At 31.9% G+C, this 144179-nt stretch overlaps 3 protein-coding genes across 3 annotated transcripts in view; all 3 read left to right on the plus strand.

Annotated features, from left to right (window-relative positions):
* The window catches only part of LOC131853247 (uncharacterized), a 23143-nt gene extending 22416 nt beyond the window's left edge, over positions 1 to 727 (plus strand). Inside the window, exon 12 of the mRNA XM_059204089.1 lies at positions 135 to 727. Coding sequence (XP_059060072.1) covers positions 135 to 698 — 564 coding nt within the window. The 3' untranslated portion in view covers positions 699 to 727. The remainder of the gene's footprint in view (positions 1 to 134) is intronic.
* A 2921-nt stretch (positions 728 to 3648) lies between these two features.
* Positions 3649 to 48057, plus strand: LOC131853345 (nose resistant to fluoxetine protein 6-like). Its single transcript, XM_059204212.1, has 13 exons — positions 3649 to 3705; positions 4298 to 4820; positions 31602 to 31774; positions 32910 to 33103; positions 36507 to 36789; positions 38468 to 38631; positions 40185 to 40353; positions 42517 to 42710; positions 43104 to 43229; positions 43856 to 44061; positions 45856 to 45998; positions 46764 to 46875; positions 47574 to 48057. Exons 1-13 carry the CDS (start codon positions 3649 to 3651, stop codon positions 47657 to 47659), a joined length of 2430 nt encoding a protein of 809 aa, XP_059060195.1. The 3' UTR covers positions 47660 to 48057.
* A 67451-nt stretch (positions 48058 to 115508) lies between these two features.
* Positions 115509 to 120701, plus strand: LOC131853346 (uncharacterized). The gene has a single exon (XM_059204213.1). It carries the CDS (start codon positions 115509 to 115511, stop codon positions 120699 to 120701), a length of 5193 nt encoding a protein of 1730 aa, XP_059060196.1.
* Positions 120702 to 144179: the final 23478 nt, after the last annotated feature.

A 144179-nucleotide genomic window follows, 5' to 3' on the forward strand; every position in this document is an offset into this window, starting at 1 on the left:
TGTAATAAGTAGTACATACTTTGTCTATTTGAGCCAAAAATGCTGTATATCATTTTAACCAGCTATGTAGTTTTGTATTAAACTTAGCTTAAAATGTAACTAAAATATATAAACTGCATTTTATTTTTTTTCAGATTGACTTCCAAGAAATATCAGGTATAATACTAACATCAATTATTTTAACATTAACATTTATTACTCCCATGCAGTCACTGCAAAAAATATCTTTTTGGCCTGAAACAGAAAAGAAAGAGGCCCAAAATTTAGATAACATAGAACCAATAGTGGAAGAGATAGATGTAAAACAGGAAGATGAAATATCAGAGATCAAACATGAGGAAAAAATAGAACTACCGATAATTAGAAGCAGACAACATCTTGTAGCTCACAGAGAAGTATTAGAAGAAATACCAGAAGTCGAAGTGGAATATGAAATTCAACGAGAAAAAATAGAGGCACTAGAGGAGATTTTAGAAGAGGAAGAGGACGAAGTTGATGAAGAAATGGACAATAACGACGAGGATGACGATTTAGAAATAATCGAGGAAGAACCAGCTGGAGAAGAATTATGGGAGGAAAGAGACTATTCTGCAGGAAGATCGCAGTCGAGAAATGATGACCAAGATATTGATGAATGGGAGTGGACAGCTAATGGCAGTGATCGAAACGGAGCTCAATATTATCGTTACAGCAGGTAACGATACATATCTTTTAAATTAAATTAAACTCTTTTCAATTTACAATTTGGTTTTATTTCTTTCACTCATATATTCTATTATTCCAATCACAGTTAATTTATTTAATAGCGATGGATGTCAGCAGTATCGCGTGGAGATTAACTTGACAGAATTATTACCAGCACTAGACTCAATAGTCGCTCCAAATACGCCTCGAATATTCTACCTGTGGTCTTTAAAGTAACTCATATAGTATGAGTGAATACTCATATGATATACTATATGATATCTACCTCTAATATATTCATATTAGAGGTAGATATTATATAGTACAAATATAGATTTAAAAAAAATTATACCTACAAAGTTTTGAATTACAGGATAGAAGTAGGGTTTAGTGAATAGGTAGTTGAGACTGCAAATAGACACTTAACGATTTGTATACAGTTCTTGGTGGTTTGCCTTGTGTACTTGTTCTTCTTGTAAGTCAGTTAAACACGGTATAGAATGATATTTGTTTTAAGTTGTTATCATAAAAATAATTGTTTATATATAGATGACCTATAATTTAATACATATATATATAAATAAAATAACATACAAAAACTCCGTGTATACTGAAAATTGCACATGTAGGTCACATAGTATCTACATATATCTGCGGCTGAATATTTATTTAATTATAATATTATGGATTAAAATTTGGATTATAAATAATAGAGAGAAATAGGATAGAAGCAGCACATTAAGTTTGTAGAGCACAATTTTTTTTTATCTTACCGACTTGCTTGCTGTGCAACTTGATATTATATTTGTCATTTATATATTAGCACTGAACATATTGATCAATACTTGACTAAAACGTTGAGATATATTTTGGTTATGATTATGCTTTAGACAAAAAAAGGAAATAATAAAAAAAACCTCAAGTGAACGTAATGTAGATTTTCTTTGAAGAATGGCATTTATTTCCGCAACTACAATAATGGCATTATGATCACGTAGCAAGAAAGTCAGATTTACTCTGAGGACGGTCAATCTTATTATTCTAAAAGTGATCTCGCGGTTGAATCTGCCTGACAGGTGGTTACGTAGCACGTGGTTTGCGTGTCGAAAATTCCCACACAATGAGAAACGGTGTAATAAATGACACGGAGTCTTTTTAATGGGGCTTTATATTAGTTTTAGTACTTACGTTTATGAGGTTTCCATAAATTCAGAATACTGATTTGGGAAAGAGATCGTATGTATTCCAGCTGTTAGTCACTGTGCTCAGAAAGGTAATATTATAAATAGTAACAGTTCATTTTTAAGTTCTTACAAAAATTACCAGATGGGTTAAAAAATGTATAGACGTGGTCTGTGGTCTAACGGTTTAGCACACTGCTTGGGTTTGTGATGGTCATATATTCGATTACCGCATGACTTAAAAATTTGTGTAGATGAGTGTATCTGTTCGTATCGGTTAGGGTTTTCTAGTATGTTAAGTACTATCTGTTATATGCGCTTAAAGTCTGCTATATGTAGCCAAATTTAATTAAAATCCGTTCTTATTCATATAGTTGTAATAATGTAACGAACACACAGATAAATAGACTTTCGTTTTTACATTATTAGTTTGTATTAATATGGATATATTTACAAATAAGTGTTTTAACATATCTATTAGTTATTTTATACACATAATTTAACCTCTTTTTTAGTTCGGGACTAGATGGCGCTGATAGTTGTCTAGGAATATTAGAATATTACATCAAATAAACCGGTCAACGTGTATAGAACTCTAAAATAGTTATTTATTGATTTGGAGTTAGTCAGCAACTAATTTACATATTTAATGTACACGAGTAGATACATATAAAAATGCATATGACGTGTTTGTTGTTTACGTGTTTATTGATATAAATGAGTTTACTAAACCGGAATCTCAATTAAGTTAATGTGAAAAAAGGGGATAATGGGCTCGGCTACAATAATGGTACATTTTAATGAAATACATACAGATATATAGTTAGATACATGTATAAAAGGGAGAGCATAATAGATCTTAGTAGGTCGCAGTAAGTTGCTACTAGGCAGAAGAAGGGGAAGGTAATTGTTCCCACGATCTCCAGCCAAGAGTTGAGTTTTTAGAGTTAGTAGGAGTCTGGTAGTAACCATTCGTATTCTTATAAAATAAAATTTAGACATCATCATCATCATCGCAGCCCGGAAGACGTCCACTGCTGGACATAGGCCTCCCCCAAAGATCTCCACGACGATCGGTCCTGCGCTGCTCGCATCCAATGCCTTCCAGCGATCTTGACCAGATCGTCGGTCCACCTTGCTGGAGCCCTTCCCTTAATTTAGACATAATAAAATAAAATTTAGACATAATAAAATCTCAATTACTATATATTATTATTATCTAAAGTAGACGACTAAATTGAAATAATTAACTCATTATCAATACAAACTTAATTTTTATTTTTTTATTATGTAAGAAGCTACGAGACTAGAGTAATATTATGGTACTATTACTCATTGTTCAAACAATAGTGATCACAATAAAGGTATCACTGCCGCTGTTTGTTACTGTGGTGACAATAATTTTGTACAGACGTGGACACTGGAGGGAGTAAAACCTAACTATATATATTTTATTATTAAAGAATAAGGTAAATACCTATTCTTCTCTTAATCTATACAAAGGTATTAACAGCACAGTTTTACATAAAAAGTAAAGGTACTATAAGTACTTAATAAGTACAGTACAAATCTATATAAATAATGTTTCAGTTTTATGTGCCAGTTCTTCTCAACTGTAGTAGCTAAATAAACTGATTGGTAGGGGTAGTGGTAAACAATTTTGACGTATTCATATCGGGAACTTTTTTACGACTAATGAAGTGGTAAAAAATGCCCGTTATGAATATTTTGTTATTTTTTATTTGACTATTTATTGATTTAATTCTTGTAAATTTATGTGAATATGTTTAATAATATTATTAGTCATACTGTAATAAAACCCAATGTTGAGACCTTGCACGTTCGTGTTTCCGGATTAATATATATATATATGTACATATAGTTACAATAACAATGTAAAAATATTGAAATAGTGATCTTAATATAAAACGATCTTACAATACGATATAGAAGATTTCATGTGAGATTAAAATCAAAGGTTTTTATTATACTCCTTTAAAAACATAAACGTAATTCCGATATACATACAAATATTAAAGTGTGAAAGTGTGTCTGTTTGTCTATTCTGGTAAAGACGAATTCAATCGTTGTGGTTTGAAAAATCGTTGCATTATTGGTGATGTGACATTAGCTATCTTTAATATATCAAAGGCAGATTAAGTCGCGTGTAATAGCTACTAGCACATGTGCTTAATATATACAATATTAAGCACATGTGCGTTTTTACGTATCTCTATATTAATAATTGAATATATTTTTTGGGTTTTGAAATTAAATATAATACAGTCAATAGACAGTAGGTACTAAAGTTAAGAGCTTAGAAATAAAAACAACAATGAACACGTAATTAAATATATAAAATTACTAATCAGAAGTAGTCCTTTAAACAGAATCAGTGTGGTCATACTACAATAAGTGGGTTTATTCATCAGTTTGATCAAAGCAAAGACTGTATCAGTTTGCGTACAGAAGCGGCGCACGCGCACGTGTTCGCCATGACCATCGCCGGGGCCTTGCTCACGATAGCGTGCGTCGTCGCGACGGCCGCCTTCAACATAGATCTAAATAATACAAACATTGACAATAACGTTATAAAGCATCTAGTATCAGCAATAGACTCTAACAGAACTTTAAACCCTAAGGATCTAGCGTTACTAAATAGAACTGCAGTAAATTTTGGCATTGAAAGCGAAATATTAACCAAATTAGCTACTTTAGTGAATGAAACTAATAAACCGTCTAATGGAGTCGCTACATCCTCTTATGCTTATGAGGAAGGAAGTAAGGATTCGTTGCCAGTTGAAGAGTCTCCGGATTACGCTTCATCTGTAGTTCTTGCTAGCGATCTGTTATCCCTCACATCTGCTGTGGCGAACGTCAAGGAAAATGTATGCAGAGAACAAGGATACAAGTTTTTAGATGGATTGCTGTTGAATAAACGATGGGCATTAAAAAGTGAGTAGACTTGTTTAGACTTATAAGATTTATATTGATGATCACACTGGTTACAAGTTATAATGGTATAACATTATTTGAAAAAAATCATTTAGGAGAAATTAGACATGAACGTACAGATCAAGTACATCATTTAGATAAATCAATTAATACTAACTAATATATACGTTTGTACTATACTCAAAATTGGTTCAGAAATGTGGTATAGACAATCCAATCCAATTTACAACCTTTTATGAAGTTGGTTGGAAATTTAAGTTTTGAATTTGGAACGTTAGTAAAGTTAGTACTTAAAATCCTTCGTTAAATAACTTACACGTTCTCCTGAAGTTTGTCATGGCTCTTGCTAAATTGGAATCATGTAAAGTTATAAAGTTCATTAATGAAGGTTTTGGTTTGTTTTGTTATAAAGGTTTAAGACAACAAAGCATTACTTGTTTAATTTGGTACAGTTATTATTATGCACATAGAGTGACTAGTAAATAAGACTGTAAGCGGTAATATATTTATAGTTTATAATTCAGTAAAAATTTAAAAGGATTTGAAGTATAATATTTAAATTTTAAAATAAATTGAAGAAAGCATACATTTAGTATATTTTGTTACATTTTCTAATTTTCCTATTATTATATATATTAATGTGGAAGATAGAGACAGCTGCATACAGATATGACCAATGTTATCTAACTTTTACCATCGGGACAATGTTCAAATGAATTTTCGTTTTTTGGCTACCAAAATGCATCAAAGTGTAATTTTGTTTTTGGCTTAGGCTCGAAAGAGTTTGATCGGAAAGGTGTTCTCAAATTATTTGATTTGCTGAATTTAGGGCGTAGTGTTAGTTATGTATATTATATTAACAAAAGCGTCTTGGATATCATGATCTTTGCTGCATGTAAATAGCTTCTTATTTTGGTACCAAGTTCAATAAAAACCAATTTATTGGCCTCTTACAATAACCTAGCAAAGCGTACATTGTACCAACAACAGCTATTTTTAAAGTGGAGTTTACACAAAATGGGATATTTGCTTTTATTAGGAAATTTTGGAAGAACCTCCTAGAAAGTCATTCAGATTAGGATTTTTTTGCAATGACTGAAACTAAAACGAACGATCTCTTATTTAGAGTGCTCGCTCTAAATAAAAAAATATACTTCAAAATTATTTTCTTTGGTACTTAACAGGTAGTATGTTATACAAAATAGTACAGGAACAGCACCACGAACATTGCGTAATCATGTGACGCTGTTAGTACTCCGTAGGCATTGCCATTCCGAAGAGCTAAAACCTTATAATTTCACTGCCTTATCTACCTCCATCCAGGCAAACTATCTCTTGTTAATAATAGTTCAATCAAATAAATTTGATGTTACTCAGATCAAGAATACACTACGTTTGTTACTTCTTAATCGGATTGCGCTGACTTAGCATACAACACGAATACAAAATAATTAGTTGTTACGTGACTTTTGTACTAAACAGTATAAATATAAACAGTATGTATAAATACAAACAGTAATGACACTAAAAAATATGTGTCGATATAATTCTTTGAAATCACAGCGGATAAAGCAAATTAATACATATATGTTTTATTAATAAATATATAGTATGTTTTATTGTGAAGTGCACTTTTAATCATTAATTAATACGTGATGCAAAAACTTTGTACCTCATTTTACGCAAATTGCGCGGACCGAGGAGTGTTAAATATTCCACACTTATTTAGTTTATATAGAGAAGGAGCGCAGAATGCTAATGTTTTCTTAAAATTGTGCATAAAAATACATTAAATGAACAAAAGAAAAATTACACACACTACTGTGTATTTGATACTTCTAGTGAGCTAGGGTTCAGAGAGAGAAATGACTAACTCAAAATCTTGTTTTCTTTTTAATTTATTTAGTGCCTGAATATTTTCATTTATGCATTTATTCCTTAAATTTGTTACTACTCTTTGTTATTATAAAAAATCAAAAGACGAGAATTACATATATTCTGATATAATTTATACTTAACTTATTTTCATACAATACACAATTTGGATAAAAAATTGTTTATGGGCAAAGTTATAAAGAAAATCGAACTTCCGGAAATATTGTATTAAATATCGGAATTATATGCCATAAAATAAATATAATAACACTACATATATATAAAGTATTATTACTCATTTAATACTTGTAACGCCTTAATAAGACAATCCTCAAACAATTGTCATAATGATAGAAAGTCCTAGATATGTAGATGTTAGATCTTATAATGTTATAGCCTATTTCGGTTCACGTAATATAATCTATCTTTATACAATTTCATTAAAATCCGATCAGACGTTTAGCCGTCCGTCGTATTTATATAGTCATTTTATAATTTACCGTTTACCATCAAATGGGTCGTATGCTTGTTTGCCAACGTCGTAGTATAAAAAAATATAATTTTAGTGTATATAACGAAAAAATATCCAATAGTAAATAATTTTGTATAAATATACTTGTTACACAAGACAAAAAATCTGCTTCCCGTTTCATTTCCATAATATGTATAAACAGGCAAGTTAAACAGACTGTGTTTTGTTTTTATCGGTCAAGCAATTTTCATAAGCTGCAGGTGCCCAGTGAACATTTCAACTTTACGGAATTCTCAGTTCATTTTAGATTATTTTGCTGTTACACCAGTGTATTATATACATTTCGTTAAGCAACTAAAGTGTAAAACAAGCTGGCGACCTACCTTACGTACGTACGGTACGTAATTATTATGTACGTACGTACGTCACGTATATACATAATAATTATATATATATATAATTTGTCATATGGCACTCGTGGTACTGTACGTGGTACTCTCATACATTTCCTTACAAGAAACTTTTTAATGGGTGATAATGAAATGGTGCACCCGTCTGCTCTAATGGTTTACACTGACGGGACACCAGTGGAGTATAATAAGATGAACACGAGGTTAGGTCAGTGAGCCCATCGTGGTAAATTCACAAGGAATTCAGAATTTGAATAATTCAGAAATAGGTAAGGTGGTTTAACGGTTTAGCACACCGTCCTCCAACAGTACAATCATGAGTATGATTGTTTGTATTGGTGTTGCAGTTTTTCCATTTATATAATTATTTCCAACAAAAAGGAATTTTATTCTGCTTAGGTCGGGACTAGATGGCGATGTGTGAATTATTCTGGGGTTTCTATTATTTATTTTTGTATTATTTCACGGTGGTATGAGAAGACTTTGTAGTATCACCTATTACAGCCGTTAAATAGCTTGCTTCATAAGCTATGTTTTTGTTAAAGGGAGTAAAATTACAGGATACGGAGGTATGACGTATTAGTTCTCAGGAATGGCAACGCACGAATATTGCAGCGGATGTCACATGATGGCATGATGTTCGTGACAGAATCACCACCATCACAAGTACTTTTATCTGTGGTACTTACCATCCGATGGGCAGTCAACTTGTTTGACATTCTATGTGCATAAATATTAATCCACGCAGAGGTATTGAGTCTACCTTTGTTAAAGCTTTTATAATTTTAAGCTAATATCCTCCTCGTTCACAACGGGACTAATATATCCGGTATTGGAATACTAATGGGAAACGACGATGAGTTTTTAGTCAACACTTACTCCGTCGGCTCATTGACCAGAAGTGGATCTTGACCTCAGCTACGTCTATTTTTTGCTATATTCCGTCACATAAGTAAATAAATGTTAAACATTTCGCACTGCGTTTTGTCGATAGGCTATGTTGAGATGACGCAGGTTTCTATCGGTACTTGGGGCTCTCAAGTGGTTTACGTCAAAGAAGTAAAAAAACATACAAATAATATCTCACCTAAAAATGATGAGACGACAAGAATGTCGTTAGAAATTTGTTTGAAAAAATTTTGCACGAAACAAAATATTTTCCTGGTAAAATGGAGTTATTTTGAGTTACATTTTGAGCAATAAATAAATCAGTGAAAACTGTTTTTAATTCTATTAGATTTGCTGTAGCTTTTCCCAGTTCCGTGTAGAAACATACTGACACACATGTATCTGTCTTATGACAGAGAGATGAAAATTCTAAAATTTGTTTTGGTATTTATTTTTATATAAGTATATTAGTTTTTATCAATATCTATAAATATAAAAAAATTACACCGTAATGTAAAGGTGTAATTTTTTAATATACATATATTATTGGCTACGATAGAAAATATATGTATCAAAAAATATTTATTTCTACATTATTATTATATTATATGTTCATTATTATTATAATATGGGTCAGTAGTAGTTTGAAATATGTTGGTACTTTGTTAAATTTATATCTAGGTATTATTAGTACAAGATAAAACTAGAATTTTATATTTAGAAATGTATTGTGTATCGATCGGTATATTTTGTGGTTCTTAAATTTTCGCTGTTGACATATTACGAGCCTTTTACATTTTACCAATCATATACATACATATTTTACTTTTGTATTTCAATATATTAACACTGCAGATTAAACCCCTACAAAATAATAAACAAACACATTTAGATAATTGCATTATTTTTAAAATATAGTTCCAATTATAATGCAAAGTTTAAGCAGTCACTTTATTATTGTACGGAGGAATTTAATCTCTTATATTCACTGGTCAATTCTTTACACTAGGTGTAATACGATTATGGGAATTCATTCCTCATTAAAATATCACAGTCATTAAATTTCAGCAAAGAAAGCCTTAAAAGCGTATAGCAGTACAGCGAGATATGGAGTTAGCTTAGAGGTTTTTAGCCGATTCGCACTGCAAATTTCACTGCGCGGTTTTTCTGCAATTAAGAAAATTCGTGGATTGTAGATCCATATAAATGTATATAATATTATCGGGTCCATTCTACTATTATACAAAACTGCTAACCGGTCTTATTGAGACATGAAGGGAGTTCTATTAGAGATAGTAGCTAGTCGGTCTAAAACTCAAATTTTTATTTGCTCATAAACGAACGTTACTAAGTAACATTTGGTAAAATAAAATCAGAATATAAGTATGTATGGAAATTCATTATTTGTTGTCTATTCTACGCGGATAAATTCGCGGGCTTCTATATTTTTGTTATTAAATACTAGCTGTAGTATTTAATAACAAAATTATAGAAAATAAAGTGATAATTCGTTTGCATAATGTAATAACACCTTTACATCATTCCTTGTTCTTTTATATAGTACTTATGGAGTGACTTTTCCTAAGTCACTGCAGTTTGCATAGAGATCGAACACAATAACACACAACGGTATTAAGTAGGTACCTATCACAATGGGCCAACATAATTTACGTCATAATCGACTCATTGTTTCTATTACCCACTTTATTAGACGGTGAATGATCGATATGATTGTTTTGTAATTGTGACGACTGTCTGATGACGAGTCTGCATTATATTTGCAGGAGCTGTTTAAATTTAAATAATTCGGGTAATTTGGTAATACATCCAACTATTTCTTTTATTGTTTTATGCAGGCGGAGCACCAGTGCTCGATGATAAAATGAGTTAGAAGGTAGGTCAGTTATTAATACTTAAATAAACCTTGATCTAATACATTAGAGCAATCTAAAAGTATGTTCTTTCACGTCAAAAAAGGTTTTTTCAAATCAGTGTCTAAATGATGGAGTTATGAAGTAACAAACATCAAAACCCACGTGACCACGGCTACTGCAACCTAGTTGAAACGTCGAGAGAGGTAAATACCTTTATTTGTCATAAAATTATTCGTGTTAAGACCCGGCTAATAAAACCGGCGAAATCGCAGAAAATGGTTACTGGTAATATATATATGTATTACCAGTAGCCATTTTCTGCGATGCCATTTATATATATATATATATATATATATATATACTTTCATGACAGGATCCCAGATGGGGTAGTCCTAAATAAGTTTTGAACTTTAATTAAATATTTTAATTTAATATTTCTTTACAACTAACTAACTTCAGCGAAATATTTGAATTGACGTAGTAAATAGCTTTTGTATATTGGATTAAATTGCTTTGTTATCGATATGACCCCTTTGAGGTAAATAATAATTATTTGTTTAAATTTTAAGCTTTATTTGATCATACCTACTAACTTATACATAAATAACACATTTAGTAATTATCTAATTTTAGAATACTAGAGTGGCCATAATTTTCTCAATATACATAAATCTTATATATAAAATTCTCGTATCACAATGTTAGTTACCATACTTTTTGCGAAACGGCTTGACCGATTTTTATGAAATTTTATATGCATATTCTGTAGGTCTGAGAATAGGCTACTGACTATTTTTTATACCTATAAGTATAAGTGTTAAGGGTTACCCTAATACCTTTTTTATTTTTTGGACAAAATATTTTTATAATGTAGCATTAAAAAAATACATACAAAGCCAAATTTTCCCTTGTTTCACAAGGTTTGCGGGGTCAGTTAATAATAATATAAAACTATTTTTCTATACTAGCCTCATCAAGGTTTTGCAAGGGTATACATTATACATATAAAGTTTCAGAAATAAATTCCTGAGATCATAGTGAAAATCGTATTAAAATCCGTTGAGTAGTTTATTAGAAATAAGGGGACTAGCAGAGAGACGAATTTGCTATATTGTATTCATATATAGAAATAAAAGCTACCTTTATTACATTAAATTTAATACAGTCAACTTCTATATTATCCTTTATTCACTGGGAGTTAGATATCCATGGAATGTAATATTATGATGTAAAGGCCTTTATAAAAATACTATTCGCTCCCATCGACATAAGAGGGACATTCTGTATTTTAGCGTGAGAAAATATTTTTTTCTCGACTTGCAGCAAACTTTTATAATTTATATCATATATATTACAGAATATTTCATTTATAATATGAAAAGTCTAATGAATGTAATGCTATTGATATTTTACTTATTAGAGTTTAAAGTTTAGTTATTAACCTCAACTATATTAATATTATAAAGTGGGATAGAACCGATTTTGAAACTTCTTTTAATATTGTAGTCCATTTAACGTGGAAGGCTAACATCACGGCACGTTAAATAGGAGCGGAGCTGCAATGAAAATATAGCAAATATGGGGAACTGTGAAGTAACCGAAGTAGCGCGGGTCAGCTAGTTAGTCACAGATAAGATAATATTACAGTCATACTCTCTTGTCAAAGTGGTCGTGATTTTTAAGGTAATATGAGGGGTCTGATTATGTGACACTTCTTGGCGTGTATGTGGTACAACTTGGCGATTGAGATCCTTGTATCTGGTATGGTTTTTAGCTGTGTGAGAACATTCCAAAATGGATTGATTAAAGCTAGGATTAAGACATTGAAAAATACCTTTTTTTGTGTATACCTATAAAATTATGACAGATCACTGTAAATGGAAGTAATATGAGAAAAAGCTATTATTGGGAGATGAGAGTTTAAACATTATCAATGATATTCAAGTCATTACAATGGCATGATTGACAGTCGTTTTCCTCAATCGCAAGAGGACAAAAACTCAGAGATTATTGAATCTCAAAAACGTCTTAGGCGATTAAGTTGCAGTTTTCACTTACATAAGTGAAAGTATACATATTCTGTAAATCTACAGATAAAATTTAATATTTGTTTTATTGTAATCGTGTTACATACAAAAATCATATATGTATACAGCTAATAAATATATACCTCCTTGTTTACCCATTTACCTATTTCTTTTACCGTCCGGTCTTATTTGAGATAAAATAGACTGAAGTATCGTCAACTGTTGACGTAGTGGTATACTCTTAGAAAAATAATAACAGCTATTTATCTAGTATTTATGTACTTATATATTATGTAGACTAGATATTTAATTATGAGGTAAAATACTATTAATTATATGATAAATACTGGCTTTTGCCCGCTATTTTTCCGCGTGATCAGGATTGATCGAAACAAATACGTGTATGTCTATATATTGTCATTCCAAATGCTATCTGTATATTAAACATATACTTGAATATCCAGTTTAAATGTAATAGTAGAAAATCAAACTTTGTATTTGTAATATTAGTGAGGACTAGAGGGTACCCTAAAATCTTATATATAAAATTCTCGTGTCACAATGTTAGTTACCATACTCCTCCAATTTTTTTAAAACTTTAAATGCATATTCAGTAGGTCGGAGAATCGGCTACTATCTATTTTAACCTAACCTCCTATCGGCTACTATCTATTTAAACCTATAGTGACCACCACTCTTCAGTGATAATGGTTGTCCACCCCAATCATTTTATTTAATTTTTTTTAAATAATGTTACATTAAAAGTACATGCAACCGTCCGTTTTCGTCCTTCTACCGTACACCCATATTATTTAAAAGCGATTTTAATTTATATGGCAAAACAACGTTTGCGGAGCCAGCTAGTAATACTCGCATATGTGTATTGCTTAAAATATTCACTATCATTGACCTTACACTTCAAATATCAATAAAATAATTGTACTAATAATTATTACGGTGAGCTGGTTTCACCAGAACCTATATTTGTTTTGCATTAATTAAAATAATTTTATCAATGTCAAATTATCAATTCGGCCATCGACTACCGTATTTGTAATAAGACTTTGTAATACGTATACATTTAAAATAACATTAAATACTTACTATATTATATTATTAATCTATTTATAAAATTTTTTTTTATAAATACATTAATAATATACATAGATAACCGATACAAACAATCATCCTCATGTATACAGATGCTTACACTTGTGAGGAATCGAATCTGCGACCATCGGAAATAAAGCGGTGAAACCTCTAGACCATCAAGGCCGTCACTTTGTACAAGGTTTCACACTAGGTTAATTTTATATTTATGTTTTAAATTGTTTTTCTATACAATTCATAATATGTATAAACTAAGTATGTTATATCTAATATTTTATGTATACATAATATAAAAGATATTTAAAATTACCGATACACAATTGAAGTTCAATAGCAAACCTTTTGTTTTTAATCGCTGGAAGTAGTATTATTTTAAACATTCTATTTTTAAATTCTTTTGAGAGTATACTATTTATATATTTAAGTTGATATATGCATTGTTTAATTTCCTTTTTATTTCTTTTATTGTTCAATAAAGTATTCGATTACCAATTCGTTTGTGTAGTTGACTAATTAATTATTTTATGTGCGAGGCCGTCCAGTATCTCGGGAAGGAAATCTCATTGAAATGCCTTAAAGCGTTCGTGTAGGAAGTGATTCGCATAGATGTTATTTGAATATATCTTGAGTTCCATTCACGTATGTGTATGATATCAGTGAATTATAAATGTCCCCAAAATAAATACATAATATATATAGAAAAAAAATTACGGTGCGATGAATCGAACTCGCGACCGTCAGAAGTAAGGTGGTGTTCTAAACCACTGTACCACTGAGGCCGTCAATAATTTATGTTTTATTTTTTTTAAAGGATGATAATGAATTGGTGCACCCGCCTGCGCTAACGGTTTACGCTGGCGGGGCACCAGTGGAGGATGATAAGATGAGCATGTCAATAATTTATGTTTGTTAACAGTATCTATACAGTACAGCTAAAAAAAACTAGTTGTGGAAGGGAAAATATATTACGCCGACCCCAAATAAATGGGATAAGGACGAACCAGATGAACCAGTCGTGGATTCGATTCCTTCCACCGTGCATACATTTATATTCATGAGTATGATTGTTAGTATTGGTTTATGTGTTTTCTATATATATTATGTATGTATATTACAAAAAAATAATTTTAGGAATTTATATCAGTTGTCAACCCATGACACAAGCTCTGCTTAGTTCGGGACTAGATGGCGCTGTGTGGATTATCCAGGGTCATTATTAAATTAAATTAAATTAATAAAAAATATTAATTACACAAACTTGACCTTCAGAAACGGCTAAATTTCACATCTCAGCTGTTTGAACGTATTTATGTATATACTAAATTACTTAAATTTATTAAGCTGCCTCTACCATACTTTGATCTAACTGTGTGTTCCATCCAAGTGATATTGCAATAATTGAGCTGCCAACTGGATATTGCAGTAATCAGCTACTGCCTATATCAGATGATAGTTGTGTAATATTAGAGACGGTGAATTCCTATCTGTTAAGTATTTAGAAATGAGTTTTTATTTAATATTATTCATAACATATTATTTGACCCGAGTGATAAATAAAGTAAACAAACGTAAGAGAATGTTATATAATATTTATTTGAATAAACTTTATAATGCATACATTAAGTAGTAGTAGTAATTTATATAGGACTAATGTATGCAATGTATTACTAAGTATGTAATATTATGTTATCTGTGGTTTTACTATCTGTATACAAAAAATATATAACATTCTTAATTATAAAAAATGAAGTAGTACCTGATTTGCACGCAATTTCGTCTGCATTACACTTGACTTACTTGACTATCTTTTTATATAATTGTGTTATTCTTATGTGTTATTTATCTGTATAAGCTATATTACTGTAAAGTTTCATCAAAACGTGTTCAGTAGTTTTTGCGTCAAAGAGTAACAAACATCCATCCATTCATTCATTCATACTCACAAACTTCTGCGTTTAATATATTAGTAGCATATCTGTGTAATATTTAACTAACCGGATCTTAAAAATGTGATTTATATACATATATATATGTAAGTATATACTAATTATATTAGAATATAAACTTTACGCAGGTGAAACTGTGGTTATAGCTATATAGTCTATTATATAAAACATATTTTTATGATCGCGTTAGTTAAATATTACATAGATATGCTATAATAACATGCATAGCTATAATATATACAAAAGTAACTACAATTAAACTTGGAAAACAACGATATTGGTGTTAAACTAACAACATTATTAGTTTATGAAGTGTTATTCTGTAATCTAACGCTAATAAAATTATTTGAAAATTATAAAACATGACCAACAAGTGGTCATAACAAAAATCATAAACAGGTCGGGTTTTCTTGAATAAAAAAAATAATTCGTAAGTTTCTGTTAGTTTATGGTCGGTGTATTTATTTTTTAATGTTGGTGTAGTGTTCCTATATCAACAAACAGTGTCATTCCATGTCTTTCCCTATCTGACGAGGACGTTAGGTTGTATGTGAGAGATCGCTATTAATGATAAGGCCTTTTTTTGCTTGTTACATATATTCTTGTAAAGAATTCAAATGCATTTTTTTGGTATTTTTTTAGAGAGCGGCTGTACTGTGTTCTAAAATTTTTATACTAAAATTTTCATTCTTATTACTACCTATTTGTACCTATAGCTTAAATACACTATACTTAAGGTTTAATTTTAGTTTTCATTCTCTTATGCATATAGTAGCTACTCCTCCGGCTTCGTCCGGGTGTTCATGTATTATACATATAAACCTTACTCTTGAATCCCTTTATCTATTAAAAAACCGCTTCAAAATCAGTTCCGTAGTTTTAAAAAATTAACAACGTGGCGACATATTACTTTTAAGAAGTCGTATGTATTCAGTACAGTACGGTCATATTGAGAATTCGATTGTATATTTTTGTGAGTACATACATACAGTCTATGTATACTACAAGATGTTTTGATGTGTGTTAGTTTTGACGAATATTGCAAATAACAGTCTTTACTCCTCCTTCAATAATAAGTGTTTTTGTAGAATAAAATTTAAAATTCTTAAGCAAATTTGCGTCCATTTTTTTCTTTAATATGGAGCGGTAAACAGACTCCCACATGATTGATGGCAAATGGTATCCACCCATATACATCATCACGTAGGGCATCACGTCATCATGTAGCGTCCGTGATCAAGATCTTATGCTTTCGGATCCTGTAAATTCACTGTAATTCAATCGAAACATCTTACTAATATTATAAATAAGAAAATTTGTGAGTGGACGTTTGTTACTCTTTAAGCAAAAACTATGGAAAAGAATTTAATGAAATTTTAGAATAATATAGTTTATACATCAGAATAAAACATAGGCTATAAATCTCGTGCGCGTGAAACCGGTGACATAGCTATAGTATAATAATTAAATACGCTTGCCTAAAGTTGCCTTGAAAGATTACTTTCATCAATAAGGCCGCTTTATTGTAATTATATATGTGTAATTTAGTGTATTATTTATTCTTTGCTATACATATATCGTATCGTATCGTATCGTATGTTGGACTCCATTCTCCGCAATTAGCCTCTCATTCGGGCCGTTGTGCGTGCAGAGCCAGACTACTAAAGTAGCCAGCCAAGCTCCTCCCAAAAGCGCAGAAGACTCCTGGTGTCTTCGCAGGCTTCACGGAGCGACCTCACCGTTCCGAGGATTTGTTTTCGTTGTTGGGCCACTGCCGTGCACTCCAGGATTACGTGAGCCGCCGTTTCTTCAGCTTCAAAGCAGCTCCGACAAAGGGGGCTGTCTGTAGCGTCAATTAGTTAGTATAAGTGTTTGTTTAAGGAACAATGGCCCGTTATTGTCCCTATCATTATTTTGAGGTTTTGTCTATCTAGATTAAGTAGACGTGTTGTTAACCGATGGTTCGTTTTTGGAATTGCCACTTTAGATTGTTTGCAATCAGTGGTTAGGTTCCATCTTTGGTTTTGTATTTCGGTGGATCTCTGGCGAATCCAGGTGCGAAATTGCGAGAATGGTATTGGCATAAGCGGGAGGGGGCCTGCAACCACCATACCGGATCCTACTCTCGCTAGTTCGTCCGCGGCGTCATTGCCATATGATCCGCTGTGTCCTTTATCCACTGGATAATTACTCCGTTGTGCGTTGCAATTTTTTCCAGGGCGATGTGGCACTCGATTATTAGTTTGTTGTTGGATTTTCTGTTCTGTAGTGCTTTAAGCACGGCTGCACTGTCCGATATGAATTTAATGTTGAAATTGTTGACCCCTAACCTGTACACGGCTTTTGCTGCCTCGGTCAGGGCAACACATTCGCACTGAAAGATCGAACTGTGTTTGCCGAGCGGTATAGATATGTTCATGTTGAGGTCAAGGGAATGTGCCCCAGCTCCTGAACCGTTCTGTGTTTTGGAGCCATCTGTGTAAATGCGTAGTTCATTTACTGCAGATTGGTCCCTTTCCTCCTCCTTCAATTGTATTTGGTATTTCCTGTTAAACGAGTGGTATGCTTGAGTTCTGTCACACGGAGCGGCAATCAAAGGTTCATATTCGATTGCTTGGTTCAGGATGGTTGTGTGAGAACTGTAATGGTTTTTGCCCCATAGACCAAGATGGTATAATCTTGTGGCAGCTATAGCTGCTTCTTGCTGTATGTATAGGTCAAGGGGTGTAATGTTAAGGGCTATTTCCATTGCCATTGTTGGGGTTGTTTTCATACATCCAGTAACTGAGGAGCACGCAAGTCTTTGGAAAGATCTTAGTTTGTTGACTGTGGTCGTAAGTTTCGACCTTGTCCACCAAACCAAGGCCCCATATACCAGCATTGGTCTTATTACTGATGTGTATAGCCAGAGAGTTATTTTCGGGGAGATACCCCATTTATTACCAAGCATTTTCCTGCATTGATAGAATGCAATTGTGCTTTTGTTAATTTTGTGATCAAGGTTGTTTATTCCAGAGAAGTTTACTGTCTAGTATGACTCCCAAGTACTTGACCTCCTCCTTAAGTTTAAGTTTCGGTAAATTGAAAGTGCCTGGAGCTCTTTTGTTGGTGAACATGATGAGTTCTGTTTTAGAAGGATTCACGGAGAGTTCATGGTTTTCGCACCATCTCTCTATTGTTCTGAAGGCTTCTCTCATGCGATCGCATAAGGTTCCCTCTAAATTTCCTGATATAAGTACAGCAATGTCGTCTGCGTAACCTACCGTGTAGAGGTCGTTGTCGTTGAGCTCCTCAATGAGTTCATTGACGACTAAGTTCCACAGGAGTGGCGACAGGACCCCTCCTTGTGGACATCCTCTACTTACGATCCCACGTGTGGTAGTGTTTACGGTGAACTGAATTGCACGGTTTTTCAGCATGTTGTTTATCCATTCTATGAGAGTTGTTGGTACTCCATGTATGGCAAGAGCGCGACTGATACTGGTAAAGTTCGTTTTATCAAAGGCCCCTTCGATGTCTATGAAGGCACCTAGGGTAGGCTGCTTTGAGTTTAGCGAGTTACCAATGCGACTTACGACGCTGTGGAGTGCTGATTCCGTTGATTTGCCTTCACTGTAGGCGTGTTGGTTGGTGTGCAGTGGTTTGTTTATACATATCAGGTCTCTGATCTCTTTGTCGCAAAGCCTCTCCATTGTTTTTAGTAAAAACGATGTGAGACTAATTGGTCGAAAGGACTTGGCCTGTGTGTAGTCACCTCTGCCAGGTTTCGGAATGAAAATTACTTTCACTTCACGCCATTTCAAAGGTATGTATCGGTGAGCTAGGCATGCCCGGAAAAGTTGAACCAAGTGTTCAGCTATTATGTCACCGCTCCATTTCATTTCATGCTATACATATATTGCAAATAAAGTATATTCTATCTATCTATCTATCTATAATATGGTAAACTGCTTGGTGTTTCAAATAGGCTTGACAGAGATACTCACGATGACGACTTTGTACAAAGTGTACTAGCACTTAATGTTTATTAAGTAACGTAATAAGCGTCAACCATAGGTCGTTGGGATCAAATTATTCCTATATATAAAGTGCATATTAAATTCTATTATAGGTTTGCGACATAGTTCTTGTACTTATTTAAAGATTAAGATGTTAATTATTAAACATATTTATATCTTCTTCAGTCTAATTAATGAAACTACTAAATAATCGTAAAAAAATAAAGAAACAAAACTTTCTAATAAGAAATACCCATACAAGGTCGTTCATGAGGAACACAAATGTTTGTATTGTACGGGAATCAAACCCGCGACTATCGGGAGATGACTTAGTGTACTTGAATAAGTAAGGTGCAGATGTAAATAACCGCTGTCCGACACTTCCGACGTAATCAAATAGCGTAACGTGTGTATTGACTATCTAAATATTGATAGTAGTTGTAGTTAACGAGTTCTTAGGGAGCAAACAAAGACAAAGTGCTACAGAGAAACTAGTTCTAGGACCTGTTGAATGCAACTCCTTGTCACAACATCGATTCTAGTGAACTGAATTGTTTGCTGACCAGAAAACAATATAGAGCTGCTGTTATTCACATTTTTGTTTTCATTTGCATTTTCTTTCTGCTATATTTTCCAACTATTTTTAATGCTGTTGGGCGCAATTTTACTTACTTCACCAGACAATACGGGAACGAGTGCGGAAGGCACTCGAAACATACGGACAGACTTACGGAGCGGATGAAGATCGAGTTCTCCCTGACGAATATAACAGAAGATAGTAGTATCTTCATCAGTAGAAGATACTACTATCTTCTGTATATATGAATGTTAATATCAGGATTGGTTACGATGGAGAAAATCGTAATATGGAAGTTAACTTAACATTGCTAACAATATGGTCAACACTCACTGTTACCACAGCTGTTCCTAACATACATATACATATAAAAATTCCCTTAATTTAGGACTATAATTAGTCTGTCCAAAACTTATAAACTTTATTGAGTGAAAAACCCTCAGAATTTTTTTTCGTATACATTGAAAAAGATTTTAGAGAGATTTTTCGAAAATATAAATTAAATAGGAACAGATATTTGTTTTATTAATCAAAACTAGCTGAACCGATAGACAAATTCTTGGACAACCTGTCTTAATTATAAATATTGAATTTGTAATTAATTTTTCTAACGATCCGCGTAACTTACCTAATATTATTCTTAACACAAAAAAAAAGAATTAGCGATATCGATCGGTGTGCTGTGACCGCTGTTAGGGTCATATTTCAGTGTATGTTTACGAAAATTATTTGCTTTTGTTTCATAGTAAACTGTTATAACAGATTTTCCTATAAATTGACTATTATAAATGATGCACGATGCATTTCCTACGTCTGCTGCAAAGATACGTTCATGAAAAATTGTCGTTTATAGCGAACCGATAGAGTTCAATTTACAGTGTACACTTCGACTCGTCCGATTTATGTAGAGCTGATAGATACGTACCTTAAATGGAATAGGTAGAGTAAACAATAAAATTGATTACGTTTACATAATAACATCACAGATGTGACGTTGTCATATGAACGTCTATAAACTACGTTTATGGGGGGAGGAGGGGCCTATTGTCATAGTTGGTCACATTTGACATTTCTCACTCTCCCGTGTGACGTTTAAATAATTTGCAATTCTTTTTTTTTCTCATTTATAAAATTTTGTGTATTATTGCTTAGATATGTTATATCTTGAAATGTCACGTCACACGTCACGTAATTTAAAACTCTTCTTATGATTTGTCACACTATGTCTCAATTAGTTGACCACTTTCCCCTTAATGGCTCCTTATACTCGTGGTAGTTTAATGCATTGTTGATCTTGAGGACTAAGATATCTACACCTGTAACATATAATGAGATTGACATTTCTTAAAGTGAAACAGCTTGCAAAACAACCTGCTTAGCACCAGTACAGACAGGATTATTATTTAGACGTACTACTTACGACTTTATAGGTACATAGTCATATCTTAGGTCCTTGATATTTAGTTCATACTATGACATAGTCATAAATATTCAATTTACTAAAAGTAAGTAACGCTTGTAATCCTACCAATATAAATGAGAGAGTAACTCTGTCTGTTTCGCTTTTAAATTTGGTACACAGATAAGCTAGACTTTGAAATAGGCTACTTTTTATTGTTGTAGGGGGATTGGAAGGTGAGATGGAAGGTTGTATGGAAGCATCGTTATTTTTAAACCTAGACACCAGATAAATTATGTTTTAGGCTGTTGATTAAATATAAATAATAAAAAGGATTGTATGAGGTTGAGAGAGAGAGAACGAGTTGAGAAATGTTGTATGGAAGTATCGTCATTTTTAATGTTAGAAGTAAGTATTAAATATTTTTTCATTATTTAGTAAAGACTACTATTTTACGTGGACGAAGTCACGGGTACAGCTAGTGTTTTTCTATAATCATCTCTATGCTATAATATTACACGATCATTGATAGTAATTCCACGTCATACCACATAATTTAGTTATGATTGATGTCCGTTGTTTTTTTGTGCAACACAATCTTATTGCTATAAATAACAGTCTATTTATATACATTAGCATCATATACGTGTTTCCATGGTTTGTTTATGATTATATCTATTTTATTACATTACTAGCTGACCCGTGTAACATCGTTTGAGTCATATAAATGAGTCTGAAAGAAGGGAAGTAAAGTCCCCTTTTTTGCAAAAATAGTAATAATAACTATATCTCTGGACAATTAAAACTGGTCTATGTATATAAGCAGACCTTATGTTATGGGTACTACTGATATAAATACATACTTTTTTATATACAGAGAACACCCAGACCGATACAAACAATCATACATTTATAAGTATAATAAGTGTTGGTACCGTGCCAGGAATCAAACCAGCAACCAACGGAAGTAAAGCGATACTTCGCTACTGGTTGTAACGTGTTGTAATATAGCCTTTAGCCTTCTTCGTTAAATGGTCCATTTAACATTAAAACAATATTAAAATTCAAAAATTCGTTCCTAAGATTCACGCATTCAACTAAACAAACACTTTAGTTTTATATAAATTAGCTGTGATCAGGACTTTAGGCTTTCTTTCGTCATTTGTATCAAGTAGAGTTGACTACTCTACTTAGTTGTACCTACTTACTACTTTACTTAAGATATGTAGGAGACACCTGGAAGTGATATTCTCGTATATGTTGTTCGGGGTAACGGGTTTCATTCCCTTGCCGTTATAATCAAGTTCTAAATTACAACATAAAAAATGAACTGTAGGCTTAGTTTAGTAAAAATAAAATTACCTCCACATGATATCACCAATATTCATATCTTTATTAATATATTTTTATATGTTGGTTTGTATACATATATACAGAATTGAGTATGTCGGTTTATACATATACAATATTGTATGAGTGCGTTACAATTTCATAGTATGTAAACATAAATAAGTACTTAGTATCGTACAATGATGTATAATAGCAGTGTTAGTGACCTTCCTACGTACTTGTATAACCGTTCCCATCAAGTTTATTTTGACCAAAACTTGTTTGGGTTCTTGCTTCCGTATGGTGGTGTCCATTTTGGAATTAGATATGTATAAAAAGTATATTTATATATCATCCATACTTATCTTATTAAAATTATAAATGCGAAAGTTTGTTACTCTTTTACGCAAAAACTACTGAACGGATTTTGATGAAATTTTACAGTAAATATAGCTTATGCATCAGAATAAGACATAGGCTATATTTTATAATGAAATTTATGTATTGATTTTTTTTCGATTAGCTTGATGTAATTTATGTAAGAATATTATAATATAAAAGTACTAAATTATTTCTTTATTATGTGATTATTATAAACCGATATAGATTTCATTATTTATTCAACCATAAAGGGAACTATGAGTAGTTCGAAATAATAGTAGAGCGTCCCGATAGCTTCTTATAATAAGACGCTCTATGTACTATTATTTCGAACTACCAAGCTCTTCTTTATTATACACAAGTGCAACAGCGAACAACTAGTACATATACATAGACAAGAATTTTTATTTGTATCTTAGTACACACATATAGGCTTAATTACAAATAGTATACAATACCAATTATTTAAACCAATGCATATATTGCATATGGGTAAACCTACATGTATGTGCTACAGCAATACAAAATGGCTCATACCTCAGTGTGGAGAATCACTAATAGGTCTTAAAATATATTACATAAAACATGTAAACAATTCTATTTATTTTAATTTATATTTCTACTACATTATAATTATTTCAATGGACGCGTCACATTTTAGAACGCTAGTAGACAATGACGGTATGACGTACTTACGACGCCTGTCGCATATCAAAATCATATCATATGTATAAAACCATGTCCACTACATGTTCGGGTCGTATCGAAACTATAAAAGATTCTGATAGATACATCTAATTATTATTGTATATTAAAACTTAAAATATAACTGACTAGTTATATTTTAAGATTTAATAAATAAATTAAAAAAAAAAAATTAATTAATAAATAATATAGTGAAATGTAGAATGAAATGTTAGTGTTGCGAAATAATGTACGATGCCGACTCGTACACCATATTTGAATATAATTATATATAAGTAAACAATATTGGATTAGATATAACAATACAGCAACATGCAAGCAAGCATGTGTCCCGAGCAAACATGTGTTATGGGTACTAAACAATTGATATAAATACATAGAATTTGTTTTTGTTAAATACATACTTATTATACATAGAGAACACGATAACACCCAGACTGATACAAACAATCATACCAATAATATCGTGCGACGAATCGATACCGCGACCATCGGAAGTAAGGCAGTGTGCTAAACCGCTAGACCACCAAGGTCGTCAATATAATATATAGGATATAATAAACTGAGTTTAGTCATTTTACAACGAAAACGTGAGTAAATTAAAAAATACAAGCAAAATTAGAACATTAACATTCTTATTGCACACCCTGTACATTTTTTGTTTGTTATTTTTCGAATTCTATTGTCTTTTTTTTGTGCAGTCTTTGTTACACGTATTTATCTGGTTATTTTTCATTATAATTATTTAACACTAGCAGCCAGCCTCCGCATGGTACGAGTTTTTAATAAAAATAAAAAATTTAACACAAACATATACAGTTTGTGTTTGAGTCGTTGGATACAAAAAAAGAGTAGATTATAAAGAAAATATTATTATTATATTTTTTTTGTTATTATATAATGTAGGATTATATTATAATTCTGTAATAAAAGAGTACTATAAGAGTATAGTGAAAGCATTTTTCTCTATTAAATGTAAACAAACAATATAAGCTTTCCTCTGCAGTATATGAAGCATAGATTTATTAGACCTACATTGTCTATTCCATAGTTGTATCTAAGTATGTATCTCAAATGCAGTTTACCGGAGGGAAAGATGATGTTAATGAATAATCGTCCTAACACAATGGTGTCAGCACCACTTCCACGCGATTCCCGTTGGTTAGTTGGTTAGTAGTTAAATACTGGCGCGTTTACTATGATGGGATGACTGACCTGACTTTATCTTTTTAGTATAGAGTGCGTAACGGTTTCTATGTTGATTATCGCATGCCTCTTACTAGTTATTGTGTAATTATTAATATTAAAAATACATCTATTCAAAAGAGCAACACAAGTTTCTTGCTCATTCTTCTTATGATAAATCTGCGATCCGAATGAGTAGTAGAATAAAAAATATGACTATTTAAAAGTGCTTGTATTGAGTTTATTTAAATAAAGATTATTTCTATTTCGGTCAGCATATACCATTTCACATATAATACATCCATACATCCATAAAAATTAGCGCAAATAGATCCTTATACATCCATGAAAAAAAAAACCGCTTCCTAAAATCCGCCTTCTTCTATTGGCCACAAATCTAATGAATATTATTTCTTGCATTTTTAATATTTAATATCAACGAAGCTAAAAATAGAGGCAAGAAGTTAATATAATTACTTAATTAGTCGCAACGCTCTGGCGGATATTTTATAAATAAATCCGAAGACGTTAACTGATGTAATATTTTTCGCTGAATGTATTTTAGAACAAATTACAACATTCTTATAAAACTACATTGTGACATTTAGTAAACATTATGCGAATAAATATAATCTTATGCAAAACATATCTAATGTTTTGCATAAGATTATATTTATAGTCAAATAAGTATGTTATCGTTTTTATTTAGAAAAAGATGTTTTGTGCAATTTGCATAGCAAATGAGATATAATTAGAATAATATGTGCTGGAAAGTGTTAATCATGTTTACACATTTTTTTTTCGGACTTTTTTAATGTTGGTCGCTACTGGCCCCAGACGAGATGGGGCGAGCGCAGATGGCAGTCCAAACCGAAGGAGTTACAGAGAACTTCCGCCTGACTGATACGACTTTAGAGACTTTAGAGCACCACTAGGGGTTCGAACTCGGCTCAGGCCGTCTTAATTTCGGACCCCGTTAGAATTTGACGGGGGACCAATCGGAAGGGACCAATACATATTTTACGATAGTTTATGATGTGACACGTGAGATAACACTCATACGTTTCTATTCCAGACATCAGGAAAATGCATAAGAGAACATATGTTTCCTATAGTGTAACCTATTACTATGATTTACAAGCATATATATCCTTCCTTTTTTCAGTTTTCGGTCAGTCAACTTTATTGCCGCACCAATAAAACTGAAAACCAGCCCAAAATACAAATATAAAAGTTCCAATATTTTTTTTTAAAACGTAATAGTGTAATCAGTGGCTGTAACCAGAATGAATGAATTAAGTATAAACATAATATGATTATTTTTTCGTCCGTCTGTCTGTCCAGACCGTTGACATCGTATGCTTCAAGTATATGTACTATGCACTAGTTTCTAAGAGTTAGACGTAAAGTTACACAATTTGGGTCAATATCACACACAGTGCAGTGTAGTGCGGGCGCGAGTAGAATTCAGGCGAGTCGAGTTGACTTGCCCCGAGCCCGAAACTGTTTAGTCATTCGCGACGAGTTCCAAGGCCAGTAAACTGGTGACTGCTAATGTTGCGAACCTCTGATGTATGAGTACACTATGAGTTTATTAAGAAAACTCTTTGAATAATGTTAGATATTATTAAACTGCATGTTATTTGATATGATATGTGCTTTGAGCAATTTAGCACTATTATTAGAATAATATCTTTTTTTCGGACTACTCTAATGCAGTTGGCCGCAGCTGGCCTTTACAGCTTTACAAGGCGATAAGGGGCGAGTGCAGATGGTACTCCAAACTCGCAGATTGAAGACTTATGGAGCGGTTGAAGTTCAACTGCCGCCTGACGGATACGTATTTAGTCTGAGGGTACCTCTAGGGGTTCGAACTGAGCTCAGGCCGTCGTAATTTCTATACCAGTTTGAAGGTGCGATCGGAGGGGCAGAATAATATTTGTACTCTACAGCACTGCACATACAATGAAGCCTTGCCTTCTCTAATAAATAATATTGGAATGTACCACTCTTTATATTAAGTATAATAGTTTTAAGATATAAACGTGTTGGTAATTAGTTGTAAGGTTATATTGTATTAATTGAATAAATAAACAGTAGTGTTACCCAATCTTAAAACACTTAACCTCATATGAAAAAATAAAAATCTGATATATCACGTACATTCGCTCAATTGGGTTCTCTAAACTCGTCATCATAATATTTTGATGATTTTTGGGGGTCAAAATCTCGTACAAATATGTACGAGGTTGAAAATGTTATCATACTGAAGGTCAACAATTTCTTATTTATACGAGGATCCTCGTACAATTGGCATACCTGCTATAGAGGTGATGTTTATAGATAAATTATTGCATCTGTTCAGTACAATTTCATAATTGAAAGTGTACATTGTTAATTGTAATCATCTGAAAATATTAAATGTCTGGAAACTAGAAATTTAGTATGATAAATAATTCCTTAATATTATTATCATGTCCTGTAACTGCTAAAATCAAATAAAAATCCATCTAAGAAAAATATTTTATATTATATTATATGTGTGTATGTACGTATAAAACAGTTAATATCTAAACCTGTTATATTAAAAGATGTATGATGTAGGTTTAAGAGAATTTCAGAATAATTCAGACAAAACCTGTTCAACTTACCGGTGCCCATATTACGGGTTATACAAATTATATTATTGCCACGCGATTTTGAATTGCAATACTTTTTCATTTAGGTACAAAATTGCTTAGATTGAGGGCTACAGGTCAATGACATAGACACAAATAGAGGGAAATTAACGTAAATTCAAGTGTTAAAATAACTTGAGCGTGTTTACCATCACAGAGAAATTTTGCATTCCTAATTTAAAATATGTATATTTTATTTTTACTTTGACTGTTGATCAAAGGACGTAATAGGTAAGTATAAAATCGACAGCTGGTGTGGTGTGTGGTGGTAACAGGTTCCATCACACTAATTTCTTGGTTTTTTTACTGCTCTCCTGTCTATATCACAGTTGGTCACATTTATTTCACATATTTTGAAAATTTTACTTATTTTGTAATTAGGTGAAATTTTTAGTTGTAATGAATATTGGATATTTAAATGCGAGAATTCGAAATTTAGGACCTCTTTTACACCAATGTTACACTTTCATGATACTCTCTCAAAAAGTGTCTGTGTCATAAACACATCGTTTTTAATATTTCTCAAAAACTGTATAAATTTATTGACCAAAATAACCAAGTGTGGAAGGAAGATATATTTAAAAATAACGTTTGATGTCGGTTAAAACTACAGCTTGAGTTAGACATAAAAAAACTAAAGCAAAAAAACATAATATCATAAACATCTTGTACGGGCGTCAGTAAATTAATTTATTTTAATTTAGATTTTATGGTAATTAAACTTGTTGTAGGAGAACAAAAACTCTTTAATTTTGTGCTTAGTAGAGTACTACGACTAACTAATATATAGAGTGTAATAGGCCATCTATTGCTAAATATAACTAAACTTGTTATAGAATATCTATTTTTATAAGAGCTGGTGGGAAAAAAATCTATGTAGTTACGTCATGGAATAATCCAATAGAAGCAATGAGATGTACCTAACGTTTGAAAATTAAGGTCAATTAATACACATTAATTTTATTATGTATTCTATAATTTGACAGATATTACGTATTATATAGAAAAAAAAAGTATTTATTTACTTTATTTATATTTGTATCACTTGTTTTGTACCCATAATAGAAGCTCTACTTAGCTCGGGAGTAGATGGTATTGTGTAAATTGGCATTGGGTTATTATTATTTTTCACAATTTTGACATTTTTACTACGAACCTAGTTGTATGATCTCGAATTGTGTATAAATAAATTGTTGAATGATCACATACCTGAGTACATAATAGAGTTTCCATTTTCATCTGTTACGATAGAGAATTAATGTTAATGGAATAAAATTGACAAGTTCTAAGATTCTTGTATTTATCGTATATTCACGATTTCGGTCGGGGATAAACTTTAAACTTCTTAACTAATTTTTATGAAACTTGACTTACTACATATATTTAACTCTTGCTATTCAACTTAAGAGATGGGATGGTTTTTATTGGCTTCAATTAGAACTTATTGAGTCATAGCGAAGAGTGGTCGGATTAATTTAAATAAAATATGACAAATTGTTTAAAATTTTGAAAAATAAATTAAGTAATACTATACGTATAATTTTATTTGTCAAATTGTTTATTCAGTAATGATTATTATTATTTATTATATTACTAGTATTGATACATATATTTATGAATAATTATTCATAAAAAATGTAAACTATGAAACTATACCTTAAGCACATTGCTGATACTATATGTATATATATATATATATATATATATGCGATTTTGTGTACGGCGTATTTTATGTAAATACGCCGTACACAAATATAAATATTATACACGTATGTATATATATACCCGTATACGCCGTATAAAACAAAGTCATACCCGCTGTCTATTCGTTTGTATCTTTAAATCTTTAAATCTAATTTACTCAACGCTTTGTAATGTAGTTTTCAGAAATAGATAGAGTAATTCAAAGGGAAGGTTTATATGTACAATCAATGCAGTATAGAACAAGCTAGGAAATTTAAAGTTTTGTAATGCATCCATGCGAAGTTGGTATAGATAGTTAGTGTTTCAATAAACACACGGATAATGGTGTCTTTACTTGAAATTTGAATAAAATGTATAAAAATTAGACAATCGGGCCAAGGTTGATTGGAATTCTATAAATCTAAAAACTGTGGCCGACTCAATGCAAGTGGGAAACCATTAGAGTGTGGTGAGGACGATTACAAGGACCGGCCCGTTTTCCGCAAACCGATCGCCTTTGTCAGCTAACAAAGAAATTGTTACATTGACGAATGTTCCCAATTTTTATCAATTGTCTTCTGAGTTCTAATATAAAAAATGTGTATTAATGCTGTTATTAAATTTAATTTGATTAATTAATAGTGAATCGATCAGGTTACGCGCTAGTGTAATAAGTTTTAGAGATTTTTCTTTTATCACTATTGAAATGATATAAATAATTTAGGAAATCATGATAACAAATATATATAGAAGTCATACTGTAGATTTTATAATATATAGCATTACAAGTTATTGATTTTCAAATAACTAAACAATCTTTTACCCGGAATCTTCTACGGGGTACACGGAATAACTTAATCATCAAAATTAACTAATTGGTTTTGGAATACATAAAGTAAATATTCATTTTTATTTATAAAAATATGTAAAGTGTTCTAAATGTATTAAGTAATAAATGAAATACATTTCTATAAATAAAATTATATAATTCAATCATTATTTATTCAATTTTTACACTAGTTTTCTATTATATGATTGCATAGGTCAACGCCGTGACCCCAAATTTGTTATTCAAATTACACTTAAATACAGACTGTTAAATAAACTATGTTTTCCGACAATAATAACGTTTGTTTAGAGTTTCTTTAAACTAAGAATTAACGTTCGATCGCGACTTTAACTTTTGTTTACTTTATTGGTCAACTGTTGATTTTCCTTTCATTTGTAAAACAATATTTGATTATGGCAACAAATACGAATACAATCATTAGAATATAAATTGGGAATACGTAAATAAGAATTAAAAAAAGAAATGAATTCGATATTTAAAATAATAAAGTTGGAATACAGTGTACTGATATATTTTCTTTGTCACATTATTGACAAATTTAATTGACTGTTTTACACATTGCCAATAATTTTGTTATTGTGACAAGATACAAAATTATTTACATTTATGTAATTTTTCCTTTAAAAGAACGTGCAAACCTATTTGTATATTTAGCACATTATATTGTAACGTGCTAATTATATAAAGAGGGTTTTTACATCCATATTAATGATTCAGATACTCATATTAACTTACGCCCAATTGTCGAAATTCGACCATAATTAATTCGACATTCTACTGAATGTTAAATTAATTGTTGTTTTACTGAATGTTAAATAATGGTAAGTTTCTTGCTTATTCTTCTTGTGATGAGACGAGAGAGTTCCGAATAAGCGGTAGATTTAAAAAAAATGTTGACTATTCTAAAGTTCTTAAATTAAGTTTATTTGAATAAATGATTTTCTATTCTATTCTAATTATAGACAAAAAATTGTCTATTGTCTTACTAGACAATAGACAATTTTTTGGTTATAATAAAAAATATTTATGTCTAATTAAAAAAAAATATTAGCATTCTGCATTCCTATAAACTGTAAGTGTACGAAATTTCATACTCCTCCCTCCGTAATTTTCAAGGAAATGTTGTTCACTTGTTATTATTTACTTAAAAAAATTATGCATTATTACAATGGAATATATATATTGATCGAGTTTTTGAGAATTATATGATATATTATGTTGTATTTAGAATTGTTATGTCTATAACAAAGCCGTCTCTGATCACCAAAATAACGGCCTAAATCTGTGAATGCTGGAAGATAATAACACGCTCCAGCTGTTATGCTAGATAGGGTCGACAGAAACATTATTATATGCTGTAATAAACTCAATTCTAATTTAGATTTTTGTTCCAGTGTTCGATGCATCAGCGAAATCCCCTCAAGGTTTGCTGTTCGGGTCCTCATTTCACTTGGGCAACTTTGATGAGTGTCTAGCTATTGAAGACCGAATTGATGATGATACTGTTGTATATGGACAGTACTGTCTGGCTAACATCAAATGGAGAAGATCTGAGGAATACAAAAAGGTGATTTGAAACAAACCATTACAAACACCAAATATTTGTAATATCTTTTAGTTTATTTTAAGCTAATTATTTTTCAAAGAGATCTCTCATACAAATATTAAAACAAAGATTGTGGCTTTGAGCGAAAGTAAATACGTTTTAAAGTTAGTATTTAATTTTATATGTTTAGTTAATTTTCAAAAATAAATATAGTCGAGAAAATCACGAACTCAGTATATTTACATAAACAAAACAACTTTATTTATTTTTAAAAAGAAAATAATATGTATTTAAGTGTTACATTTTAAATCATATGAAGGTTATTTGTCCCTTAATTCCATAGGCGCTGGTTTTAGAACTATTTTTTCTCGAGAACAAAATATACTCACCTGTCTTCGCTAACACATCGGAGTTTCAAATGAAACTTACTTTAAATATTGACTTTTAATAATTTTTGAGGAGACCGATAGATTTTTGTTGAAGAAGAAAAAGTGAGAGAATACAAAATAAAGTAGGTACATCGAAAACAAATCTATTACGCCTGTGAATATTTAAATAGCAACTTTTTGCAGTTAGTAGTAGTTTGTGTTAAATAGTCATGAAGGTGAGCCGGAACACCACCCAATGCTCAGAAAAAATATTCACGAATTCTTCGTAAAATAGGATGCTAATTCATTCGCAGGTAGCGGTCATTTATTTTTAGTTCAGTACCCTAAAATGATCAAAGAATGACGTCTTGGTCGTCTTGGTCTTGTTTATCTCTTTTAGATGTCTGCACATCTAAAAGAGATAAACAAGACCAACAAACAAACACAATTTTAGTGTAACTATATTTATTTATTGTATATAATTTTAGTTATTAAACTTTGCAATTAATGGGATACAGATTGAACTCTTAATTGTACATAGTTGTATAGAACGCGAACTTTAATTGAAATGTGACGTTTACCAAACATTCCCCTAGGTGGCGGTATTATTAAATTAAACTATCAGGTAGACAAAGTTACATGTAGAGATTGTAGAGCTTGTAATACAAAGTCATGTTTCCGAAATGCTCCACAAGATGGCGCTATTTGTATTTTCAACTATGAAACGAACGGAGTGGGTAAAAATAATGTTATTTATTGTTGTAATACTATAAAAATAATATTTCCAGGTACGAACCGGTCGCGGCGAGACGCTGCGGTGGGCGATATGCGTGCCAAGGGTCTGTCATGCAAGTGCTGTTGAGCAGTTTGTCAGTGATGTCCTTTCGCACACAGTTGGTAATACGACCAGTGTACAAGTCACAGAGAGAGACTGCTACACGAAGCGACCACTTACTCTCAATTCACTGGATGTTGCTTTTTTGTAAGTCATCATAAATACCTCAGCCTTTATTTAATAATACTAGCTGACCCGGCAAACGTTGTTTTGCCATATAAAATTTCATAAAATCGTCAAGCCGTTTCAGAGGAGTATGGTAACTAACATTGTGAGACGAGAATTTTATATATAAGATTTATGTATATTGAGAAAATTATGGCCACTCTAGTATTCTAAAATGAGATAATTACTAAATGTGTTATTTATGTATAATTTAGTAGGTATGATCAAATAAAGCTTAAAATTTAAACATAAATTACATGTTGCGGTCTAGAAATTTACTAGCCCGACGTATTTACCTCAAAGGGGTCAATATCGACAACAAAGCAATTTAATCCAATATACAAAGGCTATATACTACGTCAATTCAAATATTTCGCTGAAGTTATCTCGATTGTCAATTAATATAAGATTTATAGGCTTTGTCCTGCAAAACTACTATATTGTCTATAGGCTCATTTACTAAGTAGGTATGTTATTGAGAAAGTATATTAACGCATACACATTTGTGTATTCCGCTTTTACAATGTTTATATATTACTTAGTTATTATATAATAATAATGAAGAATGATTTCCGAATGCGGAAATACACCTGTGTTTGCTCGCATACTTGACCACAATGCTACCCTTCAAGTATTAAATTTAACAACTAACAAACGCCTACGGTTTGCGGAATTTGCCAAACATGCGGTTTTCGAGCCAAATATTTAAATACCAATAGCACAGCGGAAAAATACTTTATAATGTGTCTATATGGAGTGCTAAATACTACACACCTACCTACCGAATTCTATTAATACAATAAACATAATGTGTTTATTATATTAATAGGCAAAAACCCTATTTGAATTAAATTTAATACACACATAGAACATAATATATTAGACCTGCGATGTTAGCGCGAAATTTGAGATTTTTTATTAAAATTAATATTTTTTTAGAAATAAAAGCAGCCTAAGCCATATGATATTAACTATCTGCGAATGAATATTTCGTTAAAATAGGTCAACCGTTTCAGAGATTAGCTGGAACAAAAGGACAGACAGAATATTTATAATATTTTTTTAATGTAAGTACCGTAGGTATATATAATTTCATATGCATTCAGTGAAAAGCTGTTGTAAATTACGAACAGACACTGAAATTTTATTTATTTGTATATATTAAAAAATTATATAACAATACAACACTTTTTACCCGAATTCACGCGAGTAGTAATGTGGGGCAATGTATTATTATTGGGAAATATATAAACACCAAAACCGGACTTGTAATTGACATTTGACTTTCGAAAAATTAAGTACAGTTTTTTTTTGCTATGAATTTAATGTTACTGCCTGTACAAGTTATTTGAATAGATAAGTTATATATGATACCATCTCAGCTCACTTTAAGTTAAACAAAATAATTGTTGGCAAATGAGTAAGGAATAAAAATCGGTTGAGTAAAATAGTCCCATATTTATTGAAATATCTCTTTTTGTATGTACTACGTAGATGGCAAATAAGCATACGGTCCATCTGATGTTAAACGGTTACTATAGCTTATCTCTATCTTCATCTCAATAAGGAGTATAAATACACAAATGTAAGTTATTAAAGTCATTGATACACATTTATATCTTTACATTATTGCTACCTTCTAACCACTGTGTTATAAAGTTAAAAGAAAATATGTTACTGTACTCTATAAGTGTTCAGTCAAATAAACTAACAACGTACCTTATTTGATCACGAACAATTATTCTCAATACCAACATTGAGGTTTGCTATCTGAAGCTAAATTACACAATACCAGTCACAGTAAAACATGACGCAGGCATACATAAGATATTTTATACCAATTTACATATCGACGGCGAGAAGATAATATGACCTAAACAAACATTTTGAAAACAGTAGCTCTTAGTTTTTTAGGGATTCGTAGTTGTTTGTTTACCGGTATCTGAGGCTTTGAGGCTTCAGTCGAACGTACGAGTGCTTAGTAAATAGGTACGAATATCTCTGGGATAAGGTAAGGAGGCATAAGGTATAGGATCATCTTATCCTTAACTGTTAGTCAATGATACATCGAAACAAAACAATTGAACACGAATTTGATGGAGTGTATTTATATTAATACAGACTTTCTATTTAATACTTGAAATGCAAATGTGGGTCAAATTTTTCTATGGGTTAAAAGTTCTTAAAAATATTTTACCTAGTAAGTATGCAAATATGTTTACTATATAATAAAAATATAGCAAACTAATATTTAGGAAATCTTTGTACATATTTTTTGTTCATATGTTGTTATTGTAAACTATAAATTGAAGATGTTTGAGATTGAAGAAATAAAAAAGTATATAAGAATTAATAAAAAAGTAAGTCAAACAAATATCTCTTTTTGTGCTGCGTACTATAATTGTATGTATAAAGGGATATTAAGTCTAATTTACTTTTTATTAGTTTTCGGTGTATCACCGCAATTATAGCCATAAAATGTATATTTGTATACATATCATTTGTACAAATAAAAATTTCAGGTGTATTGATTTATTAGTCAAGACTACCATAACGCGATTTTATATGATGAAGAAGTCTTGTCTTAAAGAGTAGATAGTATATTTATTTATTTATTTTAGGATGATTAACGGTGTAATTTTACATGTTATTTGTCATATTAAATTGTCCTATGCCAATTAATAATCTTCGTATTACTTCGGATTATTTTTTTTTTAGATTAAAGTTTTCATTATCCAATTTTAACAAAATAATCACGTGACAGTGTTTTAGTTGTAGTTATACAGTACAAGTACACATAAGTACAGTACCCATCAGTAACTATGTATCCACAGAACACACAAATAAATAAATATAAAATAAACAAACTGCAAATAAAGTACGGCTATATACCGTATATATTTGCAGTTTTTTGTTTGTTCTTAATCGAGTCAATTCATTTCAATTAGTTCAATCTTTATACAGCTTATATCTTTTAAATTACGCAACGGTTTTGATGCAGTCAGCAATATATATAGTGATTCAATTGGAAAATTAATATGTACAATACATGCGAGCTATATAGAATAGAACAATCCTAGAAACTCAAAGATTTGTAATACATCCGTGCGAATCTGTGAAAATCCAGAACGGGTCGCTAGGTATGTGTGGCTAACAAACTGACGGCCCACTTGTTTGATAATGGTAACCTTCGCCTATATACATGAACAACACTATTTTGTTATATAGATAACGCCCTTTATACTTATGAGTTGCCATCCTGGAGAACTAAGATGTCATGCCTCATATCCTGAAATTTCTTTCGATTTTTTACAAAAGCTACCTCGATATAGCTATAATTATGTATCTTTGATGTATTAAAACGTTATCATTTCGTTTGTTGCAGGTCATTAATATTCCTGTTCATTGCGATATTATTGATGAGCACATCATATGAAATTTATTGCATACAATGGGACCGGAAGCGGAATTCCACGTTACATGATGTGGTTTTATCATTTTCGATCCTTAATAACATGAAAAAGATACTTTCTACCAAACAGAACAATAGTTTGGCTTTGGAAAGCATCACTGGGATCAAGGTTTTGGCGATGATCTTTATCATAACAGGACATGCTTGTTTATTTATCAGCGTTGGACCTGTCATGGACGCAGAAGCATGGGATAGGGTAAGTTGTTTTCTTAATAATAGTAATACTAGTAGAAAATTTTGTTTACCAATTATAAAGTTGGCACGTGTTGATACTTCAGTCTCTCCTAATTTTGCTGGCGTTAAGCAGTTATGTTCTGGTTTGAAGTGTAATGAGATATGGCAGAGAATTTCAAATACGATAGTCCTCAAGTCACTCCTCCTCCTTTATTTATCTTTCATTCATCTCTGTACTGCTGTTTATGTCTACAATTCAAACTGAAACTCAAAATCATTTACCTTTACCTTTTATTATTTACCTTTCGGCCTCTTGTGCAGCTGGTTTGATATTCTACAGAAATAAAAAGTATTGGTTAATAGGTGCTCAACCACGCCTCGTAAGCAGGGTTTGTACATGTCAAAATGTATGACGTTTATTATGATTTTACTACGGCTGGTTTTACTATTTGAGCTTATAGATATTAGTAGAAGATACTGGTCCCAACCCAATTATATTAATATGTTACCCACTAAAAATAAGTATAATACTTTGTATAAAAAGGCGGTCTTATCGTAAAAAGCAATCTCCTACGTACCACCTTGATAAAAAACCATGGACAATAATGGGATAAATTCAATGATTATCTTATGTGATAATTCCGTAATGAATGACGTTACAATTTACGACGAGAATTCGTTGAGTCTAATAATAAATGAACTACTATAAATACTACTTAGCACAGTCTACATATACTTAAAATATTTGGAAACTACTGTGATATAATGTAGCAAATAATGTATGTATTTTTGGGGTATTTCACTACGAATCATAGTTTAACACCTTGTTATTGTGACTTATTTTGCGGTTATTAGTCATCCGTATTACCAAGATTAGTTTAAGCTATGCAAACTTCCAGTATATAGTTCTAAGGGTTTTTACATATGATGATAATGATGACTGGCTGTTGATTTGCTATTTTGTAAATTTATCGTATAATTTTGGTTGTCCAAATGTTTGCTACTGATCACTAGAAACCAAGTATGACTAACGATATTCTTAGTATATTACTTATCTCCAACATAACGTAATATGTTCATAATGTCGTGTAATATATTTATTTTGTCTGAGACTCGAACACTATCTGGATTAATTTCTATTATCATCAAGACAACCCGTTGTCGTAGCCCTCTGCTGTTCACAGGTCACTCCCATAAGAGAATTTGCCCCTTAGAATTAGCCCCCGGTAGCGTTCTAGCTAGCTTAGCGTTTCTGTTCAGTCGGATGCTAAAGATTACTACGTGTTACTACTAATAAGGTTGTTCAAAGACAACATACACCACAAACATCATATGTGCGTGTCACTTTTTGTTATTATTATGTTTTTGAATAGCAAACAAGCTGACGGCATATCTGATGATAAGCGGTAACCATTGCTTTATATACATGAACAGCACTACCTATATCACGTTATCATCTGATACCCGTTATATCACTAATGCGATGCTATTTCAGAGGACTGAGATGTCATGCCTTTTATCGTGTCTAATCTGATCCCACAACCGAAACACGGCTTATAAAGCAAGCTGCTTGGCGGTTGAAATAGGTGACCCTGAGGTACCCACTTAGAGGTTTTTTTACAGTCTACCTCTGGCCTAGCCGTCTTAATACTTTAATTATCATCATACTTTCCAATTAAGATAATCCTATTTCATTACAGATATTACGCAATCCAGCCAACGCTTTCATGGAGAACAACATGATTTTGGTAGACACGTTCTTATTTCTGGGAGCGTTTCTATTCAGTCGGATATTACTTCCTGAACTGGATAAACGACGGGGCAGATTAAATGTTATACCAATACTACTGTTTCGCTATCTCAGGTATATATTATTTTAATTATAGTATCATAATTTTGTTCATTATAGAAATACAATACAAATAATCTTTTTTCAAATAAACTTAATATTAGCAAATTTGTATAATATTTTTTTATTCTATTACTCATTCGGAACGCACTCATCGCAAGAAGAAAGAGTAAGAAACTTACGTTTTGCTTTTTTAAATATATAAATGTTGCTCAGCATTACATTTTAAAGATTTTGTGTGAATACAAACTGCCAAATAGCAAAGTTGACTAAGTAAAGAAATACTTGTCCAAGGGTAGGGATAAAAAGACGTACGGATTAGGATTATGAAGTAGATTCTTTGGTTTGGGGGATATAATATAAAAAGCGAAACAGCAGTTTTAGAAGGAATATTTGTGGAGACTGTAGTAGGCCGGTCGATCTTACGAATCCGTATGTTCTATATCTCAGACTAAATAATTCACTACAATGGGACATGCATAATGCACTCATTTAATCTAAGCGCGATCGTTATGTTGAGTGCAAGAAAGAGAAAATAATTATTCAATGCTACAAAAAACAAAATGAATAGAAAAATATTAAAATCAACAAAGACAAATTTCATGGATAAAGCATTGAAATGGCTTCACTCAGCTTTATGGCATGTTCAGGGCGAATATGCCGCTAGTTTTTAGTGACACTAATATGGATTATTTAGAGGGTACTACTTAAAAAACAAATTGAATAAATAAAGAATGAACTACACTTAGATTGTGGAATGAACTTCCTGCCGAGGTTTTCTCACGAGACTAGCATGGGGTTTTTCAAAAAGAGTATATTAAGGTTTGTTAAAAGACGGCAACGCGCACGTCATACCCCTGGTGTTTCAGGCGTCCGGCGTGGGCACGGTAACCATTTACCATCAGATGGGCCGTATGCTTGCCACTTGCCATCATCATAGTATGAAAAAAAATGAAATAAACAAACGAAACAATAACTTAGTATAGTGTATGGCTTAGTACTCAATTATATATCAATCTTCACTGTAACTCATAATCTAACAAGCTATGTATATCAAAGCATTAACATGACCTTGATTGATCTGTAATTGCCGACGAGGGCAAATTGAATTCGGCTGTTCAACTACGTTATTAAACGTTGATTAAAGGTTCTGATTACTCTATCGAACCAATTTGTATCAAAGTATATAATTATCCGAAGTATTTGTGATGTTATAAATAACTATATGTTTGCGCGTGTTGGTAATTTAAGTACACATTCCTAAACATTCGTAAATTCAATTATATTTATACGCTGAATGCGAATGAACTGACAAAGAGTATCGGGGGTTAATTTTTATATCATTTACGATCCAATGCATTTAATAAACTACTTATAGACAACAAAAGTATATAGTGTTTTTTATTTATATATATTTCCTTTCATTGCTTTAAAGTATATAATGTTTCCATAATAATATGATTAAATAAATTATTTTCTGCCCGGTTACGAAAGAACTAAAGTAATCACGAGATAAATAAACATAAAGAGCAACACGAGAAGACTATAAAGACTATATTTCTGTGCAGGGTAACACCAGCTTATGCTATTGTCATATTGTTCTACATGACATGGTTCCCGAAGATCGGAGATGGTCCTATGTGGGAGAACAAGATGAGGTTAGAACAAGATAGATGTATGGAGTCGTGGTGGGCCAATATACTTTACATAAACAATTATGTCAACACAGATAAAATGGTAAGAATTCTCATGGCATTGTGTTTTTTGTAAGAAATAATCCTAATATTCTAAATTTTATGTCACAATAATCTGTAATAGTATTTTATCAAAGGGAGATTTTTAATCAGTAGCTAGCATAAGTTCTCACGTAATGTCTTTATCTCACCTAAGCATCTGCCACCAAGCAGCTTCATGCTGTGTTCTAGGTTGAAGGTTGGCAGGGAAAGTATAAAAGTACGAAGGTATGAGACATTTAGTCCTCAGGAATGGCAACGGATGAGGGGTACCTGAACCAGAACGTGTCACATGTCGATGTGATGGTGCAGTTGTTTACTCTGATATGTATCGACGATACTATAGCGCAAGAGCCCACAACGGCCAGACATACGTATTGTTCGTAGTAGTATTATAACTTGCCATATATGAAAAAATTGAGTTTCTTAAAATAACGAATTTGAAAATTTTTACACCTTTGTTACCTGTTACCTGCCATAATCCAGGTTTCATGTTTGGGGATCGTTTTTACCTGTGTTGGGGACACTCATACAAGAACTTTCACATTTACTAATAAGAGGTATGTCTGGCCGCCGTGGACTCTTGCTCTACTACTTTTCATAAAGAGACGGCCCGTCAGTATCGTTGTCGTTCTATTTACAAAAAATAAATGACTTGAGTTTTCATTTATTTTTTTAGGACTAGTGATCTGTTCCGGCTTTGCACGGGTGCAATACTGATACTAAACCTAAATACCGGTTTAAACGCACGCATTTAAATCTAAGTTAAGTTAAGTATTCCGAAGTAATATCTTCGGAAATATTCAATTAAATTATATGCTGTAATACTTAAAATTACATGCTGTAACATAAAAAAATGACTGTATTAAATTACGAGAAGTCGGTAGATAAGTTTACTGCTGAAATCGAGCGTCTTATTGAGCTTGTTCATCTTACACCAATATCATTGCATATTACAAAACAAAGTAGCTGTCGTTGTCTATCCGTTCCTATGTATGCTTAAATCTTTAAAACTACATACACATCGGATTTTGAAGCGGTTTTTTTTAATAGATCACTTCAAGAGCAAGGTTTATATATATAATACATGTACACCCGGGTGAAGACAGGGCAAGTAACTAGTAACATATATAATATACCTCTACCACTGAAGCATTCTAAGACCATCAATAATAAAAAACTTACTCTCTTGCGAGATGACGGGCAACCTAATGACTAGTCAGCTGATCGTATATGTAGGCAATATAGCAAGTTTATTTTATTGACAAACCACTTTTCGTTTCGAGTAAAACTGAATAATGATACAGTTTCTTTCATTATTATCGAAATTGAATTGAATTCTGAGTGACGGGACTGTACTATTATGCTAGTAAATATTATTAAAGAAAGGCGACTTTTAGCAAGAAATAATGTTTTTATTACATCAAGATATAATAGAGGAGCAGATAAATACAGTGAGAGTTTATATATAATATTTTTTTCTATAAAATTATAGGCAGAACATAATCAGTGTATATAAAAGGTGTCATGTATTTTGAGAACGTATGTACAATGGGCAGACAAGAAACAGCGGAGTAGACTTCACATTGCTCCCGTGCGGCATTTCCGTGCCCGGGCGGATATAACGTGTGGTTGGCATTATTTGTGGTCTACGGTGTTGCCATACCGTATATCACTGTACTAGCTGTGTCCGCGATTTCATCCGCGTGAAATTTATGGCCTATATGTTATTCTGATGTATAAGCTATATTACTATTAAGTTTCATCAAAAGCCGATCAGTAGTTTCTACATGAAAGAGTAACAAATATCCATCCATATTCACAAACTTTTACGTTTATAATATTATGTAGTTAGGTATCAGCGGCCTTATTCTTACTTAGTATCTATATTTTTACGAAAACTGCCTGAATGGAGGAGTATGAAATTACGCTCACTATAGTTTATAAAGAGAAGGCGTGCAGAATACTCATATTTTTTTTTAAATTATGCATAAAAATACATGTATTTGACACATTCATGCATATGTACTCTTTTGTTTATTTTTAGTCTGTGCTTAAATTAAGAATCGAACAATATTGATTGCCTTTAATATTGTTTGTCTATAGTATTGTATGTACCACTAGTGGTCGACTAGATTGATATTAATGTTTATTTTCTACTTTTCAGTGCATGTTTCAATCCTGGTATCTCTCTGTTGACACTCAATTGTTCTTTTTCGCTCCAATCTTCATATATTCACTCTGGAGATGGCGTCGATTCGGCCTCGGGTTATTGGGTGTAGGGCTAGTGGTATCCCTGTTGATACCAGCTGTAATTACTTATGTCAGACGATTGGATCCCACACTTTTATTATTTGCCAAGTAAGTAAAATTTAGTTTTTATTTTTTAATTTATCTATACATTTGGAAACATGTCAATCACATTTAATGTTTAAACAATATAATGGGAATTATCTATCTTAAATTATTCCAGTGAGTAAGTTCTGATATGTATATTATATGTCAATATTACACATATATATATGTATATATAGTATAGAATACTCACAAAGTTATGAGTCGGGTGAACCTGTGGTGGGCCACTAGTAACCAATATTTTTATGTTACTTTCTAATTCCTGCAGATTCCACAGTAAAATTTTAAAAATACATTACCAATAACCAATAATTGAATATAAAAAATCTTATTTCGTTACTCTCAAACATAAATATTACTTTATTTGAGATTTCTCTTAATTCTTTTATTTTGTTTCAGAGAATTCACAGACTTGATTTCCAATTTTTATTTCAAAGAAGCTTATATAAAGACACACATGAAAATAACGACATATTTAATGGGCTTACTAACTGGCTATATTCTATATCGGATCCAAAAAGAAAAGTGAGTAATTTTGTAATTCATATAGCGGCCGTACTTGAAATAATGTAAACAGAAGTAGACTTTGTATGGCCGACGTGGGTAATTCAGTTTTACCTATTTCAGATACCAAACAGCTTGCTTTGTAAGCTATGTTTTCGTTATAGGGTGAGAATAGGTTGTGAATTTACAGGATGAGACGCATGATATCTTAGTCTTACGGAATGGAAATTCTTGAGTACCATAATAAAGTGTTGTTCTTAATTCTATTCATGTACATAGGCGGCGATACAACTTACCTAGTTGTGGGTCGTCCGATCTTTGACATTTTTTTATACTACATAGGTGGTAAATCAGCGTACGGCCCATCTGATGGTAACCGATTACCGTAGCGTATGGACGTCTGTAACGCCATTCCAATTACATAAAAAAAATCAGACTATAAAGGGCATAAGGAAATAATATAGGTTGTATTTACATATACACTCATATATATATGTGTATACATATATATGTGTGTTATTTATATTTATGGAGAGGTATAGCGTTTACATACTAATTTAATACTTCGAATTTGTCATTAAAATGTGAAGATACAATAGTCGTAAAGACATATGTAGCCTTGCTGAAATGTTGTTCTTTTTTTTCAGTTACCAATTATCTCGGACATTGAAAATCTTCGGATGGACAACCAGTCTGATACTGGGTACGGTTACAACGTTTTCGGTTAGCATCTTCTATCAGGGGTGGTATCAGTACAACGCTATTGAGGCAGCAGCGTATATATCCCTACATAAGCTGGCATGGGCGATAGCGAATGGATGGATGATTATTGCATGCACCACCGGAAATGGAGGTGAGATATTATCATTAACAACAAATCTTGTAACAGTAAATTTTTATACCCTCTCCCTCTATCTATACAAATAGGAGTGTCTATTTGTAATTTTAAATGAACAGGATTTCACTGCACTGCATAATCTATTTAGATGTAATAGAATATGAAAACACACATTCAATTTAATGGTTTCCTTTTCCTTATGTCATTGTATTTAAATTTTTTTATAAACAACAAACTGCATTGCCTCATTTTAGTAATAATAAAACTCTTCTGTGTAATAGTGTATCGGATAGAAAATTATTCACCTGTTATATTAAACTCGTGAGAAAATATAAAAAAATAAGTTTATTGAACCTGTATAAACAAAAATATCATTGAATTCTTTTAATATAATAACATCTCGTTATATTTACGAATAATTTTCTAATAATTTAAGATGAAAGGACCTCGTTAGATAAAAAGACCGACCAAAAACCTTTCTCTTTGTCTCATCGAGAATACACGAATGTTTCAGCAAAACGACTGAAAACGAACATTATTTATTGGGTATTTTGTTATTCATAGATACTTTTTATTTAGTATTTTTGTGCTATGCTGGAAAAATATACATTACTTATATACGTAATAAACAAGAATACAATTGAACAAAAATAATAATAATCCTGGACATTTAACACAGTGCCCACTAGTACCCATAACACAAGCACAGCTTATTACTTATTATTTTACATTGCACTGAATAAAATATTTTTCTTTCTTTCTTTCTTTCTTTCTTTCTTTCTTTCTTTCTTTCTTTCTTTCTTTCTTTCTTTCTTTCTTTCTTTCTTTCTTTCTTTCTTTCTTTCTTTCTTTCTTTCTTTCTTTCTTTCTTTCTTTCTTTCTTTCTTTCTTTCTTTCTTTCTTTCTTTCTTTCTTTCTTTCTTTCTTTCTTTCTTTCTTTCTTTCTTTCTTTCTTTCTTTCTTTCTTTCTTTCTTTCTTTCTTTCTTTCTTTCTTTCTTTCTTTCTTTCTTTCTTTCTTTCTTTCTTTCTTTCTTTCTTTCTTTCTTTCTTTCTTTCTTTCTTTCTTTCTTTCTTTCTTTCTTTCTTTCTTTCTTTCTTTCTTTCTTTCTTTCTTTCTTTCTTTCTTTCTTTCTTTCTTTCTTTCTTTCTTTCTTTCTTTCTTTCTTTCTTTCTTTCTTTCTTTCTTTCTTTCTTTCTTTCTTTCTTTCTTTCTTTCTTTCTTTCTTTCTTTCTTTCTTTCTTTCTTTCTTTCTTTCTTTCTTTCTTTCTTTCTTTCTTTCTTTCTTTCTTTCTTTCTTTCTTTCTTTCTTTCTTTCTTTCTTTCTTTCTTTCTTTCTTTCTTTCTTTCTTTCTTTCTTTCTTTCTTTCTTTCTTTCTTTCTTTCTTTCTTTCTTTCTTTCTTTCTTTCTTTCTTTCTTTCTTTCTTTCTTTCTTTCTTTCTTTCTTTCTTTCTTTCTTTCTTTCTTTCTTTCTTTCTTTCTTTCTTTCTTTCTTTCTTTCTTTCTTTCTTTCTTTCTTTCTTTCTTTCTTTCTTTCTTTCTTTCTTTCTTTCTTTCTTTCTTTCTTTCTTTCTTTCTTTCTTTCTTTCTTTCTTTCTTTCTTTCTTTCTTTCTTTCTTTCTTTCTTTCTTTCTTTCTTTCTTTCTTTCTTTCTTTCTTTCTTTCTTTCTTTCTTTCTTTCTTTCTTATTAGACAACTGATATAAATACATAGATACTTTTTTTGTTAAATGTGGTGGCCAGCATGTTGGTGGGGACCCGGGCCACAATCGCCTTGAGACTTGATGTTACGTAATGTATTCCTTTATAGGTATTTTCGCGAAGCTGTTCAATTGGAAACTACTGGTGCCATTGTCCAGATTAACTTATTGTGCTTACCTCGTGAATGGTATTGTCGAATTGTACTATATAGGACAGTTGAGACATCCAGCCCATCTCACTATGTTAACTGTGGTAAGTAACTAGATTTAAATGAAATTTATGTGCATATCTATGATATATTTTGCCACTTTACATTTTTTTTATACCACAATGGTGTAGGGATTGAATGCACAGCAGCAGTAAATACAGTAAAATATATATATTTAGTAAAAGTAACAAGGCTCATTTACGATATGTCAATGGAAAATTTTTCGAACAATAGAAGACATTTTCTTTACATAAAATTCAAATTTTCTTCTACCAATACCGGCCAGATATAAATTTAAGTTCCAATAAATGGTGGCAAACAAGCATGCATATGCCCATCTGTTGGTAAATGGTTACCGTAGCCTATGGACGCCTCAGACACCAGGTGTGTCACGTGCACGTTGTCGATCCTTAGGTAGTGAGTATATCCTTTATAAAGGTAAATAATAGTTAAAGACAAAATCAGAATAATTTATTTATCACTCCTTCATTCATCAGTAGTATAAATAAAAAAAAATTTGTGTCTTATGAATTAAATAAAACAAAAGTAAAGTTAATCACGTTTTGATCTGTCTTAATTATATATCTAGTTTTTAAATAGATTTGATTATTCAGTTATTTATTTTTATTTAGAAAACCAAGGCTGTTTATAAACACAATAATGATTATAAATAACCCAGGGAGACCACTTACAGATTTTCAAAGATAGAAAATAAATTAACCGTACTAACACGAGAGGTCTTAAGATCTTAATATTAATAATAAATTTGTAACAAGAATTCTATTATACGAATGTATATTTACTTTCAGGCAGCAAATTCCATTTCACACTTGGTGCTGACGTTTTTCCTTGCCTTATTGCTGTGTATTACGTTTGAAAGTCCAATACACGGCATCGAGAAGATTCTTCTCAAAAAATTCGGTAAGTTCCTTTTACATCCTAATAAATGAAAAAATATTTAGAAATGAGTAGAGAAAATAAAAAATCGAACGGAGTTGTAGACGAATGAAAAACTTTCTTTTCTGCCTACTTTGTTAATGATCTGAAGCATAAAATTTCCGCTTTGGTTTGTATACAATACGCTTATATAAAACTGGCAATAAAGAATGACGACCCATCCGATGGTAAAGGGCAATTGTTGGCTATGTACAAGAACAACATCTTGTGCCGTCTGTTGTGCCTACCACTCACGCTTTAGCATTGAGGACTTAAATGAGGAAACTAATGAGAATGAAAATAAAATATTAAAAAAATGAGGAGACTAAAATGAGAACCTGAGGACTAAAATGTCATGACTCTATATACCCTATATTACTATTCACTACCAATTTTCACCGAAGCTTATAAAGTAAACTTAGTGGTTGAAATAAAACTTAGTGAACCTAGAAGTGTCTTATAGACATAACTTTATACAAAGTCACTTTGGGTAGACTTTATATTGAATAATAAAAAATAAATGAATTATGATGTCTCAGTTATCATTTTCTAAGGACTTATACGTCCTGTCTCCGTTCTCTGCAATATTATTATCATCACTATCAAACGAGCAAAGACTTCCACGAATGAATTGTTATAGCTGTTTGTCAGTAATTTCTAAACCTTTACATTTTTAATTACAGTTGGTCCAAAAGTGAGTGATAACACGAGAGGAGATCAATCTCAAGAATCATCGAGAAACACTAGTCAATCAAAATTAGATTCATAGCAAAAAAATTGTTTTAGGTAAAATTATTTTAAATAGTAATATTATAATTGGATAGGGTGTATTATATTATAATATAAAATTTTTAAAAACTGGTGATAAAATAAATGTAAATACAATATTTCTTGAGTACTTATATAAATATGTTGCGTTTATATAAATTTAATTTGTTACTTGTAATATTTTTACATACAGGGTAAAAGGCGTAAGGAGTAAGTTGACTTGAGAATGTGATCGAATCGAATGGACTCAATTAAGGTCGATTGAAATTCAAATTTCTTAATAATACAATTAAGATAATGCCATAAAAAGTAATAGGGATCGACTATTCAATGCCAATTCGATTTGACCTGATATGATTTTGTAAAAATTTAGCTAGAGATAGCTGAATTTTCTATGATGATTTTAATATCTATTCTAATATTGGAGTATAACCTCGAAATATGTAAATAAGAATAACGAATAAATCGATAATATCGCATAATGCCCATGACCATGGCCATGCAACAAGATGGAATTAGTATATGTGGATCCTGCACACAAACAGCCCTGGCCAATTCATACAAAGCCAGCTTGGTCCCAAGACAAGCAGAGTTTGTGTTATGGGTACTAGATAGATAGATAGAAATATTTTAATATATTTTTTTAGTAATAAATAATATAAGTAGGCAATAGCCAAACCAATACAAACTCTTATACTCATGAATACTTTTGTATGTACTGTGCAAAAAATCGAACGACCATCGGAAGTAAAGCAGTGTGCTAAACCGTTAGCGTGATATAACTTTTACGAATAGTTGTATTAGGATTTTGTATAATAATAAATATACCTTCACGACTTATTACCATATGGTATAGTCATATACATATTGCACTAGTTACCTTGTTGTTTATTGTTATTCAGTATTATATAATAAATAAATATAACATTATTTATATTAAGACTAACATCAGTCAAATGTGTGTAAATATATGGTCATAAAAATGTAGTTTATAATACTTTTATGGTATCTATAAATATAAATAACAGTTTACAATAGTCATTGAATGGTATGCGTGAATTCATAATTTATTTGCACTATTGACTCGCTCTCTTGTCATATTCTATTAGTGTGATTCGGTCACATTATTTGTTTATACAACCACCTAGTAAGTAGGTACCTGGCCGACAGAGTTCCGATCGTTTTTTTAATAGATGATAATGGAATAATGCACCCGCCTTCGCTAACAGTTTAAGTTAGCGGAGCACCAGTGGAGGATGATAAAATGAGCATGAAGTCAAATTAGTTAGCCTATCTTGGCAAATGGCAATTTACCACGATGGTTTCCAGGGAGAACCGCGTGGGGGTCAACCTGATATTGCTAGCAATGGAGTTAGCCCACATTACTAACAATTCCCTTCTCCCTAGTTCCCCTCGTTGTCTATATTAATATTATTTAAAAATGAGAATTTTCCTTTTGATCAGACATTTAGTTGTTTTTACATGAAAAACCACTAAGGATAGTGAATAAATTTTAATTAATGTAATTCGTTAGAGAGTGTGAGATATGATTATTATTACGAAATATATATATATGTCTAAATTAACAAACCAATACACCTAGGTATAGAACGAATACCGAATGTTATTTATTGTTATAAACTTATATATTTTAGTTTGTAAGGAATTATTGCTCAATGTATTGTATATTATAGTTTAACTCAAGAAATAAAGTGATTTTTTTATATTATTTTATGAACTTGTTTTTACTATAATGCATTTACTAATCTTGTATTAATTAACAGTTATTGAATTATAGAAATGGATATATATAGTAATAGATATATGTAGAGAATATCATTAGATGCTATCTATATTGAAAAAGTATAGAAAAAAACGATTGTTCTTGAACAAATTGAGAAGTTTCTCCTTTTTCGAAATAGGATGATAAAATATAATATTCGTTAATGATACGAATGATAATTGTTCTTATATGTTTAGTATTTTATATTAATAATAAACTTGGACCATTCAGACAGCGCAATTTTGTCCCACATTAAGCAGAGCTTGTGTTATGGCTACTGAATAACTGACAGAAATATTTAAATACATGTTTTTGTATACACTATATATATACGTATATATGAAAGCACATAGAACAATATATATACTGATCAATACAAATGTTTGCATCCTGTGAGGAATGGAACCCATGACAATCGAGTCTGGTAAACCGCTACACCATCGATGACTTCAAATTTACAGTCTAGTTTTTAGTTAGACAAATTAACATCTACATACCAACTAGGTGCAAAACAACGGAACCGTCTTATATAACTCCGTGTCAATATTTATTGATCGTTTAAAAAATCGTACCTGAATTTTTAATGTATTTAGAATGACAAACAAACCGACTGGCCAGTTGATATAAAATGGTAACAATCGTCGAAATACATGAATGTTTGGCATAACACATCTATATATATATATCTATTCTCTCGTGTTTGCCATTTCTGAGGGCTAAGGCTACAGCCAGGTATATTACAGACTATTTTTTATCTTTAATATATAGATTTAACAATGATTTGATTGAGCAAATTGAACCAAAAGGATAGAATTTCTTTACATATTTGCATGGGCTACTGAAAGAAGAAAGAAAGAAAAGAAAAACATTTATTGTCAACCATTTTTACATATACATATATACATACATACATACACACTTAGAACAATTACAATAATAATAATAATTTATCTTATTTCTAAATATGGTTGACAACATGACTGACACTCAGCATATGCCGTGACAGCTAACTGTCACGGCGCTGGTATTCTGTGCCTGCCATTAGTGACAACACGTACAGCTCGATGTCAGTTTTTTTTTGACCTTTGACATCTGTCAGATGTCATTATTGTTACTGACAGCAAAATTTTTACACGTGTTCGAGACCTGCCACGTACACAATTACAATTTTAAAATTAATATTAAGGAACATAAAAATACTACAGTTACTAAAATACTACAAGCACAACAAGAAAAAACACAACACAGAGGGATTATTCTCCGCTACATCAAGCCACCATCCACCGCCGTGCCCATCGTGCAGATCCAAAAGGTAATTTAATTTAATTAGACAATTTTTGACTATTAATAAGATGTTCTCTAAGACATTTACTAAAACTATATTTTGTGGTTTTAGCACGTAATGGAGGCGGAATATTATTCCAGCAAGACGTAGCGGAGTATCTGAAAGAGCCCCTGAAAGACGCAGTTCTATGTTTTTGAGTAGTAAGCAGATGAGAGGAGGCCCTTGTGCGATAGTTATGACTATCACGAGACCACGACAACTTTTCAGCAAGATATGGAGGTTTATTTGTTTTAATGATTCCAAATAAGAGAGTGGCAAAGTGTAACTGTCTTCTAAAATTCATCTTCAACATATTTCCTTTATTGAGATAAGGTGTGACATGTGCACGTGGAGGAACATGATAACAAAAACGTGCACAAGCATTCTGTACACGCTGTATTAAGCGCTCTGATCTTGCAAGAAGACAAGGTCCAAATGTTGCATCTGCATAATTCAACTTTGACAATACAAGAGACTCACACAACTTTATCCTCAATTCCACCGAAAGATATTGTCTAATTTGGTACAAAAGCTTAAGTCGATAAAAACTATTCCTGGTGGCCTCAATTATATGTTTCTCAAAATTCATGTTAGAATCAAAGAGAACTCCTAGATTCCTTGCCTCCGTTACTCTTTCAATAGATTTCCCATTTATAGAAACAGGCAATGTCATACGTTCTATAATACCATTCACCTGTTTCTTTGTACCAAGAATTATATATTTTGATTTGGTTGGATTAAGCACCAGGCAGTTCTTATTTGACCACAGACTAACTCTCTCTAGATCTTCATTTAATTTTCTAATACTGTCCAGTGTATTCTTCGGGTGACAATCAATATACAATTGCAGATCATCTGCGTAAAGATGATATTTGCAATGCTGCATGCAATCAATGATATCAGCACTGTACAGAATAAAAAGAATTGGACCAAGAATTGATCCTTGAGGTACTCCTCTGTGTACTGATCTAGGTGCTGAATAATTTCTTGTTCCACAATTTGATTGAATCTCCACTATCTGCATTCGTCCAGTGAGATAACTATGGAACCAGGAGACTGCGCAAGAGTCAAATCCATAGTATGACAGTTTTGACAGCAACAATGATGAATTTATTGTTTCGAAAGCACGAGAAAAATCTAACAATGCCAAGACTGTCCCCCTACCCTGATCCTGCTCATTTATTGTATTGTCAATAACATCAAGTAAAGCGGTAGTGGTGCTGTGTGACTTACGGAAACCTGACTGAAATTTTGGGAGTATATTTTCTTTATCTAAATAAGTAGTAAGTTGTCGACCTATAGCCCTTTCCAATAACTTGGAAATACAAGGGAGAATATTTATTGGACGAAGATCCTTATATTCAGTTGGATTTGAAGATTTCGGTATTGGTTTTATTAGAGAACACTTCCATAAGTCTGGGAAGATGCCTGAGGTAATTGATTTATTTACTATAGTAGTTATGACACTAAGTGTATATGGTAAAGTGAGCTTGATCATGTCAAGTGAAATAAGATCAGTACCCTGAGCATTGGAATTAAGTGTCCTAATAATATTTATGATATCCTGTTCTGAAACCGTGCTAAACTGAAATACAGATTTACTAAATCGGTTGAATTCATAATATGTAAGTTCAGACAATTCTACAGAATCTCTACCCGGTAAATTCAGGAAATGGCTGTTTAAGGCATCTGGGTTGTCAAATGACTCAGGAATACAGTCCCCATGCATTTTCTTTGGGAGAACAGATGTTTTAAGGTTGGACCATAACTTTTTAGGATTATGAATGTGATTGTTAATGTATTTGTTATAATAGGCAAATTTCTCTGAAACAATGGCTGCCTTTACTACGGCTTTCATGTCTTTATAAAAAAGTTTATGCATTTCTAATTTTGTTTTTTTATACCTTTTATGGCTGTCGTCTCTGATCTTCATCATTTGTTGCAGTGTGTCTGTCAACCATGGAGGAGATGGATGCTTAATTGTCAGTGTTTTCACTGGAGCATGGAGATCAAATAATCCAAGCATAAAATTATTGAAGGCTACAACCATTTCATTAACATCAGCTAGTCCCTCTATATACTTCCAATCTATGCTGTTGCAATCTTTATTGAATTTTTCTATTACTATATTCTTTAGAGGTCTGTATGTAGTACAGTATGGTACCGGTTTAACTCTGTTTAAAGATAGCTCCGCTGATATCAATGCATGGGCACCCAATTCTGGTATATAATTAACTGTCACATTTTTAATTGTAGGAGTATCAGAACAAATTACGTCAATCAATGTTTCACTGTGGTCTGTGAAATGTGTTGGTTCATTTACATATTGATTAAGAGATGTGCACTGAAGAAAATTTTGAAAAAGCCTTACTTTGTTGTCATTGTTTAACAAATTTATATTAAAATCTCCCAACAGAAACAAATGGTCAAATCCAGTAAATGCAGTTATGGACTCTGTCAGTGCATCCAGAAAAAGATTGATGTCTTGCCATGGTGGACGGTATGCAGTGCCAATAATGACTGTGGCCGTATTTATTTTAAAACGAATCCACAGCTGCTCAACATTCCCATCACCCGGGTGGGGACAAACCCTGGCACCTATGTTATTTCGTATATAAAATCCTACCCCCCACCACGTCCTCCTCGCACTGCGTCGGGTCGCGGGGCATGGCGCAAGCGATAATCTGGTACCAACGGCGCACGGGCCTCCTCCCCCTCCCTAATCCACGTCTCATTTATTGCCACAATGTCTATAGAATATCGGCCCATGGCGGCTACAAATTCGTCCTGTCGAGTACACAAAGAACCTGCATTGAAAAGTCCCAACTTAATATGACGCGATTTGAACTCTATTTTAAGTTTTGTAGCAATCTATATATACATTGTCTGATATCCATATAATATGTTGCACAAATGCTATGACTTGTTATAAAATGCAGGTAAATATATACCAGATACATTAGACATAACAACCACATGATGTCAATCAACACAGCCGCACATCTACTCCACCAATTGACTAAAAAAATTAACATTATATAAGCCAACATTCCATAGTAATAATTCAGTACACTAAAATATATGTTTTCCCACCCATTCTTCATTATATTACTATACATATTACTACACATACAAAGAATTGTCCATGTACTATATTTCATGGTGGTTATTCCTAACTGTTCTTCTACTAACAAATATAAGAGCCAATATATATTTCTACATTCCATGTACATACACATATAAACATTTATAAAATGAATCAAATTACAAGACCAATGTACACATACTACTAGTGCAAACAATTTATAACTATAGCTTAAACCAAAAAAATAAAGAGAATTTGCTAAATAAATGTTATACTGATATATACTTATCATTATTATTTGTACACAAATACAGGGATCACAGCACCCATTGCCTAACACTATAAAATTTTTCCTACATTTGCTAATTCTTTGATTATAAATAATAAATATATTAAAATGAAACCTATATTTTATGTTTAGGACTAACCACTTCACTGCCAAAAACCTTAATAATGTCTGTTTCAAGTTTTATTCTATGCGCTATACCGTCCTGGCTCCTGCGTGCAAAAATCTTTCCATTTCTTGTCCATATATACCTCCAGCCCTTTTCACGACCGGCTTCTCGGGACTTGTAGAACAGATTTCTATTGTATCGAGTAAGTCTTTCATTTATATAGACTCTATGTGCCTCTCTCGATACTTCCAGGTCTAGTGTCGTAATTCCTCGCCTTACTCGAGCGCATTGGAGCAGTCGGTCCCGCAATGAGCGTCGGGCGAACGTAATAACTAGAGGGCGCGGGCGGCCGGACGCCTGCTCGCCCCCCGCCGCGCGGCGCCCCCCCACTCGGGACACGGATACTATGTCGCGCTCCTCCAGCGGCACACCCAGCTTGGCTGCTACCACCGATGCTATGTGATACGGATTTTCTCCCTGTAACTCCGGTATGTTCACTATCTCAACATCGTTTGAGAGTAACTCCTGGTCTCGTTCATTTAACTGGGATTGTAACGAATGTACCACTTCCTCTAGCTCAGCTGTGCGGCCCACACCAGCCTCCGAAACCTTTTGCTCCACTACGTCTAGCCTTCGCTCCATGTTTTCTATTCGAGTGTTACAGGCGGCGACCGAAGCTCTGTATTCTGCCATTTCCTGACGAAGAACCTTCATTTCTTCTCGCACACATTTCAGCTCACTTCTAAAATCTTTAATTTCCAGTGCCAGCTCTATTTTAAACTCCTCCGTGGTATTCAACGCCGTGCAATCCATCGATTCATCATCCGCCACATTCTGCCTCTCACGCTTGTCCATGGTATATGTGCTGCTCATACCCTTTACAGGTGTTTCGGATGAGTTATCTCTAGGCATGTTCATTGAGCACCCAGGACAAATCCAGCCAGGTCTAAGTTTAGCTAAGTTTGGAAGCCCCAAACAAGCTGCGTGGTAAATATTTTTACATTTAGTGCATACAGCACCATCTGCCGGTGAGAGGAACTTTCCACAAGCACCACAATTTACAACCATTCTTCTGTGTCAAATAAAATAGATCGCTACTTATTGGTGTTAACGCGTGTCAACAGATGGCACTGTTATCGATCGATACTTGTTGATGTGAACGGGTGTCAAAAGATGGCGCTGATAACTATTTACTTAGTATTGTAATGCACTGAATTTTTCAAATATACCGTCACCAACGAACTTCCAGATCGCCACTATCACAACGACTACTCTGCAATTACTGTATATTATTATTAGATAACACTCAATATTAAGTACTGTATCACTGCTATTAAAATAAACAAATTTTCACAACAATTATAACTATATTTTTATTTTTAACAAATAATTTGACGTAACGACGTACTGTACACCAAGACGTCCGTGACGTCACTCAACCCACCTTTGAAGCGGCGGCTGACGTTCACTATGCTTCATAATACTCTATGTTAATAATCTTAAAAGTTTTTCACCGGGCAGAAATAATTAATGAAATTAGCTGGCTTCGTATAATCGACTCTGGACTCTTGTAACGTTCATAATATAGGTACGTAAACGCTTTATACAAACTGTATAAACTACCCTAACTTCTGCGTAGCCTAACAAAAAGGCGTGATGATATATGTGTAATATGAGTTAGGATAGTTTCTGTGACAAATGACAGTATGTTTGTTGAGTTAAACAACATTAAAACTTAGACTCAACCGCAGTCGAAACTTTCCGAAACATAACTGACACTGCCGTATGATGCCACTGGTACTGAAATGACAGCGATACGTGGCAGCAAATAGAGTTTTTTTTTATGGATGATAATGGAATGGTGCACCTGCCTGCGCTAACGGTTTACGCTGGTGTGGCACCAGTGGAGTATGATAAGATGAGCATGAGGTCAGGTCAGTTAGCCCATCGTGACAAATTCACCAAAAATTTATCACGATGGTTTCCAGGGGGAACCGCGTGGAGGTCAACCTAACACGGTTCATTGCTAGCAATAAGATCATCAGTCCACATTACTAACAATCCCCTTTCCCCCAGCAAATAGGGTTGCCAATCAAATTTTTTTTTCGCCTTCTAAGAATTGCATTATTCATTTCAGACAATTTTTTTTGCGGGGTTTGAGCGATTGTCATGTGTTAAGACCTATAACAATGCAACCTTTATAGATCTATTGTGCTCGCTCTTATTCAAAGTAAGCTATCTGGACCCGTGAGGGACAAGAGTTGAAGGATATTCTTAGGAGCGATAGTTTTTATTTCCTCAGGATATAGTGTAGTCAGGCAACTTAATATTGTATTGTATTTTATATATACCTTAAAGACTAACATATATAGAAAATAAAATATTAATATAGACTTTCTGGTCACCGCTATCACTATGACAATCTGCTACGGTAGCGGCGGTACACAGCTCCCTTCGGCCTTATGAAGCAGACGATAGACAGCATGTTGATAAGGACCTGACTCACGATCGCTTTGAAGCTCGCGTTGTGACTGGATTCCAGCTGCGTCACCCTCATTGTATGTACTTTTCGTCCGGATATTGTCGACGATGTCTTTATATTTTATTATATTATGTCAATTAGGCTTTCCAGTCTGATATGAACATCGTGATGTTTTGTCGTATCCACGATCTGGGGTGTACCTGTACTACTACGGTTAGAGTTGTTGGCTACCAAAATAAAAATTACGATGCAGTGAAAAATTTATTCTTAAATTTATGAGATTAAAGTCTCTTACAAAATTTGTACGATTTAATACTTGTAATATAGTACAATGAATTAACGATAATGTCTGTGTATCTCATATCGGGGATCAAAAATCTCGTACTTCATATGTAAGATTTTTCGTATGGTTTGCAACCCTTGTAACAACGTCTACTGCATTAGGATTGTTTGCAGGTTGGCGATATTGAGTACGATTTATATAATATTAAAATATAAATATATTTTTTTAATTAAACCATGACCTAGAGAACCCAAAGGTTTAGTAAAAATATGGCCGAAATGGATCAATTTTTATTTAAATTATTTTCAGAAATGCAGACAAGAAATCAAATGAAAACAGATAAGAAATAAAAAAGAGACAGTGAAATCTAGCTAACATATATAAGTATATATATATGTTAGCTAGATTTCACCGTATACCGATATATAAGTATATATATCGGCCTCGATGGTCTAGCGGTTTCGTATAGCGCTTTAATTCCGAAGATTGCGGGTTCGATTGCTCACACGGTACAGACATCTGTATTCATGGGTATTAATTTGTATTCATAAGTATTTGTTTTGATCTGAGTACTATCTACTTATATTATTTATTAACAAAAAATGTATTAAATTATTTCTATCAGTTATCTAGTACCTATAACACAAACTCTGCTTAACTTAGGACTAGCTGGCGTTGCATGAATTGGCCAGGGTTGTTTACGATTCATGAGAATATGATTGTTTGTATAGGGAGTTTCTATGTACGTATTTACAAAATATAAGTAAAAGAAATTGTATATCTATCAGTTGTCTAGTACCCATAACACAAGGTCTGCTTAGATTGGTGCTGATTGGTGGTGAATTGTCCAGAGATAATATATTATTTATATTTCTGAGTATCAAAAAAAAAAAAATCAAAAGTACAGGTAACATACCAAATAAACTCAAACTATAATAACAAGATCATCTTATAACGTTGGATTCAGATATACTCAGCGAAATGTGGGCATGTCAGGTATTGAATTCACCACAATGCGACGTCGACAGTTGTAGTAGAATCATCTCCATTAAATGGTATTCTATATTTAGAACTATAACATAATCTATTTTCAATAACCCTCAACTAACAAGGATCGAAGTGCATCCGACCGCAAGTATTTGTAAACTTGTATAATCATGTAATCGTGGGAGGCCTTTACTGGTTCATAGTGATGCAACAGTTTCGAAGTTAGCGAACTTGTAACCTTCTATACAATTGTATTAGAACAAACTACTACTATGTATGTAGTACTATAATAACATACTACCTAAATAACCGAGTTATAGGCAGATGTTCTATACGTTATTGAAACGTTAATAAAAAGAAGAATATTTTTAATTCAACTGAATTGTTTTGTGCATAAATATTATAATAATACTAGGACTTAAGGTGCATAATCCTCATTTATAATAATCTTTTTTCCTTGTACTTAATACAGGTATATATTGATTCATAAAACGAACTATTTTGACCTCATTTCAATCAAACTAAAAGATATAGATTACTTTTTAAATTATTACAAAGTAAAAAAATATTTCATGAAATATTCGCGTGTGAAAGCTAATATAGTTTAAGGTAATATATTTTGCTTGTGCTTCAGATATTTTCATTTATACGAGTATGTAATATAGATTAACAAGAAGTCCATTTACGTCAAACGAACGTGGTTTCAGGAAATATCACCTTTGATGTGAATACCATATGTATAACAGTAAATGAAGACACAAACAAAACGCGAGTCAACAAGAAGGGACTGGAATAATGGAACGCTCGCCTGAATGTCGTATGCGATATATCTCTAAAGGCCGGAAGGCATACTGTGAATCGTCAATAGACTTAACCATGAGCCCGTATGTGCACGCTATAGGGGGTTATTATACAGTCATACTAGTGTTATCATATAGTCACGCTACCTCGGGCTCGTACACAGTATACAACTTTTGTGTCTCAGGTGTCTGAGAAAAACTGAATCAAAATCTGTTGCATGGTTTGACTATTAGGTTATTAGAGTAAGCAGTGAAACAGACAGGCGATAACAACGACGATGATATACCTACTATATATATTTAACATATATTTGTAGCAGGATTTGGTGACTAAGATCGAATACCAATGTATCATCATTACTTTTCATTTCCAGAATGAATGTAAAAAATAATTTATTTTATCAAAGTTGACGCCGTACTGCAAGTTGGACCGACGACATTAGGAATCACAAGTGGATTTAAGCGGAAAGAGGAAAATCTCACAAGGTGTAAGTCTTTGGGAAAGGCCTATAGCCCAACAGTGATAAGACACAGCTGAAATGTTGATGATGAATGATTATCCATAAATAGCCATTCGCCTCGTCATCAGGCGGCTGATTAAATTGTAGGGATTTCCATTTTTTTTAAAATAGTCTTCGTTAATGTATAAAAAAAGAATTCTAAAAATTGTTTTGAAATATTTTCAGTATATAATTAAAATAAAATCATCTACCAAAAGTAAGGAGAGTTTCGACGTTTCTTTGTTTCCGACTAATGTTATTAATAAATACATCTATTGAAAATTATCGAATGAATTGAGAATATAACAGACTAGAGCCCTAAAAGAGATAGGACAGGAAACTTATATTAGGTCGGGAGAGCACCGTGTAAAACCTTATCGTGTACAACCAGCTTACAAGTTTCCCTTCGCTATCTACTATCTTTTGTATAAACAGCCACGTCTTGTTTATTTGCTCTCCTATTTCTCAACTAACTAGAGTGGCTATTTGTTAAATTAAAATCACTATTGCTTGTTTGTGTTCTGTTGCTAAGACAGTTGTTTCTATTTGCACTGATCACTGTCATTCGGCAGATGACCGGAAATATGTTTAATTTGGAATCAAACTGTGTTCGTTCTGCCGAGAATGGATGTCATTGTGTCAACGATGATCATCCTGTATTGTAATTGTTCTATAGAATCACCATAAACAATTTACCAGTAGATTTTATATAAAGTTTTATATAAAGCTTTTGTACTTCTGTTTCGCCTATTTAAGGCGACAAGATTGTTCCACCTAAAATCCGTTTCTTTGGTATCTAATAACACGACAGATATGAATATTACTCACAAAATTAACTTTACTGTTATCTAACAGTAAAGTAAAATGGGGTGATATTTACAATATTCTTCATATCAATGTTGCTTTTGTTTGAACAACACCAGTATCTAAATTGAGCCGAGCATAATATTCTCTGTACATGTAATCCTGTGCTCTCTGCTGACGAAATAAGAATTAAGAACTAAGAAAATAAAGCACAAATGGAATATATATTTGAGACTAGTTTTAGTGTAATATTGTTATATTAAATACGGCATAGATGTTTGCTAAATGTAGCCCAGAGCCCCTAAAGCCATCTGCGGCCAAGCCACCCTAACTTAGAACCTTTAGAAGGAAAATACGAGTACCTAAGTAAATATAACCAACATAATTTATTTACAAGAACCGTATTTCTATTTAAAGCTAAAAATAAAAAGTTCAATCGTCAATCTAAATCATCTATTGAAACTTCTGAAAAACTTTTATCCCAAAGTTAAAGAAATATGAATAGTGAAAATCGAATAACTCTACCACAAAGGTTTATGGAAGAACTTTTCTCTAAAAAAAATTCATAGAGATTTGAAAATTGTTATAAAGTCTATTCTCAGTTTTTGAATTCTCTAGTCTGAAATAAATTACCTTTATAATACTTTTACTAGTTCTGACTATTTTTTCAATCAAATGTTCTAAAGTACGATCATAAACTATGACGGAATTATTAATCATTGACATGTTACTTAATACAAATAAATATTGTTGATAGTTAAACTAGAGTTTCTAAATTTCTCCAAATAATAGTAGAATATTAATTTTATTGCCTATGCTATTTCAAATAGTTTGTTTAGTAATTTACGCAAATACAATAATAACGCACAGTAGCAAAGTGACTAAATGTTTAACTTATGAATTCTAATTACAACATTTAATACTTTAAAATTCGAAAGTAATACCATAAAAACCACATATACTAACATAATAATCACTAAAAAAATATTTTAGATAATCATCTAAGAAAATTTTCGAAAAGTAAGAATATAATTCTCGATATTTGAGATACTTTCTCCCTATTATCCGCCTTCTTATAACCTTCACATAAATATGTTTACATTAAAGTTGGTACGTTATAAAAATACCACGGAGTTCAGTGATGTATAACATTACCAAAATCGCTTTATACCTACGAAGGGTTCCAGTAAAGTGATGATGTTTTTACCCTTTTAAGAGGAGGCTGTTACACCACCTGCGATGCTAAAATTATGTAAATATTCTTTAATTCAAAGTCCTGCGTTACCTTTTAACGTTCAACCACGTTTTGATACTCGAGCTTCAGCAAATAGGCTTTTAAATGCATATTTGTTTGCATGAAAAAACGACACGCTTGTTGTAAACACTCTCAGTGTTTACAACAAGCGTTTCAAAGCATCATATTTTGTCTATTATGAGTACAGAAGCTGCCATATTTATTATTATATAAACTGTTGACTCTTCCCAGTGTTTATTATAAATAGTTTGTGTTTAATAACTTGTTTACAAGTTTATACTATGTATCTTTGCGTAGGTGGAGATAAATTTAATCGCCTTTGCTGCAATTTATCGGCATAAGTTATTTTCATAATTTTCTATTCACATTAATGTATTAGTATAAACTGTAATACAATATATAAACGACATCATTGAATAATATTAAACTTATTTATTTTAAGCATTTTGGTAAGTTTTTTATGTCTTTTTCTTCACCATATGCATTCAGTTTATCTATATTTATTATTTTGATAGTATTATCTGCGACAACAGATCAATGAATTGATGTAGTTGATGTCATGGAAATAATGAAAGTATGAAATAAACCTGTTTTTATAAGATTTAATTACAAATGGCAAGACAGTCAATTGGGTTCATAAGTTCCTCCAACTAGTCGCTAACTCTCCAGAGTTAGCGACTAGTATCTATTGAACGTCTAATATTCATCATATCACTGATCATCCAGATTAATTTTTAATAATCTATCAACAATGATATTTCCGAAACGATACGATGTTGAAACCTTAAAGAAAAGAGTATATTCCTTCTTAAAAAGTCGGCAACGCACTTGCAATTCTCCTGGTGTTGTCAGTATTCATGGGCGGCGGTAATCACTTACCATTAGGTGAGCCGCAAGCTCATTTGTCCCCTATGCTATAAAAAAAACAAACGTGACGTCACAGTACGCCTGTATATAAATGGGTTGATTAATGACGTAAATATTATGTGTCCGCGTGCAGTGATAGTTCACTTAAAACTTCGTCAAGTCAGCAAAAGTTTTACGTGTTTTTGTCGCCGCGGACTCATTAATCAATGTGATGCTGTTTCTGAATAGTCTCACGGGCCCTTCGATGTGACCCATATTGTTTGGGGCGAGAATCCGACCCAGATAAGAGAGATTTGTTTGTGTATACTCAGAAAACTTTGATGTTTTTTGGCAGTCCATATTATAATACCATAATACCATTGTGTTGTGTATAAAAATGTACCAGTTGAGTTTCTTGGCAGTTCTTCTCTACTGCAGTAGCTAGCCGAACTGGATGGTAAGGATAATATTAAAAAATATAACGTGGTCAAGAGACCGAAAAGGACTATGTGAACAAATGCTTTTGAGTTTGAATAGTCTGAGAACGTGGGAAACTAGTGGTTTATCAAATCAAATCAAAAATTATTATTGATGTAGGACACTTTAGCCGCTTATGAACGTCAAAATTTTTGTATTAATATTTTTTCTCTACGGTCCAGTTCAGAATACAAATTAAATATATACAATATATTTAGTAATATATAGAGATTCAAGCGAATCAGACCCCAAGATTTGGTTCGAATCTAGCTGATACGGATATCTGTATGTTTACGATATAATTTAAAGTATTTTATATTATTAATAATATTTTATATAATGAACACATTAGCTTAAATTTAAAAATATATTTCAAATACGATATGTTTTAGAGAAGACAGATAGTTTTGCGGCCATACTTTAGTATAATAAATATACCTATTGTGATGCCTATTTAAAAGCGAGGCATGTTCCTGTAAGTTAACAAATAACGTAGAAAAAATCATTATAAAAAATCGCTATCAAAAAACAGAAGGACAAAATATAAAATTAAGTACAAATTTACTAAAAAACTATCAAAAAAGTATTGTTGAATCAAGAATCTCCATGTTTTTTGAAGTTGTTTGATATACCGGCATTTTTTTGCAAGAATAGTTCATAGACCTATTTACCTATGCCCTTTGACTTTGTTCGAGGTAGGTGCAAATTTTGGCTTTCCAGCTTTAGCTTTACTAAGGACGTTAAGCGTAGGCGCGGCCGGTCGAAGCTTGGCCGTTAATAATTAATAGATCCGCCTCTGTGAAATCTTGAGTGGGCGAACTCAGGTCCCTAACCCGGGGGCGTAAGGGGTACGTCTTTTCATCCTTTCTTTCGCTGTTGGAAAGAATGCCACAATTTTTTATGACCTACCAGATGTAATGTTACTGTCGACTATATATAATATATATGATATGACATAGATATAATATATGATATGTCATGCCTCATATCATGTAATTTCATACCTTAATGCACCTTTCAATCGAAATACATTGTACAGAACTGCTTGGCAGCTGTAAGATAAAGGTACCCATACAGGAGATTATAATATTTGCCATTTCAATTACATAAAAAATCAGATACATAGTTATTACGATGTACCCATGTGAATAAAAATTCCAATATTTCAAGAACCCTTTATTTATTGACTTACAAGGGATACCCGAATTCGTTAGTAAAGAGGTTATGAAGAACAAAAAGAGTTTTTATTATTCTTTTGATGTTAGAAGGTATGTACTTAACAACTGCTTAGGGATTGAGCAATTCTTATAAATGTATGTTATATTAATTATTGTACTTAATTAAAATATTAAGACAGAAATAGAATAAAGAATAGGTAATTCTTTTTTAATATCAAAAGATTAGTTTTATTTAATAGTATAAATAGAATATTTCTATTTAAAAGATCCGAAACTTAAATTGAAAGTCAAATACAAATAAAATAATAACTATCAAACTAGCTTTAAAAAGAGTCACTGCATAACAATAAAATAGATTTCAATTTTTTCAAAAAATTTCAATTTTCATGAAAAAAGAGACTTAAGTTATAACAAAATTGTATTCTTAAATAAAACTAACCAATATTATTAAAAAAATATAGCTTAACAATTTTAATAACCTTTTTCATCTTAGAATCCGGTTAAAGTCACTACAACTGTCAAAATATAGGTACGAGATTCTAAAAAAGTATCGGAAATTCGTTTCCACTCTGAAAGCGGGCATCACAGAATTCAGAATAGCGAAACGTCAGTCAATCTAACTTATTGGAATTGGCACGGTTGTCGTGAGTTCCAAGGATTTCCAAAGAGCATCACACTCGCAAAAATATTGCATTAATGTATGCACATTGTAGAACGTGTAATTTGTAACTATATTATCAAACTGTTCTAACACTATTACCCGTAGATGGCCTTTACAGCTTTACCGGAGGCAAATGGGGCGAGTGCAGAAGTCACTCCAAAACCGCAAAAGGACTGAGGGCAACGCTTCGAGTTTGAACATTCAACTTAAGAGTTATTATATAAGGACTTAGCCTCAGGAATGGAAACGCCTGAGAAGTGTGCAGTTGATAGACGAGAGTTACCACTTTTAGTCCAGTAGGCTTTAAGTTTATTTACTATTTCGATTGTATTCAATTCAATTGAATTGCATTACGTTAACACGTAATGTTACGTTACGTAAAACAATTAAGTTACGCGAGCCACCTACTGTTAGTTCCTTGTACTAAGTCTACCACCTACTCGCAAGTGCATCGCAATGGAAAAAACATCGTAGCAGACTATAAAATGAGAACAAACAAAGAAACTAGAAAAAGAATTATTTTTTGTATATTTTGATTACCAGATGTCTATATATATTAGGTCTCACGTGCTTTATTGAGTTAATATACAAATTCTATGTAGGTGTCTCTATTAATTTTTACATACTTAACCGGATCGCTTGTTAATTTTAATGGACTTTAAATTAGATCTCTGATTACTACAATGTTGTTAGCAAAACTTGAGTGAGATTAAATCAGTATCAGATTAAAATCTGTGTTCATTCTATTCATTTTAGAAAACAAAAGCAATTCGTGTACTTCAATATTATTAAGTTACACAGAGTACTTTATTGCACTTAGTGGAGTCTAGTCAGATTCCTGTTGCGACAATTTGAAGAACAAGTCCTGTAATTTTATATTGCAGTTTTAAAACCATAGGAAGAGAATATGATATATTACTGAAGTAACAGAAAAAATGACTAAATTAAAAACAAATAATATTGCTTTTTATTGCAGTAATTTTATTTTAAGTCTAGCTGGAAGACTGGATGGACTTTTTATATTAATATGAAACTTGAATACCAAGTAAGCTTACGGCCAAATGGAAAATGGCAAACATCGCATATATGAATAAGTGTAATGGCAACTTAATGTGCACCAGTGAGAGAAATAACGTCTTGTCGTGACGAATTATGCATGCAATACCTCTGGCCCCTCCGATCCTTTCCCCGTCCCCCCCATTGATCGATTCCCCATTCAATTCAAAGATCAAATTAGCAGTGTCCTCAGATTGAAGTCGTATCCGCCAGGCAGGAGTTGGCCTTCAGCCGCTCCATAAGTCTTTCCGCGGGTTCGTAGTGCCATCTGCACTCGCCCCTTATCGTGAAGCTGTAAAGGCAAACTGGACTCAACATTATTCGAAGAAAATATCTTTGCCATTCCTGAAAAAAACGCCTCCTGTATTTTTTTAACTTTATTCAATCAGATAACATAATAGCTTGTATTTAGCTTCAAAGATAATAAAATATTGTCTATGTCAAGTTGTAGCTACAACGTTTCCAGCGACGCTCGTGAAATATGTTTATAATAAAGCGTGTATGCGAAATGCGTCGGTAAACGGTGGGCGGTGAGCCGATATTAACAGAAAACGGGGAATACTTTCGGCGGGCGGCATTCCTGTCACACAGGGACGCAATATCGACTACAAGACATGTTATATACTGAGCCTGTGAAGATATTTAGACAAATAATACTCATGCATCTACTGTATCTGTATACATTCTATATGTGACTGTAAATTTAGGACATTATGATCTGATTTTAGGGAAATATAAAATATTTCAATAAAACACTAATGGATATTTAAAATTACCCTTCTAATACATTTAAAACTTCTGTTAAACACACGTACTGTTAAACGATTGCTTAAATGACAAACGTACATAGCATTGCTCATAGCTGTGCCGCGTACAATTTATAGGCTATATGTTATTAAGATGTATAAAATATATTATTGTAAAGTTTTATTAAAATCTATTTAGTAGTTTCTGCGTGAAAGAGTGACAAACCATCCATCTGGGCATCCATACTCACAAACTTTCGCGTTTATAATATTAGTAAAAGTAACATGTGCGGCATTTTGAATTTAATGACAATGATATAGACACCTAAATAAGCAAATAATGTTAACAGGTGGACTTAAAAAAAATAAGAATTGTATTCCTTGTCCTCTCATCCGTGTCCGTATCTCATGTACTTTGAACGTCTTTGTTGGACGATTGTCGTGGATTCGAACCTACCACGATATAAACAAATATTGTTTATATCGTGGTAGGTTCGAATAATATAATAATATTATTCTTGATTATTTGTAGGTATTGTTTTATATATATAATGTATATTTTCCTTAGAATTTAAGGAGGTCGATATACATTAGTAGATATATGACGTAGGACTTCAAGTGTAGGATGTCAAGCGTTTGGATGGCCTATTTGTGTGTAACACGTCAAATTATCTAATTTACTATTTAAATCACAATTTAAGTATTTGCTTTTATTCACAATATTAATTTTATTTATTTTTTATCAATAAATAATGCAATAATTGAATTTTTAATAAAAATTTAATTTCATATCCATAAGAAAAGTATTTTATTTGAGGATTTAAATTTAATATAATTCTAAAATTTAATATAAACTTACCTAATTGATATTAAATTATTTCACACAAATTATATTAAAATGTATTTAATAAAATATATTCAGTGTGAATTTAATATCCGCTATTTAATATCACAAACCACTTGTAACACTTGTTATTTTCGTAACTTGGTGGGTTTCGAACGTTTATTGGATGTAAAAGCAAATTTCTACCGACATTAAATGGTTGTTTTACATTTTAACGGAGTACTATACTTTTTCAAATTAAAAAAAATTTAGGCGTGGAAAGTGTATAATATGAATGTGGATGGATGTAAAGGGAGGGGACGCCCTAAGAAAAGATGGATAGATTGTGTGAAAGATGATATGAATAAAAGAAGAGTATGTTCAGATATGACGACCGATAGAGAGCAGTGGAAGAGAATGACATGCTGCGCCTACCCCAAATTATGGGATAAAGGCAAGGCAATGATGATGATATTTTAGGCGTTAATGAACGCTAAGTTTTTCATAGTTCAAGTATTTTAACAAATTTGGAACTAACTGTTGATTCTTTTTTAAAGTTTGTTGGTGCATTTATACCTATTTCTTCATGGAGGATAGCTATGCACTATGACGCTTGTCTAAGGTATTGGTAGTATGTGTTGAACTTCGATTTTTTTTCTGTTTTAAATTTCATTTTCAGTATCAATATTTAAATATATACGTTTAATTTTCTTTTTCCCTTGATATTTGGGTTAGGTATACTATTTACGACTAATTTCATAAAAATACAAGTAGGTATTCGTTTTATTTTATTAGATCCCCTGACTAGTTGTAACAAAATACAGCATCTTTTTTAGACGCCACTCTCAGATTTGGACTAAAATAAATGATGTCGTTTGTCCACCCTTTTCCTTTTCAGAGTTCCGTATCTAAATGGTCCATACGACACTGTTGCTTGGGTATCGTTGTATTGTAAATACTTACAAAAAAATCCTTTCAATTGTAATTCTAAATGTAGCAGCTGAGAATAGCTTTGTACAAACTCGACTGCGTACCTCTGTAGCTCCTATTACCGGCTACTTAGCTTGCTTTATAGTCTGTGTTTCTGTTTGAACGATGTAATTCTACAGTGAAATTATACTGCAGGTACATAAACATGATAGCTTATTCCTCTGAAATGGACACGTGTGAGGGATACTATAGACGTAATATCTATGCTATGTATCTGAGTATAGACAACTATTGCCACTTATTAATATCTGAGTCATTGGATTATGTAATTACCTAAATTGTATCAAACTATGTAGATTTAGTTGAACCACCCAATATACTGAGCACACAGATGGTGTTAGTTTCGTATATATACTATATATTACCATAGAAGGATGGATATTGAAAAAAAATCGTGTTATAAGTTTGCATGTCTAACAAACGTAGGCGGACCAATTAAGTGAACAAAATTCTTAGAAAGATAAAAATAACGATCTGAGGAATTGAGGAGAAAAGAGAAAAAAGGAAACCGCTATTAAGAAATAATAGTCTGTACACAATCTTTTGTACTCGATTCACAAACATGGGTAATAGAATACTCCCGTATTACACCGCCCACGCGACTTCCAACACGGCATATGCAATGTACGGTAACCATTTCAAATAACGCGTAAAATATTCCTTGTCCGCCATTTTCCGGCGTTTAATAGCAAACACGACGGACTGTACATAAATTTTCGTTGTGAAACACAAAAGGTGAGTTTTTCAGCAAGTTTCGCATCTTAAAAGAAAGCGCGACCCCTCGCAGGTGGGGCGGGGGATTTATTATCTCCACTCGCTGAAGCCTGCGACACACAATGATGTAAAATATGAAGGGCATTCCAGAAAAAGACAGTAATTTAGATCAATGACGTTTTATTTAACGGATAGGTTATATGGGATATCCAAATTGTATCTTTTTTGCCTTAAGGCGCCCATGCACGACTCGATTTGTACTCAGTGGGCGTGCGTTTTTTTTAATACACTCTCCTCTTCTATTAAGGTTCTATTTAACCTAATTAGTCATGGATAGTGTGATATCAGCGGTATTACAATCCCACACTCAGATTGGTACTGCGGAGAGCAGAAAGGAACGACCCACTAAGCTTTCTCAAAAGACAGCAGGATGTTTTTCTTAATAATCATCGCAGTTTCTTAAGTGTTGGTAACACGCAGGTGACACCTTAGTTCTTTCAGAGATCTATAAGTTACTGTAATGTAAAGTTTATCACAAGATAGGTTAATCTTAATTGCCATCACTGTGGTATAAAAAACTCACAAATATGTTTAATATTTTTTAATGGATGATGATGGAAAGCTCTCCTCAGTCTACGTTTATTAATTACGATGATTTCCAGAAAGTATCGCCTGGAGTTCGTCATGATATGGTACCTGGGGGCTACTGGTATCCCCAGAAGTACATGCAATACAAGGGGAATGGCAGGTGAGTTATCAACTTTTATGGTACACATGCGGCGTACACCACACTTTATACAGGTAATTAAGATAGTATATTAATTTCTAGCGGGTAGTGTGATAATAATAATAATAAAAATATCAGGACAATTCACACAGCGCCATCTAGACCCAAGTTAAGCTAGCTAAAGCTTGTGTTATGGGTACTAGATAACTGATACAATTGCATAGATAAGAATTTTTTGTTAATACATACATATTATACACAGAAAACACCCAGACCGATAGAAACAATTATACTCATGAATAAAAATGTTTGTGCCGTGCGAAGAATCGAACCCGCGACCATCGGTCGTAAAGCGGTGTGCTAGACCGCTAGACCACCAACGTCGTCAGATAATGGCAATCAGTTGCTAGTGTGATTCTGAATAATTCCTGCTAATACTTCATGATATAGAGAGTAGAAAATGTACACAATTACTTTATTGTGTGACCCTTTTTATGTATATGCGACTGGACCCACTGTACATAACACGTGCTGAATTTTCAGAATTAAAAAAAATCGGACATCCTATCCGATTACGATTTATTTATGATATTGTCGATATTTTTTTTATTATCGTTAGGTCCATTTTATAAATTAAAGCACCTTTGTTACTATTTTATTGCCTAAGGCATACAGGTCTGCCTTATCATACTATACATGTATTATTTGCAAATACAGATTTATGATTTTTTATAGGTAGCTAATAAAGTTGTAGGTCTAATACTGTGTACATATTATAAAGAATGTATCAAGAACAGATAAAAAAGTTCTATTAATACTTTTTAGATAAATCTCAAAATTGAGTGACCATTTCTCTAACACACATTTTATGTAATTGGAATGGCTAACAAGCTTACGGTCCACCTGATGGTAAGTAATTCTCTAGACGCCCGTGATACCATTCAAGCTTGCTGTATCAGTAGTGTAGTGCCTCTTATCCTGTTTCACTGCCTTATCTCAATGTTTAACCGAAACTTAGCTTACAAATAAACAACTGCATTCAAAGCAAACTGCTTGGGAGTTGAATTTATTATACCTCGAAGGTGGCAATCAAGCATACGGCTCATTTGATTGTAAATAGTTACCGTAGCCTATGGACGTCTGAAACAACAGAGATGTCACGTACGCGACCTTTAAGAAACCTTCTTTAAAAACCCCATGCTGTAGTCTCTAGAGAAAACCTCGGCAGGTAGTTCATTCCAGAATCTAATATATGAAACCGATATACATATATGGAAGACTATTTCACAAAAAGTCTGCCTCCGTAGATTGTATTAATACGATTAGTTATCGAACAAAATACTTAATATCATTACATAGTATAAACTAAAGTCGCTGTCGCTGTCTGTCCCTCCCTATGCTTAAATCTTTAAATCTACGCAAAGGATTTCGAAGCGTTTTTTTAATAGATAGAGTGATTCTAGAAGAAGGTTTATATATATAATACATGTACAACCGGGCCAAGCCGGGGCGAGTAGCTAGTATTTTATAATTTAGAAAAATATTTGTTGCGGCATGGTAATATGATGTTGTCGGTTGAAACAATGTATATTACAGATGATAGTATACTGAAAAAATGTACATAAAAATACTAAATATAAGGTGTAAAATGTAAGGTGGGGGTGTTGAGATACGGCAGTGCTTAGTAGACAATACTGAATTTATCTTACCAGTCATAATTAATTGTAAGTGTTACACTGATGTATCTAGGTAAGTCCGTCTCGGTAAGATGGTTGGTACATTATTAAGTGAAGATGCTACAAGAAAAGAAATTAAGTAATTGATTATAAGCAAATACAAATATTTAAAGTGATATAAAAGGTTACATATGTATAAAAATCCATTTTCATTTAATTAAAAAGGCTTTTAAATACATGAACTATACATATTGTCACATCAGGACTTTATTCGAACAAGAAAAGAGGACCAGGATACCATAAAAGCGACGACAGTCTAATAGCACTTTGAATCTATTATGACCCTTTCGCTGGCAATAAAATTCACCTGTCGCAGTATCGCAGGGAAATACTATGAAACACGATGCATCACAGACACAGACGGGAATAGACCTCGCAAATATTATTTTAAACTTTCGCATGTTTCAGAAGAGACATTGAAATATGTTTTTAAAATAATTAATATTTAAGATTGGATTGTCTAACATCGAACTCTCTCTATGGCGATCTCTACTTACGTATTTCAATCCAAATGAAAATGAAACCTATACGACTCGTAGTAAATATTCGTAATGCGTGTGTTTATCTATATGTTCATTACCTTCTCACGCCTAAAAAGCTGTCGGGATCTTTTTGATATTTGACACAAATGTGAATTGTAATACAATGTCAAAGCCTATATTTCATCTTAAAAAAGAATCCAACTGCAAGAAAGTAATTCACTTCAGGATCAAACTTCACTTGGAGGATCAAAGTGCAGATAAATAAAGGATAAAATGTTATGAAATCACTTATTTATATTTCTGACTGATTGTCCGGTAGTAGAAATAAACATAAAAAATACATAACTATAGATTTATCACCTGCCGCCATATTGGATTCATATTGCATATTCAATTAAACGTAGTAGTCAGTATAATACAGTAAAGATATATTAATTTACTAGATATTGTATGGAAACGAAGTATCCATTTTAGAAATAAAAGTTAGTATATGTCCATCCTTAATACATCTTCTATATTCATGACAAATTTCATTAGGACGCGTTTAGTTCTAGTCGTAAAAAGGCAAGATATAAACACTCACAAAAGTACAAGACCGACAACTCACATTCGAATTTATAATATCAGTACGGAGGGGGGAAAGGTGATGGTTAGTAATGTGGACTGATAATCTTATTGCGAGCAATGTACTATGTCAGGTTGACCTTCATGTAGTTCCCCTTGGAAACCATCGTGATATATTCTTAATGAATTTGTCACGATGCTAACTGATCTGACCTCAATCTCATTTTATCATCCTTCGACCCGGCGTAAAACGTTAGCGCAGGCGGGTGCACTATTCCATTATCATCCATAAATAATATCAGTATGGAGTTTTTTAATCAAAATTTAGTCAGAGTCCAAGTAGATTCTTTCGGTACCATTTGGCATAAAAATAGGAACGTCTATATAAGACGCATTGTAGAATCAATTTAAATACATGTCTGTGCGATGCATTATGCACTGGATTAAAATATTAAAGAAAGTGGTAATGGCCGCGGCGGGAACGGGCGTGTTGCCAACTGCTCTCTCCGCACTTCGCCATTTTAAAACCGAGCTTAACTGTTCACTGATAAAATAATGCTGCATTGAAATGTACTGCCTACTCTATTATGTCTCTCAGAAGACAAAGATTATATTATGTTTTAAACAACTATACAATACATACTATTATTATGGGGACCTTGGTGTTTCGTCTGTTTAGCTGCCTTACTTCTGATGGTCGTCGGTGCGATTGTTCGCACGAAATATTTGTATTATAAGTACAATTATTTTAGTCTTAGTGTTATATGTAATAAGATACATTAATACATAAAATTATACAAGTATATTGCAGATACCCTTTTCTGTCACTACTCAAAAAAATTCTTTAAAATCTAGACTAGTATAATAGGTACTACATATATTAATGATACGTATATTTTTAACATAATCTATGACCTCATATTATGATTTTAATATACATATCTACATTAGGCACAAAGATGCGACTTCATATTAATTTAAGTGAGTGCTGACTCAGTCTGGCCACGAATGATATTAATGTTTTGCATGAATGTAGCTCACAGAGTGATTAATTTTGCGAAAACTTATTAGTTATTTTAATAAAATAGCTGTTAAAACTGTATGTTTGTTACGTTTTCAGTGTAAATGAAACCATGTAAAGGTAACAGATATACAAATAGATAGAAAGACAAACATACTTTTGCATTTACATTATTAGTATAGTTAATTTATAATTAGTACAGATTACTGGCCGGTAACTGGTCTAAATTTCATGCAGACGTTTAGTAGGCAATAAGGCTAAATAATATTTTCTATTTTCAAAAAGAAAACATGAGGTGCGTGATAAATTCAAAAGTGAGTTTGTTTCCATCCTATACATTCACCTTAATGCTTAATCAATCAACATGAATTTTAGCAGACATCTAGCACTCGGATAGGAGAAGAACATAGACTATATTTTGTTACTTTTAATCAGGGATACGCAGACCAACTCGCGAGAATACCTAGTATATTTTCCTCTAGGCAAACGTACTTGGGATCGATAACCAACTCCAATGACTGACCTCATTAAAACGGCTACTCAGCAGCCTATTGTGGAATGTTCTCGCAGAACTGAGAACAGAAGTATGTATAGAGACCAAAGTACACTATGTACTTTGGTGTCCATACCTCTGTCATACCTATTTCAGCCGTAAAGCAGCATGAGTTTTAGTATTTCGGTTGTAAGCAGTAAGATATTGCAGTGAAATTACTAGATACGGAGGCAAAATAGCTTAGTCATCTGGAATGTAAACACATCAGGAGTATCAATGCATCAATGGCGATCACAACAATCAACGCTTACAGAAATTCACACAATTATTATCAGTTGCACCACCCCTCCGATCGATCCCCCGTCCAAGGGCGATCGAAATTACGACGGCCTAAGACGAGGACGTATCCGTTAGGCGGGAGTTGGCCATCAGCCGCTCTATAAGTCCTTCCGCGGGTTTGGAGTGCCATCTACACTCACCCTTTATCGCCCGCTGTAAAGGTCAGCTGTGGCCAACAGCATTAAAGTAGTTAAAAAAATTGCAGCGTATCAGCTTGTTTGTCATGACAGGCTGAAATTAATTGTCATACAGCAGTGTTAGAAAATCTACTTTTATCCACTAGGGAAACATGAGTTAACAAAAGGTGATATTAAGACATTCAAGAAGCATTTAAGGTATGGCAGAGATAAGCTCATTATAATATTGTGTTACATTACACAAAAGCACGGCAAATTGATACAAATTCGCGTTATTTAGTTAAACGCGGATTTAATTCCGCAATGCGGTGGGTACAAATTGCGTGCCCACTAATGCAGGCAATTTCGTCGCTGAATGTTTCACAAGGTACATGTTTAAATCCTTTGAAATTTTTATTCGTTATCGCACGAAATTATATTTTATGTCTATACTCTTAGGTGTAATGCTAGTTAGGTGAAATTAAGAAAAATATTTTAAAGGAAATTGTATATATGACTGTGGATGTTTTAAAGCCAGTAGTAGGTCGAAAAATAGATGGATGGAGTATGTGAGAAAGTATTTGGCAAGAAAAAGAGCGAATAACAAATTACGATCTATGTATGTAGTCCTTTGAGAGTACTACTCATATACTCATGAGAGTAATGTTAAATATTAGACTTACATTTTGAATTGTAAAATAACGTTATTAATACAATTTAATTGATTATACATACAGACAAATATTTGGAACACACAAAATAACAGTGCTCCTGTATTTTATTTCAAACCCAACTAAAAAGGATTATTTGAAAAACAATTTCAATCTCGACTCAGACCTAAACTATAAATATCAGCTTTCAATGATAAACCGCATTGAAATTTATTTATAACCAGTATGGACGTACTATAGACAGACGTAGGTTCAAAGTTGTAACCTCAGGATAGGCTTTAAATATTGCTTCAGTTGTCCATAACCTCTTGTACATAGTGCATTTAACTCGTCCCATAAATCTCAGTTCCATCACTATTATTCATACCATGTCAGTGTAAAAGAGGACCTTTTTTGCGTAACCCTATTCAACACGCCCTCATTTGCTGACTGACGATTCTATTATGTGAATTTAGAGCACTTTTATTTCAGTAAGTAACTTAAAATTAATTTCGATTTTGAAATGATATTTTCTTTTGGTGTGTTTATCTGTGTACCTCGCAGCAGTCATAGGCTGGCTTCTCGTTGAATAGAAGCATTTGAATTCTTGAGTATGATTTTACAAACAAGGCATGTATGCTTGTATTGGTTTCTTGTATACAAATATTTCTATCAATGTTACTTAGTGAAAGTTCTGCTTCGTATGTAGTAAGAAGATTAGGCAGTGAAAATACTGAATAAGAGGCATGACATTTTAGTCCTCTTATAGGACAATGCATGAGAGGTATCATGGGTGTCGCATGATAACGTGATGTAGAGTAGTGTTCATGTATATAGGCAATAGTTACAGGTAGACCGTAGATTCGTTTGCTATTCTAATTACATGAAATAAAATAGTTTGTGACCCTTTTCTATAATAGAAGCATTTGATGAGAGACTCTAACTAAATATTACGGAGTCAGGGTTCAAGCATAAATACTTAAGTATCTACAATTTAAATACGGGTAATGTTTACTTTATACCACAGGAGGTAAACCTGCCTACGTATTTACGTCAGACTCTAAAATCTCAGAATAATTAGAATTAACGACCTATAGTTTATACAAAGGATTATACAGATTTATAAGTAGGGTATTCCGGATCAAATATCGTTACGTTGGGCTTTTGTTAACCAACTTTATTCCAATAAGTCAATTATTAATGTACAGAGTTTGAAGCGGGAATAAATTTTAAATTCCGCACCGGGGGCATGTGATTGGCGTATTGCTAATTGACACTTTCAATTGTTTTTTAATTCTGTCCATTTGTGACATAATGCTAAGAAATTTTGCCAGTTCGTGAGAATGTTATTTTTATTCGTCTCCGAGGTAGAAATTGTGCGACTATGCGCAATTCTTCGTGCGTACAACATAAATATACTACTGCCTATCTCTTTCCTTTTATTATAAGTGATATCAAAAATGTTTCATAACTGTATACTAACGCCAGAAGGCATAAAAAATATCAACCGGGCCACTATAATTAGTGGTCCGGTTTCAAAAACTTATTTCCGGAAATAGGTAACAGTAGTCTTAGTAGCCTACTGCCTACTGAGGCACGATACCCTAATCCTATGGAATTATGAGGTTCTGAGATATTTTTTATGTCCTCTGTCGTAAGAATAAATTTGAGAAATGATTTTGATATCACTTATACGAAACGTAAACGTAAAAGCAAAAAGATAAAGTATATTTATATTGTATTTCCAATTTTAGAATAGAACAGAAAAGAATTAGGTTTTATTCAATTAATGTTTAATATAAGTAACTTTGAATAGTCATTTTTATGTATTCATTTGGAATGCTATGCGTGAAGAATAAAAAAGAAACAAGCTGTCGCGATTATAAAGAAATTTTGTTTTTTTTTTCATGGTTCCAAATATGTCTGTATGTTTAATGTAAATTAATTTCTATGTTATTATATTTAAATCAATACTGAATTAAACAAATAATATTTTTAATACAGTTTTTTTTTATATCATAATTTGAGCGCGTTTTTGTTGTTTGGTAGAAAGTGTTTATTCTTCTACTGTTGTTTTATTATATTAAAAAGCAATAAAATGTAATAATTATATGTTAAATGCTAAACAAACGATTTCAAACCCTACACGATACAATTTGATATTAAACTGAAACTGAGCTGCGAAATAGCTGAGTGAGATTTTTATAGAAAATGTTTATCGCACTTTTATGACTTTGTTCAGGGTCGGGAATCGAACCCGGTTTTACGAGGTCTAAGCAATAAACTAACTCGAACGAGCTTGCTTATAGCTCCTAAAGCATTACAAAATGACATTTAGTTGAATGTGTTGATAATTTTTCAGTAAATACGATTTAAAGGGATCGATTCCAGTAAAAATAATACTGTGTTATCATTTTTACGACTTCCATGGCACAGTGTTACTCACTTCAAAATCGTGGGTATGACAGAAGGTTTAGGAAATAGTATCTTTTTTCAAAAGAAAGAAATTTCTAAATTATTTGATATTGGGTATATGTTACGCGATGTTAAACTGAAATAATTATGAAAACTTTTGTTTTTACTTTATTACTTAATATGATGTTTTACTGTCTTGTTGCTTCCATATTAACTTTAATATAATAATAAGTACGACTATTAATAGATTTTATTGTAAAATAATAATATATTATTTCGATTTATAGTAAAAATGTTCTGTTCAAATTGAATACACAGATATCACATAGAGATGTTCAATGTGTCAATGTTCTCGTACAGCCAAAAATCATACCATATGGAGAAAAATTGCAAGGAGCTCTATTAACAAGGAGGACAGTGAAGAGAATCTACTGATACCATCAGAGAAAAACATATTACGCCGAACCCAAATACATGGGCTAAGGAGCAGATGATGATTATGTATAAAATCATGTACCTACATTATATACGAAACTTTTCATCGAAATGATCACGAGCAAACCCACGAGATACTGCTGGTCTTAATCGTAAATTTTAATGTGCTAATGAAAAATCCACATAATAAAAATTATGTATGGAGATTACATATTTTATAGAGGGCTCTGTCGATGTAAAAAGTTGCGTTCAAATGAGGCTCGTCGGTGTTTAATATTTAAGTGAGTCGATGAATGTATAGCTTGAGAGTTGTTCTTGTTTTTGATGTGATGAACATTGGTTATGAATATTTACGTGAATTTCATGTACCTGCAACAGGAATAGATCACTCATTATTTATGTAATTGAAATAACAACAATTGCAAAGAAGTCCACGGCCCACCTGATGTTAAGCTGTGTTTAAAACCTTTTTTTGTAAACATTTAAAAAACATTATAAAATAGTTGAAATATACTTGTTAAAATTATTAATTACATGTTAAAAGACAACAGTCTTTGATTTTAAGATATAATAAAGTTATATATGAAAAACCGGCCAATAATAAAAATAACGCGTTGTACCTACTTATACTGTAGTCGCCTATACATAACATTATGATCACCAAGGCCGTCAATGCAATTAAGTTTCTCTGATTAAAAAAAACTCTCAACCCCTCAGTGAAAGTATACTAGTTAGTATTGGGGTTGAGAGCGTAATAGTAGACCTTCTTTGTCGGGTTATATAAAGTAGATTCATATGGGATACAATATAATTTTTGTAGAGCAGCTCTTAACTTTCATTAACTTTAATGACTCAGACATTAAACTTAGATTATGAACTTTGTACACGATTTTGAAACCTTTGGTGTACTAGTTTTTCCGTAGGTTTAATTTGATCTAATTTCGTTTTAATATGTTATAGTATATTATAAAATATACTTAAAAAAAGGAGTTTTACAACTCCTTTTTTTTGTAGTTAGTTAAAATATCTTAGGTATTAATTCGCCTCAAAATAGAATTAAGCAACTTTGTTTTCAAAATGGACAAGTGTCTGAAATTCAAATTTCCGTTATATCCTTGAAGGCAGATGTTTCACAAATTATATTTTAATTTCTAGACCATTCTGAAAAAAGCAAAATGTTGGGATTTTATGAAACAAGTTAATTATTAAGAAAATGTTCAAATATAGATATTGGATGAATAATATTGAATTTAATCATGTAATTCTTTAATAGGTGGAAGTTACAGATGATTAAAATTGGACACTCCAATTCACACAAAAATCATAATCGAATCCAATTTTTTTTTTAATATGGCTGAAATGTAATGCCATTGTTTATAATAATAATAATATTTCAGAACAATTTACACAGCGCCATCTAGTTTCAAGCTAAGCAGAGCTTGTGATGTGATGTGTGGTTGTGATACATACACAATATATATAGAAAACACCCAGACCGATACGAACAATTATACTCATGAATACAAATGTTTGTGCCGTACGAGGAATCGAACCCGCGACTATGGGAAGTAAGGCAGTATGCTAAACCGCTAAACCACCGAGGCCATCAACAATAGTAGTTTATTAAATCCTATGCTCATATAATTAATAGCAATAAATGTTTATAACATTTCTGCGACTTCCAAAGTTTTGCTCGCGTGGTTATTGTGTAAGTACGTACATATAATCAATAATAAAGGAATTTATGTGCCAAGTTGGCAATATTGCAATTCCAGTTTAACCTGCGTACTTACTAGTTGCCACTGGCGAAACTATTAATTGCGAACATTCGCAACTTTGCACGAGTTATTGTAACAGATACCTGAAAGTTGGTCGGGTGACTGTTAAGAACAATGTTTGCACTATTGTCGATTTGAATTCTCATTATTTTTATGTTAATAGACACAGCAAAAGTAGGAGCATACTTTTTTTTTAATTTTTAAAGAATGGATAGATTTTTTTAAAAATAAAAAAAATATCAGCAGTAATTCTAAGTGTATGTCAAATCTCTTAATATTGTTTTATTTTTTTAATTTTAAGTCATTTAATAATTTGTATATTAACAGAAAAAAATTACATCGCCTAGAAAACGCCACGTTATAATACATGTGTATATAATAATATATCATGTATATATGTATATATGTACTTGTAAATCAATGAAAACAAAGAAAAGGTAACATATGTTATTATTATGTTCAAATAGCCTCCATAATCTGTACTCTATACCTAAAAATTCTAAATAGTTCTAAATGGGGATGATCATTTAGAAATATTGGGTGAAAAATTAAAGATATTCTTATTTTGAATATATATATATCTTAAAATAATAATATTTGATGTTAAGGTACATATTACCGTACGGCAATATGTACCTTAACATCAAATATTAAGACTCATACAGTTGTTTAGTAGTGAAAAATCAAGTAACAGGCACTTTTTTACATTTATAATACCAGTATGAAAGTATATCATGTACGGAATTAATTTATAACTTTGTTAGGACGGAATATGACCTAAACAGATTAGTATGTGTCACAATATATAAGGATTGAGGCTCACTACAGCTCTAATGCTGGTCCCATTTACTTCGCTCGGATAACTACGTACCGCTTTCAAGTTTCATACAGTGCGAGTTGAACAAAGTTCAGCATATGGAGTTTAAGCTGAGACTTGTTTCAGTAAGTTCAGGTCTTCGTTGGACCAACACTGATGTCGGACAAAGTTATTAATAGTGTTATTGAGACAAATTTGTTGCCTCTCCGTAAAGTTGGAGTTTAGCATTATGATACTTGTCAGTACAAGAATGCGAGTGTGAGTAATATTAAACGGCGGCCTCATGGTCCAGCCGTTTCGCATACAGCTTTACTATCGCAGATTCAATTACTCAGTACAAACAATTTATATTCATGAGCATGATATATAATTAGCGATAGACTATTGTTCGTTTTGATGTAATTTGAATGAAAAACAAGCTTATATACCACCTGATGGTAAGTGATAACCGGCACCTATATACACGAACATCACTACTGATTTGACATTATTATGTAACACTCATGATATCACTCATTCATTATCATTCTAAGATGGCATGCCCCTTAACCTGCAATTTCACTGCCTGCCTGATGCATGAACTTTCATAACTGCAATCTACTTTATAGACACCTGGATATTGTAGAGGAAAGTTATGCTTCTTCTGTTCGAGTTTCTCCTTAATTTATTCTTTATCACACTTGTTCATTATTATAAAGGTATGATGAAATTGTAATCCTAGTGAGTGACCTCCAATTTACAATAATTTACCTAAGATACTACAGTACACTGAAGTACACTGATAACAAACAATTTAAATTGACTTTGAAAAAATAATACAAACAATGCCACCATTGTAGAAACAGGCCGACCAATCCAGAGCACACGGAGCCGCCCGCCCGCTTGCTATTTTAAAAATATGTCAATTGTATAGTATATAGTAGTATATAAGTAGGTATAAGTTCCTTGCAGTTAGTTCAGACATACGCAATTTGGTCGACATAACTTTGACCGTTCGGTTTTGTGTTTTTTACTAAATAAAACAACTTTCCATAAGAGGTCCCTCAACCTTGAGATCTTCACACCCATATCTGGCGCCCATAAGTATAAATAAGCTTGTGGATGGAAAGATTTATTATTTATGTAAACCTTCTATATATATATATACTTTAGTCTTGAGCACTGGCTGGAACGTGCTGTTTTTGAGAACTGTGTCGCCCATTGTGAGAAATACTAGAGATCTCTCTTTTTCGATATCAACTGTGAATTATGGTATATATGAATACTACTTAGGAGCGATACAGATTGTACAAAGATCCAACAAGATATTTGGAATTAGTGTCTTACTTTACTTGGTGTACCGATCATTTTGTTTACAAGTAACATTTTATGGACTATACTTCCAGCAATTCGAACGCACTTAACCTTTTTTTCCTATCTTGTAATCTCAATAAAATTACACATTAAAGCGCGTTATAGCGTTTTATATAGACATGTAAATTAGAGCAGTTTCATTAGGTCCCTGAATAATTTAGAAGATAATGTGTATCGTTATTACCTCTAATCCAGTGTTGCACAACCCTATATTTGGTGGGCCGCATTTGTAGGTCGTTGACCTCTGGAGAACTACTCTTGAATATATCCTAAACATTGATTTTAATCGAACTCAATTTTGAGCTGTACTTATGAATCGCAATCTAGAGTGCCGGATACACTGATTACAGTGTTATTTAGTTTGCTCAATGATCACACAATATGATATTAATGAACATTACATTTCCAATGTGATAATTGAAGTGAAAGTGAGTATTCATTTGTTTCTTAATGACACCAAATATACATATGTATTTGGGTCACACATAAATAGTAGCATATACATTTCATGTAAATATGTTACTTTTATGCCGTTCAATCACTAAATTCCAATAGATTATATTATACTGAATATTGTATTATATATTTAACAATATATTAGTATGTACATAGTTTAACAGTAAAAACCACAGTCATAAATGGTACAGAAAAATGATAGCGCTCAAAATTGAGAGCAATCCGCCCACAAATGGAGAGGTTTTTTAATATGCAGGCCGCAGTAGACCATGACTGGCATAACCCTTTCTGTAACGATGTTCACGCAGGTTGCTTTTATGATGGGATAATAATTACGTGGTACCCGTACAAACATGGTTATTAATTGCTTATATACTCGAATGGGTTAACTACTAATATAAGGAAATGAGGTATGCGGAATACCAGATGTACTAGTCTAAAATGACGCTACTAGTGCGATAAATACTAATATTACCTCCAATGTGTATGATGTATGCAACTGAAGTCTTCAAATAAGAAAGTATGGAAAATTAATGAAAAAAGAAAATTCACCCGATTGTGTTGCGTCAAAAAGTCGAAGATATTTATTAAAACTCTTCAAATGAACAATTTTGATATGGGTATTCATAATATACTACATGCCCCTACTTCTGATATTGATTTTAATCAATAGATCCCCCTCATGTGCAATTATTTATTTTGTTTATTTTTAAGAATCGTTATGATTAGTTTGATATAATTAGTGTTGGCATGTTAGAAAACAAAAACCCCAAAATAAATTAATAAAAAGATAAAAAGAGCCTTAAAAGAACTCAACACATTGCTACAGTTTAAAACTACTACATACTTTTGGATAAATGTTACGATACAAATTTATTCTTTGAATACATTATTTAAGTATGTTAATTAGAAATAATGTAGCATTTATGAATAAATAAGAAGGACATATCTATACCAGAGATATCTACGTATCAATACAAAATAGTGTGCCATAGAAAGTGGTGTGACGGTCAAAAAAATGTTAATAATCATTGTGAGAAATGTGAAAAAGAATCTATAACTAATTATAAATTGAACTAAAAGTAAAGAAAATTCTGTTATGAATTTTGCAAGACATTTCGTTTTTTCTCGGGACTTTAAGAACCTTACTGCTTATAAAGTGTTTGTGAATGCTAGCGCTGAATAGATTTTTTTTAAATATCGTAACCGGGTCGGTGCTATTTCCTTTCAATACTGAGAGGCATGTATCAACTGGGAAAAAGAATCTGACTAAAACAAGTCAATCGGTAAGCTCTCATTAAATGCACTCGGTAAAGAAAAAAAGTAAACGATTGAATCGGTATGAAAGGGGTCTAATAGTTGTTTAGTATTTATGAAAGATCTTCACAATTTGCAATGTTGTTGATGGTGGTTTATAATATGTACAAATCGGTAAATTCTGCATCGAATCTGTATAAATTCGGTTTTAATAACTTATGCATGGAAATGCAATGATAATAAAGAAACGGATAAAGAGAATTTGTTTTATTTTTAAATTTGCATTAGTGCATTAACCATTTACTATTAAATGACTGAAGCCATTGTATTAAAATCTCGCTTGTATTTATGTATGTCCGTATTAACCGGATTTAAACCACTTTATCGCGGTAAGCAACGGGCGGATATTTTGTTGTTCCACGGTTTTGACTGCATAATGGAACGGATTTCAATATTTTAATATTTATAAGCAATTCGTTTGTTATTGGGCTGGTTGCTCTTACCATTGTGGTTTAAGGACTACTTCATCAAGCCCTCTCTATCTGTTTTATTGGATTAGAGTGTTTTCTCTTTCTGTTGACTAATGATCTCTAACCAGGAAATAAAAAATAAAATCAAGTTTGCTGAAGAAAATAGGACTAGATAAGTTTTTGTATAGATAAAAGGTGCATCCTTATACACTGACATCATTCTCGTTGCATTACGACGGATGTACGAGGATATACGAGGATGAAATAAAGTCGATTAGTGACCTAATCGACTATTTCATCATATTCGTGCTGAATTCACCAGGAATTAAGGATAAACGGGGATTTCATCGGGAACCATTGTATGACCAACTCAAGCCACTCATTATTAACTAAACCTTTTCTTCATCTAAGATAATTCAAGTAGCTTTTGCTAATCAAAGCAAAGCAAATAAAGTTATGAAATAAATTTAAGGGTATTTTAATAATGATATCAGATGGTTTTGCGTCATGGAACCGACTTCTCTATTTTATGTTTGGCATAATTAATGCAAAGTAAATAAATTCGCATTCAATTAAATGATTATCAGTAAAAGTTCAAAAACGGTCCTGCCGATTAGTACCTTACAAATCGTTTTATTTTGAATTTATGTTCAAGGAGAGGTATTGAAATGTATATAAAAAATAGTAAAAAAACAGATAGCGGTATCCTGTAAAATGTAATCCTTATATAGCATAATACATAAGACGTGATGTTTTACTCATATCCCGTTATGCATCGAGTGTAAAAAAATCTAATCTAAATTATTTTTTAATATTAATAATAATTATATTTATTAATGATTTTGGGTATGTTAAAAGATTTGGATATATTATAGAAAACTTTATTAATTTATATGTTTGAATTAAAATATCAAAGCTTATCCATCTGGAAATTTATTAAAAATATTTAATATTTATTAAAAGATAGTATTACCATTTAAATGTTAAACGGCAATACTGTATACAACATGTAATGTATTACATATTTACTCAGATTAAGTAATTGGAAGCTAACAATTTAGGTTATAGGATTAAAAACTAGAAGTATTTCAAGCAGAAAGCTTAAGGGACCGGAATGTTGTTAAGTCAACCTCTATAATTCACTTCATAAATACAAAGCTAAGCACTCAGCAATAAGTCCTACAGTGCAAACGCGGAGGCGGAGTTTACATTAAACTAGAATGAAAGGAAGAGCTAAAGATATCTCAAATAAAAGTTATAGAAAATCTTCTCTATCCACACGACATTAAAATCAATAGTAGTGGGGGTAAAATCGTCTTGACGGGCATAATATGAAAAAGCGATCTGGATGTCTCATGAATGATGATGACGAAATAAAGGTCCTACCTATACGTATATATAGACATTGAAATATAATTGATTAATAATTATTGATAATAATCTTCTACTGCTCTTCTATGAATATTATGACCAATAAGATTATGCTATTACACTGTCATAATTACAAATAAGTAAATTTATACAAAAATATATAATATATATATAAATATATTTATATAAAAAAGCATAACATATAAAAAGTATAATTTAAAAATGTCATGAAATAAAATATAAAAGAAGCAATGACAACGAAACACCATTTCTACTTAATTTAAATCGATGTGCGTACACAAATCACGTTTAGAACCGACCTCTCCCTTATAATCGGCTTAATTTAGTCGTGTAATGTAATTAATAGCTCGGAGTCGAGTAATATAACCGTTGATGAGTGATATCTCCCATACGTCATGGGTTAATTAGCCCATAACCTATTAAAGTTCAAGTACGCGCCCCCTACATTCGCGGCTCCATTTCATTTTCAGTCAGTTGAAAGTTCAGCATATTTTGAATCAAGTTATGCAACTCAAGTTCAAAAAGTGCATTTTTTATATACATATTAATATTTTATATGCATATATGTTGATCTATCTGTATATATATATATACCTACATATATAAATTTCATTATCTATCAGCAGTTTAGTCATATAAAAGTAACAAATACAAAGACTGACATTGTGATATTAGTTTGAATGTATTAATATATATATTTTAATCAAATTATTATAGTTTTATTCTGAATAAAAATACAAAATAAAATATTAACAATTTATTCTGACTGTGTTCCTTTGATTACAGTTGAGAATGAAATATTAATAAAACAATTACTTTTAGTTTGTAATTGTTTTATTAAAACAATTGTTTATGAAAAACAAAACATTAAATAAAAGGGGTTTTTTAAAGTTCAATGAATGACTCAGAGCAATATAAATTCAAGAGGAACACTGCGTATAACTCAAGTCCATAGTATTGTTCTATAAATATGTAGGTTGAGAAATTATGTTTTTTAATATTTCATTAAATGGAGTATGTGATAAGAAAACCATAACCATTTCTTAGAACTGCATAGATCTATTGTGCTCACCCTCTCTACATAAGTAACCCCAGAATATTTAATTATCTAGTCTCTCTTTAACAATTGAAATATTAATGATTATAGAAAATACTGTGATATAATAAAAAATCATAATAAATGCTCTGCACTATTAAAGATTCAATAAAAAATCAAAGCATAGGATTCATAGCAAAGCATTTTTTTAATGTTCCCTCTTGACTCTTTTGTAGGTCCATGTAGGTCAGATTTTTTTCGCTCTAACCCGTTCATGGAAGTGACGGCCTGTCTGGCTTCCATTGGAATTTGTTCCCAAACTTGCGACGGTCCTGACAGCTATGAAAAAAATTCGACAATTAATTCGGCTGTTTTTTAATTGAATTAAATATACAGGCCGAGGAAAAGATGGGTGGTCGTGGAAAAGAACCTTCCACAGACTAAATGTAGTAACAGTACAGAAAAATACTGATGTATTGTCATTCTTTAGCATTAACTAACACTCCTTGTCAATTAAAGAAATTTATTTCGATAAGAATTTTCATAGGATAGGTTATTATACCAATTAAAATAAATATTATTTATATATTTATATATATATTTGCACCACTAATGGCTAAATGATAAAAAATGCCACAAGGTATCAAGTCCGCCATATATGTATTTACCTTTGCCGTTAAAGTGCATTAAAGTTATATAAGGTAATGATATAAAGAATGTTAATAGTAAATTAATATTTGTTCTATATCTTGAGATATTTAAAATATCCTAAATATATGTAGTTATCTTGATATCTCTTAAAATATTAATAACAAGAGCGCCAGTCAAATCCAGAAACCGTAAGAAACATCAAATACACTTTATATTAATTATAATTATCTACTTTTCTGCTGAAGGTAATTTACTTTGAAAGTTATGCAAAAGTTAGAAGAAAGAGGCGGTCTCTTTGATCCCAGCTCTTAACCTCGTGTTTAGATTAGATAATAAGTACCTACCAATTAATTCGGCTTAAGTGAAAATTGAAGCTTCGATGTTATACAAAAATATTTAATGCCAATATTATTAAGGGTATTCACCACAGAACCGTAGAAATTTCTGCATTATAACATTTAAGAAATTACTACTAATATGAAATACAATGTATAAATAAATACATAGATTTGAACATAGTTCATAGGACATTACTTCTTTTTCTAAGGAATTGTCTAAAAACTCCTTTAATTGTTGTATACATGTCATTGTTTTAACAACATATTTAACGCAAGAGCATTATTTAAGAACTCCCGATATTTCGACTCTTTACAAACATCCTGGTCACTGATCAACAGGAGGTCGCGGTGTATGCAAACAATTATTACTTTAAATTGTAATATATTCAAATGAAATTTCTATCTTATATTTTTAAAACAAAATATAAAATACAAAGTAGTAGGAGTACATACTATAACTCAGTAATTGATTAGTAAATATATATATAAATAAATAATCCAGGACAATTAACACAGAGCCATCTAGTCCCACAGTAAACAAAGCTTGTGTTATTATTGAGATAGTTAGTAAAGTGGAATGTTGACCTCATTGCTAGCAATATACGATGTCAGGTTGACCTACACGCGGTAGGTACCTCTGAAAACTATGACGATATATTCGTGGTGAATTTGTCACGATGTTCTAACTAACTTGAGTTCATACTCATTTTAACATCCTCCACTCGTGCTTCGCCAGCGTAAACTGTTAACGCAGAATAGAGCACCATTACATTATCGTATAAAAAACTAATAAAAGCATCATAAGGCTCTCTTTCATTGTGACTTGCATCCAATAGTGTCCATAGTTCTGTTATATGAATTATATACGTGCATTATAGAAAACCAATAAATCATCAAATAAAATATCATTGTCACCAGAAGTAAAAAAGAATAAAAGAAGCATTGTAAAATATACTGGGACCGACATCATAAAAATTATTTCGCATTTACTTGTTTTTCTAATACATTTTTAATATAATATTACAACCTGATGAAGCCAATTTAATATATTTTAGTAAATCATCATAAATTTATAGGAGTAAACAGGATTTCAACGTTGTTCCAACGAGCAACGATATATCTGAACAGCAAGGCTTCCTTATGGCATCCGATACAAGCGAGGCACAGGTAATATTCACATTCATGAGATAAATTGCGTTCGAGAATATCGTATGAACAATATTGTTATGTAAAAATCTTTCGTGATTCGGCACGAACTGTGTCGAGTGGGAATCGTTACGGTTTGTACACAAGAAGAATAATGGTACACATGTTCAAATAAATATACCCACTTAACACAGTGGTAAAACATGGGCTTCTCAATTTTATATATATATATTTCAATTTACTTTGTTTTCATTTGAGCTTGTAATTTTTTTATCTATAACTAGCTGTACCCGCGATTTGTCCGCGTGGAATTTAACTTTATTTTTATAAAAGAAAAGTAGCGTAAGGTACTCCTTATTACATCAGCTACCTGGCAAAAAGAGTCCCGTCAAAATCGGTTCAGCCATTTCAGAGATTAGCCGGAACAAACAGATAGACAAAAAATGTTGGTGTATTTATCATATTTATATTCATGTAGTAAATAATATATGCATGTAGTAAAAAACGGTTATTTCAATATTACAAATAGACACTCTAATTTTATTTATATGTATAGATAATGAAGTAGCGCACCCGCCTACGCCAGCGTAAACCGTTAGTTTACGCTGGCGTAGGCGGTGCATTGCGAAAAGCATCAATAATGATAATATACCTTACCACAGTAACTTAGAGACAGAAAGAGGAATTATTAAAAGTAGATAAAGGCATACCACTAGGTGAAGGCAGCATTTGACTTGTTATTTATTTATTAATTATTTATATTAGTTTTTAAACGAATTATTTAAATACAGAAAATAATTAAAATAGTAAACATATATTAACAAAAGGTCGTCTTAGGGGTAGGAATTTTTTTCAGACTATCTTTTAGTGGATAGAAAAATTAAAGAAAATAATAAGGTAGATGTATTTTGAACTAAAAGTAATAGTAGTGAACATAACGTTATTCACATTACTTTGAAGTGTTAGTGATATTTCTATCACCAGAGAGTTACATATAATAGTATAAATTCACAAAATGAGTTCTTTCGTTTCTGTCAGATTTGAATATATTCTGTCTTTTACTGCATTATATTTATAAAAAAATATTTTAAGATACACATATATTTAAAGTTTTATTTTTTTCAATATTTATATAGTGAAAGTAGTATATATAAATATACATTCAAAAGAAATGTAATTCTCTAAAACTGCCTTCAAATTAACATAGATTATTAATTATTGCATCTCATTATACGAATTACGAATTGCGTATAACAATATTTTTTTCCCGTAAAAAAAAGCAAATATATTTTTTACCTACATTGTGTATTGTTTTTTTTCCTACAAAAGACTCTGAAACAAAGTGGGTGATTTGTCAGAAACCTTTCATTTAATGATTTACTCTGCAATTACTTGATGGATTCATAATGAATGCGAGATGCCTCTTATTTTCCAGATATACTCGTGTTTTAATGTTGATGGGAAAATAAACCTGAAGACATGTGTTGGCAAAACAACATTTGCTTTAAATATTTTTTGAAAACAATTATTATTTGATTCTTTGTTTTCTGTTAGCCCAAACTTAGTTACAATTAAGATTTATTGATGCATATATTGTACTGGCTAATCAGAAATTTATTTTTATTCTAAATTTATAGTTCTTTTATTGTATAATCTTCATTATTCTTCAATTTCTTGACAAATGTTAAACATTCATTAAAACATATAAAATATTCCTAGTATGTACACATATAAAAATAAAACTAAAACGTCTATTTAATCGTTCTTGAAAAGGTGACATGCATACAAATAGGCACTGTATTTATAAAAATAGTATTATTAACATAGTAATTTACGATAGCTCCGAGAGAAAAGGAATGACATATATTATATATGTGCATTATATTATGGACCTCATTGCCTACTTAATAAAACTGGCTTAATAATTTTATACATGCATCTGGATACTATTGTGGCTCCCTGGCTTGTATTCTGACTCCTGGAGTGATGACTATATTCTTCTCATCTTGAATAGATACATGATCTAGACTAAATTATTAGGCAGTATTGTTATTCATATATACCTCTCCATCTGGGTTATATAACATTTATTCCTCTCTGCCACAGGTTGTCGATATCTTCTAGATCATTCGAATCGATAATTATTTTAGTAATGAGATCCTATTAAATTTATAGAAGATTTTGTTGTGTGTAATAATAAATTTTGGGTAAACATTCGAATGAACTCTGTCTACAAATATGAATAATATTCCTTTACATGATAATTTAATAATGTTCGTAACTCATAAAATATTTAAAAATCTTAAACCCTTGAAATTCCTTTTATTACCGTCTGCTGTAAATAGTATTCACACTGGCATACCACAGATGCGGCATCTCAGAAAATTCTTAGAAAACTATTGCTTGAGTGAAACTCGGAGTGAATTTAATCACACCAAATAAGAAGTAATTGCGAAGATGCTGTGACTTCCATCTTGGTGTTGTAGAGACATTGTATTTGTATTGTTTCCAGAGTAGGTACCAATTCTGCAAAGTGTCTTTCGGTGCTTTAGTTTCCTAAAAAATGTCTGTATTTAAAATTCAATTAGCCGACTGTATGTTTTTAATTCCCAAGCAGTTGGTATTGTTTTTTAAACTAATTGTTAATTAACTAAGTTATTACATTATTAAAATACATTAGTAATATAGTTTTTTTTATTAGAAAAAGTTATAATTTTTTTCAATAATTGATTATTATTTTCTCACATCACGGAACTTTTGATGGAAACAGAAAAGAATAATAATTTTAATAAATATATTTTTTAATTAATATCCTAATAAAATTATAGAATTGGATAACGCCTTAATACTCTTTCATAAAAATACAATAATAGAAAACAAATGTAATTTTTTTAAAGTTTAATTAATGTAAAATATATATCGGTTTAAAATACATAAAGATAGGTACTTACTTAGATTAGAATAGAATAGAAATCATTTGTTCAAATAAACTTATATTGAACTACTTTTGAATAGTCATCACATTTTTTTTTCTCTACCGCTCATTCGGAAAGCTAACTCATCACAAGAAGAATGAGCAAGAAACTTGTGTGTTGCTCTTTTAAATAAATAATATTACTTACAAACAGATGAGTTTTCTTTCTTACGTATATATTTATACAATTTAGGGCAATAAGTGCCCTAAATCCGTAGTTGTAATCCGTACTAATACGTACAAACGTGGAAATTTATGTGTTTAGTTGTTCATTACAAGACGTAGACAACTAGCCTTTAGTGGCAACTTCATCTGTATTATCTGATTTTATCTTTTAATATTTATAATGCAGTCAGAGTATTATTACAAGTGTTGTTTCATTATCAGTTTATTCAGGAAACTTCAATTTCATACCAGTATGATTTTTTATAAACTCGGTTAGAATAAAGCAACACACTAAATTATATAATTAATGAAGCTTAATACAATACGTTAGTGAAAACCGTTCTCTGATCAGATAAGTTGAGATGTATTTGAAATGCCTGGACAAAAATTTAAAAATTCTTTTTATTGACTTGAATTACTTTGATTATAAAAGTGTTCTTCTAACGTCTTCTATATTTTTATATACCGCAAAATTTTTATTATAAACTAGCTGTACTCGCGACTTCGTCCGAGTAGAATTTTATTTTATTTTTCTAAAATAAAAGTAGTTAGGAAGTTAGTCCATATTACCATATTGGCAGGTAGCTGATATATGACATACCTGTGCATATATCAGCTATCTGCCAATAAAAGTCAAAATATCCAGCCATTTCAGAGATTAGCCGGAACAAACAGACAGAAAGACAAAAATTGTAAAAAATGTTATTTTGGTGTAAGTACCATATGTATATTCATATGCATGTAGTAAAAAACGGTTATTCAATATTATATACAGACACTCTAATTTTATTATATATTATTATGATAGACTAGCTCATCCAGTAGACTTTGTCATGTTTTAACTATGACTATTTACTGTGAACATCGTAAATATAGGCAAACATTAAAGGAAACTTAAGGACTACTAATGCTCCGCGCAACTTTCTTAATTTTTTCTTTCTAAGAACCTTCTCCTGGCAACAACAAACAAACAAACATAACAACAAAACAATTTACGAATTCGATCCAGCCGTTGACGCGTGATGCCGAGACCAAGGGAAATAGAGATTCATTTTATGTATATAAATATAGATAACTATTAATTAAATACGTTTTATATGTATTCATACATATTACCTGTATAAATAGGTAAAGATAGTAAGCAGCATTACAGTGCTGTAGTTTTTACAGCCGTCACCGAGGCGGGTGACTTTACTGCGGCGTGATGTCACACTGCAATGAACTCATTGTGCTGCACACACAATACCAAGTAATGGATTACTACACTGTACTTATATTATTACTTGAATACTTAATGGTAATACACTTTGTAAAAAGTAGTGTGCTTCTTTTTACATCAGGACAATCCTTCATGGAGACCCATTCGCCCTAGGGATGGTAATACCGGACTTCTACCGTTTAAAAATTTGATGGTATACCTCTCAGCTCTTGACGGGCTTTGCGGGTATAATCCTCATTCATTTCCCCTGAACTCCGTATGAACATTCTAAGAAGAGGCCACCGGGATATACGCCTGCCGTCTTCGCTTTGACCATTGACCTTTCTAGAACTTTGGATGGCTCTACCCATCATCCGCTCTGTGGCCTAAGTTCCATTAGACTTCATCCTTTTGGTGTCCGTCCCCAGTCAGTGAGCGTACCTCTCCCAACCAATTCCATTGCTAAGCAACTTGCCTTGTAAGATTACTTATGATTAATAGTTAATACAGTGTAGTTATGAATGTACTGGGTATTCCAAATTCAATTTTTGACAAATTATGGTGGACTTTCTTGAGAAATAAAACTAAATTCTCTCTCATTGAAATATGAGCGAGAGCGAGATAGAGGACAACGCAAATTATCTTGCGATATGTTAATATTAACTTCTTATAAGTGATCTCGGCGCAATATCCATTTTTGTTGCTAAGCATTTTTTTAAATAAGCTTCTAGTATAATATGCATTTCAAAATAAATAAATGCTAATCAAACTTGTATGCAACAAACTTCTGGCATGAAATCACCTAGCCGCGGTACATGTATGAAATATTCATGAGGGAATCGAAATCCCAGTTGGAGAGAAGCAGATGGCTGCATCCGGCCAGGTGATCCAGCTACTTCCTGTATTGACGTCAGTTGGTACGTTTGCGTGCAATATATTACTATTTGTATTCATATCAACGTATTTATGATTGATACTCTATTCATACACATCATACATGTGTAGGTATATGAGTAGTGCTCGTGTTTAGTATGCGTTGTTCATAGAACACTAACCGACTCGCGCAACTTCGCCTGCATAACATACAGGCTATTTTTTTACATTTTCACAATATAAAAAATTGTATACTACTTGTATTACATTTATTGTATTCATTATATGTCATCCAATTTACACAATATCTTTAAAATTGTGAAAATGTAAAAAAATAGCCTATGTGTTATTATGCTGTATAAGCAATATTACTGTAAAGTTTCATTATAATCCATAAAGTAGATTTTGCTTGAAAGAGCAACAGAAATCCATCCATCCATCCTCACACACATCATCATCACTCACAAACTTTCGCGTTTATAATATTAGTAAGATGTATTCTTTATTGTTTGGAAGAGATTGCTTGATCGATAAGCCTTTTGTTCATGAAAATCTCTTGTCAGTATAATACTTGTATTAAATGTTTACTGTAATAAATGGTTAACAAATAAATAAATGAACTATTTTAAACAAGTTGACTTTTTATATATTAATTGGTTCCAATGATACAGATATTAGACCTCAAGGGACCTAAATGAAAACCGCGTTGAAGTCAGAGAAGCTATTTGCTAAATTAGCACGCAGAAATACACAAATAAAAACAATGTTTTGATCTCGTTAACGTACATTATTAACATAACATAATAGTTTTTTTAAAATAATTATGTGGTATAGCTCACAATATTATTATTATAACATGAATATACAGTGAATATCTGTACAGCGATAAAAATGTGATGTGCTTATATATTTATTAAAATAGGATCATACCGCATATGAATACGGTATGATCTAATACCGAAATAATGTAAGTTTTTCTCTTTATTGTACATTCTATGTACTGTGAGATCATCACATACTAAAAACGACACAATCTTCCATACATTTCATTCTATAGCTACTAAGAATCATTTGAGATAAGAAACTTTGGTCATTAAGTGTATTGATCCAACTTGAGCCTATAGCAATCAAAGGCAGGGCCTGGGTATATATCTACATATATAGCATATACTTTATTAGTCTGTATAGGTAGATGTAGGCAAATTCTCTATTCCGATAAGTATTTTATAATCTTTATCAACTGCGAAACATTTTATGTTATAAACAAAAAGGTAGGGAAAAATTATAATATAAAAAAATACATTCATAAGCGGCTAAAATGTCCTACATGAACAACAGATTTTTGAATTTGAATTTGGAACTTAATAGAAATTACAGAAGTAGATTTTGTTAAAATACGTCTGCATTCAGCACCTTTGTCTGTCTATTTAAGCAGATTGCTTGGATAAGGGTGAAATAAGGTAGTGAATTTATAGGATAAAAAGCTTCTTAGTTCTCCGGAATGGCAACTCATGGGTATAATCATGAGCGTTATATGATGTATCCATTGTGCGGTTCAAGTATGTAAATAAAAGCAAACCGAACCTATACAATAGTCAGTATGACTATTGTATAGGTTGAATACTAATAATATCTCAGGACAATTCATACAACACCATCTAGTCCTAAGGTAAGCAGAGGTTGTGTTATGGTTACTGGACAAATGCATAGATAACTGTTATATATATATATATATATATATATATATGTGTGCAAATATATACATTTCTTGTATAAAACACCCAAACCGATACATATACGGTATACACAATACTTATAGATACAAATGTTTGTACCGTGCGAGGAATCGAACCGGCGACTATCGGAAATAAGGCGTTGTGCAAAACTGCTAGATCACCGAGGCCGTCGTATGCATTGTACAGATATAGAAGCCATAATGAAAGTGATGTCTAACTGCTACGCCATCTCTACGGAGGTGAACGAATTAGTCAGATTATATGAACCTACCTAATATACATTTCTTCATCATTCATACAGAATACTAGGGAAATTAAAATTGAAATACGGCTATCGTAAATTGGTCTCTATACATTAGAATCAACACATACGAAACATAAAATACCTTGCACAGCTTCATGTTACAGAATAAAAATCTCTATTACTGTTGTATTTTAGGCATAAAATCCGATGGAGCTATCAAATGTTGTTTGCGCATGCAAACTTTATTCAGAGACACCAAAAAAGTGTGCTAGGATTTTCCTATTTGTACCTATGTGCTGACTCTGTTTGCCTTTGAATTAGAACGCGAGGATTAGGTTTGACATGGTAAAGTATCTGGAGAGTCGTTTTTAAGCGGCCACACGCTATATGATTCAGATCTGTCGGTCTTTACTCGTAAAAAAATGTATATGTGAGGAGGTCAGTTGAATTAGTTATTGGTCCTGCCCACGAGGCCCGTGTTTTCATTTACGTAGCCGGGGCTGCGGATGACTGCAAAAGTATTCCATGGATAACCTGGGTGTTTGTGTGAGCTGAAATAGGGGTATATTTTTAGTGGTTAAAAATCATATAGTATTTTGTCCATTTCTCTTTCGATGATCATCGAGGTAGATCTTGTAAAATAGTGATGCTGTGTAATTATTTATTGATTATGCATCGCCCACATGAATATCTGTTAAATATACTTTTGAATATTGTCTCATTATTATAGCAGTTTGGGTTTGTTCCGTTGCTTTTAAAAAGGTGAAATAACTTTGGCGCCAAAATGTAAAAAAAAACATAATAATAAGAGACTATAAGCGAACTGTAGAGAAAATATATACATTGTCATTTTTATTACTGAAATACATTTTAAAAGTTCTTTTAAGTGATGTAATGGTTGGAAGTACCTACAGTACAAATATTTAAGACTTCAAAATAAAGAAGTAAATTGATTACAAGTTTTAATTGTTACTATAGAAGATTCCCTATTAAACATTTGGTCCAAAATCGAGCCGGATTTAAATTCAGTTTGGTTTAGTTTAGTGTAAATTGATTACTATATAACCTGACTAAACTAAGAAACAGAAGTTTTTTGCTGGACAATTCCATAGTACAACAACGAGTAGCATCAGTGGCGTCACTTCATGGTACCTATAGTGCGTTGTTTTCGTGACATCAGTGGTCAAGCTAGTTGTAGACGTAGGCGCTGGTCGGAGTAATTTCGATACATGTCGTTATCAGGAAGCAGAGAAGTAATATTGCTGTGATATCTGATTATCAATAAGTGAGTGAAGTGGAAACTGTGAGTACATTCCATAAATTATTCATTTGTAGGCGAAATTTATTAATTGAAGAGAACAATAGTCAATGAAGATACAATTAAATTAACTTTATTATCTATATGGTGGCAAGAATGATGAACTGCAACAATCTTTCAATAAAGTATTGACTTTGATATTTGTGAAACAAGGATTTGGAAAATTTATAAATAGACAAAAATGATTAATATCGTACAATATTAGGATAAGATACACTTATATTTATATTTGTAAAGTGATTTTATATTTTATTAGTCTGAGGCCTGTATGTTTAAACTATAATTTCGTTTAATTTAAATTTATTCTGTAGTTTATGTTTGTAGTTTAATTTACTTAATAGGTTCTTATTACATTGAAACAACAGAGCAATATATATATTACAGATTTTGAATTTAATCAATAAGTGTAAATTGTAAATTGACAAGACAGCAATTATAATTGAATAGATTCTTATATCTTAATATTTTTTATGTAATTAGCGTTTGTAAAATGGATTCATTAATTAATGTTCAAAATGATCTATACACACGAATTTGTAAGGCTAGGACTAACTTTAAAAAATCGCCTAAAAGCCGTATTACAATGGAATATATAGAGAGTAAACTAGAAGTAATAGAAGAGTTATGGTCTGAATTTAAAGCTGGTCATAAAGAGCTTCTTAAAGTAGCAGATCCAGATAAATTGAATATTCATATTTATGTTACTGATGAAATATATGATAAGGCTGAAGAAGTGTATATAGATCATAAATGTGAGTTGACAAAACTGTTAAAAGGTTTTATACCAGAGAGGTCGGGTAATGAAACTATTTTCATTAGTAATGATGATACAAGTGCTAAGCCAAGCTATGTCAGGCTCCCAAAGGTTAATATACCTATTTTTACAGGAAAGTACAGCGAATGGATTACTTTTCGTGATTTATTTCTGTCTATGATTCATAATAACTCATCTTTAGATAAAGTGCAGAAATTGCATTACCTTAAGGGATGTTTGACAGGCGAGGCAGAGCAATTGGTAAGGCATATTTCTGTATCTGAAACTAATTATGACATATGTTGGAGGCAACTTGAGGACAGGTATAACAATAGAAAATATTTATCTCACTGTATACTTACAAGGCTTTTAGGCCAAACAAATGCTGTTACTGAAACGGCAGATTTTCTTAAAGAATTATTAGATACTTCGACTGAATGTTTGAATTCTTTGGTAAATATTGGAGTAAATATTTCATCCTGGGATATACTATTAATTCATATACTCACGTTAAAATTAGACCCTGAATCACGAAAGCAGTGGGAATTAAATATTAGTACTAACACTTGTTTAAACATTTTACCCACATTTCAACAGTTTAAAGAGTTTCTTACCTGTCGCTACAGAGCTCTCGAGTTTACAGAATCTAGCTTCAGTAATAGACGAATAGATGGGAATTTAGTACAAAACCCTGTTAGACCTAGAGTACTACAGGCAAATGTATTTGAAGTAGCGTGTGAATATTGTTCCGGTAACCATAAGTTATGTTTCTGTAAGGACTTTATTTCAGAAAGTTATAAAAATAGACACGAGTTTGTTGTAAATAATCGTATTTGTTTCAATTGCTTCGGAAGCAATCATTCTGTGAGATTCTGTCAAAAACCTATTAATTGTAGAGTATGTCAAAAAAGACATCACTCGCTTCTACATCCACCAAATTTGACCTCTGAAACTAGCTATCAAAATAATTCAGTGCATAATATCGGTGAAGTCCCAATATCTAACAACCAAGTCGAGAACCCAATAGATTCTGTAGTATCGTGTTTGAGTACTAGCACAGAAAATCAAGTTCTCTTAACAACAGCTCTAGTGAGAGTCAAATCGGGATCAGGTCAATATCAGGTTTTTCGCGCAATTATAGATCAAGGTTCACAAGCCTCTTTCATTTCAGAAACTGCATTTCAAAGATTAGGTTTAAAAAGTTCAAGTGCAAAGACTATAATATCTGGGCTTGGTGGTTACTATGGTTCGGTAGCTTCAAAAGGGAAAATATTATTGGAAATTCAGTCAATGTTTGATTCAACTTTTAGCACTAATGTTACAACACATATCTTAAAACAGATTACATCTTACATGTCAGCTAAACAGATACCTAAGATAGATTGGATTAATTCAGCTAACGTTACTCTGGCTGATCCACAATACAATGTTCCAAATAAAATTGACATGTTATTAGGAGCAGAAGTCTATAGCCAGATTTTACAAGAGGGTATAATAAGAGGTCCACGTGGTTCTCCTGTAGCACAATGCACCTCTTTAGGGTGGGTTTTATCTGGACCTGTTCAATGTATAAATTCTAAAAATAATATAGTGGTTTTGCGTAATAATATAGAAAAAGATGATAATATACTACAAGGTAATCGGGAAGTAGAATCAAATAGTACATATAATTTAGGAACTCCAGAAGATCAAGAAAAATGTATGCGGTTGACCAACAATAAAAAATATATTAAAAGTAGACATAATGTCAAGTCCATGTTTCATACTAAAATATTTTATAATACGAAAACAGAGTTTAATAGAACTAATGAGTATAAAAGAGACAATATAAAAATAAATGAAAGATTACTTATATTTAAAAGATAATGTGATGATAGAACAGAATGTTGATAGAACGAAATCGCAGAATCGCATCGCATTGCAGAATGTTGTGGTTCAGAAGGACAAGTCTACTGTTAAACATAATATATATTAAAATTTCAAAATTCTAAGGAATTCTGAAAAAAGTCAAAGATGCAACGATCAACGATAATAATTGTTAATAGGGACATATTTAGAATGAAGAGTTCAAGCAAATCAAATATGCTGAAAAATGCATAAATAACAAATGCTAGTTTCATATCGTAAAAAAAAAAAAAAATATATGATTAGTAATTGAGAATTAGAGACTGAACCATAAAAGCACTATGGTGGCATTAAGTTAAGAATGTATAATTAGATTACATATAAATGAAAGATTATCAAAGCATCGAAAAGTAAGTAGAACAAATTAATTGAAAGATTAAAATAAGAGATAATATAGAAAATATAAATTAGTATGGATAATGTAAAAATAGTGAAAGTAGGAAGTATTGTCTGGTGTAGATGTTTCAATACATTTTAATACTCAGTGAAATTATCTTCGATCATAAACTAATGATAATGAATATAATTCTAATATTTGATTCAGATAACATATACAAAAATAATATATGATTTACTTACTAAAATAATATTTATTCATTATAATATGTTATATTGTACGAATTCTGTATTGCACACGAGAACATTCATGATTTAACTGTAAAGAATTCTATGGATTTTGTAATATATTTCTCAACACTTTGACAGTGGTTGTTATCGAACTTTGAGTTTATGATTTTTTGAGCGCACATTTTATTAATTGGTAGCTAAAACTAGGCTGAAAACCAGAATACTATACATATATTGAAATATGTATTGAATATACTACAAATTACAATTAGACTAGATGTGATAATTGCAATAATCATATTATTGACAGACCTAAGGCAGATGTGTATCTCAACTAGTTTAGTAAAATAATTCAACTCTAACAAAATGGGTTTTTTGCCAGAATAGCACAGTTATATCCTTGTGCCATATAACTTTGGTGTATAGACTATCTTAAAACATTTATGTCATGTTGAAATTCTGTATACTGTCCATTGTTTGACTGAGTTTGGGCAATTCTTCTTATTAATTCTTATTTATGTTAGTGTATTTAGTTCAGGAATGAAATAGATTTAATAATGTACATGAGTTTTGAGTTTGTTTCGATTTTTGTATTTCATTATTATATATTTGATTTAGTTGCTTCACGGTGGGCGGATTTGAAATAAAGGACATGTAGTCCTTGGTGGGCGGAATGTTAAATATCCCACTTTGAATATTGTCTCATTATTATAGCAGTTTGGGTTTGTTCCGTTGCTTTTAAAAAGGTGAAATAACTTTGGCGCCAAAATGTAAAAAACATAATAATAAGAGACTATAAGCGAACTGTAGAGAAAATATATACATTGTCATTTTTATTACTGAAATACATTTTAAAAGTTCTTTTAAGTGATGTAATGGTTGGAAGTACCTACAGTACAAATATTTAAGACTTCAAAATAAAGAAGTAAATTGATTACAAGTTTTAATTGTTACTATAGAAGATTCCCTATTAAACAATATCTGTTTGTCCTATGGTTGACTGGGAGAAAATGCCTCTAGGTATTAAGTTCGTCATATGCACCTTTATTTGTGTATCTGTGCATTAAAGTTTTAATAAATAAATAAATAAAATATAATCAGCGTGGGTAACGTAATCTTACTTATTTGACAGCCAAGCGGCTTGATTTGATGTTTCGGAGAGAAAATGTAGTAAAATTATAGGATAAGACATCTTAATACTGTAGAATAGTAACATAATACTGGTATCACGGGTGTCATATGATAACATGACTTCCTTAGGGCTATTCATGTATATAAGCGAAGGTTATCATTACGTAGATTATTAAGGTAGATCAGTGCGTTTGCCATTTCAATTTTGCAAAAGAAATCACATTTTTACGTTAAGTAGGAGTTAGCCATGTCAAGCAGACCCGATTAAACTCTGTAGATTGGCCTAGTAAGTTAGTAGTCATGGGCACAGTTGGGCGGGCGTTTGGACAGAACATTGTCTATGTGGGAATCGATTGTTCACAAATACGGTTGTAATATTTAAACATATTTAAATAATTTCCTTATCTAGTAATTATAAATAATGATATATAATTATACTCTGACATACTAAATAGCGTGCTTTAGGTTTAAGGGTTTGTGAATTATGTGTTTATATATTTGTCACTAGATGGCGCTGTTTAATTGCTACAATGCGCGATATATCCGTTTTTGAGTTACTTACCTGAGTACATATTATTTTATGTTGTGGTAATTGCGATTCCGTTACACATTTGTCTGGAAGTAAATAGTGTTTTATTTCTCCTGACTTTAAAGTGTATTTTTGAAGCAACGCCTAGTGTATAGTACATCTTTACGACTTTGTGTATAAAATTTGTAATTAGCATATGCGGGCGAGTAGTTGAGTAATGGTCTACCTACATTGGCACTGAGTTACCATAAATTTGCTTCATTCGATCGCAGTCCGATTTACGAATACCAATGAGCGGGTAACATGACCGATAACCGAATGCAATATATCTTCTACGATGACCACACTGAGATTTCTATCCTTATTTTCTTCGGTATGTAAGAGATAGATTGTCTGCAGCCAAAAGTAGTATCAGTTGAGAAGAAATAATCTCGAAATAATCTCTGGAAATAATCTCATTAGAAAAGAATAGAAATTATTCAAATTGTCCAAACAAACTTAATTTTAAGATATTTTCCAGCACTTTTATTTTACTTTATACATATACATGAGATGACTTCCATTAATAGTCATTATGTTAAAATATATTGCATATTTTAATCCATGTTTTATAAAGGGATCTTAGAAATGTACGTAATAAAATAAATCATAATATTATACTCAACTAAAAAGAGCTTGTTATTATTTTCGTATTTCTAGCCATTACTACCTTTACAGTTTCAACTGAAAATGAGGGTAGTGCAAAGGGGTCACTCCAAACAGCTGGAAGGCCCCCCCCTTTCATCTGTTGGAGTGACCTCTTTGCATTGACCCCTTTGCAAAGGGGATTGTTAGTAATGTGGACTCATGACTCTATTACTACCAATGAACCATGTCAGATTGACCTCCACGCGGTTCCCCCTGGAAACTATCGTGATAAATTCTTCGTGAATTTGTCATGATGGGCTAACTGATCTGACCTCATACTCATCTTATCATTTTCTACTGGTGCCCCGCCAGCGTAAACCGTTAGCGCAGGCGGGTGCACCATTCCATTATCATCCTCTAAAAAAAATAAAACATACATACAGAGGGGGGAAAAGGGATTGTTAGTAGTGCAGAATGATGATCTCATTGCTAGCAATATACCATATCAGGTTGACCTCCACGCCGTTCCCCCTGGAAATCATCGTGAATTTGTCATGATGGGCTAACTGACCTGACCTCATGCTCATCTTGTCATCTTCCACTGGTGCCCCGCCGGCGTAAACCGTTGGCGCGGGCGGGTGCACCATTCCATTATCATCCATAAAAAAAAAACAGATGGATGGACTTGTGATGCGGCTAAAGGCATACTCCTACTTAACAAGTATTTGATGCCCACAAAGAGTCTATAAATAATAAGCAACAAGTAAAAGGTATATTTTTGTCGTTACGTAGACGATTTTGCAATTTACCTGTATGTCAAATTCCAATTTTCCAATACTTGAGGAATTGATATTCAAATATATCTAATATCCTGTACAGTAGCAGTTTTCCTTTAAACGTTTCCAGGTTTATTTCCTCCCAACATCAACAGCAATACACGTCACGTTAACCTAACAAGATGGGCGATATAAACTTTCTATTTCACCGGATAAAGCTGAACTGGTCGCATCGTATTCATCTTTTCACTCCACTATCTGCAGAATAAGCCGAGATCACTTTGAAAATAGAGCTCTGGCAAAATACGCCCGCTCTATGGTGAGTGCCTATCCATTTAAGGCGGGAGGCGTTTGATCTTATACACACGAAGGATCGAGCTATCCTATATTTTTTTGGCATTGGCTAAATTATGATGTATATTATTGAATACTTTTTAATTTTATCACGTTATAATATAAGAAATAATTTGAATAGTCTTTTGTAGTGATTTAACTACAATTTATTATTTTTAGGACTAGACAATGTAACAAACTATGTGTTTAATATAAAATTGATTACAATTGATGACGTTCTAATTAGATATCTTTTTAAAAATTATTATACTAAGAAATATTTCTACTATTTTTATTATTTATAATGAATTAAATGACTTCTATTAAAATTATATAGATTATGCTATATTATTGCAATTACACATTAGTAAATATATTATTAAGTACTTTACAATTCATTGTAGTTTAGATAAAGGTATGATACATTTGGTAAAAGACAGTTTATTAAATAATAATAATAATAATAATAAAACTCTTTATTGTGCATAAATGAATCAAATAATTACAAAAAGGAAATAAAAAAAAGAAGGATATGCAAACAAAAGGCGGCCTTATCGCTTAAAGCAATCTCTTAAAACTAGTGAAATCTCTCTTAATAATTCCTATCAATATCAGCAATTTAACAGATCCTAAAATTCATCTGTCCCTTGAACTAGGATGTCATTTTCCATGCACTGATTTGTCGCTGATATTGAGGACTCACCTTTTCAACTCTGCACCTACTATCGTGGTCGTAAACACGGCGTCAGGGCAGGCCTATCTCAGAAGCCAAAGATTTAGAGACATTGTTAATCTCGGGTTAGCTAAATAATAACGCTGTTGTTTCTAGAAATTATTGTTTATGCTATGTAAGTAAAGTCAAATTTCCCCAAAATAAATACCTTGACCCGTAGCTTGCTGCTTTTTAGATAAAATTATAGTACATCGTATTTGGCTGTGAGTGAAAAATATTTCAGTAGCTGTAGGTGTTGTTAAATTGGATAAAATATTGTTATAATGGTGTAAAGCTAATGCAGTGTTTTAGGGATATTAATTTATATTAGGGATATAGTTATTATATTTTAAATTAGACACCAACTAATTTAAAATATTGTAACCATATCCGGTCCGGCCCATCACAGTCATATGACCAAAAAAGTCCTTAACCTTAACACCGACCAAAAGAGATGAGCGAGACCCACTAACTTACTCCGTTATAAATAACGACCTAAAGAATACTGAAATAACTGACTTGATAACCCAGGACAGAGTGTTTAGCGAAGAAGGACTAGGAGAGCCGACCCCAAATAAAATAGTAAATGGTTAGGCGGAGAGAGACACCAACTAATATAATATAAACATACACAAATAAATAGTCCAAAATTATCATACAAAGCCTGTCTACACATCACACTATTTATAGTATCTATTTTAGGAATACTCCGTCTCAGCTATTACAATCGACAAACAACTTGCTTTGTAAGCTGTGTATTGATTGCAGGGGCAGATTAGACAGTCAAATTATAGGACATCCCAGTCATCTGGTATGGTATTACGAGTGTTATATGATTAAATGTGTAAATAGGCAGGTATCTTTTACCATTAGATCGGTCGTCAGCCGTTTTCCATCCCAAACAAAAAAACAACACTGTTACCATTATCATAATTGTGACGATTTATTATCGTAGTTAATGACAATTGATTATGTACCAATCTTCTTAGGTTGCTTTTTATTTTTAATTTTATTAATTAGAAGAGTACATACACAGCCATTAGGTTTATATCACAAAAATAAACTATTTATAATATATTACAAAAATGACCCACACATCACAAGTATAGCATACTAACAAAACTGGGGTAAACTCCATCTACCACATACTGTAAAAAACAAATTAATAGCTTCAGTTTCAGACAAAATATCATGAGATAAATGTTGTTTCAAAAAGATAGTTCCGTCTTTATGAAAAAATTTTAGCATTATTAAATTAGTAGCTAGCAAAAATGTAAAGCAATTTCCTAATGATAATTAAACAAGGGGTTGTTATATACATACTTTAAGTAAGTTATTCGTTAAAATTCCCGTAGTAACAACAGCCTTTCACATCAAAAGAAAGCCTTCTTCCGCTCGCTTGAAAGGAGCTCGATTATCTCCATGGTACACAGCCGCCCAGATTGCAAAATTCGGTTTGAACATTATAAGTGTACCTAATTTAATAGTTAGTTATCAAGTATACAAATTTGATTACGAAAAACTCCGACGTAAAACCGAATGTGTTGTAAGATTAATGTATCAGTCTGTAACATCTGAGCTTCCTAAGCATCTGGACCGGTTTTTTTGTTTGAAAGTTGTTAACCATAGTAGGGATCCTAGCTGCTTAATGTACGAGTATATTTATTTTTAGAGTACTATTTTGTGTCGCAATGCATTTCAATTTATATTTAACTTGTTATAAGAAAGAATTCGACTATGAACTGCGATATACAATAAATACTTCCACGACACGTACAAACAAGTACATATTGTGATAAATGTTAGTTATGTTACTTTAGGTAGACCCACTGCAAATGCTGAAATGTAAAATTAACGCAAATGCTCCGATTCATACATACCTCTTTTGCCTTCTCTACATACAGCATCTTATATCAGCACCATAATCTTAATATCGTGGGTTAGTAAAATAATATGGTATATCAATTAAGAGATCAACTTAAAGTCAAAACTAAAATCGAGTAGATGTATAATTTCAGATTTCATTATTTTGGTTATTAATATTTTACCACTTCTACGATTTAAAATAAATTGGGCTACAAATATTTATATGTTGTTACGTTAGTATTCCAGACGTATCGCAAACAATCCATCTAATAGATTTTCTTGCCATAAAGCGAGGATTTCTTTAATATTTTAGACCTTGAATCAGAATTTTCGTGTCTACATGTAGAATATAATAAAATAAAGTTTTGAATACAAATGTGGACGCAAGAACAGGACTACCAAAGAAAAGATAATTGGATTGTCTAAAAGTTCATAAAAGTTGATATGCGTGGGAGGGGAGTGTGGAGAGAAACGATTGCTGAAGAGTGATGAAAGACGAAAACGTACAATGACGACCCCAAGTATTGTGACAACAAATGGGATAGGGCTGTGATTAGGTACATTAATAAAATATTATGCAAAAATATATGGATCTATACGAAGTAAGTGTATATGTATATTACAAGTTTATTTTCATTGCTCCGAATGTTTGAACGTATTTTATGAAGAAAGTAAGTTACTTGTTATAAATGTTGATAAATAATTACGAGTGTTACAATTAAGATTCAAATATTCATTTGATTACTTCAGTATGCTCTAGTTTATTCTTAACACAACAAAATACAAAAAAATAGTGTTGGATATACAATGATAAGCACGGTTAGTTTTATATAATAACTAGCTACTCGCCTCAGCTTCGCCCGGGTGTACATGTATTATATATATAAACCTTCCTCTAGAATCACTCTATCTATTAAAAAAAACCGCTTCAAACTCCGTTGCGTAGTTTTAAAGATTTAAGCATACATAGGAACGGACAGACAGCGACAGCGACTTTATTTTATACTATTTAATGATCACCCACGACAATTGACACAGTGCGATTAAGATCAGTAGTCTGTAAAAAGTCATCTACTTATGTATCTCAGACTCATCTATTTCACCCACCAAACAGCTTGTTTTGTAAGGTGGAAGGGTGCAGATTAGGCAGTAAAATTACATAATCAGTAGTCTTCTGCAATGACAATTCCTGAGTGGTACTGTAGATGTCACATGATGACGAGATGTCAGTAGTGCCATTCATGTATAACCGGACGGTTACCCTCAGGTGTACTGTCGGCTTGTTTGCAATTCCGATAATATAAAAAAAAGTCTCAATGTAAGCAAAGTTTATTATATGTGTACCTACATACATATATGATACACTTATTGTTAGAAACATAATACATATATTATGTACTTCGAAGATACAAGACCAATGCAAAGAATCTTTACTAATTCAGATTTTACAAACTCATTGCTCTGTGCCTTAAAATAATATAATATAAAAAAATATATATAATAATTTCAAACTAACATTTGCACATGCGGTCTCTGTATACCTGATTAGTGATTCCATAGACTAAAATGTGACAAATGTATAGAGTTTAATTACTATTTTCTATAGATTTTTAATTTTAAACCTTAGTCTTAGTTCAGTCCCGGACAAACACGTTCATTTGTTATTTGTTACAGCCGTATGTCAGCAATACAAGGGCTTAAATTTAACGTTTTATGGCCGCATCGAAGCCAAAAAGAATGCTACATAAAAATTTTGCTTGGCAAAATTGCCACCAGTGACAGTACGTAAATTTTTTACAGCAGCACTGACTTTCGTGAATAGGCACTCGATTCTCGACAGGCAATTGGATTTTTTATTATTTTGATTGCATTGTTACGTGCGCGGCGTAAGTGATTTCACAGCAAAATTGAAAGTTAGTATACTTATATAAATTAAAATCTTGGTGGTAACACCACCGCATCCCGTTTCATGTTCCGATGATCATGAGTTTGATCTCTATACGATATTAATAATTGAATTCAACCTATTTTTTATATTGGTTTTCACAGACTCATCTAAGAATTCGTCTTGTTATATTATTAACGTTGACTAGTATAGTGTATCGATCAAAGAATAATAGTATGAAACCAAAACTATCACATGACATACGTAAAAAAATACGTGCATATTAGGGAATTAGTTTTTGGAGATTTTGGCAGACAAAAAGAGTATGTATTATATCCTTCTAGAGTCGTTTCAGTTTTTTTTCTAAGTATTCTAATGCGCGTAGACTGAAATGAAACTGGGCATTTTAAACCCACAAAAGATTTAATAAATCGGGTGAATCCCAATTACTATTTGACAGATATTAATTTAGTCTATGGGGATCACTAGGGGTTCGAACCTCTGCTAAGGTCGTCGCAGTTTCCATTCCTGGTGGAATAGAACAGAGTGTTTCAGAGAGAGATCGGAAGACTGTTAAGCTGTTAAAGCATGAAAGTATAACAAACTCAAACCTACTTTTGTATTTATAATATAAGTTAGAATGGTATACTCACCCATACTGGTATATCTGCCTGTCTGACTGATGTCAGTTTGTCTATCTGTTTGTAACATTTTCGCGTTTGAACGGGTTATGAGATTTAATATGAAGATAAATTATATTACAAATAGAACAAAGGCTATTTTGTTTATTATCTTGAATATCTTTATTATCTTACAAAGCAGATGAAGTCATGAGAAGCAGCTAGTAACATTATATTAGTTAGCATATTTGAAATAATGAGTTGTTGGAAAGTTACCAATCTAACATATTGTTATCATTTGTTACCGTTTTGCAATTTTACCTTTACAATTTCACATGTCACTGTCACAATTACCACCGGCTGTCGCCACCGTCATTTGGAGCAATTTGGTTCCTTAAAATTTCATACGCTCCTAACTTCCTAACGAAACAACTTGCTAACTTTCTCTGTTGAGAAATTTATCATTGCCTCGTATGAACCAAAATTAATTATAGCGATTTGTATATCGTACATTGTATATTATGTATTCCAAATAATATATTCTGTTATATACTTACCCAAGTTCTTTGGCTATGTGTTGATTTCATAGAAATAAGATACCGATTTAGTTTATACAATGTTAGTTCTAAACGGTAAAATTAGTGAAGGGAATAGTAAATTAGAAACTAAAACACCACTAACATTCAAAAGGTAAACGGAAATCTATACATATAAATAAAATTGGAGTGTCTGTTTGTAATATTGAAATAACCGTTTTTTACTACATGCATATGAATATAAATACGGTCCAATATCTGTCTGTCTGTCTGTCGGTCTGTTTGTTCCGGCTAATCTCTGAAATGGTTGGACCGATTTTAACGGAACATTTTTGGCAGTAGTTGATGTAATAGGGAGTAACTTAGGGTACTTCCATGCGGACGAAGACGCGGGTGCACCTAGTCTGAAAATATATTTGATGTTGTACTCGTATTAAACTAAACTGTCATATGAACTTATGTTTCTTTCTATAACTAGTATGGCAAAAAAAGTTGACTGATCGCCTCGATTCGTATTAATCCTCTAAATAAGCATGTTTAATTTATTGACTAACTTACCTGCCTTTATTTTCCGTTAATGCATTATTACCACAGATGGGAAAAGTATTCCATCAGTATCTATAAAAAAACGTTTATACGATCAATACGTTGCGATAATGAAATGATAATAAGTATATATTTCCCTTTTAAAGTCTGCCTGAACATGATATCAAGGACTAGCCTAAATTTCTTATTAACAGAGCTTATCCATTCAATTTTAAACCATATCCCGTCAGCATCAGCCTGTCTTAAATTATGTACCTCGAGAACATTAGCATAGGACGCGTGTAATTTAAGTTAATACATATTAAATTCCATGTGTATGTATGTCGTTACGTCACTACATCATGTGAGATGGTTTACACGTGTCTAAGTACGGATATTAAGTCGAGTGTGTGATGAAAGTTGACTATTATTTATGATTTTTAGGAACAGTTAAGATAAATATATGAAATGAGATTTACGTATATATTACTTCTGCCAAAGATTTTGTCCTTGTCATCATATAAGACCAATATTAAGAAGGAGCTTAAGTTCTTCTTAATTCTAACCTTTATCCCACGTTTATAAAATTAGGTCAAGCAATATGACGACCTCGGTGCTAGCGGTCTAGCACACCGCTTTACGTCCGATAGTCGCGGGTTCGATTCCTCGCACGGCCACAAACATTTGTATTCATGAGTATGATTGTTTGTATCGGTCTGGGTATTTTCTATGTATTTACGAAAAAAAATTATCTATGTATTTTGTATCAGTTGTCTAGGACCCATAACACAAGCTTTAGCTATCTATAGGGAAAGTTTGACAGTCTACATTCCAAAAGGCAAATATTATATGTTTATTAGGATTTTCTCCACGTAACCATATGAGACTCGAGTTAAAAGAAGGAGCTTATGTTATTTTTCTCGTTTGTTACTTTTTACAAACATAAAACTTGGCTATGTATGTGTCTATGCCTATGTATTAAGGCATAAAAGCATAATAAGAGAACTAGTAGCTATTACGAAGTAGACGTAATAAAATAAAATATAAACATGAGACACACAGACAAATAAAAATTTGGTTAAAATTATTAGAGAAGTAGTTTCATAATATCTGTCGGTATGTTATTGCAAACTTTTATACCAATTGTCGTAAAAAACTTATTGACTTTTGGATTGCACATTGAAACAGCAAGTTTCAGCCACCAAACTGTATAAGCTGTGTTTCAGTTATGGTGTAATATTATGTTATCTGTGGTTATGGTAAGGTATGACTGCATAAATTGTGTTTCGGTTGAAGGGTAACAGGCAGGCAGCGAGGCAATGAAATTGTAGGATAAGGAAGCATTATTCTCTAGTCCTCTAGAATGGCCTCTCAAAGGTTTGAGGGTACCACGTGTATCAAGGTGACCTGATATTCTTGATGCTCTTCATGTAGTAGACGGTTACTAATTACCATCAGGTGGACCGTTAGCCATTTTGCAATTCAGCTTGTATAAACAAAGCTAGTATTTACACACATTATTGTTATGCCTCTACCAGACTCAGTCTACTCACGCCTCTCCTAAGATTGCCTGGAAGACATTGTTATTTAGCGATAAGGCCAGCCATTGTTACCTCTGTACTGTAATTATGTTGTTTTTGTATTTGGTATACATGTTAGTTTATTATTGTAATTGTTATTTTCTTTCTGTGAGAGGAACAATAAGGAGTTTATTCCTTTCATTTCATTATACACTATTTTTTTATAGTTTGTTAGTTCCTTTATATAGATTTAGCCAATATACCGTGTCTAGTTCAATGTTCAATTATCTAGTCAATATGAAAAAATATATAAAAGATGTAAAAAAAACAATATAAAGTGCATAATAGAATGAATTACAATATTAATTTCATTCTCACAATGACAACGGATTCTAAATAGGACCGGCCGGCCGGAGCTCATAGTTTTAATGGTATATCATAATAAATGTATACTTGAAAGGCTTTTGGGGTATTTTGTTCCTCTGTGAATTAGCATAGGGCTCGTGAAAGTTAATATTGATATTCATACGGGTATTGTGCGGCTGTATATGTTAGCTGTCGCAACACTATTGACAATGGCTTGCTATGGTTAAGTGTATCGGCGTTGTGTTATTTTATGGCAATGTATATATAAGAAGAAATTGTTGGGTAGATAAGTATACTGCTTATATATATAACAGACAGAGGAAGCAACTTCTATTTATATTATTGAATCACTCTTGAATCACTCTATCTATTAAAAAAAACCGCTTCAAAATCCGTTGCGTAGTTTTAAAGATTTAAGTACGCATAGGGACTGATAGACAGCGACAGCGACTTTTATACTATGTAACTCTTATATCTCTTAAAGTATGCAACGGATTTTAATACAGTATTTAGCAATAGAGTGATTACAATACATGCACATCCGTGCGAAGCTGAGGCGAGTAGATAGTTAAATATATTATGTAGTAAAATTATGTTAGGCAATACTTAAATATAGGGATTAGTTGACATTTTCACATCATACTATAGTCTACTATATACAAGTATACTTATCCGTCCCAAAAGCCAAATTTTATGATCATTATCATCATCATTTCAGCCCGGAAGACGACCACTGCAGATCAAAACACTGCTGCTAAATCTCCTCGACGATCAGTCCTGCGCAGATACAATTTTATAATGGTTACTATAGTTTAAATACAGTTTAACTAATATGGCATAGTTACTTTTGAATTTATTTATTAGAATAGGTTACGAGTACATGAATAAAAATTATAGAAGAATTGGAAAATTAACTTTCAAAGTCGGTTGACAGTACTATAAGTTAGTACAGACTTTGGTATATACATATATACATAGGTTTGAAAAGTCTGCTGAATGTTACAGGAGATTGCTTGGCTGGCACGTACGAGCAACCTACCTCGCTCAAAGGATTAGTAGTGTCTATGACAGTGCTCCAGCTTCAAGTATGTACATATAGCTGCCAGAATTCCGAGGAAATTGTATAAAATTATTTATATATCAGACTCTTATCGTTTTCTGTGTCATTCTTGGATTAAATATACTTAATACGTATATGTATATAATATATGTAAGCCTAAATCAAGCTCAAGGAAGGTTTATATATATAATACATTTAGTAAAATCGACCTAGGCGGAGCCGGGGCGAGTAGCTAGTTCCAATATAAGTGCGAAAGTTATTGTGTGTCAGATATTCAGATAGTGCTAGAAAAATAAATGATCAGGAGGTATGACAAGGCATAGGAGATATATAGGCATAGGATAGATGATAAGATAACAATATCACATGACATTATGATATGATATTTGGTTGTATTAATAATAATATTCATGGATAATTCAAACAGGGCCATCTTGTACCAAGCCAAGCAGCGCTTATGTTATTGTTACTAGGCGATTGATATAAATACTCTCCATAAATACATATAGAACATACATAGAAAATACACAGACTGATACAAACAGTCATACTTATGAAGTATTTGTACCGTGCGAGAAATCGACCCGTGACTATCGGAAGTAAAGTGGTGTACTGCTGGACCATCGAGGCATCAATATATATGTACACACACTTCAATATACATGTATATATAGGCTGTTATAGCTTTTTTAATAGAGCTCACTGGTTTCTGACCTATTAGGTATAACACAATAAATAATATAGACAGAACAATTGCCTACAGACTGATATGATAAATACGATACGATTAGGAATTATTGTAAATAAGTTATATCGCTTTTAAATCATATTGACTACTAGTTCTGACGTTCACAGGTGATGGTTACTAATTACCGTTAGGTAAGTTTATTTGCCATTACTTTTCACAAACAATGTATAACTTTATCCATTTAGACGGCCTGGGTGGTCTAGCGGTTTAGCACGTCGCTTTACTTCCTATGGTCGCGGGTTCGTATCCTCGCTCGGTACAAATATTTGTATTCATAAGTATGATTGTTTGTATCGATCTGGATGTTTTCTATGTATATTATGTATGTAGGTACAATAAGTAGTTATGTGTTTATAACAGTTGTCTAGTATCTGTCTACCCATAACAAAAGCCCTATTTAGTTTGCGACTAGATGTCGCTGTGTAATATTATTATTATAATTTATTTAATTAACGTTTATTTAATTAATTTTATTACAAATCTATGTTTCAAGTCCTTTTACCATTTCGTTTATTCAATCTATTTGAATCTTTCGTCGTAAAACAGTTCCAGAAACTCAGTTATACTACCAAATTTGTATTTATAGAAGAACCCTCATGCAGTAAGAATGAAACTGGACCCAATGAGGAAGTTTATCAATATTTATTTAACTGAAATTGGACTGAGCATGACCCAATTTAACACAGTTGTGTAGGTTGAGTGGTTTTAGTAAGACGATATTGAGGAATCCAAGTTATAAATACAATTCAAACTTTCTGCACGAAAATACTGACCATTTTATAACTATAATAGCTGTCCCGTAAACGTTGTTTTGCGGATAAAATAAAATCGCTATTAAAAAAATAAGGGTAATTGTAGAAGGGTGAATAGTTGAGGATGTATGTATTTTTTAATGTCACATTATAAAAAATTTAATATGTTCCAAAAATAAAAAAAATATGTTAGGGGTGGACAACTCTTATGGGCTCTGAAAAATAGATAGGTATGTCTATTAAATATGCATATAAAATTTCATAAAAATCGGTCAAGTCGTTTAGGAGGAGTATTGTAACTAACATTGTGACACATTGTTGAGGGCGCCACTATATCTAGTATGTATTAATTATAAATATAGTATCTGTATAATTAAATAGTACTGTTAGTATAAAAATAATGTAGCAAATAAGTTATATATCTCACAATGATTATCTGTAGAATGCAAATGTTGTTTACGTAATTTAGTTCCGAAATGAATACTAGATGGCGCTGTTAGATTTCTGAAACTCGATATTATTTCGTTTTCATCGATTGATATACACAATTGTAAAATTTTATTATTCAGTATTTTGTAACACCATTTTTTGATATCATTATACTCTTTCCCTCGTATGTGGTGTTTCATTTCGAGGTTTTTGGGCTGTCTGAATATCGCGGCGCGGACGTCTTCATTTGGTCTTTCGACAGCCGGATTCTAAAAAAAATCGCGTTCGCTTAGTATATCGCGTCGTAGTGTTTAGACAGTGAAAAGGTAAAGTGAAGAAAAGTGACAAAAGTGGATAAGTGAAGAAAAAGTAAAAGTGACAAAAGTGGATAAGTGAAGAAAATGTGAAAGTGACAAAGGACTTTGGACTTTAAAGAACAGTGAGTACAAAATAATTAAAAGTGGAACTTAGTGAATTAAAAGTGATTAAAAGTAACTTTGTAGTGAAACATTTAGTAGACATTCCTAAAAACTTTAAAATTTAATAATCCTAAAAACTTGCAATTTGAATACTCCTAAAAACATTGAATAATTTCTTCTAATCAAATAGAAAAATTTGATACTCCTAATAACTTTAGAAATTTGAGTGTTTTGGAACTTTGAAATATTAGCAATATTTTATTAACTTGTAACCATATGCATCTGTCAGAGACTTAGAATAATTCGTGTTGCATTGCAAGGACTTTAAAATATACTGTTTAAATGACATTTTGTGTTTTCTCTGATTAGTAAATTGTTTCTGTGAATACTTTATTTGGACTTTATTTTGTGATAATTTAACATGGCGAATTTAATTAAAACACAAATTGAATTACATAAACAATTAGACAAGGCTTTAAAAAACTTTAAGAAAACACCTAAAGCTAGACTGACGGAAACATACGCTCAAGTAAAATTAGAATTGTTAGAAGATTTATGGAACAACTTTAAACAAAATCATCAAATATTAATGATAACCACTGAGATTAATATACATGAATCAGATTACATAAAGAATGAAATTTATGATTTAACTGAAGATATTTTTACTGCTGCTAAATGTGAGATGAGGGAGATTCTTAAGACATTTTGTTCACCTAATCCGACTTCAGATAGTAATCAGACCACGTCGTCTCAGTCGAAAGCACCTACAGCTATGACTCCGGAATTAAAATTACCCCATATTAATATTCCCGTATTTACAGGAAAATATTCCGAGTGGATACCATTTCATGATTTATTTGTGTCGCTTATTCATCGAAATTCAGCACTTATGGACGTACAAAAACTACATTATCTTAAGTCTAGTCTGAGTGGAGAAGCAGCAACATTATTAAAACACATACCCATAAGTGAAGCTAATTATGAAGATGCGTGGGTGATATTACAAAAGCGATATAATAATAAACGATTTATCGTCACATCTATTCTAAAAAGATTACTGTCACAAAAGTCGCTATCTACAGAATCAGCAGGAACTATTAAAAACCTGCTTGACACAACAAATGAATGTCTAAGTGCATTGAACAATATTGGAGTATACACCTTGAGTTGGGATGCAATTCTAGTTCACCTAACTGTCACTAAATTAGATCCAGAATCTATCCGTTTATGGGAACAACAAATCAGTCTAGAAGACGACGGTAATAGCTTGCCGACATTTAAACAATTATGCAGCTACCTTGAGTCACGTTTTCGCACTCTTGAGATGTTGGAATCCACAAAGACCATGTCCAGACCTAGTACAAGGCAGAACACCTTTCACACGACATTCAAAACTAGTTGTAAATATTGTCACGGGAATCACTTTATATATCAATGCAAAGAATTTGCCCACCTTACATATACTGATCGCAAACGCTTCGTGGAACAGAACAGATTATGCTACAACTGTTTGATTCCGTATCATACCGTTGACAAATGCAAACAAAGGTCTACATGTCGGAGGTGTGGTAAGAAACACCATTCACTTATTCACCCCGAAGGAAACACCTCAGATCATCTTTCTCCAGATGCAGGAGGAAGTTCACACATACGAGATAATAGACAACCTGAAGTAGCTACAACACTAGTCGAACACAATGTAGCGGCCCATTACGCGGACCAGGAAATGACCAAAAATGTGCTGTTGGCCACAGCATTGGTTAAAATTCATACAACAAATGGGACTACATATTCTTTGCGTGCTCTGATAGACCCGGGATCCGAAGGTTCATTTATAACGGAGTCCGCTGCACAGTTCCTTGGATTAAAGAAAACTACAGTCAGATGCACAATTAATGGACTGGGCGACAATGACAAAGCGAGTCTCACATCCACTAGCATGGTTACATTCGTTGCACAATCGAGATATGATTCAAACTTCACTGTACCAGTACAGGCGTTTGTTTTGAAGTCGATTACTCGGGCACTACCTGCTCAACGAATACGCGAACAGAACTGGCTACATCTGCACAACTTGGATTTAGCAGATCCATACTTTGACACACCTGGGAAGGTTGATATCCTGTTGAGTGCAGAAATTTACAGTGAGATCCTGAAAGAAGGATTAAGAAAAGGCCCCCGTGGTACCATTATAGCGCAAAATACATACCTCGGGTGGATTTTGTTAGGCCGGTTGCACAATGAGGAGACTATACAAAGCTACAAAATCACGACTAGTATGCATCTAACAATTGAGGATAATTTACTACAAAAATTTTGGGAGATGGAATCTGATTCTAAACATGAGAAGATTCTTACTGAAGAGGAGAGTCGATGTGAGAAAATGTATGAGGAGACTTATACTAGAGATAAAAGTGGTAGATTTATAGTACGCCTACCATTTAAAGAAGCAAATCCACCTTGTCAATATGGATCATCGAGAGATATAGCTGAAGGACGACTGATACAATTGGAGAAGAGATTTACAAAAGATTCTGATTTAATGAAACAATACAGTCATGTCATGAAGGAGTACCTAAATTTAGATTTTATGGAAGAGATAGTTGAGGAACATGATCGACAGATACCAACAGCTGTTTATATACCTCATCATGCCGTGATTAATCCGAAAAAGACGACAGTGAGAGTTGTAATGGATGCTTCGTGTAAATACAAAAACGGAACTTCACTCAATGATAGTCTCATGGTTGGTCCTCGTCTTCAACCAGATTTACGCCACATCATTCTACGATGGCGATACCACAAGATCTGTTTAGTGGCCGACATTACAAAAATGTATTTGCAAATTAAAGTTGACGAAGCAAGTTCAAATTATCAACGTCTCCTTTGGAGAAACAATTCTACTGAAGACATTAAACATTATAGAATGACCAGAGTCACTTTTGGTACTGCCAGTGCTCCTTATTTAGCGACAAAAACACTGCATCAGCTTGCAAAGGAGGAGACGAATAAGTATCCCTTGGCCTCAAAAATTACAACTACAGATTTTTATATGGACGACTTATTATCAGGTGCAGACACAATAGAAACCGCTAAAAAGATTTATGATGAGATGAATGGTTTAATGGCTGCTGGCAAGTTTCAGTTACAGAAGTGGAATACTAATGATACAGAGCTTCTAAGTTATATGAGAAAAGCAGATGATGAAGTTACTGAGTTAGAGTTTCAACTGGAAGGTACAATTAAAACATTAGGAATAGTATGGGACAGAACAAAAGATGAGTTTCAGTATTCAGTAGATATTCCAGATATATCATCTCCAGTGACAAAAAGATCTATTGCACGAGATGTAGCCAAATTATTTGATCCAATGGGATGGCTTGCGCCAGTTATCATCATTGGTAAGATTTTTTTGCAGAAGCTATGGCTTACTGGTGTAACCTGGGACCAAGAAGTGCCTAGTGACTTGGCATATAATTGGCTCAAGTTCAGAGAAGAATTACACTGTTTATCTGATATTACTGTAGAGAGATGGTTAAATACAACTAGTTTAGATACAAAACTAGAACTTTATGGATTCTCAGATGCCTCCACTGTAGCATACGGGGCAGTAGTGTATGCAAGAGTTACAGATTCTAACCATAAGATCCATATTCATTTAATTTCAGCTCGCACTAGGGTGGCTCCGGTAAAAACTATATCGTTGCCACGTTTGGAGTTATGTGGAGCGGTCTTATTAACACGGCTGCTTATTGAGATTGCAGAACATTTGAATGTACCAAGACAGCACATTTATGCATACACGGACTCGAACGTCGTATTATCTTGGCTACAGAAACATCCAAGCACATGGAAGACATTTGTGGCAAATAGGACATCTGAGATAATAACCTCATTACCTGGTCATCATTGGTTTCATGTACCATCCAAGGAGAACCCTGCTGATCTAGCATCTCGAGGAGTTACTGCCTCTAAGTTAAAGAAAGAGACATTATGGTGGAAAGGGCCAGAATGGCTGAGAAGAGATACTATAAAACATATGATAACCCTACCAGATTTGAAAGAAGGAGAAATAGAACAAAGACCGGTAAAAGTATTTACAACACAGATAGAGAATAACTTTTCAGAAATATTTACACGATTTTCTACAGTGACAAGACTACAGAGAGTAATAGCACTTTGTAAACGTTTCGGACAGATAAGGATAAACAAATTCCCAAAATATGTAACAGCTGAAGAATTAGACAATGCATTGAAAGCATGCATCCTTATATGTCAGCAAGAAGAATTTTCTAAGGATATAGCGAGTATTAAGGACAGTAAAGCTGTAAAACAATACAGCAATCTGCGATCTCTTAGTCCATTTTTAGATAAAAACGGGATATTAAGAGTCGGAGGTCGTTTACGACACGCTAATATTCCTGAAGAAGCGAAACATCAGATAATTTTGCCCGATTGTCATTATTTATCCAAACTAATTATCGCAAATGCACATAAAAAAACTTTACATGGGGGTCCAACTCTCATGCTAAGTTTCTTGAGACAGAATTACTGGATTCTCGGTGTCAAGAGAATGATTAAGCAAGAAGTGCATAGATGTGTTATCTGTGCCAGACACCGTGCAACTATTGGTACACAATTAATGGCCGATCTACCTCCACAAAGAGTAACACCCACAAGACCCTTTTTGCATAGCGGAGTTGATTTTGCTGGACCTGTGGACTTGCGTATATCTAAGGGTCGAGGTTGTAAAACGTCTAAGGGTTATCTATGTATATTTATTTGCATGGCAACAAAGGCCATTCACATTGAAATTGTAAGCAGTTTAGAGAGTGCCGATTTTATTGCTGCGTTCAAACGATTTACCGCTCGACGAGGACACTGCCGTCACATGTGGAGCGACAATGCCACTAACTTTATCGCTGGTAACAAGGAGTTACGAGCCCTGTTAAAAGAACAATTGCGCACTGTTAATGGAGAAATTTTAGACATGCTTGCTAGAGATGGCACTGAATGGCATAACATCCCACCAAATGCGCCCCATTTCGGAGGCATATGGGAAGCAAGCGTGCGCTCGATTAAATTTCACCTGAAGAGGATTCTTGGCAATACCACATTAACTTATGAGGAGATGGCTACGGTTACGGCTCAAGTTGAAGCCTGCTTAAATTCTCGACCCATTTCGCCAATTAGTGATGATATTAATGATTTACAACCTCTAACACCTGGTCATTTTTTGATAGGAGTACCACCTATTATAGTTCCGGAAAGATCGTACATCACAGATAATATAAACCGTTTAAATCGTTGGCAGTTAGTACAGAGAATGGTACAACATTTTTGGGACAGATGGACTCGCGAATATTTGAGCAGACTTCAACAGAGACCGAAATGGGCAAAAAGACACAATAACGATATTAAAATAGGAGATCTCGTTATTGTAAAGGACGAAAATTTACCACCCGGGAAGTGGTCCCTTGCCAGAATCATTGATGTACATCCAGGAGACGACGGTTTGATTCGTGTTGTTAGTTTAAGATGTAGAAATTCTGTAATTAAGCGTCCACTCATCAAGATATGTCGCCTTCCAATAGACCCTTATGTTTCATAAAGATATTTATTAAAATTTAGATATACATTGCACGGTGGGCGGTTGTTGGAAGAACAGCATGTTCTTGGTGGGCGGAATGTTGAGGGCGCCACTATATCTAGTATGTATTAATTATAAATATAGTATCTGTATAATTAAATAGTACTGTTAGTATAAAAATAATGTAGCAAATAAGTTATATATCTCACAATGATTATCTGTAGAATGCAAATGTTGTTTACGTAATTTAGTTCCGAAATGAATACTAGATGGCGCTGTTAGATTTCTGAAACTCGATATTATTTCGTTTTCATCGATTGATATACACAATTGTAAAATTTTATTATTCAGTATTTTGTAACACCATTTTTTGATATCATTATACTCTTTCCCTCGTATGTGGTGTTTCATTTCGAGGTTTTTGGGCTGTCTGAATATCGCGGCGCGGACGTCTTCACACATGAATTAAGTTAAATACATATATAAGATATTTAGTAATTGTTTTTCTCGCGTAATATATACATATATTTACTTTATTGTATATAAAGAATGTTATATCATTTTACAATTGGCGAATAAGTTATTTATATTCAATGGAAATTGAGTTTGTTTCTATAATTATTTATCAATCGTCTGAAATTTGTTATAAAATCATCAAAACCATTTGTCACTCTCATTGAAGTTAAAAAAATATTTTGAAGCTTCTTTCAAACATATAAAAGCCTTACAACATTGTTATCAATACAGCGTTGGTTTAGGTATTGAAAATTTTATTTTACCACAAACAACCTAATATTTTACTGAATAGATATAAATATTAAAATAATAATTTTATTTTATATTAAATTTTCAGCTTCAAACTGTGTTCTTATTTTGAATGAACAACGAACGTGTCAAATGCCTTTATAGATTGTAGTTTTATTATGAACAGCCAAAAAATATATATTTTGGTGGGAATGATAACGGAAAGCATATACAGTACAGCTGAGCGTATTTATCTCTAAAAGGGATTCCTTTCCACCAGCCAGCATATTGTAGGTGTAATATGTAAAAATATTCCCAATAGAATAGTTTAATATTCCCACCATAGAAGCATCTTTGCTGTAATATTACACAAATAGCAGGGCATTAGTTATTACCGAGCCGGGTGGTAGTAATGGTCGACACGTGGCGAGCCCAGCGTGCATAAGATCACCATTGCCTTATCTAAATGATATTATTGCCAGTTTCCTATCTAATGTTATTACGTGATTTTTTTGGTATGGAAATAGTGTAGGTGGTGACAGTTTTATAGACTGTCGCTGTATCAGTAAAGTACATGTTGTATGGGTCGCTTTAAATCTTATTAATATTATAAATGAGACAGTTTGTGAGTGTATATGGATAGATTGATAATTGTTACTCTTTCACGCAAAATCTGCTGAACGGATTATAATGTACTTTACAGTAATATAGCTATACATGAGAATAACATATATGCTATAATTTAAAAAGATAATATGTAAATTGGGCTAAATATAATGTGTCAAATAAGTGTGATCTAGGCGAATTGCGCGGGCCAGCGAGTTAATTATACGCGTATGTATAGGCGACGTTACTATTCACCATCAGGTGGACCCACAACTTTGTTTGCAATTCCAGTATAAAAAAAAAACACGGGTGGCGGAATAAAAAAATATATTTTATTGTTACGTTTATTTGAATAATGATTTTTTTTCTTGTATTACTCTATTTATTACTAAATATTATTTCCATGTTAAATCGTGACGATATAAATAACGAAACAAACTTACATTGTTATTGTTTGTATTCATGTACATGTAAAGGCGTGATTTAAGATTATTAGATTTGAAAAGAAGAAACTAATCAGATAGTTGGTATCCTAAATAATAATAACCCAGGATCATGCACAGCACCATCTAGCCCCAAGTTAAACAGAGCTTGTACTATAATAATGATATAAATATTTATATATATATTTCTGTAAATACAATATTGTACATGGGAAACACCGATATCGACAATCAAACTCGTACAAGAAATCGAACCTGCAATCATCGGAAGTAAGACGGTGTGTTAAACCATAGACAACCGAAGATATCCCAAATTTAAATGAATCTGTATTATTGTAAATATGTACAATATTTAAAAAAAAAAATACGAGTTGAGTTTCTTGTCAGTTGTTCTCATCTCGAAATCATTCCGAACTGACGGTAGATTTGACATATCATAAGAGTCTGTAATAGATCTATATGAATAAAGATATTTTGAATTTGAATAGGATATTTTAAATTTTTATATTTACAAATAGGATATTTTTTATTCTATTACATGAACATAATGGTACATGGTGCTGGTAAATAGCCAGTTTTAGAAACGAAGATAAAAGTATAGGCCTTCTGTAGCCTAATAATTTATTACGGGTACTAAATAAATATGATGGCTAATAAATTCATTTCAGTTTCGGCATTAATCAAATTTACCAACTCATCCTGATATTACGCTCCCAGATAGATACTCCGAAGATTAAATTATACTAATATATTATGTACGTCTAATTCATTTCAGTATTATATACTAACAGCAATTCATCATGACCTTCACATTCCGTTATATGTCGTTTATATATATATATATATATTATATACATGTATATGTAGACAAATTTGGGTTAGGGACTTTAACAACATATATACGAGTATGTGTTAGTAAACTAACCGAAGTCGGTCGACTCAAGGCTCGCATGATTATTTATATTGAAATAAAAAATATATATGTTTTATTAGTTAGATCTTCTTACAAAATAAATATATTTTTAAATTTCGAATGGTTTGATAAATTCCGTCGCCGGAATTATTTATAGTCTGTTCTTTTTGGAAAATAAACAAAATTGTTAGTTATTTATTTACTTAAATTGCTTAATTATGTTGAAAGTTTTATTATTTGTCATGAAATTACAATATTTATTAATTTATTTGTTTTCATTATCACTAAGTTGTTGTGTGTAAGTGTTTGAAAAATCTGCAATAAAAGGAATATTTTATTGCAGATTTTTCAAACTCTTTCTTTACATTACAAGCACCTTACAGTTAAGTAATATATTGTTACAGAATGGTCTCTTAGCAATTATACTGCGGTACGCTTTAAACATTTTCGACGATATGCTAAATCATCTTTTATCCTTAAAAAGCAGTTGTTGTTCGACTAAGTTTGTCAACTTATTATTAGGTAAAGGCTATGAACGAATAAGTTATTTCTAATGAAACTAAAGTGAAAAGCTATATATGTACATTTTATTGAATTAATTGTTATTTTGCGAAATTCCATTTCAATGGATATATTATTTAATGTTAGTATTACCGGAATGGTATAAAATAATATAAATCCATTATGAGATAGATTTTCCTATGTAATTTGGAATGGTAAAAAAGTTAAATTGTTGCCGGATGGTAAATGGCAATTGTAGTCTATATTCGTGCTTATACATATACATGCATGTATGAGTACAACATATTACTACGTGACACCCATGGTACCCGGAGGACTACAATATCATGAGTCTATCCTGCAATTAAATTGTCATATCTCTATCATTTAACCGAAATACAGTTTGCTTTGTGGCGTCAAGAAGCGTCAGGAATAGGTAACACAGAGATGCAGACATAAACGACTACTACAAAAGGTAGGTAAAAATATATTAAGTAGGACTTATAATATTGTTCATAACTAAATAAGCCGATAATTATTATCATGAAAAATTCATACCGCAAAAATATATTTCAAATTTAAAGCATATTTTCGAGCGGCTGTGCCGTTCAAGTGTAGGATGGTGAACATCGCCCAAGTTGACAAGAGCAAAAGGTGATTTTGTAAACCGCTAGTGCATTTCAATAGCTCTATTGTTGAGTAGCTGTTAGCTACCATTTCATGTTGCATTACTATCTATTTTAAGTTGAACTTAACTGGCTATAGTTAGGGTTGTAATTTTATTGCCCTATGAAGTAAATATAGTATATTCTTAATCAGGGTTAGTCGGAAATGGTATACTAATCCGCTAACACTGTTATCACTAATAACTAATTGACTCAGTATGATATTAATTCTAAAGGAGATTATTTTTTTAATTCATAAATAATTACTGTCATTTATTACAAAGAATCGGCAATCCTATTCTTAATAATTCAATCAAAAACAGTCAATGTATTTGATTAGTGGAGTAATAGGTAAAATAAAATTGATTCATACCTAAAATCCGATCTGATCAATATCGCTGGAAAGCATTGGATGCGAGCAGCGCAGGACCGATCGTCCTGGAGATCTTTGGGTGAGGCCTATGTCCAGCAGTGGACGTCTTCCGATGATGATTCCTAAAATTGTTGTTATCGTATTTTTATATAACAACTTAACACACTGCCAGAACAAAAAGAGGGTATTACTTATTAAAAAAACCGGAAGATATAAAATCATAGGTAATATAAGAACAGAGAACATAAATACAGAGTACGTTACGTACAGAGTACGTTATCATTTAGCTAAAATACAGAGTAAAAAATATTCTAACAAGAACAAATCCCAGAAATTTTTATTTATATCTAATCTGTGCGTACATTATTATTATTTTGTATTTGTATATGAGCACTGAATAAATAAATCACTAAATCTATTACTTAAAAAGAGTAATTAAATACTGTTAATTACATATAATATACTTAGTAATTGGGAAATCTCCCTAGGATCGCACACCTGGCAACACTAAACTTTATTTTTCGCCCGAGCACGCAGCCCAATCAATGATCGTCTACTATCAGACCTGCACAACGGTAATATTGACAAACTTTATATTGGAGTTTCATAGTAACTTGGAACTGTGCTGTACGTTCGACAAATTAAGGTGTGTGCTTTTGTCTCGTTCATTAATTATTCCTTTGATGAGGGTTCTGGTAGATATAGTTTTATTAAACAAATCAATTGTGGATATTGTACAAACATAATCTAAATATATATAACTCAAAGTGACTGACGTAGTGATTTATCAACGCACAGCCCAAACCACTGGACGGATCGGGCTGAAATTTGGCATGCAGGTAGTAGAGAACGGATTTTGATTAATTCTACCCCCAAGGGGATAAAATAGGGGATGAAAGTTTGTATGAAACTTTGTCAATTTTAAACCGATCGGGCTGAGACTTTGCATGTATAAAGCTACTATGACGTAGGCATCCCCTAAGAAAGGATTTTGATAAATCCCACCCCTAAGGGGATAAAATAATGCGAGCGAAGCCGCCGTAAAAGCTAGTATTGTTATATATATTCTTTACTAGTTGAGACCAGCAACTGTCAACACTACTTATTATTATCTAAAAAGAAACGATTTTTTTACGAAAATGCTTATGTGCATCCTCTTGATACACTACAAAATATGGTTACGGTAAATTTAATTTAGTTTCCTTCAAACTTAAGTGAGTTAAGTATGAAAGTATATATATATATATATATATATATATATATATATATATATATATATATATATATATATATATATTATGTATGTATATATTATGTGAAGCTCTTTAGAAGTAATTGTACCTAACTAAAATTAGGGATAATGTGGGCAAAAGGGTGGACTTATCTCTTTAAGAGACCTCTAGTCGACCTGAGCATAGTAATAAAGTAATTATATTTATATTAAACATGATATTAACATGTTAGTATCAGTTTAATATGTTCTACTTTATTTTATGTAGGTCTAATTGTATTAATAATAAATTATATACGTTTTTAAATTTGACGTAGTTATTATAAGTATCAGGGTTCCAGTGATTGGGTTAATTAAACAAAAAACAAAAATCGCGATTAGAAAGTCTTTTTGCGTATACGAGAAGATACAGTTAGTTATAGTTTGTCGAGGTGAGTATCGACGAGTTTTAACAGTAACAACAAACGATTTATAGAAACTTTTATTGAAAGAAGTAATTCACAATTTTGTTTAGTTCAGATTCCAATACCTTAATAATATTCTAATATATTTATATAAAAATCTCTTCTTACGCTTAAACCTTTCAAGCTTTACTTAATTCTGGCATTCGTAAACAATATCAAGAACAGACGATGAATGGAATTCATAATAATATAGTATGTTGTTTAATATTAGTTAACTTCATGTAAACCAATATTAGAAGCCACAAAGTTTTATCAAACACACCAGATTGAATGTTATCACTAAAAGTTAGAAGTACTAGTAATTAATTATGTTTTATATTCTTTTTGTATAATTTTAGATATTGTATATCGTTTTTAAATGAAATTATATGTACTGTGAAATAAAATCTAGGTACTAGATATAAAAACAAGCGTATATATGGTTAGTTAAATCAAAAATGTAAAAAACACTAATTATATATAAGAAAATTTAACGTTCATATAAATTTTCCATAAAAAAAGTCGCAACCGTTAATAACGTATGAAGTGTAAGAAATATGTTCCCAATATTGTTCACCGATGGGACGCATTGACCAACCGATTGACCAGCGGTGATAATCCTAAGAGACATCTGAAAACGATGTGATAAAACGTAATGGCTGTTTATTTTTTTAAACCATTAACTTTCCAATAAATGCTCGATAAACCGGCGATCATAACATTATAAGACGTAGATGGAGGGAGTACGCGTCCGTATAAAATTTTGTTACGGCCGATACAGGAAATATCTATTATAAATATCAGTAAAACGGATTTTTGGCTCTCTGTAATTTATTGGAAATCTAAAGGTAAATTTATAAAAATTACCAAACTCCCGCGTAACATTATTTATTTATATAAATTTAATGACATATAATATAAAAGGTAATAAATAGTACATTTGGCAGACTTAACACCATGCGGTATTTTCTACCAGTCAACCATAGGTGGTGCGGAATTTCTGTTGGTTGTGAAAACGTAATAAATAAAACTAATCAAAAAAGTAGTCAAAAATATAAATAAAATACATTTTATAATAATAATAATCTCAGGACAATTCACACAGCACCATCTAGACCCAAGTTAAGCTAGCTAAAGCCTGTGTTATGGGTACTAGATAACTGATACAAATACATAATATTTTTTTTCGTTAATACATACTTAATATACATAGAAAACACCCAGACCGACACAAACAATCATACTCATGAATACAAATGTTTGTGCCGTGCGAGGAATCGAACCCGCGACCATCGGACGTAAAGCGGTGTGTTAGACCGCTAGACCACCGAGGTCGTCGAGATTTTATAACCGCAATACAGTTGTGATATATAAAATTTTACATTCATTGGTTTATATTTTATTTTTCATATAATTAAAAAGGTAAACACCATTGATGGTAAATGGTAACCGTCACCTATATACATGAATGCAACTATGGAGATCATATGCTATTCTTGATCAGGAAGAAACGACTCGTTTTGGTTAATTATTTATTTAGTATATATATATATATATTATTTACTTAGGATATCTCTATTATAATATTGATTGACAAGACATTTTTCATATATTATTTAATGGCTATAAAAATGTGATAGATGTAAGTAGTAATAATATGCTAAATAAGTAGTGTTACGCCAGTATCACCAACATTATATGCGTTGCCAATTGAGAGTTCTTAGATGGCAGGTATTTTGTAATTTCATCGATCAAGCGCCCCAATATTTTTTCACGAGTATTTCTTAACCATTTAGACCCTTCTAAATATTGCCTACATATTGTTTTATCTAACTTATAACCTACTCTGTAACGCGCAGAACGTTGAACACCTCGTTTATGTAGCAATTACGAGTATTACTAAACTTCGTGATGTCGCATTATTTAGTTCAACAATTATGTATTTAACATCTACTTGTATACATTTAATAGTGCTTGCCCGTGAATAAATTATTGTGAAGCTTCAAACTAGTTCTTAGAATTCAATATTATATAAATGTTGTTATGAAATAATATCCATTTTCTATAACAGTAGCGAGTACTTAAATCTCAGACTAAACAATTTGCTACCACAGACCACTTATCCGAAAAATACAAAATTTATTCAAATAAACAATACTGTTATGTTAATTGTTATTCAACTAAGAACGCGGGCTGACTTTGTCCGGAGTAATCAATATATACTAAGGTGAAAGCGAATAATTGCCTGTAAGAGATTGCTTAGCGATAAGGCCGCCTTTTGTACTCGTCATTGTTATACATATTTTTATAGTAATTAATATTTTCTGTAACTGGTGCAAAAAAGTGTAAAAATAAAATAAAAATAAATAAATAAATTATTTATGATAATAAAGCATTTTCACCAAAAAGAAAAAAATTAAACTTTATACCTAGCTTTATCAAGGGTTGCTGCCCTGCAAAAGGCAGGCACTACACTATGTGCACCCTCGTATGTACAATCTATCTTAGCGTCAAAAGTAATTAAAAACCGTTTAGTCCTGAAAAGTTACAAACATATAGACAGATACACTTTCGCATTTATGATATTTATATTAATTTGTAGATATTATTTGGAATATTTTATTACAATACTATCTAAACAATTATTTAAATGAGACACTATAACAAATGACTCTCCAAAAATCACGGTAAAATAACACAGCTAAATCTTTGTTGCTTTTGAAATTTAAATGTTTTAATTGAATCTAATTTGTCAAATTACCTGTCGAGGGAAGCTGTAAACTCTTCAATACGACCGAGATGAATTAATTGAGTGACAGCGCGGACTTCTGTATAATTTTCTCGGAGCTTTTGTTGATGGCAAGTAAATGTATTTTAGGTTCATTTTTGCGTTGTCATCTCTTCCTCAAATAACTATAAGGTTTTTATTTCATAAAGGTCGAAATCGTATAACCTGTCGCAAACTAACGAATACCTGTAACACTAGACAGGGTGTTACGTTGTCAATTATAAATTCTTTAATATATAAGAGACTCTCGTGCATTTGATTCTTTCTTTGAAAGTCTTTTACGTATGATATTTATTTTGAATTGATTTATAAAAGTGATTTTATATAGGTACAGAGGTCAATTTACAGTATAATCGAATTATAAATTTCTTTATTATTATGATGTATTGGCGAGAAAGACGAGGAAATAAAAATGATTTCTAATTGTAAAGTGTTTTTCTTAGTAAAAAGATAAACAAATATTTTATAAATAAGTAAATTTTTATTAGGTATATAGCTATACGAGCTGTATTTATTCCGTACTTAATTACAAATATATCGACAATTGTTTCGTCTTCATCCATGAGTATTAATTGAGATGACTACAAAAAATATAATTTCTCGTTACACTGTCTTAAGAGTTTGAAATAATAATTTAGAAATCATAATAAATATATGTATAAAAAAGCGTAATTCAAAGACCTGATAATATTATACTCGTAATTATTATAATTCAAATGCAGAACAATAACATACGTATTCATAAAACGATTTCAGAGTACAGTGTAGCCTAGACTGCCACAACATTGTAATTTACAAAGCGAATTGTAATTAAGGGTCGGTTTTACTTGAATAAAAAAAAATATTAAAAACAAAGCTCGCCCCGGCCGGCGTCTATAAATCCGGTAAATGCTCATTAATTTCATTCGCGAGCGCTATAAACACCTTTACAGGTTCATTGTAATCCTGGCTTAAGACCTGGATACTTAATTAAGTGAATAACAACATTATTTTAGAACGAAATAGCTAATAAAAGGCCTTAATGTTATATTACAAGAAATATTGATATCGTATTTAATTAGTGTAATTAATTCAATTTTATACCAGACGATTCGGGTTCTGTCAAAAGAACATAATTTACTTACTTCTAAATGATTACACGTCTTTAAAATGTCTATTAATTAAAAGTTAATATGTAATTAACTATTTTATAATTAATTTATACGTCGGAAACTAAAAGTATTATAAAACTTAAAAAAAAATTAAGGTTAGAAACACAATTATATTATTATAAAATTACTGAACAGGTATATGTAGTATTATATATATAAGGAATATTATATTAACCTTAATAATAATTTATCACATTTCACAAGAGTTTCTATCAAGTCTTTACATAATTTTTAAAGGAGAAACAAATTCGAATAAATTTCAGGCCTAATATTAAGTACAGTACGAAGTCATTAATGAATTAACAACAAAAATGCGTATTTAATCCACCATTATGCGTGATAAAAGCTGTTTAAAATGCCTTCCCCCACGCGAACATGCGAAATGTTAACTGTTCAAATTACCCTATTAATGGGTAGTAATGTTGTGGTTCTGGGGTAATTTTCCATATGTAGTGAAACCATATATCCTGAATCTTGTAGGACAACATATTTTAACCTTATTACTTATTATTATCATCATTTCTTAAATATTTAAGATATTATCATTATTTTTCATAGGATAGATTAGATATAGCGTCTATATATGTATGTATAATAGTAGATATGTTATTAGTATTATATATTCTAGTAGAATCAGTAATTCTTCAGTCAACAGTTTTTTTTTATAGTAAAATCCTTTAGTCACATGTTTTGTTAATTGTAAACACTTTGTAATATACATGTCGTAGTTGACTATAATTAAGGTTGCGATTAGTATATTGAATATATTGTAAAGTTATATATAACGTAAATGTATTGTTGTAAACCTTGTTGATGACCTAATAAAAAATAAACAAAAAAATAATAATTGTTCAATATACATACAGTACAATAGTGTTAGAGCAGAAACATAAAACTCTAGACAAATATTGTCCGGCATGGTAATTATTGTAGTTTGTAATTAGGTTATTAGTTAGGCTGATATAAACCTATGGGGAGAAGCCCTATGCTCTGCATTAGGTGTGTATATGTATGTGTGAATAACTATATTATATGTAAAGAGATATCATTCATCATTGTAAATGTTCAACAAACATTCCACTTGAGATATACAAAAGTAATTTATAAGGAAATAACAACTGAAATGTACATAAGACAATTCTCGCGTATTATTTTTATGGCAGCTTTATCTATTTACGAAAAAATTATAATAAGTGTTTGGTGAATGAAAAGGAATTAAAAGTTGTTAAAAAAAATGTTTAAATTTATTTTAAAAATTTACATATTATTATTTTATTTTATTACATATAAATTATTGTAAAAATTTACATATATTTAATATGTACATTTTCGTCTAATTTGTAAAAAGTAATTTGTTTATTGCAGCTTGATTCCAGTGTATTATATTAATATTTTATTATACTGGCTATAAACGAACATTCATAGAATTCGCGTAGAAAGGCCGCAGCTATGTACACCCTACTTATCGCTTACTTAGTCTAAAACTTATATGAAACCAAGGAACTTCTACACCATTGCTGAGGAAAACAGTCACGATAGACAGACAATTCTAAACAAAAACATAGACTTTCTCCACAGAGTTTTATTTTCAATAATTGAAACAACACAATTAAGTTCCAAATATTGTTTTTTATACTTCAGATTTTCTATTTCGGCATAGGATTTGGCAACACTAGTCAGCTAGTAACGACGTGACCCACGTAACCAACTGTGTACGATTTGGCCGGGCAATCCTATTAGAGATTCTGTGTGTGAATGCATCTGTATGTACATACTATAGATATATAGTGCCTATCTCTACTACAATATGCCATATGAGGTAGGTAATTAGTTACTATTATATATATTAACATCAAATTAAAATAAATATTATAAGGATAAAAACTAGAATCATAGATGTAATTTACTGTACTAAGAATTTAAAATAGAAGTGGGCAGGACATACGATTACGAGCAAGAAAGATAAATACATTAGGATATTACAGATCAGATAGATAGACAGACAGCCCGAGACAATATAAAAGAAGGAAAGGAACACAGCGTTGTAGATGGGAAGATTATATTAAAAAAATAGAGGGACATAACTGAAAAGGACAAGCGCAGAATCGCATTCCATAGCGAACTCTAGGGGAGGCCTATCTATGCTAGACAACTAGACAACTTTCACATACCGGTGTCAAATAACAATAAAAAGATTATAACAAATATATTAGAAGTAAGATAAAGGCTATTATTATTATTATTATGTTGAATTACACATCTAAATCAACTCATCAAAATCAAAACTCTTCAACTACGCTTATGAATCTTGTTTGTGAAATTACTGGCAATTTGTAATTTTAATGTAGATTAGTAAATGTAATTCCGTAATTACTTAGAACAAATGAATGTTTTCTAATTTTACAATAATGTAACTTCCATAGTGTACGACTTTTAAATTATATACAAGCTTGTGAGAACATAAATCATTTGAGTCTGCATTGGGAAGTCATATTGACTAAAAATTGACTGATCGCGAAATAATAATTAATTAAGTTTGTAATTTGAAAATAATGAAAATTCCTTAGTTTATGACTTTTCAGTTATACTGAAGCTTGTGTGATAAACATTTATTTGCACCGTTTTAATATAATCATGTTATTTCATTAGCTATTTTGAACAAATTATTTATTTTGTTATTTGAACGTAAATCAAATTTCATAGGTGATGATTCTATAATTATATTAAAGCGTGTAATCTGGTTGATTTATTTAGCAGAATAGTGTAGTGATGTTATTTTTTTAACTATTTAGCTTTGTTTTCTGATTTGAAAATAATGAAAATTTCTTAATTCCTGACTCGTCAATTATATTATGTGCTTTATAGATTTGTTTGCAAGCAATACTGCAGTGACGTTTTATTTTACCTACTTAGAATAAATTACGTATATTCTAAATTTGAAATAACGTAAATTCCTTAGTTTATGACTCTTCAATTATACTGAAGCGTGTGGGTAGATGATTTATTCCGCATAACGCAGCCCGGTATGCAGCAGAGCAATCTATATTCGCCTCCACTGTCTCTTTGATATTCAGGCCAGCAAGTGTGAGTAGGTCATGTGTAGTTCACCAATGGTTTATATATCGCCACACTATATAATTACGTATTAAAAACATCTATTCAAAAGAGCAACACAGAAGTTTCTTGCTCATATTTCTTGTGATGAACCTGCGTTCTGAATAAGTGGTAGAATAAAAAATATGAGTATTCAAAAGTGCTTGTATTAAGATTATTTCTATTATGCTAATTTATAATATTGTTGTATTAACTAGGTACGTAAGATTACTTCATAATGGAATACTATTTGGTTAATTTGTTTATGTATTTGTGTGTATCCGGGTAAGGTTTGGTTAAAGTGTCATAAGGAAAGAGGGAAAGGGGATGACCAAGACATAGCTATATCGACCAGATTAAGAAAATAGTTGGAGACGTCGTATCAACAGATAGAAAGAGATTGATGGAAGATCACAAGAGTAGAATGGCAAGATGGCTCTACCAAAAAGAGCGTGACTATTAGTTATGAATGAATAAAAGGTAAGGTTCGTATAAAATAAATTGTTTGAAAGTCATACGGAATAATAAAAAAAAAGATTAAAACATATTGATGACATTGACTATTCAATGCATTTAATAACATACGGTATTTAAGTTCACCACGTTTTAACCACGACGTCGACAGTCCACAATGCTTCTGACTACCATATCCGAGATTATGGTCATAAGTATAGGTACTCATTTATATTATAATTTCGGTAGCTCAGCAGTGGACCTGCAATTGAAAATTCTGAAGAAATATGTACCTACGCGGATAGGTAAACTTTAGAATGTTCAAATGCAGAGCAAATTTTTCATTTGACTTTCACAAAGCTAATCTAAATTCCTTGTTTGACTTCATTTTCCGTGTCAAGAGTAGATCGGTTACAGAGGCTCTAGGTTACCCACCTATTTTCAATAGGAGAGGCTTTTATCGATGTCTGGAAAATAGGTCAACAGTTAGCTTCCTAACTTGTGACCGAGACGTATGAGATTCAAGCGTATTCCCATTGGATATTTTAAAGTCGAGTACACGTAGTATTTATATTGGCAGTGTTGTAGATTTCATAATCAAAACTATTATAAAAACGTAGAACATATACATATATTCTTGTCATATTAGTATATGATACTTTCATAAAACTGATCAACTATCTTGGGGGTAGTTGATCAGTTTTATGAATTGTTTCATAGCTTGTATAAATGTATTAACAGAGACAATTTAAGATAAGACACATAAAAAAATCCACCAGAACACTTTTATTGATATGATTAGAATAAATTATGTAACAGAATTGATATTTTTTGTATATATAGCATATAATTAATATTTTATTAATCTGACATAATGATTTTGAAATTTTAATTCCAGAGTAAAATTGTTTGTATTGGTCTGAGCGTTTTATATCAGTTGTCTAGTAGTCATAACACAAGGTTTGCATAGCTTGTGACTAGATAACGCTGTGAATTATCTCAGGTTATTATTATTATTATTGTATAATCTAGATTATAGATTATATTTGTACATAATCGTTAGAGTTGCTATGTAGAGAACAGGATTGCTTAATAAATATACTCGAAAATTTGCAGAATAAAGAATGAAATATCATTAATTCGATGGCCAATACTTGTACAGAAAATAACATGAAATTCTACATTTCTGTTAGCATTGAATAAAATAGAATATACCCTTAGAGAATAAACAAAAATATATTTCAGATCGACACAATATTCTCATGAGAATATCTAGTACATATCGTGTATACAGATGAATACATTCTTCAGTTCTTTTTAGAAAGAAATTGATGATGTTCTTTGCGAGACCAATAGTACGTGTCACGATAGATGAGCCAATTGATTTTCGACGTTATTTGAATAGAAATTGATTCTAAGTTTAGAACTATGTATTTTGAAAACACTATCAAAAAGAAGATTCTTATTTGATGCGAAAGGAAACTTAAAAAAAAAAGCGGTTGATTCGTTGTGAATCTGTTCTAAATATATAGGTAAATATTGTATCTATAACTCTTAAACTTTGGTTTATTAATACCCTTAATATAATAATTTCCTGAACATAAAAACTTAAGGTCCCGCTTTAAGGTTTTTCACAATTTATAATCATTAATTTAAGACAAAATAGAAATACAATAAGATGTTAATTTTTAAAACTTCATATTTATTTTGTAAGCCGTTATTTAAAAGAAAATGTGATGTAATCAAAATGTATTAAAGTAAAAGTTATAAAGTACTATTTAATTTCTATATAGAAACATTAAGGAATACTAAAACCATACGCTCCGAGTTGGAAAATTGGAAATTATTCATTGCGAAAGTGGTTTCGCATACAGCTTTCTGTCACTAACATAGTCCGACTTATAAAGTATACTATTATTACGTTTTCTCACAATTATAGACTACTCGCTTCTCGCCTCTCGAGTATTCACTCGAGTGAGCACTCGATTCTTTCATATAAAGCTGTGAGTGCCATCGATTGAATGAAAATGTCATCACGTGATGCGATAATGCCCTACATATCGATGTAGGAATTTTTATTGGTTCTTAACATTTTATTGTGGGCTATAGGTATTTAATTAAATACATTTTCGATTCGATTGTAAAGCTTATCTATGTATATTAATATAATAAAAAGGTAATGTTTGTAAGTATTGATTTTCAGAGAAATCTACGATACTACTGATCCGATTTTTTAAATTCGCTTAGTCCTCGATAGCTCATTTATCCAAGTAGGCTATTCATTCAACTAATATATATAGAGCTGTAATGAAAAATGTTTCAGATATGGCGTTAAAATATTATTTATCGTTCTCAAGCCCTTATGTGTCGCAAACGAAGTCATGCGGTTTAGCTAGTTTCTTAATGAGAAAATGTAATACAAAAATTTTCATACCTCTACTGACCACAGTTGCGTGTAAAACAGTTACATCTATTACAAAATTTGTTATCAAACGTTAAAGTTATCACAATAGTGCTATTCATACAGGAGTTTATGTACACGACCATTGTTCGAGCGGGGTATTTGTACACTCATGAAAACATTGTATTGTGGTAAACTCGACTTATGACTTAATGTTGCTTACTGTTGCAATGTCCAAAGTTGTATTGTTATTAGTCTAGGTAGCGTACAAATCTTAGTTTCTCATCTTATGTAAACAGATACATATAATGCATAGAAAAATTCACAGATCTAGAATCAAACCGCGTTCATTGGAATTTAAGACTGCATAAATACTTATGCTAAATCTAGCGGTTTAATATAGACATATTAAACCGCTAGATTTAGCATAAAGCGGTTTAATCTAGCGGTTTAATATATACATATTAAACCGCTAGATTTAGCATAAAGCTTACTTTCCAATGTTTGTGAAGATTAAAAGGTGTAAAGCTAAGCTAGAATGAAAGAGAGAAAGAACGAAGAAACCAAATAAAAAATATTATAACAAAATTTACATAGAAAAAATCAAATAAAATCAATACAAGAACTTTTGAATTGTAATAATGATTTTTATGATTAAGATAGACATAAGACAGTTTTCTTAAATCAGCATAAACTATGACTTTAATTTTATTTTATGGTAATATTTAACGTTAATGATGACGGTATAGTTAAGTTATACGGTTAAGTTTGTAAATTTTCCTTTCCTATTGGAGTATATCTGAATCGGAAAAGCTTTTCATAAGAAAATCTACCGAATAATATGTAACCTGCTTAATAAAGAATTTCGATCTATAGATATATAAAATAGATTTACAAGCGTGAACTGAAAACCTAGAAAGTTTTACGTATCCGGTAGTTTTGGCGCTGAGTTTGATAAGAAAAATTTTTAAGCAAAGTAATTTTGTAGGAAACTTCTATGTTACGACTTACTAGTAGAAACTCAATGAAGTGTATGACAGAGCGGGGTTTTTTGCTTTTCCAACTTATGGATTAAACCCTAGTTGAGTTTGAGGTTTTATATAGGAATAACTAAAGAATGAATTAGGTAAGTTTATAAAACCTATATAATTTTCTTTATTAATGTAATTGAACTGTAATTGCAAGATGCCTGTCTCTGTGTTTTAGTATACCGCCTTACTTCGGATGGTCGCGGGTGCGAATCCTCGCACGGCACAAACATTTGTATTCCTGAGTATGATTGTTTGTATCGGTCTGAGTGTTTTCTATGTATAATATGTATATATTTGTATCAGTTATCTAGTACCCATTATACAAGCTTTAGCTGGCGTATCTTGGGTCTAGATGGTGCTGTGTGAATTGTTCTGAGATTATTTATTATTAATAGGAATCAGAGAAGAAACGTGAAATTAGCTATTAAGACTACTAATACAATTATTATACATAATGTGGATAATAATTTTTGGCACTTAAGTATACAGGAATTCTTTCATTATTTAATAGATAGACTATATCTACCTTGCGTATGATGATGATGATGATGATGATGTAATCCCGGCCGATTTCCGCCACGGCGACTCTTTTCAATTCCGATTTTGCCGTTGATGTACTTGCATGTGGCTTATGTAGCCAACTTTGTTTATAAAAATTCTCGCATACCTTGCGTATATCAAACAAAAAGATAATAAAACAAATCGCTAGTTAAAAGAATAATTATAATAATGAGAAAATAGTACTGCCTCGAAACAATCAATCATCTCCCAGTAGGAATATTTTCTATTCATCTTCCTACCTCTGGCGTTACAGGTGCTCATCGGCGACGGTAATCACTTACTGTCAAGTGAGCCCGCCTCGTTTGCCCCCCAATAAACACTATAGTTTAATTATTATTTATTTATATACTTTTCTTGTCTATTATTTTTCCAGTATTTTCATTGTACATGTTGCGGGGTAATAATACGATGTAGTCGGCTATAACGATGTGTATTATGTATATTGCAGATGATAATGGACTGACCAAAAGTACGTAAAAATATTCATCTTAGACACTAAATAATAATAGCAAAATGTAAGGTCGGGTGACTTAGTTTAGACACAGCAGTGCTTAGTAGACAATATTGAGTTTGTGTTACTAGCCATAATTAATTGCATATGTTGTATTGATGTATCTAGGTAATTGTGTCCCATAATACTCTCACCAAATATACATATTTACTAAGGAATATATCATATTTCTACGAGTTTTAGACATTCCTCCTTTCTAGTATGGATCTAATATGCATCTGATGTTTTATTTCGAACTGTTGTATTGCTTAATTTAATATTAAACTTTCTTAATTTTTTTAACTTAAGCTGACTTTTCCATCTCTACCGGATAATAGCATTTGTAAAGCGAAAAGACAAGCAGTCTTTTTCTGCATTTATGTGATAAAAAATTGTAAATATGTAATAATAATGAGTATAAAAATATTGATTGCGATAATAAAGAGTCAGTATAAACTAAAATGTCGTGCCTATCATTTGCCTATCGTGTACCACCCTTATTATTTATGCTATGGGCTTATTATTACATCTCCCGCTTTAACAAATACATCCTGCGGTACTTTCATCAGCATTCTGTCACTGATGAAAGTAGCAAAAATGTGTTATATTTAATAAAAAAAATACATATATAAACCTGCAATAGGAGGATGTACATGTAGATATATATAAAAAGCTATATTTTTACTATTTACAAAAAACTGTATAGTCTGTGGTGCTATATTCATAATTTATGAAAGATTTTTATTGTAATGTACAATATATAATAATAATGGTTGTTTATTGGAGGTCAAACATAGACCTCCAATAAAAAACAATTATTATTATATATTTTTTGTTTCAGATGAGGGAGTCGAGTAGTAATATTAGGATATGAAATACATATTTAATATTACTTATAAATTTTGTAATTTAAATTTAATATCATATTTACCGGGAAGTTGTAAGGATGTATCTAATATGTAATAACAATTAGTATAAAACAATAAAGAGTCAGTATAAACTCAAATGTCGTGCCTACAATTTGTCTATCTGATACCAACCTTATAAAATATTCAAGACGTTTTACGAGTATATGTTAGAATAAACCAAGTAGAGTGCACATACATTATCTAACACCAGTTGACGAGTTAAGTAACTATTTGTAATTTTTCACAACACCCCTATGGCTGGATATATGAGACAGGCTGATTCGCCCGCCAGGGATTGATAAGTCGGGAACGTGCCTTAGAATAAATCGTCTTCGGTGCTGTACCGTGATCAGCATGGGTAATATATAACGACGAAATATACAATATTATTTTATTCAAAGACTTGTTAATATGTATCCTTTCCTCTTATCCATCTTAAATTGTATTAAAAATACGGAAATAAGCTGTTTTTGTGTTAGTAATTTAATTCAATTTGAAATTGGCATACTTCTCTTTAAGATGCAGTCCCGGCCCCGGATGAGGCAACAAGGGCCACGTCCCGGGCGGCAAGTTCTGGGGGCGGCAAAGTCAAACTTGGCAGATGAATACTCAACTCATCATTTTTTACGCACCTTGATGAACTTGATCATTGACAGACGTATGTCAAGTAAATCGTTTGTGTTCAATGCATTTGAAAATGAAGATATAACTATAAATAAAGACACAGTAATTAAGAGCAATAATAATTATATGTGTTATATGAATATATATATATTTTTTTTGGTTTATACTTATCATATATATTTCTTTTTATTTATAATATATGTCTATATTATTATTTCTCTCCACTTCCTGGAAGTAAATGAATAGTTACAAGTTTACATAACATTCTCGCAATTTGAGTTTAAACGATTTTTTGCGTTTATAATATAAAAGTACGAATAAAAATATTTAAAAAAATATATTCACACATTTAAAATATAATATATAGATATAATGGTGATATATATTGATTGAAATTGATCATATGTTGGGATTCAGTTATGATTTATTCTTTAAAATATTGTTTATTTATGTAACATAGATGTGACATTTATAGCAACCTAAATTATAATTATTTCATAAATTGTTAGTGAGTAATCTATTAATGAATATATTCATACTACCAAAAACATGCCTTGATTGATTTAATGTTACGAAAAGTTATCGTCAATATAATTTTATGTATTATATTTTGAATCTAAATGATACAAATTTACAGTTACATTAATTTGTTTCTTATACCACCACAGTAAACAAAAGGATACCTACTGCTAAAATATAATATTAATTTCCTTTTTATTAAAAAACAAAATGGAGTAGGCATAATAAAAAAAAAAACAACTACAATGTTTGATATTGGAAAGAGGAGATTAAAAATTCAAATATTCATTAATGCTAAATGTTTGAGTGAACGCGGGTGGAATGTACGACAGATGTCCAGAATTTAATTTAATATAAGTCCCGTTTCACTTTCTTTTAATATTATATAATTTAGAGGATCCGACGCCCATAGCTCAAGATGATTCCATGTAAATTCAATTTCATCTCAGCTGGCGCAGTTTTGTTCTTCCCAACTAAGAAATATCATAATTATAACGAAGATTTATTAATATCTAGTGTTTATTTCATGGCATTGGTATGTGTGGAATATAAGGCCGCATTTATATTTGTATCTTAATTAATATGGAGTATTGTGTAGTAGTAGTAGTATGTAGATAATTAGTGGTAGACTGTAAAAAGTCATCTGCTTGGGTATTTTAGGCCCATTATTTCACACGCCAAGTGATTGCTTTGTAACCTACAAGTGACTACATGGTAAGTTGATTCGTTAAAATGCGTGAGGCGAGGAAGTGCTTAATACTGTCCACCTTCACAAGAAGTGGTGCATTGACCAAAGAAAAAAATATTTTTATTATTATTTTGCATGCATGGTAGTCTGTAAAGTTAGGAAAAAAGAAGAATTAACAGAAATAGAAATAAAATTTGACATTAATATTTTCGTTTAACCTTAAATTTTAATGAAATTCTTATATCAATTACTATTCTTTTAACAATTTTCAATAGGTAGAATGTACATGAATATATGCTCGAATCTTTGAAGAAACACACCGTTTAAATAGCTTCGCAGTGAACGTCGATACTTGATAATAGCACTGACTTGCAGGTTAGAGTTACGAAAGTATATTATTTTATATAAAACTTACCTAATAATCGATTTTTTGACAATAACTATACTACTATGTATATCTTTTTTATTCATGTGAAGCAGTGAATATACGATACAAATTATCGATGCTTTTATATCTCATATATTGCGCGAGTGTTTTATAATAATATAAATTGAGTATTGAGAACATAAACAAAGTTCGGCGGTATAAATCAGACGCAGCATGTAACCACGGAACTTCTCGCCGCTTGCTCATGACAAGACAGCCCGAGGGTAACTCCTTCAACTTTCAACTGTAAATTTATCTTATACGTATTCGTTAGGTCGCGGCCCGTGTGCTGCCTTAATGTCGCCAAATCTTGGGTCATGTCTCTTTACGGTTCGTCGAGCGTTAAAGTGCTCCAGATTGGTGCAATTTGGAATTCGTGCTGGGCCGCATAAGTTTATCGTTACGGCATTATTTATTATGGTTTATGCTCTAGTTTCAGATACTCGTAAAGTACTTATACATTTCTGAAATTAGATTTTTTATCATGGTCTAAACTAACATTATTTTTGAACGTTTGTATGTTGAGAGCAGGTACGGTAAAAAAGATTTCGAAATTCTCTTATCACCTTATGTATACTAAAAAGCGGAGTTCCATATTGAGCTTCCTCATGCTAAGATGCGGCTATAAATCGAATTACAAGCGATAAAATTAAACCTCTTTGATTGGTACGGACTAACAAAACTCACGCTCTCGGAATCTAGGACATAGCTAGTCCTAAGTTAAGATTTACAGGTTATTGTCATTATGCTGTCACGGTAACATAGCTTTTGGGTATTTGTGTATTGGTTTTGAGTAGCAGATATTTAATGTATGCATTTGAATGTCTCTATATTGACTATATCGAAATGTACAGTATGTTAACAAATCATACCGATACGAAAGGTCATATCGATTCGAGTGTTTCTTAAAGCTGCTTTATTATAAGTGTTTGCTATTTGTAAATTCTAAGAAATTAAAATAGGACTCGCATTTACAAGCTAAGTTATACAGTTCGTTAGTACGACAATTATATCTTAACCTTAATAATATTACAAACGCGAAAGTTTGTGAGTACGGATGTTTGTTAATCTGTCACGCAAAAACTACTAAACAGATTTTAACGAAACTTTACTATAATATAGCTTATGCATTGGAATAACAAATAGGCTATATTTTTATAGAAATTTAATGCGGGTGAAACCGCGGGCAGAGTTAGTGTATATACCTAATCTATAAATACCAAACCTATAGATTTCAACGATTTTCAATGAAAATTATCAGCCATGGCGTAACATAATTAAAGAGCAAGTATTAAATATCTATATACAAGCGTTACGCACAGATATTTACGCAACAGAGCAATATTATTTACATATCGCTCGATTTCCTGATATCGGATATTGACCCGATGCCTACATATTCTAACTATTTATATCGCCCTTGACTATCTGGTTTACTACTGAAATATACATTTTAGATAAAACGTAGAGAGATATATCCGTTCATAGCTATATATATGTATATATACATATACATATATGTGAGAATATTGCGGATGAGAGAGACTTGAAGAATAGTCTTATTAAATTTTTATATTTTATTATATTTTTTTACACTGTCGTACGTCTTACTGTTAACGATTACAATTGTTTTTTTTTAAATAAAAGTATAATAAAAATTAAACGCATAAATCCTCTTTCCATACATTTCCAACATATATATGTATGTATAGGTATACAACACAACCTGGATGGTTTTATCCAATAAGTTTATTTCTAAATAAAATGCCATTTACTATTGACGTCAAATCCAAATGTAATCTGGATTTATTGATACAATTACTAAGCATTTGTGACGTCTGGAAGTCAGAAATATTATTTGATCACTCAAACTAGCGCCTCTACGAGTATGTGAAAATTGTTCAAGTGTCATTTACGATAGAGATTTTTATTATATGTTATTATGTTATATATACTAGATACGAAAAAGAAATCAGAATTGGAATATAATAGAAAATCCTTTATTGTAATAAACTTATTATGTAAAGGATTTTTTATTCTTCTATTTTCTATATTATATATATTAACTTTTTGAATTAAAGAATAGCAGTTAATATATATAATGGACTTAACACCGTGAGCAATTTTCTCCTAGTAAACTATAGGGATAACAGAGATTTAAATTGAGCAGTGCGTTTAACACAAATAACAGTGTAAAAATCTATGAATTAGATCATATTATACGTGTCCATACTTTTATTATTATTTATAATATATCAAAGGAATGTCAATACTCATAATATGTTATAGGAATACTTATAATATCTTTCAGATATTTCAATCATTGGGTAGAAGACATTCATAAGAGGGGTATCATTTACCGCAGATAAAAGAGCTATGTCTTATTTGGTTAACATTGTTATTAATTGTCGTCGTAATAAAAGGTTAAAATTACTCTTCTAAACTA

Source organism: Achroia grisella, unplaced genomic scaffold (genome assembly GCF_030625045.1).
Source record: "Achroia grisella isolate CSIRO2021 unplaced genomic scaffold, CSIRO_AGI_Agris_v1 utg900, whole genome shotgun sequence".
In the NCBI taxonomy this organism is placed as follows: Eukaryota; Metazoa; Arthropoda; class Insecta; order Lepidoptera; family Pyralidae; genus Achroia; species Achroia grisella.

Bases quoted from the DNA above. Each gene is read 5' to 3' on its own strand.
- LOC131853345 (XM_059204212.1), top strand. From the start codon at position 3,649: ATGTTTAATAATATTATTAGTCATACTGTAATAAAACCCAATGTTGAG. The intron at 40,354-42,516 runs GTAAGAATTCTC...TCTACTTTTCAG, and splicing joins ATGTCAACACAGATAAAATG to TGCATGTTTCAATCCTGGTA. The intron at 46,876-47,573 runs GTAAGTTCCTTT...TTTTAATTACAG, and splicing joins GATTCTTCTCAAAAAATTCG to TTGGTCCAAAAGTGAGTGAT.
- LOC131853346 (XM_059204213.1), top strand. From the start codon at position 115,509: ATGGCGAATTTAATTAAAACACAAATTGAATTACATAAACAATTAGAC.